A 144,179-nucleotide genomic window follows, 5' to 3' on the forward strand; every position below is an offset into this window, starting at 1 on the left:
CCGAAGTTAGCTGGGCAGGAGGCAGCTCCAGCACGCCCGTGACCGTAGCACTTCATCCTAGAACACCCCGACAGTGCAGGGACCTACGCGAGGATCCTGTTCGTGGATTTCAGCTCTGCGTTTAACACCACATGAACTCCTTTTCTCCATTTTAACCCCTTCTAAATAAAAAAATAAAATAAAAATCTACTTACATGTATGGTCAAATCAGTGTTTTCTGCATGTGAATGAATTTTCAAACCTTTAAAAAAGATTTCTCGACACTGAAGAAGAAATGTTAATGAATAAAGTGTTTTTAATACAAGCGTGTCACTTCATTCAAAGTGAAGCGATTAATCTTTGCTCTGCCTGGAGAATCGCTTATCATAACTCACACGGTCCTTTAGTTCCATCACAATCGGGGATACGGCCTTGTCAGTCATGAATTACAGCAACATGCGCCTTTGCGACACGAGTCACTGCGGCGACACGCTGGTCTTGTGCTGCGTCGTTACACAAGTCTCACATGGATTGGAGAAACGCTGCCGGCTTCTCTGGGCCCGAGCTCATCTAAGATGGACTGATGCAAAGTGGAAAAGTGTTTTGTGGTCCGACGAGTCCACATTTCAAATTGTTTTTGGAAATTGTGGACGTCGTGTCCTCTGGGCCAAAGAGGAAAAGAACCATCTGGACTGTTATGGACGCAAAGTTCAAAAGCCAGCATCTGTGATAGTATGGGGCTGTGTTAGTGCCAATGGCATGGGTAACTTACACATCTGTGAAGGCACCATTTATGCTGAAAGGTACATACAGGTTTTGGAGAAACATATGCTGCCATCCAAGCAAGGTCTTTTTCATGGACGCCCCTGCTAATTTCAGCAAGACAATGCCAAACCACATTCTACACGTTACAACAGCGTGGCTTCGTAGTAAAAGAGTGCGGGTACTAGACTGGCCTGCCTGCAGTCCAGACCTGTCTCCCATTGAAAATGTGTGGCGCATTATGAAGCGTAAAATACGACAACAGAGACTGTTGAACAGCTGACGCTGTACATCAAGCAAGAATGGGAAAGAATTCCACCTACAAAGCTTCAACAATTAGTGTCCTCAGTTCCCAAATGTTTTTTGAATGTTGTTAAAACTTCTGATAAAGACCAGTAAAGACTTCGGACGTTCCGTCGCCCTGTGCTTTACGGAGACTTGGCTTTGTGAGGCTGTACCCGACGGCACCGTCATCTTCACCGGGAATCATCGGGGCAAACAAAAGGCCCCGGGTTATGCTTCTATATCCACGAAAAAAGCTGTACGGACATCACAAAGCTTAGCACACACTGCACCCCGCAGTCGCTGTTTTTGAACTGTAAGCCATTCTAGTCGCCTCGTGAGTTTGCATCATTCATTCTCGATTGTGTCTAAATTCCGCCTCACGCTAACACGAACTTAGCTGCTAATGCTCGCCGAACAAGTAAACGAAATTGAATAAAAAACACCCGGCCCCCGCCTCATTATTCTCGGGGACTTTAACAAAGCTAAACTCAACCACAAACTCCCTAAATACAAGCAGCACATCGACTGTCCAACCAGGGAAAATAACATTTTAGACCACTGCTATACTACGCTAAATAACACATACTGTGGCAAACCTCGTGCAGCTCTAGTCTTGTCTGATCACTGCTTAATTCAGTTAATACCAACATACAGGCAAGAACTTAAATGCGTGAAGCCTACAGTGAAAACAGTGAAAAAGTGGACCAATGAAGCAAAGATAGAACTTCAAAGGTGTTTAGACTGCACAGACTGGAGTGTCTTTGAAAATTCACCTGGCAGCCTGGATGAATACACGGACACTGTCACATCCTATATTATTTTCTGTGAAGATGTGTGTTTACCAACAAAGTCATTTCGCACATTCAATAACAACAAGCCGTGGTTCACTGCCAAACTTAAGCAAATTCGCCAAGGGAAGAAAGGCGCATATCAGAGCGGGGACAGGGCCCTGTATAATCGAGCTAGAAACCTGCTGACTAAAGAAATTAACATTGCAAAGAGAAACTTCGCAGCAAAGTTGGAAAAACAGTTTAGCGCTAACGACTAAATCAGTCTGGCATGCATTCCAATCGCTGACCAATTACAAGCGACGATCACCCCAAGCTGAGAACAATAGCACACTCGCCAACGACTTGAATACCTTCTACTGCAGATTTGAAAAGGGCACCATGACCATGTGTCCCCATCCTGCCTCAGAGTCTGTGCGGACCAGCTCGCGCCAGATCTTCAATAGATCTCTGGAACTGTGTGAAGTACCATCCTGTTTCAAACGCTCCACCATTATTCCAGTCCCCAAGAAACCTGCAATCTCGGGTCTAAATGACTACAGGCCTGTCGCTTTGACATCTGTGGTCATGAAGTCCTTTGAACGTCTCGTGCTGGACCACCTCAAGAGTGTCACAGGTACCCTGCTGGACCCCTGCAGTTTGCCTACCAAGCGAACAGGTCTGCGGATGATGCAGTCAACATGGGACTGCACTTTATCCTAGAACACCCCGACAGTGCAGGGACCTACGCAAGGATCCTGTTGGTGGATTTCAGCTTTGCGTTCAACACCATCATCCCTGAATTCCTTTCCTCCAAGCTTCTCCAACTCAGCGTCTCTCCTGCCATCTGCCAGTGGATTTACAGCAAGACACAGCAGGTGAGGCTGGGGGAGACCACCTCATCCACACACAGCATCAGGACTGGGGCACCCCAAGGTTGTGTCCTCTCTCCGCTGCTCTTCTCTTGCTACACGAACGACTGCACCCGGCTGTCAAACTCCTGAAGTTTTCAGATGACACCACTGTCATCGGCCTCATCAAAGACGGTGACGAGTCTGCATATCCACAGGAAGTGGAGCGGCTGGAGCTGTGGTGCGGCCGACACAACATGGAGCTGAACACGCTCAAGACTGTAGAGATTATTGTGGACTTCAGGAGGCATCTTCGCCACAGCTGCCCCTCATGCTGTCAAGCTGCCTTGTGTCAACCGGCGAGACCTTCAAGTTCCTGGCAATTACAGTCTCTCTGGACCTGAAGTGGGCGATAAACATCAACTTCGTCCTCAAAAAGGCCCAGCAGAGGATGCAGCTTCTGAGGAAGCACGGCCTGCCACAGGAGCTGCTGAGGCAGTTCTACACAGCGGTCATCAAATCAGTCCTGTGTTCTTCCATCATAGTCTGGTTTGGTGCTGCTACAAAAAAGGACAAACTCCGACTGCAACGGACAATCAAAACTGCTGACAAGATTGTCGGTACCCCCCTACCCACCCTTGAGGACTTGCACGCTGCCACACAAGACAACTAAGACAAGAGCGTGCAAAATCCTCTCGGACCCTCCACATCCTGGTCACCAGCTCTTCCAGCTCCTTCCCTCAATCAATGCAAATCAATGCAAACTAGAACTAGCAGACATTCCAACAGCTTCTTCCCTCTTGCAATCAACTTCTTAAACAGCTAACCTACAATTCCATTGCAACATGCTGCCAACTTTTTTGTCTTGAGTCTGTTGTCACATTTCTGTGGGGCCAACTATACATTACATGTGCACTCACTGTAGTAGTCTCGCCACGCTGCACTATTTGGATATCTGTTGTTGACCAATACTGGCTACTCATGCCAGAGTAGCATCTGCCCCACTTGCACACTGATTGAGGAGTATCTGCAACATTTGCACAATCAACATTGTCCCAGATTATCGCGCTACTAGTCACTTTAAACTGCATACACTCCTTGAAGTGGCAAATAAATAAAGATGATTCTGATTCTGAAAAGAAAAGGTCAACACAGTGGTAAACATGACCCTGTCCCAACTTTTTTGGAACGTGTTACAGCCATAAAATTCTAAGTTAATGATTTTTTTGCTAAAAACAATAAAGTTTATCAGTTTGAACATTAAATATTTTGTCTTTGTTGTGTATTCAATTATATATAGGTGGAACATGATTTGCAAATCATTGTATTCTGTTTTTATTTATGTTTAACACAACGTCCCAACTTCATTGTAATTGGGGTTGTACAAAAAAATGGGAAAAAAACGATAAGTGCTGAAAACTTATCACAATATAGTGCTGAATTGTTGAGATATTGCTTAAGCATCTTTTTCACTGTGTGAATTTTTCTGATTTTGTAGGCGTGGCTAAAACAGCCCCGTGGGCGTATACTTCCTAGTGTGAGTTCCCTCCCCCACTATATGCCATCCATCCATCCATTTTCTGTGCCGCTTATCCTCACAAGGGTCGTGGGAGCGCTGGAGCCTATCCCAGCTATCATTGGGCAGGAGGCGGGGTACACCCTGAAGTGCCCAGCCAATCGCAGGGCACATATAAACAAACAACCATTCACACTCACATTCACACCTACAGGCAATTTAAAGTCGTCATTTAACCTACCATCCATGTTTCCGGATGTGGGAGGAAACCGGAGTTCCCGGAGAAAACCCACGCAGGCACGGGGAGAACATGCAAACTCCACACAGGCGGGGCCGGGGATTGAAACCCGCTCCTCAGAACTGTGAGACAGATGCTCTGACCAGTCGTTCAACGTGCCGCCCCACTATATGAACAAAAATATCAACGCAACACTTTTGTTTTTGCTCCCATTTTTCATGAGCTGGACTCCAAGATCTAAAACCTTTTCAACATAGACAAAAGGCCATTTCCCTCAAATATTGTTCACAAATCTAAAGTCTAAATCTGTGTTAGTGAGCATTTCTCCTTTGTCGAGATAATCCATTCCACCTCGCATGTCAAGATGCTGATTAGACAGCATGATTATTGCAGAGGTGAGCCACTGGCTGGCCACAATAAAAGGCCACTCTGAAATGTGCAGTTTTATCACACAGCACCATGCCACAGATGCTGCAAGATGCTCTGAGGGACCATACAATTGGCATGCTAACTGCAGGAATGTCCACCAGAGCTGTTGCCCGTGAATTGAATGTTAATTTCTCTACCATAAACCCTCTCCAAAGGCATTTCAGACAATTTGGCAGTACATCCAACCGGCCTCACAACCGCAGACCACAAGGTAACAAGACCAGCCCGGACCTCCACATCCAGCATGTTCACCTCCAAGATCGTCTGGGACCAGGCACCCGGACAGCTACTGCAACTATCGGTTTGCATAACCAAAGAATTTCTGCACAAACCCTCTCAGGGAAGCTCATCATCCTAATCTGGGTCTTGATTTGACTGCATTTCGTCGTCATAACAGACTCGAGTGGACGAATGCTCACATTCGATGGCGTCTAGCACGTTGGAGAGGTGAATCCCCTTATTCACTGTTCAGGACAGATGGAAGACAGCGTGTGTGGCGTCGTGTGGGTGAGCGGTTTGCTGATGTCAACGTTCGACTGGCCCATGGTGGTGGTGGGGTTATGATATGGGCAGGCGTATGTTATGGGCAACGAACACAAGTGCATTTTACAGTATTGATGGCATTTTGAATGCACAGAGATACCGTGACGAGATCCTGAGGCCCATTGTTGTGCCATTCATCCACGACCATCACCTCATGTTGCAGCATGATAATGCACGGCCCCATGTTGCAAGGATCTGTACACAATTCCTGGAAAACATCCCAGTTCTTGCATGGCCAGCATACGCTCCGGACATTTCACCCATTTTTGGGATGCTCTGGATCGGCGGATACGACAGCGTGTTCCAGTTCCTGCCAATATCCATCAACTTTGCACAGCCATTGAAGACAGTGGACCAACATTCCACAGGCCACAATCAACAATCTGATCAACTCGATGCGAAGGAGATGTGTTGCACTGCGTGAGGCAAATGGTGGTCACACCAGATACTGACTGGTTTTCTGACCCCCCCAGACCCCCACAATAAAGCAAAACTGCACATTTCAGAGTGGCCTTTTACTGTGAACAGCCTAAGGCACACCTGTGCAATAATCATCCTGTCTAATCAGCATCTTGATATGCCACACCTGTGAGGTGGGATGGATTATCTTGACAAAGGAGAAATGCTCACTAACACGGATTTAGACTGATTTGTGAACAATAGTTGAGGGAAATGGCCTTTTGTGTATGTAGAAAAGGTTTTAGATCTTTGAGTCCAGCTCATGAAAAATGGGAGCAAAAACAAAAGTGTTGTGTTTATATTTTTGTTCAGTAAGTACAAAGTGACGTCATTTCGTTTGGCTGCTGCTCAGTTGTGAGTTAGCTGTGCTTAGCTTCCATAACAAGACCCGTTAACCACTCCAGCATGCAGTTAGCAAGCTAACGATGGCTAGACCCCGAAAATGCGTCTTTGCTGGATACCTCAATTTTACAGAACAGGTCGGTGACGTTATTTAACCTCCAAAAAAATGAGGAAATAAAAAAAGGACACACGCAGATAGCGAGCTGAACATCAACACCACCAGACTCTGCAGTGCACATTTTACGACAGATAGTTTTGTAAACCTCCACCAGAGAAAACATGGCTTTATGGGTAACTTGATACTAGTGAATGGGGCAGTGCAGCCTGTCTAACTACCTGGGCTTCCTCCTACCGTCCCGCTGTCGTCACGTGCCGTGTTCGGCTGTGACCAACAATGAGGGTAAGTTGACTTGTGTGCTTATTTTTATGATTATAGTTCACAATAACTATTCAATTTTGAAGTTGAGCCTCCTAACATGATTTTACATCGCATAAACTATCACCCCCTCGGTATGTCTGATTCCTTTTGGCGCATCCATTCGACACGCCCACAGTGTCTTCAAGCTGAGAAATGACCCTTATTATTTAAGTTTTAAAGCCTGATTTTATATATTTTTTTACGTCATTCAAATTTGGCAGGCTTGTTAACATTACTTTTCTCTGTGGTGTGTACTTACATGAAATGTTTTGGGGCTGGGCATTTTAGGTATGCTGGGATTCAATTTAGGGGTGAGTACCCAACAAAAAACACCTGTGGTCTGTATGAAAGAGAAAGAGAAGGTCTCTATTCTGGTCTCTCACTGACTTGAGTTCATAGACTCACCATAAACACCACAGACTCACATATATTTGGTGAGGGGCAATGACACTGATTCAAGTTGATAGAAATTACAGGTTGCATGCTTACACAACACTTACACAACCTTTGTTCCTGCTCTGCATCTTTAGCACCTGCTGAAAAAGGCCAAAACAAATCCTCGAGGGGAGTGTCAACAATTGCGAAAGCCCTGACTGGCACACCTCACATAACAACAGAGGGCGACATACACATACATACCAACCATCCGCTAACATCATTCCTGAACAGTAAAAGATTCACACTTTCACCAAAAAGACATCTAAAGCTTACTCACATGTTAAAACAAACTAACCTACATTTCCCAACCAATACACAAGCTAACTTAACAGGCTTACTAGGAGACCATGATGACACTGTACACAATTGTGAGGCAGCCATGGAAGAGGAATTGGCACAAACAATCAGACTCCACAGCACACCACAGGAAAACCCAGACATGACAATGTTTACAGACGGGCACAGTCACTTCGACCGAAACACAGGACATGTAGTCGCGTCATATGCAATCACGACACCAAACATAGAAGAGAATGTGTTTTCAATCCGGAAAGCAGAAAAACTACCTCCACCACACTCTGCATCACTCCATGCGGTCCACCGTGCATGTCAATTAGCGGAAGGTAAGACTGTAAACATATACACAGACTCGGCCTGTCTGCAGGGCACTGCTTAAAGACATGGCTACATGGCAAATAATTGATTTCCTGACCACCACAGGCACACTCGTGAAACACCACAAATTGCTCCTGGAATTGGTAGAATCAGTATACAATAATTACCAAAAGTCTTGCACATCAAAGTAGTACGTCACTCCACAGCTGGTACATTTAAGGCACATGGTTATGCCAGTGCCGATGTAGTAGCCAAGCAGGCTGCTATCAAACCACACCTGGTGTGTAAAATAGTGGACAATTCGCAAACGCAAAGAGGATCAGCAAGGCAGCTGCCCCAACCGAAAAACAACAGTGGAAAAAGAAAGGAGCAACCAAATCAGAGATAGATGGAATTTGGAGGTCGCAGGATAGGAAAAAAGTGGCCCGTATTGGCTTACTCCAAATTGTGTGATGAATCTACCAATCTGTTTTATGTTGGCGAAATTAATGAAAAGATCTATGTGCGAATCATTGATGTCAGCTCGCACTTCTGGCTCTCAATTGACTATGGCTAGAGCTGACGTATGGTGGTTCTGTGGATGTCAGGTTTTGATTCCTGGCCCCAAATTGGGCTGGGAGGTGTACCTTGCTCTCTCTTCTCTCGCCCATACAGATATACAATGCATCGGACCTGGATATTGCCAAACAGTTGTCCATCCCGCTGTCCACCTTAACAAAGAGGAAAAGGGCCGTGGACCCCATACCTGGGAGTCCAGTCTACATTGACACCGTAGGAGTCCCGCGAGGCATCCCGGATTACTAATAAATTAGTTGATGAAATTGCAGCAGGTTTTCAAATGGATAACACCCAACAAAAACATAGATCGCATAAACTACATGCATGCCCAACTGGCTGCCACCTCGTCAGTTGCCGATCAGAACAGGCTGGCACTCGACTCCATATTGGCAGAAAGAGGAGGCATGTGCTTCATGTTTGGCGCAAGCTGCTGCAAGTTCATTACCAATAATACGGCCACAGATGGGAGCCTTACCAAAACGCTTAACGGTCTGAGAGCCTTATCCAACGAATTTAAAGAATAATCGGGAATAACTAACCCGTTTAATGATCTCATTAAAAGATGGTTTGGCAAATGGAAAGGGATAATTGGTAGAATGATAATCTCAATTGGCACTATTCTTGGGGTTTTTGTGTTTTGCGGTTGTTGTAGCCTCTCGCCCAAAAAGTTAGCTGGGATAGTGTTGTGTTTTCCAATAAGGCAGACGACAGACTGCGGAGTCACCCCTTGGTGAACTAGCTGCAGTGAAGCTCCCCTGTCTGTCCTCAGTGCCCCACACTCCAAAAGTTGTCTGTGGACCTGAGCCGAGGTGGGCAAAGTTGTCCTAGCGTTCAAGTCTGGCTACGGTCTTCAATGGAAAAATTTGCAAAGTATTTTAAGAATAGTCAAACATGAAAAAAAAAACAGATTCTGGAGTCCAAGCTTGGCAGATCACAGTCGATTTATTCAAGGCAGACAAATCCTGAGCACACAATCCATGCATGGAAAGTGAACTGACTTCCAGTGGGCTAAACACCGTGTTTTAGTATTTTGGGACATATCCTTTTCTTTTGATTGGTCAAAACAGGACGCGCCCATTCCGGGGGCAACTTTGACATTGTAATTATATCAAAAACCTGGTCATATTTGGCATAAGAACAGGCGCGAACACTGGGCAACACAATTTTTTGTTGCGTTAGGTCTGACAGCTGTTTTAAATACATTTTTGGGTGCAGAATCCAAAACTGATCTCAGTTTTTCTCTATCATGTCAGGTTTTTGAACAAAGTGGAACAAAGGAAATATATACCTATGTAAATAAAACACTAAAATGGAATAGTTACGAGCTTTAAAAACTAAAAAAATAAAAAACAGCATGAAACGAAATAGAACTTACAATGGTATGCCCATGGTTAGAAGGTTAAGAGAAAAGACAGCACAAATCCTCTTAATTCCTACTATGCTAGCTTTCTGTTTTCGGATATTGATAGTACTGACCTATTGACCTCTCACCGCACTGTCTCAATTGTGACTGCACAAACAAGTTGCCACGTACAGTAGCTGTAGATGAGTCCAATCGTAATCAGCTGGCAAGCCTTACTATAGCTAATCTGTGGAATTTTGTTTATCTGGAGGGTAAACTGTGGAGAAAAAACTTGATGTGCTCGAAAAAAACTGACTGCAATTTTGGAATCAGCATGCCAATTTTAGTTTTAATCAGCATAAAAATCTAAGTCAACAGAATTTTTTTTTCAAATTGTTCCCCAATACTTTTGATTTCAATCAGTGTACGTAAGTGTGTAATAATCAGCCAACGACCACAGAAGCAAGTATGTTGCTCCTCAGCTCCAGGCTGGCAAGAGGCGAGAAGGCAGGGAGGGCGTCATAGCCCAGGAGTTGGCGGGTGGCCGACTCCCACGTGAAACCGAACTCCAGGCGGCTGCAGATGCACGGGTACTGGCGGTCGGCCCAGCGAACCCAGTACACCGCCTTCTTCACGTTCTGCCAGTGGGCCAGTCTGGTTTGAATCAAACAACAAAACATGTAAATGACATCCATGTCACACAGCTTTTATATGACATAAATGGCCATAATTTTGTGACCTGTGTAAATCCGGCATGCAGGGTGGCCAAGTATGCCAGGGGCGGGTTAGACGTGTGTTGGTAAAATTCTGGCGAGTAGCCTGGCAGATCTGTGGTTGCGTTTAAAGTGGACTTCATTCACTGGCAATCAAAGCGGATCGTCTCATTCCCTTTAAATGTGGCGCAATGAGAGTCTCAACTGAGACATCTCTGTGCGGAAGACGATGATGCGTAATCGCAGCGATCTGTGCGTGAGTGGAGCAATGTCACCGCTCTTGGCTCATATGGCAACAGACAATATGAGCTGGTATTGAGAACAAGCTGGTGATAACCCCCGGTGACTTAAAAATGTCCGCGCAACTCAGTATCTGTCTGCTTGTGCCCAAAATTAATCAAAATCGCATTTAACCAGCAGTCTATATCTTGCGCCAGTATATAGACGTGGTATGAGCAGGCGTATATTTAGACCGACTTTCTGTCACCAAATTGTCTCTTCGCCAGGTGCATCTCAGAAGTAACACCCTCGCTGTGCCGGAATGCCCAGCTCGGTGCAGACTGGTTTGCCAAATTGGTGAACATGCACAGCGAGCCTTGCACTTGCCTGAAAATCAGATTCCGTCGCCATTTGCACCTCGCCACGGAAACACTGTCTACGAAAATAGAGCTACTCTTTTAAGTCACATAGAATTGGGCTTAGTGGTCCAAAGAAATTAGTTCTCGCTGAGAATTTGGAAAGAAGAGAGTCAGGAAAAAAATGGACAGACATACAGAAAGTCCTGAATTTTAAGACATACAAACCAAAGCTTCAGAAAGAAGAAACAGCTGAAGTCTCAAATTTTAGATAACCTCCCTTGGCAAGAACGAGGTAATTCTCATTGTGTTTACAAAAAGAGGTATGCCTCACTGTAGGGCTGCAGAATTAATCAAATTTAATCGTGATTGCGATTTTGGCTGGCATAATTAAATCCTCCTGATCGTCTGCGATTGTTTTACATTTAAAGTGGCACTAAGCAGATATCTGTTTTGTTTCTAAATACATTAAATATGTCTAAAGATAGGTGCTGAAAACATATGCAAAGACAACAATATAGTGCTGAATTGTTCAGATATTGGTTAAGCATCTTTTTCACCGTTTGAATTTTCCTGATTTAATGGGCAGGGCTAAAAAACAGCCCTATGACGACACGGGGCTGGGACGTATACTTTCTAGCGCGAGTTCCCTCCCCCCTATATAAGGACAAAGTGACGTCGTCCCATTCGACACACCCACAGTGTCTGAGAGGTGGCCCTTATTATTCAAGTTTTGAAGCCTGATTTTATATACTTAGCGATTTTTTAAAATTATTATTCATTTAAATTTGGCAAGCTTGTTAATATTACTCTTCTCTGTGGTGTGTCGTATTTTTGGGTCTGTTTCGTGCCACTTTAAAATGCGGAGACAGCTGAATATGAAAAGTGCTTAATTTGCAGCAGCGCCCGCAACCTAGTCAGCCAGCCACCAGGGGGCAAACGTATGGTTAAGGTTACATGAAGGGCCGGCACCGCACTCTGGCGCCAACTTCAAAATGAAAGCCCTAAATGCCACTGCCAGCGCACCAGCCATCCTGCACCTGAAGTGCGTCTTTTCTTCTTTCCGTCCTTTTTCTTCAAACCATCACTCGTGAGCGCTCTTGCCAACCCCGGAAGGTGGAGCCACCTGCCTGAATTGGTCAACACACGGAAGTCCAACTTGCGGTCGACTAAAAGTACAGATTAGTGCATATTTGGGTTGAAATTAACGAGAACAGGAATCCCCAACTATATGCATTTGTCACTACCCGGTCATTCCAACCTCACATCACAAGTCAGTCTCCTTTGCCAATGTTCGTCTGTCCTTTGTTTTGTTTCGTTTTCCTGCATTATTTCCCTTTTGTAGATTCCCCATGTTAGAGCTCATTAAATTTTCTCTAAAAATTCACTACCTGCATTGTTGTGTTTGGGTTCGAGAAAAAAACCTTTGGCTGTCTAGAACTTTTATCTAATTCATATAGAAACCTTCAAAAGGAGACTGAGGAAAAAAAGGTTTCTCATCATTTCCCCTAAATTTTATACAGATAAAAAGTGACGTGGTGCCCCCTTTACGAGATAAGATAGCTTGATTTATAACGCTGTAATTTTAAATTACGCTAAACCGGATGTAACGCAGGCGTCGCTTCCAGTGTATTCTTTTCTCTGAAATTAATTACATTTTTATTTAACTCATATACGCTACAATGTCCAATGCAGTAATATATGAAGCTTTTATTTGAAGTTGGCCCTTTCAGCACGTTGGCAGTGAGGGGGCATGTCAAGACAATCGTTGTAGCGGCTTCCTTGACTTCAACGTTTCGGCTGGCCTGACCGCAATGAAAAAACGCCGGGAGCAAATAGAGAGGGAAATCACAACTGTCAAGTTTTTTGCAGTTTATGACCATACACAACTGACCAATCAAGCAGAGCAACGGAGACGTACCCGTCCTTGACAATTCACTATATTTATGGGGATTTTCAAATGAAAAGTCGGTGCTTTCAGACTAATGTTCTTGCCTTCTATGCATCCATTGCTTCCGTTAAGTTGCAATTCATGATTGCACTTTGTAATACCATATTTATTCAGTTAGCCCTTGGTAAAGTAGAATTTTTTTGGTGCATGTAGTTTTTATTATCTATCATTTATTCTTATTTAAAGATTCATTTTGCACTGAAAATTGTTTCATACTGTTTGTTGAAAAGTAGTGCAATAAAAAAAATAAAGATTTTTCCCTAACATGAGGAATAATCGCAATTACAGTATTGATCAAAAATAAATGTGATTATTATTTTGGCCATAATCTTGCAGCCCTACTTCACTGTATTTTGTCCTGATCTTGGAACTGATGCTGTGTTCATTTACACTTAGGCTGCATTCGGAAATTCAGTCTGATGCTCTCACTGCACTCTGAGAGTGCAGTATTCAGAGAGGCAGAACGTGGTAGTTTCTATAAATTTATGAATGAGTGTGTTGGCCATTGGCAGGGATACATCAGTGCATCGGCCATATAGGTTGTGTCAGTCCTGCCTGCAAATATCTGCCTGCCGCTCCGGGCGCTCTGTCTCCTCAGTCAAAGCGGCGATAATGCGCTCCGGTACTCCCAGAGTGTGGCGCTCTGCATAACCGAACGGCACACTCCAACCAAGGTCTGAGTTTCTGAACGTTCCGGAGTCCAGAGAGATAGCTTGGAGTGAATCTCCAAACGTACCCTTAGTTTTGACTGTGTCTGATTGTACCAATCTGCAAATGAAGTGAGGCACTCGTCTGAAAACATCTCACCTGTTGATTGAACTAGGGAAACACTACAATGGGAATTCTGATCCTTCTATTTGTGATGATCACTGTGTGAGCCTCACCTGACAGGAGTGTCCTCCAGACAGAAGAGCGTGCGCAGCAGTGCACCTTCTGGAAGCTTCTCCAACCGCATCAGTTGCAGGACCAGAAGAGTTGCCAGGAGCCTCAGAATGTTGGCACGGGCTTTTACGCCTGTGCCGCGCCACAAGCAAAAAATAAAAATAAAAAATAGCAGAAGCATGAGGTCACTACCAGGAATAAAATATAAATATATCAGTCGCACGGCACAGTATCAATACAACATCAACAACTGCATGGAAACCACCAATCCAAAAATATTTTTTGTGACTATGAATTCTGCTGAATTCTGCAGAAAATATGAAGGCTATTGAGCTCAATAGCATCTGCTTTGTAACATTTTTTTTTTTTTTTATTATTTATGTATGCAATGTACATTTAATTAAATGTATTGCTCATATCATTCTTTGCAGCCAGACTCTTTCCTACAAGTTCCATTTCCGGTTCCATCTGTGTTACATGTTTAACATCTATGTTATCACATTACCAAAATTGTGACTTTGATACTACAGTGTGGGCGGCACGGTGGGCGACTGGTTAGAGCGTCAGCCTCACAGTTCTGAGGAGCAGGGTTCAATTCCCGGTCCAGCCTGTGTGGAGTTTGCATGTTCTCCCCGTGCCTGCGTGGGTTTTCTCCGGGCACTCCGGTTTCCTCCCACATCCCAAAAACATGCATTAATTGGGGACCCTAAATTGCCCGTAGGTGTGAATGTGAGTGCGAATGTTGTTTGTTTGTATGTGCCCTGCGATTGGCTGGCAACCAGTTCAGGGTGTACTCCCGCCTCCTGCCCGATGATAGCTGGGATGGGCTCCAGCACGCCCGCGACCCTAGTGAGGAGAAGCGGCTCAGAAAATGGATGGATGGATGGATGGATACTACAGTGTTTCGCTGCTATTCGCAGGGGAGGGAATATTTGTGAGTAATTGACGCCTCCCGAAAACTTTTTTCAATTACCTATAGATGTCACAAGAGGGGTGCAAACCATAACCTTTGTCTCAACGAAGCTCCTCAACTCGCTTGGCAGTTTTTTTGGTGCCACAAAATGCGAAACAGTGAGTTTTTCAGTGAATAAGGGAGGTTCGCACAAGCCCAAATTTCACAAACACAACAAAAAACAACAACACAAAAATCAACCAGAACTCAATGCATTTCAGACTAATTTGCATTAGCACACTAAATAGCTAATTAGTATGGGACTTTCTGCTGTTAGCTGAGCAGTGATGAGGACTTACTTTCTTGAAAAACTTTCGTATGTCCATCCTTTCATCTGCTGCTTTCAGTTGCCTCTTTTTATAATTTTACAATTGTTATTATCGGCTGAGCCACACAGAGCTTCAGTACCAAATGTAAGCAAGGTGGCAGGCTAAATGTGGACGAGATTTCCCGTGATAAGGGTATTCTCAACATAAAAAAGTGGAACGGTGTCATGGTATGTGTTTTAGTTTATATTCTATCTAGTTTTGTTCCATGTTTTCCTGTGTCCCATGTTCGTCATGTCTTGTGTGCTCATTTGGTTATTGTCAAATGTCGTTTGTCATTTCTGTAAGTCTTGTCACGAGTAATGTCTTGTTTCGTGTTTTGGGTTTCTTTGTTACTTTGATTATTGGTTTTGGGACTTTTTTTAGTTAGATTTTTCCACGTGCCTTGGTTGGTTGGTTGGTTGTAATTCCTGCACTCCTGCCTTGCCTCCCTGCACTTGGGTCCTCCAAGTTTTGACTTGTCTTCCAACACTGTGAAAGCCTGAACTTGACAGAATCAACCAACCACAAAAGGACCCAGCAGGAAGAGCACGGCGTCGCCTTGCACGCCGCCAGTCTGCCTCACAGCGCCCTCAGCCTGCCGACCAAACCTACCCTCCTCTAGTAAGCCCTATCGTTCTCTCTTCTCTGTCCTTTTCACCAGTGTCCCCCACTTGTCCTAGTTATTCACCAAGCCCTAACAATTCCCCTTCACTTATTTTTTTGTTTCAGATTTATCCAATTATGAAGAATTAGTTAAGCTTCTTTGTGACACCGATGCTGACTCCGATTTTAATTTTTACGGTTCTTCCACTAGTCATTTTTCTCGTCCCAGTCAATTTTTGTCACGTTTTCCCTTTTCTGATCCTGCAATCACAAAGAGGAACCAAGATAGCTCGGCAAGATAGCCGGTGATAGCCAAGATAGCTAGCTCTCATCAAATTCCATCCCAAAGGCTCAGGTAGACGACTCTTTGCCATGCATTGGTTATCCGGCTCCACTTTCGACTCTTTACCATCCGCCATGCGGTGGTTGATCCCACTCTACTTTCTTCTGGTCATCCGTGCAGTTCCTTGGGTTCAGTTACCTGACGGTTTTCCCTGCGAACATTTTCACATCTGTGGAAGACTGCACTCTGCCAATCTTTTCTTTTTTCTTTTATGGCCACGTGTACTCACTTGGGTATCCGTCATCATGCAAATAATTACCTTGAGTACACACCCAAGTCCTTTCCTTCCGACCTTTACTTGGGCACCCATTTGGCCATCTATCCGGGACCTCTGCGTGGTGGCCAATGGAGGCGCACAAGTAAAGGTCAAATTCCGCTGGCCCTTTTTTCTGCCCATTTCTAAGCCACATAATTTGTCAGCCGTTTCCACACCTTGTTCCACACCTCTGACCAAGTCACGTCCGTCCAAACCTGCCCCCAAGTCACCTCGTTCCGCAGCGGGCTTGCGTTCCTGCTCACCGGCAGCCGCAGCAGGCTCCCATTCCTGCTCCTCGGCAGCAGCAGCAGTCTCCTGTTCTTGCTCATTAGCAGCCGCAGCAGGCTCCTGTTCCTGCTCCTCTGCAGCTGCAGGCTCCAGCGGTGCACACTGTGTGGCCGCCACCCGACCTTGCTCCGGCGGCGCTCGCCTAGTGGCCGCCCCCTGGCCCTCTTGCCTGGCCCCTAAATTGCCTTTGGGTCCGGCATCATGGCTATCTGCCTGAACCACCCATGAAAAACCCTCATGCTTGGCGTCCTGGACGACCTCCTGAATAGCCCAGCCAAGCACCGCATGCCTGGACGGCCACCAGACTGGCCTTGATGGATGGATGTTTTCCTGTGTCCCGTGTTGTTCATGTCTTGTGTGCTCATTTGGTTATTGTGTCCACCTGTTGTCGTCAACCCTCTACCTTGTGTCAACCAATCAGCTCCCTCCAGCCACTTGTCTTTTGTCCAGGTGTTCCTCATTGTTTCGTCAATTTGTTTAATAGTTCCCTGGTTTCTTTCAGTGCTTGTTGGTTCATTGTGTAATGTCGTTTGTTGTTTCTGCACATCACGTCACTCGTAATGTCTTGTGTGCTCATTTGGTTATTGTGTCCACCTGTTGTCGTCAACCCTCTACCTTGTGTCAACCAATCAGCTCCCTCCAGCCACTTGTCTTTTGTCCAGGTGTTCCTCATTGTTTCGTCAATTTGTTTGTAGTTCCCTGGTTTCTTTCAGTGCTTGTTGGTTCATTGTGTAATGTTGTTTGTTGTTTCTGCACATCACGTCACTCGTAATGTCTTGTTTCCTGTTTTGGGTTCACTCAAGTGTTTATTTATTAACTTTTATTATTGGTTTTAGAACCTTTAGCTTTTTTTCCACGAGCCGTGGTTGCCTGTTTTTGTAAATAAATCATTCTTTTTGTAATTCCTGCACTGCTGCTTGGCCTCCCTGCTTCCATGCACTTGGGTCCTCCAAGTTTTGACTTGCCTTTCAACACGGTGAAAGCCCAAACCTAAGAAACGGATTGGATAATAATCGATAATAGACAGATTTATAATCATATTTCAAGCTAGAGTATGTAACTATTTTTGTTTAAAAAAGTCATTTTCACCCAAGCCACTAGAAGAGATGACACAATGCTGATTAAGCCTATCAGCTCCTCTAAGACCTGTATTTTTCAGTATTTGATCTTTTATATTTCCTGTCACCCGGCGACATTCCTGCGCTGGCCCACTTAGTGGCGCACTGAAAATGAAGTGGCAGAAATGACAGACCAGAAATGACATTTTACCGAATACTCGGTGGAGGGATGCCCCTTGTCTCCATTTGTAAAAAGTGGCCCAGTAAGCGCTTGCTGGCTGGGACCGCTATCCGCTTTTAGTGCCAAGATAGCTAGCTCTCATCAAATTCCATCCCAAAGGCTCAGGTAGACGGCTCTTTGCCATGCATTGGTTATCCGGCTCCACTTTCGACTCTTTACCATCCGCCATGCCATGGTTCTTTTTTTCTTTTATGGACACTCGTATGACAAAACCAAGGTGTTTTTTTTTAAATGAAATTGACACTTTTATACTAAATCCATGTTAGAGAGTCACTCAAAAGAGGTCTAAATAGCCAAAATATGGGACCTTTAAATAAGGTATTTCTATAATCCGGATTTCACTTATTCCAGGGGTGGTCAGGAATGTAACCGCCACAACGAAGGGGGAATTACTGTATACTGTAAAGCGTCACAGAGTATTCAGAAAAGCGCTACATAAATTGTATTTATTATTATAGTTGTTGGTGAAGGAGAGCCTCGTAACATAATTTTACAAAGTGTAAGCTATTGTGGTGCCATGATACCAGAATTCTGACTTCAATACTGTACCTGCACAAAATACCTCGCTACTGAAACAATACCACGGCAAAAATCTAAAAGATCAGTAAAACTAACTTCAAATACTTTTATCCATCCATCCATTTTCTGAGCCGCTTCTCCTCACTAGGGTCGTGGGCGTGCTGGACCCTATCCCAGCTGTCATCGGGCAGGAGGCGGGGTACACCCTGAACTGGTTGCCAGCCAGTCGCAGGGCACATAGAAACAAACAACCATTCGCACTTACATTCACACCTACGGGCAATTTAGTGTCTCCAATTAATGCATGTTTTTGGGATGTGGGAGGAAACCGGAGTGCCCGGAGAAAACCCACGCAGGCACGGAGAGAACATGCAAACTCCACACAGGCGGGGCCGGGGATTGAACCCGGGTCCTCAGAACTGTGAGGCTGACGCTCTAACGAGTCGCCCACCCTGCCGCCCTGTATATATATTATATAACAAACGTGTGTGTTTGTATATAAAAATATCTGTACACAGTATATGTATAATATATACAATCATGAAAAAAATGCCTCCCCATGTTTCTTTAATTTCTTATTAATTTTAATGCCTGGTACCACTAAAGCTATATTACCTGAAGAATACATAAACTTAATCCCATCCATCCATTTTCTTCCGCTTACCCGAGGTCGGGTCGCGGGGGCAGTAGCTTTAGCAGGGACGCCCAGACTTACATCTCCCCAGCCACTTCATCCGGCTCTCCCGGGGGGATCCCGAGGTGTTCCAAGGCCAGGTGGGAGACATACTCACTCCAGCGTGTCCTGCGTCATCCCCGGGGTCTCCTCCCGGTGGGACCATAAGCTTAATTGTATTATTAAATATGTCATCTTGTCATCGTTATATTTGTGCAGACAAATTTACCTTCAGTGTTTCCAGGCATTAAAAATGAACAAGAAACTAAAGAAACAAGGGTGGTCTATTTTTTACCCAGGACTAAATGAATCTATTTACATTTATATATACTTTACCTACATATATAAGCTTTTGGTATGCAGTATTCTTGTATTTGACTATTTGATTTCTTCCAATGTAAACAATGCATTTGACCCACTCAGTGGCTGTTGTTCATTGCATATGTAGCCACGACACTCAAACAGTGGACCTTTTTCCCCCACTTGGATATGAAAACATTCAGTGCCACTGACTGCTTTAGAAGTCAAATATCCATGTTGACTGGGAGGGCTGGCACTGAATGAGTTAAGTGGCAAATCCTTTTGCATTTGCGTGTTTTTTTAATTCTTCTCCAACTCCCTGATTTCCAGATTGTTCTGCTAATACGTTCTAACGCATGCTAATGATAACATGTGCTAAGAGATCTATGAGTACCGCGAAGAGCGAGTAGTAATGAATAGTACCAAATGATGCTTCTTGCATGTTGTTTCTCTTTGAGGAAGGGGAGTCTGCACTGCAGCAGCTCGGCAGCTTGCCATTTGCTCCTCCTGCCAGCACGCACACACACAGAACCCTCCCTCTTCATAAAGGCACTTTTCAAACTTGTCGGCAGACGACAGTCATTAGCTGACCATCAGCCTTTTGTTTACTGGCCTTTAAGACACAACTGGAGCGCTGTCGTGTATGTTTTTTTTTTTTATTTTTTTAAATACCGGTACTTTTAAAAACTGGTTCTGCGCTTTTTTTTTTTTAACATCAAAATACCTCGGTTCGATACTGGTATTGGTACTTGGTGCAACAAAAGTAAGGTACCATCGTTTTCATTGGCCGTTTATAGACTACTGTCCACAGTTGTGGTATTTGATTGACAGACAGCATTTGAGAGTAAAGACAACAGATTAATTTTTCATGATTTTCAATTCACATTGTATAGACTTGCTGTTTTCTTTATTTATTAAAATTTTGCAAGCTTGTTAACAACACTCTTCTCTGTGATGTGTCAAATTTATAAGAAATACTTATTTTTGCTTTACAAGGTCTTTCAGCAAAACTGACATTACTAAAGCAAAACTATGTGGTTGTTTTGAATACATTTAATTCTCATTGTTATATTTTGACAGTAAACTTTAACTGTGAGTGGTAATAAACAGCTGGAAGCTTCTTTTTTTGAAGAATTGTTCACTATCTGCCAAACTGCTCCTTGTTATCAAGTGAATTGAATTCACTGCCACCAAATAGTGGTCCTCTCTCAAATTTTTGCTTGAATGTCAAAGCAAACCAAAAAAAAAATTGCTTAGATTTTTTTTCCCTCAAAAATCTGATTTTAAATGTTTATCTCCCCCTTCACTAAAAAGCAAAAACAAATGACAATGACATTATTAAAAACTTGAAGAAAGTGGCCCTTTATACATGACCCTTAAATCATTTTAATAATTTTTGTTAAAAATGTGTGGCAGTTTAACATCAATAAATTAACAAAAAGATTCCCTTTCGGATTAATATGTAACAACAAAACTCACTGAACATCCATCCATCCATCCATTTTCTTTTCCGCTTATGCTCACTAGGGTCGTCGGCTGCTGGAGTTTATCCCAGCAATCTTCGGGCAGGAGGCGGGGTACACCCTGAACCGGTCACCAGCCAATCGCAGGGTACATAGAAACAAACAACCATTCGCACTCACATTCACACCTACGGGCAATTCAGAGTCTTCAATCAACCTACCATGCATGTTTTTGGGATGTGGGAGGAAACCAGAGTGCCCAGAGAAAACCCACCCAGGTACGGGGAGAACCCCCACTGAACATAATGTGAATAAAAGATTCTGCTTCCAACCAAAATGACCTTTATCCCTCAAAATGGAAACAGAATCCCGCAAACAGTATATTGCAATCCAGGTAGATGCCAGGTAGGTTGCCCAGTTTCATTTTTTTGGCAAGGAAAATAAACCTGTCTCCATTATAATGCCTTAGGCATGCCCTGTTAAATGTTACAATGTCACCCCAACGCTGAAACCCCTCTCTGATGGGGCACTTAGGAATAGAGAGGTATTTCTAGTCTATATTATTCAGCTGTGGGAAGTTTATTTCATTCTGCTGTAATGTTTGGTAATCTTCTGGACGCTCTTATTAGGAAAGTCACACCAGTGGCAGTATTCGGGTAAAAAGCAATACACTGTGATTTGATGGGAATATACTTTGGTGTTTGTCATGCATTTGAATAAGGTATAGTACAGTTTAGGGTATGATAACCATGATCAAAAATCATGATTTCATTGCAACTGCAATTGGAGCTCGAAAATGTATAATTTTGAAATGTTTGAGTAAATAACTTTTTTTAACGCTCTCCGGAGATCAATTACTACACGTAAAAAGAAAATAAACAATACGATTTTGCTGCAACATCAGCATGAAGATGATGACGGAGTGATCATTCAGGCTGGAATAATGGGGGGTGACTAGGGCTGGGCATTGTTAAGAACCTCACGATTCGATTCGACTTTGATTCCTTAGGTTGTGATACGATATCAATTCTTTAGGGTTGCAATTCAATTTGATATTGATTTAAATGTTCCGATATCGATTCAGTAAGAAGTAGGCGTGTCATGATAATTCTTTTAAGACAATCGATATATTTCCCTAAAAGCTATGACAATAAACAATAATGTTGTTGTGAACTCTTAAATCATGGAAAACAAGACGCACGCCTATTATTTTTTATTATTCATTTTATTTATTTATTGTTGCTTTTAAATCAATATTGTGGTTATTAATATAGTTGTTGTTCTTGTTATAATTTACTTTCTTGTTTCTCTATTATATTGTTTTTCTGTACGCTGTGATATGGATCCGGGCCCTGGGTCTGCAATAAAAAGTAAAGACATGCAAGACGAGCCTGGTTTATATGGAGCCTTCTATTCCGATTATAATCGGTTTAGCAACCCAAACTGAATGAAAATGCTCCAAATAAACACCTCAATCGAAATAAACAGGCCAAATCCATATTTCAGTGTAACGGGTGGAATATTCCTTTTGCCTAACCGAACAGAAGTAAATTTTCGCCACATAAATGCGCGGTGACGACATCGTTTACACACGGCGTAAACATGGGGGCTCCCGACGGAGCTCGCATGCGACGGAGATCTTGTTTTTAACTACTCCTAAGTTGCTTTTGTCAAGCGTTGTTTTTAACTAAATGTACAAAAGCAATCACAACTACTGTGCTGAATAGACGACGGACCACCATCTTGATAAGTGATGTGATGTTCACAATGAAGTGTGCATGTCACACGGCTGTTCCGATTGAATGTAGTGCACGTGTATACACCCGACCGTAATAGATCACATCAAATGTAAACAATTGACAATCGGAATGACAAAAAAAGTCTCCATGTAAACCCAGCTACTGTGTGGTTGGTCTGCTGAAGACGACAAGCCCTTCACCTGTAATTCAAATATACGGTGATGTTCGCTGTCTCAACTACAGGCTGAACGTGTGCCACTGAGGTTAACGTTCCCGTGTTTGTGTTAATGGGGACTAACACACACAACAACTTGGAGCGAAGCGCAAATGTTTTAAACAACATCGCTGTGGTGGAGAGAGCTGTTTAGCTCCATATTTCACAAGCTTTTTAGCTCGCAGGCTAGCTCGTTGGCTCGCGGGCTAGCAAACACAACAAACCATTAATTTTCCCGTAAGTGTCTCTGTTGTGTGAATCTACTTGCTGCACATGGAGCAAGGCTCTGGAGTATTGGACCAAGCCAACACCGGAAGAGCCCACTAGCAGCTAATGACACAGCCGTCCAACTTTGTCTGCTCACTGTGTGAGCCGCACGCTGACTCACCACATCAATGACAATTTATCGAGTCCGGAAAAACTATCGTGCCCAATTTATTTATTGAACAATAATTTCCATCCATCCATCTTCTGAACCGCTTATCCTCAAAAGCGTGCTGGAGCCTATCCCAGCTATCAGGCGAGAGGCGGGGTACACCCTGAACTGGTTGCTAGCCAATCGCAGGGCACATTTAAACAAACAACCACTGGCACCCACATTCACACCTACGGGCAATTTAGAGTCTTCAATGAACCTACCACGCATGTTTTTGGGATGTGGGAGGAAACCGGAGTGCCCGGAGAAAACCCACGCAGGCACGGGGAGAACATGCAAACTCCACACAGGCGGGGCCGGGGATTGAACTGTGAGGCAGACGCTCTAACCAGTCCGCCTGAACAATAATTTGATACAGTAATTTATCATGATAGGCCTAGTACGAAGTAAAAACACAATTAATTAAGAGTAAATTTTGATAATTTTTAAATATTTATTTTTGATAATTTTTTAATATTTATATTAGTCCTATGTCACGTCACATTTTTTAATCAATAAAATATCTGCAATTTTTTTTATTTATTTTTTTTCCCACATAACTTCCAGAATTTGTATACTGTATATGGAATACAAAAGTAAAACATATGGCAGTTGTGTATAAACACTAAAAAGGTAAAGTGCATTAAAACTTAGATTATTTATTTCCTCTTAGAAATGGTAATACAAATGCACAATAATAACTTATTTGTTCATATGGAGTACAAAAGTTAAAACGTGATGACAGCTCTGTATTGAAAAAGTAAAATGCATGTAGACAGACAACATTTCTTTACTTATTAGGTTTACTATTATTATTTGCAGGGTATTTGTGAGACAAGCCGGTACCGATACTTTCTTCGTCAAACCCCATTCATTTACTGCGTCTGTCAACAAGTTGGCTATATTGCTCCCTCCTTGTGTGGATTCTGTGTGGGGGGCTCTTGTCTGCAGAACATTTGACACAAATTCCCACTCATTAGAAATTAAATGAGAAGTGACAGTTACGTACGTAGGGGTGAGTCACTCTTTCTGTCGACTTCAGTGACTCCAAAATGGCTGTCTTTACTCAATGTACAGTTCCCGGAGGGTGACTTCTGGTGTGTTTAAATGTTGGAATTACATATTGTGGTTGTAGTGTCTTGTCCATTTCTGTGCTCCGGATTTAAAGGTGAATCCAAAATGACCCTTAAACATCATATTTAAAGTAGAAGTTGGTCACTTCACGCTGCTGCAGCCAATGTTGGCTTGAGTACCCTTTGTTGTTTGACTTCCATTCATACAACGCGACCCACATGCAAAGAGCCTCACAGTGGTTATGAGGTGAATCGATTCAGCAGATTTGCAGAATCGATATTGAATTGTGGGAAGAAAAATTTAAACGCATTACTAAATCGATATTTTTACCCACCCCGAGGGGTGGCATATAGGTAGGTCCCTTTAGGGTGCCTGAAGATGTCAAAATGACCTGCAAACTACAGGGATTTTATGACCATTTCCTGCCATGGTATAAAAAGAACTGTTCCTTCCTCAGTAAAATAATACATTAATAAGACCATCCAACACTGCAAAAAATACCATTAAAGCTTTCGCTGCAATGGGCAAAGAGAGATAAACTGATCGTGTGGCCATCATCATTCCTGACTGCAACCCTATTGAGAACCTGAAGCATTCTTAAAAGGAAGATTTATGAGGGTAAACAGTAGTATACAGTGTGTTCAAACAGCATCTCTGGCAGGCAAACATAAGATACAGGCAGAGAATCCATGGACTTACAAGTTCAAAGGATGAGAGAATCATTAAGGTGATAAGGGGCTCTTATATTCAAATGTCACTTGATCGGTTAAGATGTTTATTTTGGTCAAAACAGCATTTGTATTTTTTTTTTATTATGTGTATTTAATGACAGAAATACATGCATTTTTTTATGAGTACTTTACTTTTTTTTTTTTTACTGTGCTGCATAGCCATTTGGAACACAGTTTTGTAGTAATATAGAAAAAAAAATATTGTCATCATGTTGGTTTTGAACAATAAAATACTGATTATAAAAGCTAATACAGTCAACCTCGGGTTACAAACGACCCAGTTTACAAACAATCCGGGTTACATCCAAGAGTTTCGTAGAAAAATTACCTCAAGTTAAGGGCTATGGGGAAAAAAAGGTCCAAGTCGACCACATAAATTGGTTGATGCAAAAAAATGAGGAAATAAAAAATATTAATAAAAGCATATTTGAGTCGCCCGGAACCATTTGGCCATTGTCCATGTTTCCCGCAGGTACATTTGTTGCAAATGGACGTACTGTTGGGCCAGTGAACAACGTTGCAAAAAATGACAAAGGACTGTTAGTGATTTTTAGGACACTATTAGATGTGTAATGTACATGTAACATGATGTATGAGTGTACTGAATGGTAGTTTTTGTTTGTTTTGTTTTTTACGTAAAATGTTAATCGCGAGTGCACTAATGCTAATCATGAATGGTAACTGTTTAGCAAAGGCTGATTTTGTTGTCTAAAATTTTGTACAGAGTTTGTACCATAAACTCAGTACCAACTAATGTAGTTTTAAGGATAGAAGTCCAGCCCTCATAAATGAGAATAAAATGCCTCTTAGCAGTAAAAAAAAAATTATTATTATTATTTTTGGAATGATTTCTATTGGATAATCGATTCCAAAAAGATCGTGACAGCCTCACTCTAGTTACGTATTAATTTCAGTTTGCGAACGGTCTTGGTGTGGACATACGGAAGGATTTATAGTATGCTGTGCTTCTACTCGTTCTGCTGGACAAACACTGACTCTGTGCATAACACTTTGATGCAAGGCTGAAAACTAGTTGTCTGCTCTGTGGCGTAAGGTGGAAATCTGTTCCAGGCGGAAGTTCTGCCTCCATATCCTCAATCATCCAATCACAAAACTATTAGCATTTGTGATGGACGTGATAAAAAGAAGTTCGAAACTCATTTTATTTTTTGTAAAAAAATATATACATATATTCACTCAAAATCCCCATAATTTAGGTAAAGGAACAAAAACAGTATGCTTAATAATGGATATAAGCATAATGGTACGTGGTGAAACACAGTGTACATCGATTACTGCGTAATCGTTGCATGCTGCAGACGTTGACGTTGTGGTAGACGTACGCTATTGGCAAAATACTGCGATAATATTGTATCATGTTATTCAGTGATGCGCATGGGAGGAATTGGATCTCACCGAGAGAGCGGATGCCTTTACTTTCGAGGAACACGTTGGCAAAGACATCGAGGTCAAAGTTGACGCATTTTCCCAGTTCTGTGGTCAACTCCCAGTAGCCGTCCTGCAACACAAATATAAGCTGTTGCAGAGGGTGTGTGGCTTAAAACATTTTGGTGCTGCGAAATATCTCAAGCCACTGTGCATGTGTACCAAATGAGATGGCCGATAAGTGTGCAGCAAAATGGTTACAAAGTTAATCATAGATGCATTTCATAAGTCATTTTTTGACTTACTGAAGTCTGCATTGGGAAGATTTTTGACCATTTCAATTTATGCATTATGTAATCGACACCGCCTGCTGACTCGGCCCTGCAAGACGTTGTGCTGCCATACGTGGGCCTGCAATACATGATGAGATTAGTATATTTTGTGATTAACATACCCACAATACCAACACTGATGTTTAATTATTGTGCTTACATTTTTAACATATTTCATAAATGCATTAAAAAAAATGTTCAACCTCATTATACTTGACAGCTGTTGAAAAGCTGTTTACTTTTATATGCTATAGTCTTGATGTCAAAGCTGCTTAATAGACACTAAGTAGATACCTATTATAAACCTGTTTTCTACTACAGTATATGCATGAGTCTGTGTATCAATGTTGCACATCAGTGGATGGTCACGTGTCAAGTCATTGACGGATGGACAGATCGAATCATCAGTGTGCTGCAGTTTTGGCAATCTGTGAGACATCTTTTGAAGACATTTTTTTCTTCCACTTACAACAGCAGACCAGTGGGATGGGATGACACACTTGGGCTCACTGATGCGCAACTATAATATCCAGACTCATGTGTTTAGAAGAAAAACAGCTTTTCGATAGGTGTCCACTGTAGTGACCACTATGCATGAAAGGGGTTTACTACTTGTCTAACATAGTTAATATCATTAACTATGTATGTATTATTTGAAGAAATATATAAAAAAATATTAATAAATATTAAGATTTTGTCATGGGAATCAATTTTAGTAGTGAGAATGTTGGAATATTGATATTTCAGTATTGACCTGCCCAATGATAATGTATATATACACACACACGCAAGTACAAGCACACAATACAAAAACTAAAACAATCACAAAGATTAAAACACAACAACAATTTAAAGAATTTTTAAATGACTGAATAAAAATAGGAGTTATGTATAAAGACTTACAAGAGAGTGTGATGAGCTACTTTCAATTTTGGCATGGCTGAAGCAAAGTTTCTGTTTCCAAAATCATCTTTTTGTTGCACTTTGGCAAGTTCAGCCTTGCTTGCAGCTTGGCCCCGAAATGAAAAACCAACAGCAGAGGATTTGTTTTCACACTGGGTTGAAGTTTGATGTTGGAATTTTGTTTTCTTTTCTTTCTTTTCGTATGTGGATGCAGCCAGGCCAAGCGACGGAGTTGAACTTCCAAAAATTGTGATGGATGGATGGCCAGGTGGAGGAGCATTGAATGATACACTGATAGGTGGAGGTGGTGGTGGAAAACCAAAAAATGGTGGGTGGCCAACGGATGGAGGTGGATAAGCAAAAAATGAAGGGCATCCAACAGGTAGTGGTGGTGGAAGAGGAACAAATGACGGGCTGCCAGGTGGAGGTGGCGGTGGAAGAGCAGAAGACTGACGCACAAAATGTGGAAGTGGATGAGCAGCAAAGGAAAGATGGCCAAAAGATTGAGGTCGAACAAATGAAAGACGGTCAACAGGTGGTGGTGGAGGAGGAACAAATGGGATGCCAGGAGGTGGTGGTGAAGGAGCAGAAGCACTTAGGCCAAAATGTGGGAGTGGATGAGCAACAAAGGAAGGCTGGCCAACAAGTGGAGGAATAACAGAGGAAGGATGGCTAAAAGGAAGCAGTGCAGAAGGAACATCTGATAGGCTGCCTGGTGGAGGTTTGTTTACATTTGGATCACTTGTTGCAGCAGAAGGTGGAGGAGCATCAAGAGATTGAAGAGATGAGGTTGAAAATCCACCCCCAACAGCAAGAGAAGTATGGGAAACTTTGGTGTCCATCAGTCCAAATCCTGCTGCAATACCCTTCAAATTGGGGCGTTTTGCAATGGCCCTTTTGGGTGGCGCCTCAAAGACACAAGTATTTTGACAGAACATTTCTGACAACGGAAGGGATGAAGCTAGACTGGGACTCTATGAAAAGAAAAAAAATATGAAAAGTTTAGTATAGGCTCTTCGCAGATATGCCTAATAAAAGAAACACATTAGTACAGAGCGACAAACCGTGGGCGAATACGCTGACGACTCAATGAAGTCTGGTTGAGACACTGAATCCTGCAAGAAACCACAGACATAAGACACTTAGAGACACTTGGAAAGACAGACACTTGAAAAGATGACCATCGGTAAAATGAACAACCAAGACGGTGTGATGTGACATTACACTGTGCAGAAAGCTAAACAGATCGTCACAAATCCCCATGTCATCCTCCTCATCTTCTATGCCGGCCTGAGGAGATGTCCAGTTGATGTAGGGGAGGATGTCCACATCTTCTTCCGCCAACAACTTGGGGACATCCGTGAAGCCCTCCCCTGCTTGAACCGCCTCCTGAAAGCTCTAAAAGACCTTTGTCATGACATATTTGTGTGGCAACAGTCATGAATCAGTCAAAGCGAAAAGAAAACACAACAAACCCTTTCTTCAATGGCCACAAAGCTGGTGAACTGAGACAGGATGGAGAACTCTTTGCTCAAGTCAATGATGAAGGACTTCAACTGGTTTTTCATCCCCTGAGGACACAGAGGACATGCCATTTAAAACAGTTGCCCGGTGTCTTAATAAATGTCTGTGAGGTTCTTTTGTCAAAATACCCCAAGGATGAAGAATTATAACACACTTTTCACCACTTTCTGATTTTCTTTGGCTTGACAGGGCTTTCACTGGCATTAGCTCTCTGTGAACAATTGACTTAGATTTAGATCTTCTGTAAGTGGTGTCATGTATTTGAGTCCCATCAAGAAGGAAGACTGAGTGACAGGCTAGCTGCCATATGCTTGCTCACTTGTTATCAAAAGGTTGTGTTATACAGTACGTTTGAACATTTTTACATTTCAATACTAGTTTATTTTATTTCATACTTGTGACAGTTCATGTTAAAAATGTGTTTTTAAAGGTCTTTCTAACACATTGATATTAGAATGATTAACTTGTGATTATGCTTTTATGCAATTTTACTACCCAGATCCTGTCTGCCAGGAGTCTTCAAAGGGTAAGTAGTTCTACTTTATGGGAATTGTATAAATCACAAGGACGGTGGTAAACTACTATGTATATTTGTATGACACCTCATGCTCAGCTTCGTTGGAATCCAAGTTTCCATCCTCATAGTCTCTGATGAGAGCTCTCGCTGTCAGCTTGTGAAGAAACTGAATGGAAAGACATTACATGACCAACCACATCATCATTAGGATAATAACAACCCCATGTTATTTTACAGAGCGCCGCATCCTCTTACAGTGCCCCTGGTCTTCTGCAGTTCACTAGTGGACACCATGGTTCTCAGCTCCTGGCCACTAAGATTTCCGAGCAGGGTGGCCTACAACAGTGCGGAAAACTGAGATCAGGAATCAAATAGCTATAGACCAAGGCTCAAACATTTTCTGTTTGTAAAATATGAAAACATGCTCTTCTAAATTAAATAAATTCAAACCAACTTCAGCAAATACTGTTCGACTTCAGTTTAGTGAGCATCTCAACTTATTTAATATGTATGTAGCGTATGTACTGTATTCTTTGTTTTTGTTATTTTTCTTCATTCTTGGTGACACGTATGCCACGTACTTATACAAAGGAAGACTAGCTAAACATCAGGCAGTCTACTCCGAACCCTTTTCTTGCCAACTTTGACAAATCCACAAAGTTTTGGGTAGCCATCTTATTGGTGAAGCTTCGCCAGCGAGGATTTCAAATGAAAGCATTGCAAGTTCTGCTACTCTTCGTTGAAACTTGGCTCATTGAATGCATCCTTGCTACAACGGGCCAGCTTTCAACTTCACCGAGCAAACCATCTCACTGAGCTTTCAAGTAAAATGAAAGGTGGTGTAATATGCTTGTAAGGGAACGAAAGTTGGAGTATGGATGTCTCAACAAACACTGCAGTCCAGATTTGGAGACTGTTTCTGAACTGAAGACAGTTCTACTCAACGTATAAGTTTTTCTTTTTTTATCTTCGCCGTTGTTTACATTCCACCTCAGGCTAATGTGAAGAGCTGGCAGCTGAATTGGAGCAATAAAACCCAGATTAACTCATTATTCTTGAGAACAAAACTCAACCATAAACCTCCTAAATATAAGTAGCACATTGACTGTCCCACCAGGGAGACTAACATTATAGACCACTGCTATAGCACGCTGTAAGACTTCCTTGTGTTGCTTTGCGTTCATCTGATCACAGTTAAATCCACTTAATACCAACAAACACGCAAAGACACAAATCTGCAAAGCCTGTGGTAAAAACACTGAAGAGGTGGACCAACAAAGCTCCTCTGGAATTACATGACTGTTTTGAAAGCACAGATTGAAATGTCTTTGAAAGATCCACTGGCAGTTTGGATGTATACAGACAGTGTGACATACTAAATCAGGTTTTTGAAAATGTTTGTGTTCAAACCAAGACGATCCACACGTTCACTAAGCTCAAGCCATACTTCACCAACTCCGCCAGGCTAAGAGGACACCTAAGGCAGTGATGTCCAACCTTTATGGAGCCAAGGCACATATTTTACAATCGGAAAATCTCACGGCACACCAACAAACAAATATGTCACAAAAAGTAGATACACAGTAATTACTGTATGTATATCCTGCCATCTAATAGTAGAAGATTTATTTGTTCTGTCTGTCACTATGCCTCACTGTCATAAATAGAGGAACAAAGATACATTATTTCTTTTAAATGAATAATCTTTTGAGCAGTTAAGTAAAATTTGATAATTTCCCACCGCATACCTGAAGATCGCTCATGGCACAGTAATGTGCCACAACACACTGGTTGGGAATCACTGTACTAGAGTGACTCCAACGACTGGAAACAAATTCCTTGTGTTTAACATAAGTACTTGGCCAATAAAGATGATTCTGAAGATGAAGATCAAATTATCCAGCCATCAATTCTCAGTACTGTTTATCCACACTCGTATTGGCGGTGTGCTAGAGCCAATCCTAGCTGACTTTGGGCGAGAGGTAGGGTACACCCAGAACTGGTCGCTAGCCAATTGCAGGGCACATATAAACAAACAAACATTCACACCAGTGGACAATTTAGAGTCTCAATTAATCTACCATACATGTTTTTGGAATGTGGGAGGAAACCGGAGCACCCGGAGAATTCCCATGCAGGCACAGGGAGAACATGCAAACTCCACACAGAAAGGCCAGAGCCCGGCTTTGAATCTACAACTTCAGAACTGTGAGGCAGATGTGCTAACCAGTCGCCCGCCGTGCTTTTCATGTTCAAATTAATTGAATTTAATAACAGAAATTTGTCATGCCTGTGTGCAGTGTGGCACGAAACCATAAACCAGTGTGTGGCAGTCGTTGAAGAGTGCATGGAGCTGCTTGGGGGCTTGCACAGGAGGAGGTGCCGATGGGTTGAACTGCTGCCACTTCACTGATACAGAACTGCAGCCAGGAGAGGCCATGCGCCTCACCTGACATGCCACCTGCAACCGAGACAGGATAAGTCCTAGGTTTGTTTCCATAGCAACTGCCAGCAGTCCAAATGTTTAAAGCATAACGTACGACAAACATGACCGCTAGTGTCCCATTTATTTCCTCACCTTCTCTGCCCACTCGTACTTGTTTTTGGCATCAAAATATTCATAGGCTCCACACCCTGCTTGGGCCAGCGTTCTCAGCATGTGTCGATTGGCTGTGGAGCTAAAAAGAAGAAAAAACCCAGATAAAAAAAGAGCCCATAATTCGAATTTAAATAAAAGGAACAGCTTGCAAAGTGTCATTGACATTTTCAATTCTTTTTTTTTTTAATAAAGAAATTAAGATTTAATAAAGCACGCTATCCAAACTTTTGCCCAGAGGCCATTTGCAGCCCATCGTCCGTTTTTTTTGTAGCCCGCAACACATGTGACAACATTTCTCTGCATAACGCTCTGGTGATTAAAGACAATTCAGTTTCAGAAGCAAAAATGGTTTGGTCCCCTTTCTGGTCCTTGCTTTTATTCAATTTGTGAACATACAACATTAATGATAATCAAGTAACTGCATTAAAATTGGTCTGCTTTCTACAGATTGCTGTTGTTTTGGTTCTGAATGTGACTAGCTGCTCCGTGCACGGGTAGAATTTTAGTTTTTTTTTGTGGGGATTTGTGTGCTGATAAAAAATGTCCCACCTTCAAAGTCGATCGTCAATGGGGGGGGGGGGGGGGGGGGGGGTGTTGTGATCCGTACATTTTGCTCATTCAAAATCGATTGATAGCACATTTTCAGTTATTCTATGAAAAATTATACAACATGCTATGACGTTTTTCTCACTTTATTTGCAAGTGAAATCAAAAAGACCTGTCACAACTGAGAAATGCATCCAGTCATTCTGCAATTAGTAATCGAGTATCCTACTGAGAATTCTATTGACTAATCAAGTATTTGGATAAAATAAATATTTCCTCGGTTAAAGAGCAATTATGAATACACAAAAGAAAATGAGACATTTCACTTAATATGTGAGGATAAAGCGGTACAGAAAATGCATGGATGGATGAACGACCAACTGGTTTCTTTTTTAGATAACAGTATTTTTCTTAAATTCACATTGTGCAAATAGTAGACAACTACATTTTCTTCTCTTCACACATTTCTAGTGAGGCAATTTCAAACACTAATAAAAATAAATAAAGCAAATATAAACAGATTTCAGTTTAAACTAGGCATTTCTTTTTTGTTCAGTATCAAAAACAAGGCATTAATTAAAATAAGATAATCTTGTACCATTTTAACCAACTGGGGTATCTCTGTCAGAACACTAGGGGGCACCAAGAAAAATATTACGTCAATAAGAGGTAAAGAAGAAAAATGCAGAAAAATGCAACCTTATGTCAAATGAATGGATGCTATTAAACAGTAGCTATGTGCTGATTGATAAATAAAGTGAATTAAAAAAAAAAAGAAATACAAGACTTATTCTTGAGAACACCACACTAAACCATGACTAACTACCTGTAATGAACAGGAAGCCCAGACAGCGCACAGTCGGCCCACTGTGAAACTATTTGCGTGATTGCTCACAAAGCTACCTGCTAATGCTAACAAAAACAAGCATACGTGACGTAAGCCACGCGATTAATTAACATCCCTACTGTTACGTTAATTGTCGTTGTCGTTTCTGTCTATGTTACCAGTAGTTTGTTGAATGTGTAGTAACCATGTTCCTTGTAACCTGTCACATTTATTGTTGACTTATGTTGCATATAATATTTGTTTTAAATTTAACCATCACTTTAGGTAGTGAAGGAGTGTGGTCCTGGTCAATTCCACCTTACAGATGAGGCCGACAGGGCGTTAAATGTTAAAGTAACTCTAAAGGCAGCTTGAGTATCAATATTGTGGGACAATTCCAGCAGAGTGATACCCATTGGGAACAATTATTCCATAGTTGTATCATTCATGATTTCCTGTAAAAAACAATAAGTACCATCTAGTTGCCCTGATTTTGTTATTCAGATGGTGCGCTATGAATGGGACAAAGTTGGATACAGGCAGAGAGGTAGAAATGATGATGGAGGTGATAATAGACATTTTTATATATACAGTACATTACACATTACTACACGTGATGGGGGGGTCCTGGCTCTGCCTCTGCTACTACAGTGAAGAGTAACCGGTAAATTAGATATACAGTAGATGAATAGAAAAACAAGTAAACAGCTAGAGTATGTATGTATAATGCAAAAGATCCGTAACCTGGAAAATGTCTGTCCATCGTTACAGAAAAATATTGGAAAATTTCATAACTGTCCATCAAACCCCAAATTAAATAATTCTCATCATTGTGAAACTAGAAAAGATCATGTTGTAACTGACCATTTGTATCATCAGAAAAAAAGCAGAAAAGAATGAGACAATTATCCCTAATTAAATTATATTATAATCCCTCATCAGAGAAGTAAAATGACATTGTAGCTTGACTATAAATCAATCCTAGCTGTAAAACTGTATATCAAAGAAGAATGTTTTAAATTTGCTCTTCAATAGTGAGAGGGTGTCTTCCAGATTTCCATCGAAGAGGATTTGAATTTGATTTTGTAATTATTATTTTATTACATTAGGAGCATTTGTGGGCTAAAATAATAAAAAAGAACAAAATATATTTTTCATTAAAAAAATAATAAACCATCCATTTTTTATACAGCATAATCTTAAAAGGGTTGGGGGTGAGCTGGAGTCTATCGTAGCTGACTTCGGGTGGCCAGCCAAATACAAAAACATTTCAAGCATTTATGTATTTATTTATTTCAAGAATTGCATGGCAGGTCTGATATCATATCCCTTAAAGCTAAAAATCTATTAATTTTGCCTTTAACAACCTCCTCTGCGTTAAAGACAAAATTAATAGATTTTTAGCTCCTCGGGACGGAGTGTATATTTGCTTATTATTTTGCAGTCAGAACCCACAAATATTCTCTAAGGCCCACATATAAACTTTTGTTCTACTTTTAAAAGATTTTGTATCTGCTACAGACCCCACACATAAAGATTAAAAAATCGGGCATTCAATAGTTTTGGTTGTCCTCAACACAGCAGACCACACATAAAGATTCTGTTGCACCACCAATCTCGAAGTCTAGCGTGATCACACGTGATCTCACAAAACTGAAGAAGAAACACTTTTACCCGAGTGTTCACAAAGGTTGCCGGAACCGCGAGCCTGGTAAAATGGCGATGTTATCAAAAAAAAAAAAAACGACTTGCTTTGGAAATATTTGCCGTCTGGGGAACCCATTTTCTACATAAAACGACATTGGGTAAGACATTTTGGTTTTCATTTACGGTCGTTTCCGTGTTCGTCAGTCTTGGGTGCTTCTTTGATTGGCTACATTCTGTTCCACGTCACCATTCTCGGCGTCATGACTCGGGAGAAGTCGGCGTTCCCTACACACGAAGAGTTTTCGTCGTAAATGTTGAACACGTTTGTTATTTAACGTTGTCGGCCCCGACCCGTTTTGGTCCCTAAAATCGGGACAAATCCACTCTTAACACACTTCAGACCTAAGGACAATCTTATAGGATAATCTTATATATGGCGTTTGAGCTGCTTGGTCGGGAAAGGGCAAAATCGGCACAAAAAACAGGACAATTGTCTTTATGTGCACGAGGCCTTACTTGAAATTTCTCAAAAGACTTGCATGAATTTTTAAACTGTTGCAAATATGAGATTCTAGTGTGTGTTTCAGCATGAATCAAAATGTGTCTTTCTAAGAAAGTTACTTCAACCTATCCAAAGTGCTACCTGCATTTTAATCATAAGCCAGTAGCAAATGTCCTACATTTTTCATTGTGACCTGTGACCCTCTTGATCCTTGTCTGACCTGATGCCACACGTGAAGAGGCGGCTATGTTCAACATTGTCCCTGAGCAGCTTCATGGTGACATCGGCATTCTGGAGGTGGCCGTCGGACAGCAGGAAAAGATTGCGGACGCCACTGGATGGAGGCAGCAGGGCAAGCGCTTGCAGGGGCCGCCAAAGCTCAGTGCTGCCCCCCACTGGCGAAAGAGACTGATTGGAGACACAGCAAGGAGGAGCACACAATAGAGGACAGTGGGGTAAATTGACAGAGACACTTTTCTTTTTCAGGATGACTACAGGAAAGTAATTCAATTTTGGGGGAAGACTAATATATGATTGTATATTTCAGGATGCTGCACCCCTCTACAAACAAGCAGATTCAATGGGCACATAACAGCTTCAGCTTGCAATAATTAAACAAAGTTCCAAAAAAGTTGTCTTGTGGCACAACTCACCCCATGCATGCCGACAACAACTGCATGCTGCTCAACTTGCGGCTTCCCATAGTGCGCAACTTGCCCCATGGCTACCATTTTAAATTTATTAACCCCAACAGCAAATACGGTGCACTTTTTTGCTAGCTTTAGCACCCAATTTCACAGCTCATAGATATATTCACAAATGCATAAAACAAATGTAAAACAATGTACTTTGGTCTTTACACAAACATTATGAACCTTATGATAGAGTAAATTTACTTTCACGACTAAAACACGTTTTTTGGGACATAAATGTCAAACCACTTCTGCCATGTGACTCTTACAGATGCCATGAAATACATTCCTCTGCCTAAATATTTAGTCACATGCCAACCTACCCACTGGCTCATTTCACTCCACTCTCCCCTACTGTACATTTTTGTTTTTACATTTTACAGCTGCTACTTTTTTAAGAGTCACAAGTGAGTCCCAGTAGGGTGACATCAGGTTGAGGCTAAGCAAGTTGAGAATTTTATTGTTTCCTCTGACAGATTTTCTTGTTGACATTAGCTACAAATGTCCTTTGTAAGTTTAACCCTTTGTTCCTAATAACATAAAAGCATGACGATAATATTAAAAAAATGATCATTAGTAGTCAGGACTGACCTTTATGAAGTTCTCAGCAGCCTGTCTCGCTTCATCAAGCGGCTGCGGTGTCAGGAAAGCTTGTGTGTGATCTGACATTACAACACAAATCAAAATAAAAAAATATATAGTTTAAGATGACCACAAGTCATTGCCATGTCATTACATTTGAGAATACATTGCTGGAAATTACAAAAATACACAAACATGTTTAACACTTCCTCCACTTCCTTCCTTAACACTTTTCTGCTCTCCGCAGTCTCCTCTTGGATAAAATGTGTCTCTTTACCAACAGCCACAATGCGAGAGGACAGGAGACCCTTGTTCTCCTCCTATGTTGTTTATTAAAGTGTCTCATTGCGAATTCATCCATCCATCCATTTTCCGAGCCGCTTCTCCTCACTAGGGTCGCGGGCATGCAAGAGCCTATCCCAGCTGTCATCGGGCAGGAGGCGGGGTACACCCTGAACTGGTTGCCAGCCAATCGCAGGGCACATACAAACAAACAACCATTTGCACTCACATCCACAACTACGGGCAATTTAGAGTCACCAATTCATGCATGTTTTTGGGATGTGGGAGGAAAGCGGAGTGCCTGGAGAAAACCCACGCAGGCACGGGGAGAACATGCAAACTCCACACAGGTGGGGCCGGGGATTGAGCCCGGGTCCTCAGAACTGTGAGGCTGACGCTCTAACCAGTCGCCCACCGTGCCGCCTCATTGCGAATTATGTATTTAATATGGCTGGTTTTTGCAGTTACTCACAGTGCTATTGAGGACAAAACCAACCGAGTCAGAATGTGTGGTGGAAAATCTGGAATGAGTCGACAGTAATAAATAAAATAATGATGCATGTATACTGCGGCTCATCGTTGTGTTTGTCGTCCATCATCAAATCACACAATTTGTGGAGTTTTTGGAGTTTATGTATTTTTATCTAAAACACAAAGGACAAATATATGTGATAGTTTTTGGTGCTAAAAATGAATAATAACTCAGGAAATCATTAAAAATGTGTATTGGACTGGTTTTATGATAGCAATGATTTGACCAGGAATGGATGGATGGATGGATAGCTTGTGGTAGACTCTGTAGTTCCACTGTGCTTCCATGTAATCATATCCAACTGATTTATGGTAAGCCACATCCCCAAAATACAGACTGGCCAATCACAGAACAGCTCTGACAGCAGTTTGGCACTTTCCAAGTTTGAATTGAACAATCCATTTTGAATATTTTAAAAGGTTTCAATATATTTTTGTTTTTCTCTATTGATTGAAAGTTGTTGTCCGCATTGTCAGTTGCCTCCCTCAAAAATCATCAGCCGCACTTTTGTCAGCTCAAAGGTAAGCAAGTAAGTATTATCTGTAAAATAATGGACCTCCAGGACCCTGCCGAGGGTGAAGAGCTGGTCCACTGTTCCACGGCCAGGACGAAAACCACACTGCTCCTCCTGAATCTGAGATTCGACTTCCCAACGGACCCTCCTCTCCAGCACCCCTGAATAGACCTTACCAGGAAGGCTGAGGAGTGTGATCCCCCTGTAGTTGGAACACACCCTCCGTTCCCCCTTCTTAAAAAGGGGGATCACCACCCCAGTCTGCCAATCCAGAGGCACTGTCCCCGACGTCCGCGCGATGTTGCAGAGGCGTGTCAACCAGGACAGCCCTAGAACATCCAGAGCCTTGAGGAACTCCGGGCGAATATCATCCAGCCCTGGGGCCTTGCCACCGAGGAGCTTTTTAACCACCTCGGTGACCTCAACCCCAGAAACAGGAGAGCCCGCCTAGACGTTCTCAGCAGACCCTCACAATATGTTTGGGCCTGCCAGGTCGGACCCCACCATCGGAGCACACTCACCACACATGGTAATCAGTTGACAGCTCTGTCCTCTCTTCACCAGAGTGTCCAAGACATGCGGCCGCAAGTCCGATGACACAACCACAAAGTCGATCATCGAACTGCGACCTAGGGTGTCCTGGTGCCAAGAGCACGTGTGGACACCCTTATGCTTGAACATGGTTTTCGTTATGGACAATCCGTGGTGAGCACAGAAGTCCAATAACAGAACATCACTCGGATTCTGATCGGGGGGGTCGTTCCTCCCAATCATGCCCCTCCAGGTCTCACTGTCATTGCCCACGTGAGCATTGAAGTCCCCCAGTAAAACAATAGAGTCCCCAGCGGGAGCACTCTCCAGTACCCCCTCCAAGGACTCCAAAAAGGGTGGGTACTCTGAACTGCTGTTTGGTGCATAGGTACAAACAACAGTCAAGAACCATCCTCCCACCCGAATGCAGAGGGAGGCTACCCTCTCGTCCACTGGGGTGAACCACGATGTACAGTCGCCAAGCCGGTGGGCAATAAGTATACCCACACCTGCTCAGAGCCACTCTCACCGTGGGAAACTCCAGAGTGGAAGAGAGTCCAACCACTCTCGAGAGGACTGGTACCAGAGCCCAAGGTGTGTGTGTAGGTGAGCTCGACTATATCTAGTCCGAACTTCTCGACCTTGCACACCAGCTTGGGCTCATTCCCTCCCAGAGAGGTGACGTTCCACGTCCCTAGAGCCAGCTTCTGTAGCCGGGGATTGGATCGCCAAGGTCCATGCCTTCAGTCACCGCCCAGCTCACAATGCACCCGACCCCTATGGCCCCTCTCACAGGTGGTGGGACCATGGGAAGGGGGACCCACGTTACCCTTTCGGGCTGTGAAAACAGTGAAGAAGTGGACCAATTAAGCAAAGATAGAACTTCAAAGCTGTTTAGACTGCACAGACTGGAGTGTCTTTGAAAATTCAACTGGCAGCCTGGATGGATATATGGACACTGTTCCATCATATACCAGTTTCTGTGAAGAGGTGTTTGTACCAACAAAGTCATTTTGCACGTTCAATAACAACAAGCCGAGGTTCAAATTCAAGCAACTTTGCCAGGCTAAAGAGGACACCTATCGAAGTGGGGATAGAGCCCGGTATAATTGCGGTAGAAACCAGTTGACTAAAGAAATTAACATCACAAAGAGGAATTATGCAGTAAAGTTAGAAAAAGGCGGCACGGTGGCCGACTGGTTAGAGCGTCAGCCTCACAGTTCTGAGGGTTCAATCCCCGGCCCCGCCTGTGTAGAGTTTGCATGTTCTCCCCGTGCCTGCGTGGGTTTTCTCCGGGCACTCCGGTTTCATCCCAAAAACATGCATTAATTGGAGACTCTAAATTGCCCGTAGGTGTGAATGTGAGTGTGGATGGTTGTTTGTATGTATGTGCCCTGCGATTGGCTGGCAACCAGTTCAGGGTGTACCCCGCCTCCTGCCCGATGACAGCTGGGATAGGCTCTAGCACACCCGCGACCCTAGTGAGGAGAAGCGGCTCAAAAAATGGATGGATGGATGGATGGAAGCTAGAAAAAGAGTTTTCCGCTAACGACTCTAAATCAGTCTGGCATGGATTACAATCGCTAACCAACTACAAGCGAGCATCCCCCCAAACTGAGAACAATAAAGGACTAGCTGCTGACTTGAACACCTTCTATTGAAGATTTGAAAAGGACAGTTTCACACCCGACACACACCCATATTTATGTTTAACACAACGTCCCAACTTCATTGGAATTGGGGTTGTACACACAGCACCCCATATTGACAGAAAAAAAAACATAATTATTGAAATTTTTGCTGATTTATTAAATAGAAAAACTGAAAGATCACACATCCATAAGTATTCAGACCCTTTGCTGTGACACTCATATATTTAACTCGGGTGCTGTCCATTTCTTCTGATCATCCTTAAAATGGTTCTACACCTTCATTGGAGTCCAGCTGTGTTTGATTATACTGATTGGACTTGATTAGGAAAGCCACACCCCTGTCTATACAAGACCTTACAGCTCACAGTGCATGTCAGAGCAAATGTGAATCATGAGGTCAAAGGAACTGCCTGAAGAGCTCAGAGACAGAATTGTGGCAAGGCACAGATCTGGCCAAGGTTACAAAACAATTTCTGCTGCACTTCAGGTTCCTAAGAGCACAGTGGCCTCCATAATCCTGAAATAGATGACCAGAACCCTTCCCAGAGCTGGCCGTCCGGCCAAACTGAGCAATTGGGGGAGAAGAGACTTGGTGAGAGATGTAAAGAAGAACCCAAAGATCACTGTGGCTGAGCTCCAGAGATGCAGTCGGGAGATGGGCGAATGTTCTAGAAAGTCAACCATCACTGCAGCCCTCCATCAGTCGGGGCTTCATGGCAGAGTGGCCCGACGAAAGCCTCTTCTCAGTGCAAGACACATGAAAGCCCGCATGGGGTTACTAATAAACACCTGAAGGACTCCAAGATGGTGAGAAATAAGATTCTCTGGTCTGATGAGACCAAGACAGAAATTGTTGGCCTTAATTCTAAGTGGCATGTGTGGAGAAAACCAGGCACTGCTCATCACCTGTCCAATACAGTCCCAACAGTGAAGCATGGTGGTGGCAGCATCATGCTGTGAGTGTGTTTTTTAGCTGCAGGGACAGGACGACTGGTTGCAATCAAAGAAAAGATGAATGAGGCCAAGTACAGGGATATCCTGGACGGAAACCTTCTCCAGAGTGTTCAGAACCTCAGACTGGGCCGAAGGTTCACCTTAAAAAAAGACGACCCTAAGCACACAGCTAAAATACTAAAGGAGTGGCTTAAGAACAACTCTGTGACTGTTCTTGAATGGCCCAGCCAGAGCCCTGACTTAAACCCAATTGAGCATCTCTGGAAAGATAGCTGCCCCCCTACGTTCACCAGCCAACCTGACAGAACTGGAGAGGATCTGCAAGGAAGAATGGCAGAGGATCCCCAAATTCAGGTGTGAAAAACATTTTGCAACATTCCCAAAAAGACTCATGGCTGTATTAGCTCAAAAGGGTGCTTCTACTAAATACAGAGCAAAGGGTCTGAATACGTATGGCTGTGTGATATTTCTGTTTTTCTTTTTTTAATAAATCTGCAAAAATGTCAATAATTCAGTTTTTTTCCTGTCAATATGGGATGCTGTGTGTACATTAATGTGTAAAAAAATTAACTTAAATGATTTTCGCAAATGGCTGCAATATAAGAAAAAGAGTGAAAAATTTAAGGGGGTCTGAATACTTTCCGTACCCACTTTATATAAATAAATGTAGAAGCCTGCAGATGACTATACAGTAGATGTGATTTATTTATCTCAGATTTGTTGTGAAACTGTGTAAGGCTTCAGGAAACAGCATAAATATATTAATTCAAATGTACCTATATATAATATAACTCCCTACCTCAAAGACTGTCTGCACCCAGGTTGGCATTGCAAATGACAAACAGTTCTCAATTGCCTCAACTGGATAAAAGGTTAGGTTTTAGAGGTATCAAAAATATTTGAAATTTAGATGAACATAAGATTAAGTTCCTACTGCCAGGGATTTAAAGTTCCTGGGCTGGTTAGTGATGTGTTATTGGTTCCAAAAACTTGACGGACTTCGCAACAATAAATAAGAGGGGCAGTTGCACTAAAAAAGAAAAAAACATTACTGACCTGTGCCAAACAAGACGATGTTGATTTTAAGGTCACCCTTGAGGGTTTTGATGGCATGTTGGGCAATCCTCTGTGCCCAGAGTAGAGGCTCTCCACGCATGGACTCAGACGTGTCCAGCAAAATGACAACTTCATCCGCTCCAGAAGTGGGTTTCATCTCAAAGTTAGGGTAGAAAACTAACATACAGGCCTATGGGATAGACAATGATGTCATAAAAAACTAATTCCAGGAGCGAAGCTGTAGATGAAGGCTCACAGACGGACACCAAACTGTCAGACCTGGCTGTCCTTGTCAGGGTGTTTTTCCACCCACATCCTGGGAAGATGAACCTCCGACAGAGTGACTGACAGCTGGAACCCTTCTGGAGTCATGACCTGCCCTGGCAGCACACTCACCACTGCCTTACAGTCAGTCCTCTGCGGGATAACATTTACTACCTTTAACATTGTGATAAGAGAGAGCTGAAATGATCAGCGCTGTCACGGCATTGTGATGATGTGTGATGTTGAAAGGCATCTGTGTGAGCTCTTGAAGCATTGCAGATCAGATTTAAATGTGAACTAAAATATGAAAATATGTCTTGAAAAGTACAAAAAACAAAAACTGTACATTTTTAATGAAGCTGCATGTTCAAAAGACATGAAAACTAGTTTGTTCCAATTAAATAATAATAAATCAAGGCAATGTGACCAACCTTTATCTTGACTGTGTGTGTGATACATTGCAGGCTGCTGATCTCATATGGCATCTCAATGGACATGTCAAGGCTGAACTCTCTGATGGGGACCAATGACTTTGTTAGCACACACACTACATACAGTATAAGCACATATTATAACAGTCCATTTTTTTCTGGTACACTAATGTCACATGCCAAAATAACAGTGCTATGAGGCCATTTCAAAGCCCAGTGATTCTCAAAGTGTGGTACTGGTGCCTCAACTGCAGGCTCTATCTAGTGGTATGTGAAAGATTTACTATGTAACTACAGTTGTGTTTAACTTTTAAGGATAATATATTTGCATTTAATCTTTTAGGATTTAATTTACTTTAGTTTTTATTTAGGTGCAGTTTTAAGTTAAGTTCTACACGCAGAATATTTTAATTAATATATTTTGTTTTCCTATGTTTAAATGCAGAACTGTTATAATGTTATGTTAGAATGAAACCTTTGTCTCATTTGTGATGTCCTACGACACAATTCTATTTTAATATAAGTACTTAAGTATTTTTTAGGTGGTAGTCGATGTAAAATGTTTGAGAACCACTGTTTTTGCCGATCAGAAACTTGAAGACCGATTTCTGAATCAGCACAATAACAACGCTGAATCAAAGAAACATATGGTAGAAGTGAAAAAGGGTACCTGCATGTTTAAGTAAGTTCGACGTTCGCCCAAAAAGATGAGATGTTTTGCTCCATTTGCAGGATTAATATTTTAGTCTGCTTGGCTTTTTCTCTATTTTTTTTTTATAATGGCAGTGGTTTTATACTGAATGCAAAACATCAGACAGGTCTGCTTTGATGCCAGACTGACAATTCATCATCATGCTCGTCTTTGCTCCATTTTTCATAATCATTTTTAATGAAGTTGTTTACATATTATAATTAGAACTACAGTAGTTTCACATGAGCATATTTATTACAAATACGAAACTCAAATTCCAAAACTGAAACTGTCAGAGACAAGGTTTCTTTTATTTGCTAGATAAATTTCCTCAAGGCAATTTTTTTTTGTTATACAAACAAAACTTTAAAGGACCACAGGGGTGCAGAGACGTTAAGAAAACTTTTTTGGCCACGTCGATCAAATGGGGCAATATGGGTTCTTTCAGGCTTCTATAAACTCTAAATTCTACTTTATGAAATTATATTTTTGACATCCTGTTTTTTTTATATATAGCACCAGTATAACCAAATGAAAAAAAATCTTGTTTTTTTTATTTAGATGTTTGAGTATGGATTAATTAGGGGGAATTTTTTTTTTTTATTATTTGAAAAAAAGACGAGTTTTTATTTCCAAATCCGTGCTCTTTTTTTCCATTTGTTATATAAAAGAAAAAAAATCATCATCAAACATCTACTTTCAACCAAACCTTGTACTTGCTGCATTATCCGTCACACATACTTTGTCCACAGTCACCTGTTGAAAGCACAAAAACCTTCTGAGGCTACCAGAATCAGAATTTTTTTTTATGTTTTATTTGTCTTAAAAATATAGTAAAAAGGCATAATAGTTTCTCTTTGAATCCTAGCCAGGCCCATCTTACCTGTGTAGTCCGATTTAATGCTGCACTTTGCTGCCATGGTGCAACACTAGCAGGCAGGGTGAAAAAAACACTCCCATCCTTGACGATGAGCTCGGACACAAAGGTCACTTTAATGAGGACGCTGGCACCTGCTGGCAGGTTGCCCACACTGATGGTGAAAACGTCCTGCAAGGAAGCGTGCAGTGGTCACAATGCAGGTCACGTCAACTCTACTGGCTCCTTTAGAGTGGGGATGTGTGTGTGTGATGTGTGCATACTGGAGCGTCCTGATCCATGAGGTAGGCGCCATGGCCCTTCTCTATAGCCCGCTTGTACTCCTTACGAGCCTGCTCTTTCTCCTTCACCTGATAGCCAAGGACATGCAGGTAAACTGGTTTGAAAAATACCAGACAAGGCTGGATTTACACTGAACCCCCAATTCTGTATTAGTACCTATAGTTGCTGTTCGTCAAAAAGATTGTCAAATGTGTGTGATGTGTGCATGCATTTTGTTCTTATTTTGGCTTTAGGTGGCTTTTTTTGTCATACTTTTTCAAAAGCTTGACCGCCACGCAGAGCTTAGTTAAGGATTAACACTGCTCTGCTGTTTTTCTTTTTCTTTTTTGTAACCCTTATTTCAAAAGAAGGATTAGTCTTAACACATTTTTAAGAGAATAACGTGAGCAAATAAGAAAAATATAAACTGAAAGTTACGTGACATGCAAAAAAAAAAAAAAAGACCCATGTTTTGTTACATGTTATCTAAGTAAATTTACAGTGTAGCATGATGCAGTTGTATGTCTGTTTTGTTGGTTTGTCACTGATTAACCTATTCTTAGACATGCATGAACGTTAAGGATGTGGGCGTATGGAAGAGCAAAAAAAAGTTTTAAGACTTGTTAAAAAGGCCGATCCATTAATTTTCTATGCTGCTTGTCCTCATTCGGGTTGTGGGGAACTGCAGTCTATTCCAACTGATTTTATTTACAAGGTCAATCACAGGGCAATTATAGACAAAGAACCATTCACACCAGTGGACAATTTTGAGTTTTTGATTAACCCAACGCGCATATTTTTGGATTGTGGGATGAAAATTGTGTAGCCGGAGAAATCCCAAGCAATATGCAAACTCCAGACAGAGATGGCGGATCTCCAGACTGTGTTACATAACCACTATTCCATCGTGCACTTCTCATTAAAATTTAAGCAATTTTATTAACAAAATGTGATCAAATTACATAGTTTGAGCAAAATATCTATTGGATTTAGAAATGCTGGCAAACAAACAAATGTCCATGAAATTTGGCCACCATATCAATTTCAGTAAGTACATCACAGTGTTGAGGTCTTGGGAAGTAAATAATTACATGTCACAATATTATATAATTTAATTACAAAATGTAAATAATTGTAATCCATAACATTATTGGGGAAAAAAATGTGTAATTGAATTACAGTTGCTTCTGGAAATTGATTACATTATTAGGTGCATTTGGAAAATAGCTGCAAAAACTCAGATTTGTATTAATATCACTTCCTCATTCTAAAGCCCAAGCTTGTGATTGGCTCTCTCTGGTCACGTGCCATTCTGTTATAATCTCAAAAATGACATTTCTTTCCAAAAATGACTTTGAAGCACCACGTAGCGGTGCAATCTGTTAATTTGTCTGATTTATTGAAAAGATTAGACTCATAGTTACACTTCTTGAACACATAAAAGAACATTGAATTTTGAACTTTATAATTTGGGACTTTTTATGGGGCATCTGGTTCGTCATATGAAGCGATTTTGTTTAAATTGTGCACTTTTGTCATTAGGTCGTGGTATTACGTTCTCCACATGATTTACACATCCATCCATCCATTTTCTGAGCCACTTCTCCTCACTAGGGTTGCGGGCGTGCTGGAGCCTATCCCAGCTATCATCGGGCGAGAGGCGGGGTACACCCTGAACTAGTTGCCAGCCAATCGCAGGGCACATACAAACAAACAACCATTTGCACTCACATTTAGAGTTGTCAACTAACCTACCACGCATGTTTTTGGAATGTGGGAGGAAACCGGAGGACCCGGAGAAAACCCACGCATGCACAGGGAGAATATGCAAACTCCACACAGGCGGGGGCCGGGATTGAACCCCGGTCCTCAGAACTGTGAGGCAGACGCTCTAACCAGTCGCTCACCGTGCCGGATTAAAACCAAAGATCATTATTTTGGAATTAACCACAAGCGGCACGGTGGGCTGCCGTGCCGCTGGTACACATATAATCCAAAATCACAGTTTTTATTATATATTTACATTTCATCATGTTCCGTCATGCGTTTTTTTTTTTTTTTTTTTTTAATGTAAGAAACAAATATGTGGTTAATTCCAAAATAATGATCTTTGGTTTTAATCCGGCACTAATACCTGATCTCGGCCACATGGGCGAAAAAGATGAGATTTGAGTCATTTGGTGACAAGGTGTAAATCCAGCCTTAGGTTGTTACTGTTCCTTGAACTAAAAGGACATTTTGAGGTAATGTACCTGTCCCACCACATGTTTCCCATTAATGAAGGCTTCAAAGCCACACACGGCTGCGTAATCGTCCAAAGGGAAGACATACTTGGCCTCAATGGGCACATCGCTCTTATTGGTGTACCTTTGGAAGATGATGACCTACAAAAAGATAAAGGCATAAATAAATAAATGTCAGTCTTCTTGGATACTGCAACTTGAAGACATATAACTGAAGTCACTGAAAGTAAAAAATGCTCCTACATGAGAGAGCAAATCCATCAACTTGCACTTCACATGCACGGCCAGCAGGGGAAGCTGGTGCCCTGCGCTGTCCAGCAATCCTGCAGTCACGTCGTCCAATGGGTTCTTTATGCTTCCAACGCCATCATCATCAGGAAAGACTGCTGAGAAAATACACATACGTAGCGCCCACACGCAGCACACACGTTATTACCACTATCATGATGTCATTATCTCCCCTCATGAGTGTTATAGGCAGTGGAATCATATTTAAATGCCTCTATTTTCTCTATAAAGATCAACTTAGTTGGCTTACAAAAGAAGTCGTTCTCATCCATTGCACTCCTTTGTAATGAATGATAAGTACTTCCCATGCAGCTCACTGACACGCGTGCTTGCCGTGGGGATGGCAGTTTGGTCCATTAAATCTTCTATCAGTTACTGTACTAAAAACTTGTGCTCAGCAACTTTGCCAACTGATCTTGAGAGGAAGTTTTACTGCCAATTAGGAGCGATGCTACAAGAGGAAGCTTTGTGAACCCGACCCCTGAGGTTCTTCAACGTGAAATCACTTTTGTATTTTTATTCATTTCTTTTACAGTGTCAGTGGCTTTAATGGAATTAGCAACAACATGGTATTTTGTGGAGATGAGACCTTATGATATACATTTTTAAAGAAAAGACACTTCAGGATGACCTACCACTGACTTCCGAAATGAAAGAAAAAAAAAACGTGAACAATTTTTCAACAGCAAAGTCTTGCATGCAAGTGTTGTGCAGTGCTCACCTATGTCAGCAGGGGGCACACAAGACTCAGTAGAGGTGTCCACAGCTGGACTGAACACTTTCAGTTGGTCTCCATCGATGCTGAACCGTACAACATATTTCAGCTTGACCTGCTCTGGACTGTACACCACGTACTCATCACCCTGGAGAATATAGTGGAACAGAATTAGCTACAGCCATATTTGAACTGCAACCTTTCTTTCTAAGAGGAATTAAATAGAGATATCATTGTGACAGCTGAGAAAGGCATTGTTTCTTACCGCAACCAGGTAAGTTTAGCTACTTTAATTATTGAGGAAACTATTATCCATCCATCCATTTTCTATACCACTTGTCCTTACCTGGGTCGAGGCTGAGCTGGAGCCTATACCAGCTGACTTTGGGTCCGAGGAAGGGTAAAGTCTCAGTCAATCAAAGGGCACGTACGTAGGCAAACACCATTCACACTAACATTCACATCTACGGATATTTTAGCATCTTCAATTGACCTAAGAAAGATGTTTTTGGAATGTGGGAAGAAGCTGCAGTACCAGGAAAAAAAACCCATGCAGGCATGGAAGAACATGCAACCTCCACATAGAAAGGCCAGAGCTTGGATTCAAACAACCAAATTCAGAACTGTGAGGTGGATATGCTAAACATTAGACCGCAGTGTCACCCAGGAAACTATTGGTGATCTGCAACCTCATTTGTACTACATTGGAACATCCAAAGTCAAACTCCACCATAAGTGGAACAATTTGGAGGTTTTGTAAAAATATGCATCAAAAGTCGAACTTTGGAGTCATAAGCATCTAAACTAAAGGATAAACTCAAAGAGGGAAAATGTGATGGTAGACATACTGTAGAACAGGAGAGGAATTTATTCACATCGGAAAATGTCCGGCTCCTCAATACAATATGGCTGTGCAGAACAATAGATCTTCCCGTGGGCTCACCACCTGTGGGAGGGGGCATAGGGGTCGGGTGCAGTGCGAGCTGGGCGGTGGCCGGAGGCAGGAACCTTGGCGATCGGATCCCCAGCTACAGAAGCTGGCTCTAGGGACGTGGAATGTCACTTCTCTGGCAGGGAAGGAGCCCGAGCTGGTGTGTGAGGTCGAGAAGTTCCGACTAGATATAGTGGGACTAGATATAGTGGGACTCTGGTACCAGTCCTCTCGAGAGGGGTTGGACTCTCCTCCACTCTGGAGTTGCCCACGGTGAGAGGCGTCGAGCAGGTGTGGGTATGCTTATTGCCCCCGGCTCGGCGCCTGTACGTTGGGGTTCACCCCGGTGGACGAGAGGGTAGCCTCCCTCCGCCTTCGGGTGGGGGGACGGGTCCTGACTTGGCACCAGGACACTCTAGGTCGCAGTTCGATGATCGACTTTGTGGTCGTGTCATCGGACTTGCGGCCGCATGTCTTGGACACTCGGGTAAAGAGAGGGGCGGAGCTGTCAACTGATCACCACCTGGTGGTGAGTTGGCTCCGATGGTGGGGGAAGATGCCGGTGCGACGTGGCAGGCCCAAACGTATTGTGAGGGTCTGCTGAGAACGTCTGGCGGAATCCCCTGTCAGAAGGAGTTTCAACTCCCACTTCTGACAGAACTTTGCTCATGTTCCGGAGGAGGCGGGGGACATTGAGTCCGTGTGGACCGTGTTCCGCGTCACCATTGCTGAGGCGGCCGACCAGAGCTGTGGCCGTAAGGTGGTCGGTGCCTGTTGTGGCGGCAATCCCCGAACCCGTTGGTGTGGTGAGGGATGCTGTCAAGCTGAAGAAGTAGTCCTATCAGGCCTTTTTGTCCTGTGGTACTCCTGAGGTAGCTGATGGGTACCGGCTGGCCAAGCGGAATGCAGCTTTGGTAGTCGCTGAACCAAAAACCCGCGTATGGGAGGAGTTCGGTGAGGCCATGGAGAAAGACTTCCGGACGGCTTCGAGGAAATTCTGGTCCACCATCCGGTGTCTCAGGAGAGGAAAGCAGTGCACCGCCAACACTGTGTATAGAGGGGATGGGGCACTGCTGACCTCGACTCGGGACGTTGTGAGTCGGTGGGGAGAATACTTAGAAGACCTCCTCAATTCCACCGACACGCCTTCCCATGAGGAAACACAGTCTGGGTTCTCTGAGGCGGCCTCTCCTATCTCTGGGGTTGAGGTCACCGAGGTGGTTAAAAAGCTCATCAGTGGCAAGGCCCCTGGGGTGGATGAGATTCGCCCGGAGTTCCTCAAGGCTCTGGATGTTGTAGGGCTATCCTGGTTGATATGTCTCTGCAACATCGCGGAGGGTGCGTTCCAACTACAGGAGGATCACACTCCTCAGCCTCCCTGGTAAGGTGTATTCAGGGGTGCTGGAGAGCAGGGTCCGTCGGGAAGCCGAATCTCAGATTCAGAAGGAGCAGTGTTGTTTTCGTCCTGGCCGTGGAACAGTGGACCATCTCTTCACCCTCTGCAGGGTCCTCGAGGGTGGATGGGAGTTCGCCCAACCAGTGTTTTGTGGACTTGGGGAGTTCTGTGGGGGGTGCTTCGCGAGTATGGGGTACCGAACCCCCTGATACGGGCTGTTCGGTCCCTGCACGAGTTTGGAGTCAGAGTTTTGGTCCGCATTTCCCGCAGTAAGTCGGACTCGTTCCCGGTGAGGGTTGGACTCCGCCAAGGCTGCCCTTTGTCACCGATTCTGTTCATAACTTTTATGGACAGAATTTCAAGCCACAGCCGATGCGTAGAAGGGGTCCGGTTTGGTGGCCTCAGTATTGCATCTCTGCTTTTTGAAGATGATGTGGTTCTGTTGGGTTCATCAAGCCGTGATCTCCAACTCTCACAGGAGCAGTTCGCAGCCGAGTGTAAAGCGGCTCGGATGAGAATCAACACCTCCAAATCTGAGACCATGGTCCTCAATCGGGAAAGGGTGGCGTGCCCTCTCCAGGTCGGGGATGAGATCCTGCCCCAAGTAGAGGAGTTCAAGTATCTTGGGGTCTTGTTCACGAGTGAGGGAAGAATGGAACGGGAGATCGACAGGCGGATCGGTGCAGCGTCTGCAGTGATGCGGACTTTGTATCGGTTCGTTGTGGTAAAGAAGGAGCTAAGCCGAAAGGCGAAGCTCTCAATTTACCAGTCGATCTACGTTCCTACCCTCACCTATGGTCACGAGCTGTGAGCAACACTTTTCTGAAATCATCAGTTAGAACTTCAACAATACTCGCACTCTGTTTGCTGTGGTTGACAAGCTAACAACCCCCCAAATCAGATTGTTCCAGAACTACTAACGGCTGATAAATGCAATGAATTTGCTTGTTATTTTAGTGAAAAAATTAAATCCATTAGGTTAAATACCAGCACAAATCAGCAAATTGATATAATGATACTACATCTGAAGACACCCAGGAAAAACTCGATTACCATGCCAGAATTTGATACAGTTGACCAGAAATCTGTAGAGAAAAGTTCAGCAGCTGAAACAATCAACGAGCTGTCTTGACTCAATACGATCTGACTTTTTCAAAGCTATTGCGAAGTCTGTGCTCCGTGATTTGCAGCAAATAATCAATTGCTCACTTCAGTCAGCTGAGTTTCCTAAAGTGCTTCAAATAGCTGCCATTTTGCCTCTTCTAAAAAATAGAATGCTGGACGCTTCCATGTTCGCTAGCTATAGACACATCTCGAATCTCCCTTTCATAGCCAAGATTGTTGATTTAAGTTATTTTTAATCAACTCAGCAATTTCTTGAACTTAAATGGACTTTTTGACAAATTTCAATCATGTTTACAAACTCATCACAGTACAGAATCTGCTCTTATCAAAGTGCTAACTGATATAACGTTGAATACCGACTCGGGAAAGGTGTCAATTCTGGTCTTGGTGTACTTTTGTACTTTTACTTATGTTAGGGAGTGGCTTCAGTACTTTTACTTTTACCAGAGTTGCAAAAGTATCAATACTTTTACTTACAGTAGGTACTGAATGACAGTACTTTTGACATCTCTGCTTAACATTGTTTACATATTGTCATTAATTTCATGTTTTGAAATTTGAATAACTTGGAGATAAGCCAAAATCACAGAACTAACTGTGTTCTATTTCGCAGGTTTCACTGTATACTCAATATGAGATAGGTAGCTAGATAGAGGAGTATCTGTAACATTTGCATAACCAATATTGTCCCAGATTATCGCACTACTCGTCACTTTAAACCGCATACACTCCTTGAAGTCTCAGCGACCTTTGCACAATGGTCATTGCACCGGACTATTGCAATATTAGTCATTCGAACTGCTCTCAGTGCAAGAGGACTCTGCATCTTTTTGCACAATTGTCAAAAAAAAAAAAAAAAAAAATGTACCGGCATTACCAGATAACTAGCAACCCTTTACTGCTCAGTGACTGTTTTTTTTTTTGTCAATGTCTTTCTGTCTCCAAAGTGTTCTGTAAATTGACTGTCTGTTGTCGTACTAGAGCGGCTCCAACTACCGGAGACAAATTCCTTGTGTGTTTTTGGACATACTTGGCAAATAAAGATGATTCTGATTCTGATAGATAAATACTCCATCATACGCCTCCAAATCCAATGAGATCATTACAAGAGCTGTACCACACAAATCTGCCTGTACAATAATAATACTGTACCAATATTGTTTTGATTAACACCATCAAACTAAACTGAACTAACTTATTCACATGTACAAAATTGCAGCCCTACCTCAAACTCAGAGTAATTGGTGGCCGTGCGGCGGACAGCGTGCACGCTGTTGTGTCCCTCAGGGGCCCGAGTCAGCGTGGAGTCTCTCTGGTGAAACTCCAGGCAGCGCCCCAGGGCTACGTCACACACCAGCAACAGCCGAGAGCCATCCGTGGTACTGGGCTTTGAGTACTTTAGGCAGGTGCTGTATGGAGGGCATAGCATGACATGCATAGTGAAGATGGTTTGGGATGGTAAAATGAGGAAACAATGCACAGCAGTTGAGCGCTGAAGAACACATGTGTGAGGATATTCAATGTTTAAAATCATTTTGTCAATGCTTACTGACCTCATGCTATCGCTGAAGTATATGCCATTTCCAAGACTGCCAGCATCTGTTCGTTCAATCCCATGATGTTCCACTCCAACACAAGGTAGCAGCAAACCACTAAGAAGAGTGAAGGTCAAACATATCGATCATTGGGTTCAAGAAACTGCTGCATGTGAAAATCGGCAAATAACAGACGTTACGCCCAAAATAGGTTTTCTATATTTTCAGCGCGGAATCACCCTCCCACACTGTTGAAAACACATTCTAGACACAAACTTATGAAGAATCATTTAATAATTTAAAAAGTATATACAGTAGATTTACAAGGAGTACACTGTGTAACCTGGTCAGTTCTGAGCAGAAAGTATAACATAATGAAATGAATATGTATTTATATTCATACATATTGCAGAAATGAGCTTCTTTAATAAAATTTAATAAAACAATAAGCAGTAGACGGATAGCATGAAAAAGTGGGGAATATGCAAGAAATTTTTTTTTATTTGTTCACATTTGAAATCCGTAAGTAGCTAGGACGACTATGTCTGAAGCCTGATATATTGTGAAATGACTATTATTGACATTCACCTAAAACAAAAGTTGTAATCTTACATTCAAAATCATAATTTGTTGAATTACACAAGTAGTATTTTTGCTAGAAAAAGTTGGGGTTTCTTTCAAGAAAAAGTCATATTATGAGAACAAAGTCATAATGTTACAAGGAAAAAGTCAAATTTATCGAGAAAAAAGTTATATTAGGAGAATAAACAGGACATTTTATGTGTGTGGGGGGGGGGGGGGACGTGTTTAATACTTCACTGATACAAGGCTTTGGCTTTTAAAGGTCCAGAATGGATTGTATTAGGGTTGGAGTAAGATGCTCAGCATGTAGTGGATCACCTAGGACCAACAATTTGGCATATGTGTGTTGCGTGTATATTGTCGGTATATGCATGTACTGTATGTGTTTGTCACACTTAAACTCACCGCGACAGAATTCCGACAAAGTTGCTGGGTCTGGAGGAGTGAAGGAGGGACTTGACGTTGCCGAACTTGCTCTTAAAGGTCTGAAGCTCCACGGCTCTGCTGACACGCAGCACCTGATGGATCTGCATGGCTCTGAAAAAGCCAAATAAAGTAGAAATGTACTTCACAAGTGGCACTTATGAATGAAAAGTAAGCTTTTATAAGCCCACTGGGGATCAATCAAGCCTGAAGCAGACCCACGGGAGCTCTAGCTGAAAAGGTCTCTGTGGGGATGAAACTACAGAGTGTCTCCAAATACGTGTGCTAGTCATCTATTGAGTTTGTCAGAAAGGCTTCAAGTGTCGTGTGTTAAAGAAACTCGCTACACAAAATGGCTACATACAATAAGGTGGGACGGACGACTGCATACGCTTCACACAACTGACCTTTTGCTGAGCAACACTATCAGAGAAGCTACACTTTCCTTGTGGCACTCTGTTTATTCAATGATACATTTTATAGTTTTTTTTATTTCTTTTTCCTCTTTTAAAGGTAATTATGGTCAGAGGCATTTCTATACTCACTGCGGACCACAGGTAAGAAGGACCATGGAGGCGCCTCCTTTTTAAAAACAAAAACCAGCACAATGGAAAAGCAAAGATAACTTTTAGTCAATAACTGACTAATACAAATAATAACAAATAACTGAAGTACCAACACTAAAAGCAAACTTCACATACTGTGTACATTGTATAAATAGCTTTTATTTTTTTAAATAAATAAATAAATAAATAAAGCATGCAATATGGACAGCAGGGTGGCCGACTGGTTAGCATATCCGCCACACAGTTCAGAGGTCATGGGTTCATGATATCCACACTCCGGCCTTACCCCCACATTTTCTCCTTCCTTCCATTCCAGAAACATGTATTTTGGGTTAATTGAAGACATTAAATTGTCCTTAGGTATGAATGTGAGCCTAAACGATTGTTTGTCTATATGTGCCCTGCAATTCACTGGTGACCAGTGTAGGCATACCCCGCCTCTCACTCGAAGTCAGCTGGGATAGGCTCCAGTACACCTGCGCCCCTAATGAGGATAAGCGGTATCGAACATGGATGATGCATGTACAATATTTTCAAAATGAAAAAAAATTAAGTAAAAAAAAAAAAAGGGAATGGAAGGCAAAAACTTAATTGTTGTCTGTTTGTTGACAACAAGCCTGCTAGTAAAGAGAGATTGGGGAGATTTCCAAAATCCGACGTGTCATTGCAGTGTCTGGTTTCCAGTTGTGTCGTTGACATGGTCAAAAATCAGCCATCTCTCAGGGCCTCTTTGCGGGGGAATCACAAAACAATGGTACAAGCAGTGCTATTGTTTTGTCACTGATATGGGCCAATGTCAGCTGTCTCTCGGGGCCCCCTTTATCACGGGAAGGTAAAAAATGTACTGGTATCATCTGTATATTAATAGTATTCTGTTGTAGCTTGTTGACCAAAATGCTAAGATGAGGCTTAGTAACAATTGGTGGCGCGAGCAAGCTGTTTCTAGTTGTATAGGTCGATTGGTATTGATTTTTGCTTTGCGATTTGTATGCTACTGTAGCTTCTATCTTGACTGGCTTTGCACGATTTCCTTGTGCCTCTTTGATATCGTGGATGTAATCTTACCTGCCCCGGAACAGAGACAACACAGCGTGGTATTCGCGGCAGCTGGGCTCGACCGTTTCAATGCTGCACCTCAGGGCACGAAACTTGCCAACGCAGGAAGGGGCGGGGCTTCTCAGAGTCATCTCACTCACGTTCAGGATGTCTCGAATTAGCTAGACAAGGAGAAACAATGATTCTCAGTCGTGATGAGAGCTGCATGTGTGTGGCAGAGCGACAAGTGCTTTTTATGTACCGTATTTTCACGACCATAAGGCGCAATTAAAAGTCCTACATTTTCTCCAAAATGGACGGGGCGCCTTATGCGTGCACCGAGTTCCAACATCTATAAATGTTGTTGTGTGATGAGCTCTCAGCTTGACTTTTTTTTAGATATTTATTTATTTAAAAAAATATATATATTTTAGCATTTCCTGCCGACACGCTGCTTACACAGAGGAAAAGCGGACATGGCTTTTCTTTCTTTTTTTTTTTTTACTGCTTGACTGACTGGGAGCAATTCCGGGGTGTGCATTGTGCAAAACAACATCGGTTTGGCTAAGGACCCCCGAAAATGTCACCTACAAAGTGACACGCTTACGAAGCACAGTTTAAACTGCAAGCTATCAGTTACGCGGAGGAACATGGGAATCGAGCAGCCGCGAGAGAATTCAAGATCAATGAATCCATGGTTCGCAAGTGGAGGAAGCAGGAAATCGAGCTTCGCCAAGTCAAGAAGACGAAGCTGAGTTTCCGCGGAAAAAAAAGAAAAACAAATCGCGGAAACAAGGCGAGGTGGCCCGAGTTGGAAGACCAACTCGAGCAATGGATTAATGAGCAAAGAACAGCCGGGAGAAGCATCTCTACAGTGACCATTTGACTGAGGGCAATAACTCGGAGCTTGCCATCATTCTGGGAGGCTTGACGAACCGCTGGACATCCGTGTAACCAGGGCGTTCAAAGTAAAGTGAGCGGAAGTGGGAGCCATGGATCGCGAACAGAGCTTTAGCAAGACTAGGAGGCAGCGCCGGGCAAGTTACGCCACAATTTGTGAATGGATTGTGGATGCTTGGGCTAACGTGTCTGCTTGCACTGTTGTTTGAGCTTTCGCACGGCAACGAGACTGACTCGAACCTGGTGTGTTTGATTGAGAACTTGCCCAGCTGTTCATTTCGGATACAGAAGATAAAGACTTTGATGGATTTGTGGATGAAGATTGATCAAAAAATAATGTGAGTACATTGTTAAATACTTCAATAAAGTACAACTGAACTCAGTTTTGCTCCCGCTGCCTTTTTAAAAACATTGTTTTAGCGTGCATGCATGCTACCGTATGTTTCAAGATAGTGTATGTTTTACCATGCCTGCGCCCAATAATACGGTGCGCCTTATGTATGTGTTAAATACAGAAATAGACCCCGTAACTGAGACTGCGCCTTTTAATACGGCGCGCCCTATTGTCGTGAAAATACGGTATTTCCTTAGAAGCAGGCATAAGTCATATGACATGGAAAAATAAAACAAAGGAAGAGCCTGAGTCCTGCAACAAATGCATGCATGACTTCACTGCCAAACATATTTCAATGCTTCCTAAATAACACTATATCAGTTGTTTTGGTTCCAATTACAACAGCAATATGTAGTAATTGTACCTTTATAAATCTTTTTCATGCTCTACCACCATACAATAATTTCTCATTCAGCAACAACACTGGATCTTCGGCAGTCTATAATATGTATAAGCTTTGCAACACATTGATGATTAGACAATGTTTATTCCAACACATGCTGTAATTTTTTTAGGTTGTCATAATGTATTCTGATAATGCCTGTATCACTTATCAATTTCTGTTTATCACTGCTCATTTGTGTTTACCACAGTAGCTTTAAAGCCAATTACACTTCCCTAATACTATTTTAAAGTGAGCTCACGTGGCGTTTTCTTTGACAGTCTCGAGCCTACGTTCACACTGCAGGGCATGATGCCCAATTCAGATTTTTCGATAAATCCGATCTTTTTGTGCAGTCGTTCAGATTAGAAAAACAAATGCAGCTTCTAATGTGGACGGAACGCGTCCGTGATATCACACACATACGCAGAAAACAGGACGTCATATTGAATAATAATGGTAATTTCAAGGATTTTGTGCATCCGCAGCCAATATTTTCTTGTAGTTTTCAGTTCTAAAGCATCTTCTTTTCGCGACTGACTGTTTTCTGCACCTTTGTCTGTCGTTTGCTTTGTCACGTCTTTGTTTTGTTGAGCAATTATGTTTGTCGCCGTTTGATTACGTATAAGTTGGATGAGCGCGCTGTGACCGTCCATATTGCACTCACGTCCGATACATATCCAACTCACAGCCACATATGAAAGAGGCCTTGGGTTGGATATGAAAAAAATCGTAATTGTACTGTTGACATTAAAATGAAAAAAATTAGATACAATACAGGTCACATTGGGCAAAAAAAATCAGAATTCACCTGCAGAGTGAATTCATCCATCCATCCATCCATCCATTTTCTCTGCCACTTCTCCTCACGCGGGTCGCGGGCGTGCTGGAGCCTATTCCAGCTATCATCGGGCAGGAGGCAGGGTACATCCTGAACTGGTTGCCAGCCAATCGCAGAGAACATACAAACAAACAACCATTCGCACTCACATTCGCACCTACGGGCAATTTAGAGTTGTCAATTAACCTACCATGGATGTTTTTGGGATGTGGGAGGAAACCGGAGTGCCCGGAGAAAACCCACGCTGGCATGGGGAGAACATGCAAACTCCACACAGGCGGGGCTGAGGATTGAACCCGGTCCTCAGAACTGTGAGGCAGACGTTCTAACCAGTCGGCCACCATGCCGAGTGAATTCACATTGGGCAAAAAAATCTGAATTCACCTGCAGTGTGAATTCCAGCCAGACACCCCATGTGTTGTGTTAGCGCTAGCCTCAGTGCTACCGTTACCTTTAAAATTTGTATGTATAAATAGATTTCCTGTGACGTCACACACCTGTGGACACGCCCAATGTTGGAGGTCGATGCATTTTTTTTGTTACTTTGAGTGTTTGAATAGAGAAATTTGACTGATTGCCAAACAAATAGCAAAAAATGGTGACTTACTTTATTGTGTTTGGCTGCAACAATACAGGTGGGAGGGACAAAGTGCATTGAGAATTTACCAGGCACTGATTTGGAATCAGGTCAAGAAGAGTGCATGTTTGTCAAGGAAAAGATTGTGGCTTTCACGAACCAGCAGAGGTGCATATGATTTCGCAGTTATAACGGCCCTCTTAGGAAAACCCTACGAAAAATGTGGCCCACGACAAAAATGAATTTTACACCCTGGATCTAGTAAAAGTAAGAGTAAAGTAAAAGTCATAACAGCATCGCTTCCATCTGTGAACTTGTGGAAGGATCACTACAAAAGCATTCCATCCAAACGTACAACATTTGCCACACACTAAATTTTTGCTTATATTTTAACCCTTAAATGCACAAGATCAAAAATGACTCAGAGGTAATTTTCTTGCAATATCTTTGTAATAAAAAAATTATCACAAGTAAACATTCCAGGTATTCCTCAAAAAACATGTTTTTGACATCCTATTTTAGTTTTTGTATTACAACCCCAAACTTCCATAAGTGGGTCGCAAATGACCTGCATTCATTTCCTATGGAATTTGATGGGAACCTATTATTCTTATCAACTGTGACTGTCAGGAATACAGATATATTTTTAATCAAACACACAAGACTGTTTAAAAGTATCAACTTTACACCACATATTTCACTCGCAAAAACCAAAACAAAAAAATGTGTTTGCATAGCATTCATGAGAACTGTATACAAGAGTATGTGTTATTATCACGTATCAACACAATCGGTAAGCTGACAGTTTGCTAAAAACAGCTAGCAAGCTAACATTTGTACTGCTCTGTGTGCGTAGATTTGTGTCATTCATGACTATTATGTGACAGTGCATGCTATTATCAAGTATCAACAAATGATCCAACATTACTGAGTGTGTCTTGTGTCTCATTCATAACTAATGTGTGAAAGAGTGTTTATCTGTATATCTAAATATGGCTATTTAACAATTTGTAGCAAGAAGCGTGCTAAAGCTACTGCATATATTCCAGTTGTATGCATGTTTGTGTGAGTCTGCTTTCATTTATATAGCCACATAATGATCAATAGGTTTATTTGTCACTCAAATCACTCCCTTCCATGTCTTATCCAAGCGATCATGGCTGCTAGGTATACAACTAAGCTATTTCAAGAGTCAGTGACGGGATTGGCCCAAAACTGTAGTCTAGGTGGACCTAGACCACCTGAAAACCTAATTCAACATGATCCTACAGACCTTGTTACGAAGGTTAAAAAAAGTTACAAATTAAAACAACTTCAAACATAAAAACAGACTTGTGTGGACCAAAATGTAATAATACAACTGACTATTCTTAGCCAAAATGGCATAAAACACATTGATTCTGATACGTCATTTTTGCCCAACTTATGGAAAAGTATAGGTTCTAGTCACTCAGGGTTAAGAGATGCTGAGTGTTGTTCCTGGCTTGTAAATTCTAATCATGTCTTTATTGCTTTACAAATGTGCTTCTACCACTGCTTCTTTGTGTTTAAAATACATTACAGTAACAGTTGTAGGGGGTGACGTGAAAAAATATTTAAGGTTATTTTAAAGCTATTTTAAGTTGAGCTTACAGTTGTTTTTGTCTATACAATTGACCCATAAGGCTCTAATACTGTATGCGACAATTGGAAAAAAATGTAACAATTATCCATGAAGTGAGATGAAGAAAATATAAATGAGTATATTCGTTGCTGCTGAAGGCTGTCAGCGTTTCAAATGTTCAAAAGCAGAAAAAGAACAGGCTTGAGGGTATTTTTGTGAGTTCATCAAAGTGGTCTCTACAGGCTTTAGAAACAGAAGAAAGCGCAACCAAATTGAGGAGGCAAAACAAAACCCTCTTTGGGTTGTGGCTTGTTACAAGCCGGCAATATTATTTACAATGGACGGTTATCTGTTGCAGCACAAATGTGAAGTGTGGAAACACTTAAGTCTTTATTAATTATTTATTATTATGATTATTAGTACAGCGTACTTATTAGTGCATGTTACACACACTGAACGTGTGTTTTATCATACCTGACAGAGGTCCAGTTTTTGGGAGACCAGCTTGGCATCGCAAGCTACATTGGGTGTTATGTGTGGCAGCAGCAAGTAAACTTCAAGCAGAAGAGAGAGCACTCCATCATGTTTGCCCTCCTTTAGTTTTCTCTGCGCTTGAATCAACAAGCCCTCCGCTCTGCTCACCTAATAACACACACAGGATGGAGCACAAGAACAGAGTCATATTTCTGCTTGAATCAATGTGGGCTTGGGCCTTTTTGTGTAGAGTTTTGTGGGTTCTCCCAGGTAGTCAGACTTTCTCTTATTGAGACTAAATTGTGTTCAATGCTTATAAAAACAGGTATGTTTATTTCACTGAAGATTCTTAACATTCTTTGGGATTTACATACACGCAGATGTTTGATTGACTGGAGATTAAAATTATTTTATCTTAAAAAAAAATATTGATTGGTGCCTAAATTGTTTCCAATGATTACAAAAAATCGAATTGTCTTCAATGTTACAAAAACACGTTTGGGTTTATCAGACTTTTGACAAAATTTAAAATTGGTTTCAATACTTGCAAAAAGCATTGATACAAACAATGTTGAATTCATAGATGAAGTTATATTTTTCATATTTTTTATATTTACAAAAATATGGAGTTGTTTAGATTCAGCAATGAATACTTTTTACAAATGTTCTTCTCTTGTTACCCGGGCGCTTCAGCTGCCCCCTACTCCAGTGTGTTCCACTAATGTGTATGTGTTCACTGTGATGGGTTAAATGCAGAGAACAAATTTCGTGTACATGCATGCATGTTCATGACAATAAAAGATTCTAATTCTAATTCTCTTTGCAAATAGACAACTATATTTAGTTCCAAAAACATGTATGTTAGGTTAATTGAAGACTCAACTATCTGCAGTGTTCATCAACGATTACTTGACATTTACAAAATACATGCATGTTTATAACAAAGATGTAATTGTCTAGGTTGTCAAAAACACATCCATCTATTCATTTTCTATACCACTTTTGCTTACTTGGGTTGCAGTTTTCACAATCACATCTGAAGACAATTTATTTACAACTAAAATGTCTTTGATGTTGCCAAAAGGATTGTAAGGTTAATTGATGTCTTCAGTTTACAAATGCATGTTAGGTTTGTCTTCGACGTTTCCAAAACATATTTTAGGTTCATTGATGACTCAATAGTCTTCAGGTTTACAAAAGCACGTAGCGTATGTTGGGTAACAAACACAATTTGAGGTGTGTCGGAAAACCTCCAGGACTGGTGTCACAAAAGATTATTTCAAACCCAAACTACAAACTCCAAGTTTTCCCCCTCAGTGTTGGCCAAACAATCAACCAGCATTTCTACAAAAACATCCTGCGGTGTTTTCTTCATTCAGTGCGCGAGAAGAGGTGGGAGTTGAGGCAGGAGAAGAGCTCGGGGCTGCTTAAGCATGACAAAGCGCCTGCTCACAATGCCCTGGCCGAAGCACTCAACAAGAATATCGCAGTGCTGGAGCAACCTCCATACTCACCTGACCTCTGTCCATGTGAACCTTTGCTCTTTCCCAAACTCAAGGTGATGTTTTGAAGATGTGGATCGCATCAAGATAGTTGTGACAACTGAGCTACAGAGGATCCAAGAAGAATCCTTTCAGGGCTGCATGAATATGTGGCCGAGAAGGCTGGGAAAGTGCGTTAGACTCCAGGCAAATAACGTCAAAGGGAGTTACTTGTAGTTTTTAGTTTGGATTTCAAAACATATCTTTTGTGAAACCAGGACTGGAAATTCTATGACACACGTATATTGAATTTATCGAAGACTTCTACTCTGTACATGATACAATAGTCAATATTTATCATCTCTCCTGGGGGTTGCAACAAAAAATATGTTGGATATGGTACAAACAGGAAAGCCTTACGTCAGTGAGGCAGAGTTTGCTAACAGGCACTCGGAGGATGTTGCCAAGGCAACCCAGGGCCTCAGTCCACAGCAGCTCCACAAAGACGGCCACATCTTGTGACAAGACTCCAGCATTCACCTTCTCCTCCAACAGCAGCTGCCAGTTGAACAAGCTACGTATCAATCAGCGGCAAAATAGTGACATAAAAGACTTGCCAGGCAGTTGAGTAACCCTGTGACATTTGCAAGACTCTTTCAGACTGTGTCGGAGTGTCCTCGGCACCTTGCATGACATCAGGCTATTGATGTGTGAATCCTACTCAAGTGTGGAATAACCATTTATTCCGGGAAGCCTAGTCATACTTTTAGCACGAGTGCTCTGTAAAATCTATGAATGCGAAGCATGCAAAGGTCTTTGGTGCTACTTTATAATAAGGTTACCATTATAAAGGGCAGTGTTGAGAGATCACTTTGGAAATGTAGTTGCTTAAAATTACCAGTTACCCTGTTAAAAATGTATTAGTCATGTAAGTATTTCTCAAAGTAATATAACAAATTACATTTGATTACATTTCTAATTTTTTAATGAATACATCAACAGGGCCCATGGATGTTTCCTCAAAAAAAAATAAAAAACATACCGCAGATCATTATTTTCAACATTTGTGTTCTTTACACACTGAATTGATAACAAAACATGATTAAATATACATACATAAAACACGTTGAAAAATGTGTTTGTTAAATTATATGTGTATAGCCAGCGTTTGGAAAACCACCATACCATACCATGTTGACCTAATGACAAATGTGCACAATTTATACCACTGGTAACCAACCTCTTCAACCCCAAGACCACTTTTATTTCACACACTGTAAACTGAGATCTACCACTACAATATCTTCCGAAAAACACAAATGCCACAGGTAAAGCTGTTCTGTCATTGATTTTTTCACTTTTGACAGGACCAGTGCATAAATACATGCAAAGGTTAGTACCGCTAGTCTGAACTATTAAAAAAGTAAAAAGTATACCAATGTAGCGTTGTAACAAATGTCAGAATGAACATTTAATGTAATTAAATTGAATGTCAAACAGGGACATGTACTACCTGCTTTTTGTATCTTCTCTTCCATATCCAATAACTCAAGCAAAATTCAGAAAAATGCTCAAAAGTAGGAATAAAATAAAATGTAAACAAGGACATGAAATAGTGATATGGGTGTTTCTCTTCAATGCACAATAACTTTCAGTTCAAGTAAATAGCATTTATAAACATGCTTAAATTTAAAAATAAAATAACATACATGAGACAATCAGTGGAAATTTATCTCCACTCATGAGTGACCACATTGATTCCGCACTTCTAGCTCTGTCTAGTTTCAATTCAACATCAATAATCTCTTCCCATGGGCTCACCACCTGTGGGAGGGGCCATAAGGGTCAGGTGCAATGCAAGCTGGGCGGTGGCCGAAGGCGGGGACCTTGGCGATCCGATCCCCGGCAACAGAAGCTGACTCTAGGGATGTGGAATGTCACCTCTCTGGCAGGGAAGGAGCCCGAGCTGGTGTGTGAGGTCGAGAAGTTCCGACTAGATATAGTCGGACTCGCCTCCACGCACAGCTTGGGCTCTGGTACCAGTCCTCTTGAGAGGGGTTGGACTCTCTTCCACTCTGGAGTTGCCCACGGTGAGAGGCGCCGAGCAGGTGTGGGTATACTTATTGCTCCCCAGGTCGGCGGCTGTACGTTGGGGTTCACCCCGGTGGACGAGAAGGTAGCCTCCCTCCGCCTTCGGGTGGGGGGACGGGTCCTGACTGTTGTTTGTGCCTATGCACCAAACACCAGTTCAGAGTACCCACCCTTTTTGGACTCCTTGGAGGGGGTAATGGAGAGCGGTCCCGCTGGGGACTCCATTGTTCTGCTGAGGGACTTCAATGCTCACGTGGGCAATGACAGTGAGACCTGGAAAAGCGTGATTGGAAGGAACGGCCCCCCCGATCAGAACCCGAGCGGTATTCTGTTATTGGACTTCTATGCTCATCACGGATTGTCCATAACGAACACCATGTTCAAGCATAAGGGTGTCCACACGTGCACTTGGCACCAGGACACCCAAGGTCGCAGTTCGATGATCAACTTTGTGTTCGTGTCATTGGACTTGCGGCCGCATGTCTTGGACACTCGGGTAAAGAGAGGGGCGGAGCTGTCAACTGATCAGCACCTGGTGGTGAGTTTGCTCCGATGGTGGGGGAAGATCCCGGTCCGACGTGGCAGGCCCAAACGTATTGTGAGGGTCTGCTGGGAACGTCTGGCGGAATCCCCTGTCAGAAGGAGTTTCAACTCCCACCTCCGACAGAACTTTGCTCATGTTCCGGGGGAGGCGGGGGACATTGAGTCCGAGTGGACCATGTTCCGCGCCTCCATTGCTGAGGCGGCCGACCGGAGCTGTGGCCGGGGGGGGGTGCCTGTCGCGGCGGCAATCCCCGAACCCGTTGGTGGACACCAATGGTGAGAGATGCCGTCAAGCTGAAGAAGGAGTCCTATCGAGCCTTTTTGGCCTGTGGGACTCCTGAGGCAGCTGATGGGTACCGGCTGGCCAAGCGGAATGCAGCTTTGGTGTTCGCTGAAGCAAAAACTCGGGCATGGGAGGAGTTCGGTGAGGCCATGGAGAAAGACTTCCGGACGGCTTCGAGGAAATTCTGGTCCACCATCCGGCGTCTCAGGAGGGGGAAGCAGTGCACCATCAACACTGTGTATAGTGGGGATGGGGCGCTGCTGACCTTGACTCGGGACGTTGTGAGCCGATGGGGAGAATACTTCGAAGACCTCCTCAATTCCACCGACACGCCTTCCCATGAGGGAGCAGAGTCTGGGTTCTCTGAGGCGGGCTCTTCTATCTCTGGGGTTGAGGTCACCGAGGTGGTTAAAAAGCTCCTCTGTGGCAGGGCCCCGGGGGTGGATGAGATTCGCCCAGAGGTTCTCAAGGCTCTGGATGTTGTAGGGCTGTCCTGGTTGACACGCCTCTGCAACATCGCGTGGACATTGGGGACAGTGCCTCTGAATTGGCAGACTGGGGTGGTGGTCCCCCTTTTTAAGAAGGGGGACCGGAGGGTGTGTTCCAACTACAGGGGGATCACACTCCTCAGCCTCCCTGGTAAGGTCTATTCAGGGGTGCTGGAGAGGAGGGTCCGTCAGGAAGTTGAATCTCAGATTCAGGAGGAGCAGTGTGGTTTTCGTCCTGGCCGTGGAACAGTGGACCAGCCCTACACCCTTGGCAGGGTCCTCGAGGGTGCATGGGAGTTCGCAACCAGTCTACATGTGTTTTGTGGACTTGGAGAAGGCGTTCGACTGTGTCCCTCGGGGGGTCCTGTGGTGGGTGCTTCGGGAGTATGGGGTACCGAACCCCCTGATACGGGCTGTTCGGTCCCTGTACGACCGGAGTCAGAGTTTGGTCCGCATATCCGGCAGTAAGTCGGACTCGTTCCCGGTCAGGGTTGGACTCCGCCAAGGCTGCCCTTTGTCACCGATTCTGTTCATAACCTTTATGGACAGAATTTCTAGGCGCAGCCGAGGCGTAGAGGGGGTCCGGTTTGGTGGCCTCAGTATTGCATCTCTGTTTTTTGCAGATGATGTGGTTCTGTTGGCTTCATCAACCCGTGACCTCCAACTCTCATTGGAGAAGTTCGCAGCCGAGTGTGAAGCGGCTGGGATGAGAATCAGCACCTCCAAATCTGAGACCATGGTCCTCAGTCGGAAAAGGGTGGCGTGCCCTCTCCAGGTCGGGGATGAGATCCTGCCCCAAGTGGAGGAGTTCAAGTATCTTGGGGTCTTGTTCACGAGTGAGGGAAGAATGGAACGGGAGTTCGACAGGCGGATAGGTGCAGCGTCTGCAGTGATGCGGACTTCGTATCGATCCGTTGTGGTAAAGAAGGAGCTAAGACGAAAGGCGAAACTTTCGATTTACCGGTCGATCTACGTTCCTACCCTCACCTATGGTCACAAGCTATGGGTCGTGACCGAAAGAACGAGATCCCGGATACAAGCGGCCGAAATGAGTTTCCTCCGCAGGGTGTCCGGGCTCTCCCTTAGAGATGGGGTGAGAAGCTCGGTCATCCGGGAGGATCTCAGAGTAGAGCCGTTGCTCCTTCACATCGAGAGGAGCCAGATGAGGTGGCTGGGGCATCTGATTCGGATGCCTCCCGGACGCCTCCCTGGTGAGGTGTTCCGGGCACGTCCCACGGGGAGGAGACCCCGGGGACGACTCAGGACACGCTGGAGAGACTACATCCTTCGGCTGGCCTGGGAACGCCTCGGGATCCCCCCGGAAGAGATGGATGAAGTGGCTGGGCAAAGGGAAGTCTGGGCGTCCCTGCTAAAGCTACTGCCCCCGCGACCCGACCTCGGATAAGCGGTAGAAGATGGATGGATGGATGGATGGATGGATGGATGGATAATCTCCATGGCCAACCCTAATGTAAACAGCTCCTGCATTTTCCCTCAGCTCTTCTGTCAATTTTGTGGAAAGGGTTGGATACAAAACCAACTAATTGACTCATGCTTTGTACTTTCACAAATCTAGGGACAAATTATATTAATAATTGGTTCAGACGGGCACATAATTGTTTGGGATCATTGAAATAACTTCCATCTCTGAGGTTCTGTGCACACTTTGAATCTTTGCTTTAATTTCCTCTTTATATTCAAAGTCAGCAAATAAGGTGGGTGCCGTCACACATTAGCTCTCAATTCACCAGCCCTATGGTTCCTTGTGCTTAGCCAATAAAGGGCTAACTCGGAAATACGTTTCTGTGGCGGTATCTTTGAGGTTGTCATGAGTAAGGTGCAGCCGCTTGAGCTTGGCTCGTTTGATTATAATTGCACAGTATTTGCATATGAGGCATATCGTCTTCCCATTTGATGACGTGAAGAGAAATTTGTTTTCCCATTCCTGATGGAAATAATACATCTTCACTTTCTTTTTTTGCTGGAGCGGTCAATCCAACTCCTACTATGAAGTTTGCAGTGTAACCTTTTTTGTGCTTTTCAAAATAAAATAAAGGAAAATGTAAGATAATATTGATTCATTCATCTTCCGTTCCGCTAATCCTCACTAGGGTCGCGGGCATGCTGGAGCCTATCCCAGCTATCTCCGAGTGAGAGGCAGGGTACACCCTGAACTGGTCGCCTGCCAATCGCAGGGCACATATAAACAAACAACCATTCGCACTCACATTCATACCGACGGGCACTTTAGAGTCTTTAATTAACCTACCCTGCATGTTTTTGGGATGTGGGAGGAAACCGGAGTCCCCGGAGAAAACCCACGCAGGCACGGGGAGAACATGCAAACTCCACACAGGCGGGGATTTTAACCCCAGTCCTCAGAACTGTGAGGCAGATGTGATAACCAGTCATCCACCGTGCCGCGTAAGATAATATAATAATTCATAATATGATGATCCAAATTAACAAAATACCCAGTCGTAAATGTTCAAACAAAATGTATTTAAAATAATAAGAACAAAAATATGACATTTTATGACACAGAGACTGTGATTGGCTGGCGACCAGTTCAGGGTGTACCCTGCCTCTCGCCCGAAGATAGCTGGGATAGGCTCCAGCACGCCCGCGACCCTAGTGAGGATAAGCGGTACAGAAAATGAATGGATGGATGATGGGTTCAGTCCTTCGTTTATTCCAGTTGGGAGCAGTTGGTGAGCACTGATAGGCGGCAGCTAGCCACCCCCCTTCACTCCCCCACGCATGCTACACGCCAAATGCAAATTTGGAATCAATACGCATATTATACACACCTGTTGGGTATTATTGCAATACGCACACCTGTCAGGAAAGTACGCACTACGCACGTTGATCACGCAAAAAAAATCAAACAAACAAAATCAGACCAAAATACTTTCGAATGAATATCACGTGTTTCTGTGCTTTTGGCAGGTGATGCAGACAAAATGACCCACAAATAGAAGAAGAAACATGTCTTGCCTTAAATTGCATTTTGACTAGATAATAATTGCCTATTAACTTAATGCCGTAATAAGCTGATGGTTTGCTGCAAAATGATCGCCCCAGACATAAATGTTTCTCACATCCATCCATCCATCCATTCTCTACCGCTTATCCGGGTTGGGTCGCGGGGGCAGTAGCTTCAGCAGGGACGCCCAGACTACCCTCTCCCCAGCCACTTCATCCAGCTCTTCCGGGGGGATCCCGAGGCGTTCCCAGGCCAGCCGAAGGATGTAGTCTCTCCAGCGCGTCCTGGGTCGTCCCCGGGGTCTCCTCCCGGTGGGACATGCCCGGAACACCTCACCAGGGAGGCGTCCGGGAGGCATCCGAATCAGATGCCCCAGCCACCTCATCTGGCTCCTCTCAATGCGGAGGAGCAGCGGCTCTACTCTGAGATCCTCCCGGATGACCGAGCTTCTCACCCTATCTCTAAGGGAGAGCCCGGACACCCTGCGGAGGAAACTCATTTCGGCCGCTTGTATCCGGGATCTTGTTCTTTCGGTCACGACCCACAGCTCATGACCATAGGTGAGGGTAGGAACGAAGATCGAACGGTAAATTGAGAGCTTCGCCTTTCGGCTTAGCTCTTTCTTTACCACAACGGACCGATACAAAGTCCGCATCACTGCAGACGCTGCACCGATCCGCCTGTCGATCTCCCGTTCCATTCTTCCCTCACTCGTGAACAAGACCCCAAGATACTTGAATTCCTCCACTTGGGGCAGGATCTCATCCCCGACCTGGAGATGGCATGCCACCCTTTCCCGACTGAGGACCATGGTCTCAGATTTGGAGGTGCTGATTCTCATCCCAGCCGCTTCACACTCGGCTGCGAACTGCTCCAATGAGAGTTGGAGGTCACGGCTTGATGAAGCCAACAGAACCACATCATCTGCAAAAAGCAGAGATGCAATACTGAGGCCACCAAAGCGGACCCCCTCTACGCCTCGGCTGCGCCTAGAAATTCTGTCCATAAAAGTTATGAACAGAATCGGCGACAAAGGGCAGCCTTGGCGGAGTCCAACCCTCACCGGGAACGAGTCCGACTTACTGCCGGATATGCGGACCAAACTCTGACTCCGGTCGTACAGGGACCGAACAGCCCGTATCAGGGGGTTCGGTACCCCATACTCCCGAAGCACTCTCCACAGGACTCCCCGAGGGACACGGTCGAACGCCTTCTCCAAGTCCACAAAACACATGTAGACTGGTTGGGCGAACTCCCATGCACCCTCGAGGACCCTGCCGAGGGTGTAGAGCTGGTCCACTGTTCCACGGCCAGGACGAAAACCACACTGCTCCTCCTGAATCTGAGATTCGACTTCCCGACGGACCCTCCACTCCAGCACCCCTGAATAGACCTTACCAGGGAGGCTGAGCAGTGTGATCCCCCTGTAGTTGGAACACACCCTCCGGTCCCCCTTCTTAAAAAGGGGGACCACCACCCCAGTCTGCCAATCCAGAGGCACTGTCCCCGATGTCCACGCGATGTTGCAGAGGCGTGTCAACCAGGACAGCCCCACAACATCCAGAGCCTTTAGGAACTCCGGGCGAATCTCATCCACCCCCGGGGCCCTGCCACCGAGGAGCTTTTTAACTACCTCGGTGACCTCAAACCCAGAGATAGGAGAGCCCGCCTCAGAGAACTCACACTCTGCTTCCCCATGGGAAGGCGTGTCGGTGGAATTGAGGAGGTCTTCGAAGTATTCTCCCCACCGACTCAGAACGTCCCGAGTCGAGGTCAGCAGCGCCCCATCCCCACTATACACAGTGTTGGTGGTGCACTGCTTTCCTCTCCTGAGACGTCGGATGGTGGACCAGAATTTCCTCGAAGCCGTCCGGAAGTCTTTCTCCATGGCCTCACCGAACTCCTCCCATGCCCGGGTTTTTGCTTCAGCGACCACCAGAGCTGCATTCCGCTTGGCCAGCCGGTACCCATCAGCTGCCTCAGGAGTCCCACAGGCCAAAAAGGCCCGATAGGACTCCTTCTTCAGCTTGACGGCATCCCTCACCGTTGGTGTCCACCAACGGGTTCGGGGATTGCCGCCACGACAGGCACCGACCACCTTACGGCCACAGCTCCGGTCGGCCGCCTCAGCAATGGAGGCGCGGAACATGGTCCACTCGGACTCGATGTTTCTCATGTTACTATTTATTATGTTGTTGTTCGTATTGGATCATTGTAAACTTGATGTGGGTTGTGTTTATGGGTCTTCTCAAAACAAGAGTGATGAAGTACATCATTAAAACAACTAAACCCAACTCGGTAACAGAGACAGTTTTGTTTGGGATAGTATTTGTGTCCCTCACAATAAATGTTATGTTACCTCATAATGTTGCCAGTATTACTTCTGATCCACAGAGGAAGCTTGAGCTGTTTTATGGTATAACAATCTTTTATGTCTCAGTAACGCCCTGGAGAGACTAATTGGCTGCTACTGTTTTCATAATTACTCTGTATTTGTGTTTTAATTTTGAGGTGGGTTGGAGAACCTGCTGCAGGCCGTGCGAGCCAAGGTTCTGGTCCTGCAGAGGGATTATAGCCATTGGGCGTAGACCCGAAGCCAGCAGGGTGTCAGTCAGTGTCTGGTAGACCTCCACAGCTTGCTCTGAGGTTGAGGGGAACGTCACCATGTCACTTTGTACCGTCTGCAAGTTAGCACAAAAACAAACTACATGTGACCAATATTTCAAAAAACTTTGAGAAGAAATACTTTATTTTACTTACGTCCTGCGAGTAGCAAATCACGCGGTACTGCTGTCCCTTCTTTCCCTTGGCACTCTGCAGCTCCAACACACACCAAGTTCTGCTGTCATCCTAGACAGACGAGTTCATTATAGCACATTATTATCTCTGACAAGTTAGGCACAAAGTGATGGCGCCTCACAGCCACCTTTTGAAAGATGGAATACTTGGCCACATTGAAGTCATCTGGATATGCTGGAATATCTTCATCCTGTTCCTTATAAATCCTAGGAAAATCCACAGCAGAAGTGCCAAGATAAGTATTTTCATTGAAGTGATTCAGGAGTCCATTCTGAGGGAGCTTTAGAGTGATAAGCCTGGTAGTCTATAGCAGATGGCAGTGATGTGCAAGCTGAGAGAAGGGAATAGTTCTCATATATACAGGCTTTATATAACTCAACAACCATGACATCTATAATAATTTTGCAAGTGAAAGCTATTGTTCAGAATGCTGCACATGCAGTGGAATACAATATTTTCTTTTAGTTATGTGAAACATTCGTTCGGGGTTCGAATATGGCTTCTAGACTTCCTGTGTGGAGTTTGTATGTGTTTTTTTTTCTCCTACATTCTCAAAAAATGTGAGGTTCACTGAAGACTCTAATGCTGTAACTAATTTTTCTTACTTGCAACGTTTCTACCTCCTTGATGCTTTGACCACAACCTGGAAGTTGGTCTCATCATATTGAGGAGCATCTCAATTGTCTTAAAGGTCCTGTATTTTGTCTATTTAGACCTCTATAGAGCGACTCTCTAACATGAACTTATAATAAAAGTGTCAATTTCATTTCAGAAAACACCTTGGTTTTGTTATACGAGTGTCCAGAAAAGCCCCCTCTGAGAGCTACTTCTGTTTGACCCAGTTTTGTATCCGCTTTGTCCATATTTGGCTAAGACCACCCCTTTCCTCTGATTGGTTGCCTCCGTGTAGAAGACCCACTTGTGACAGCACACGTGTTTGTCACATAGGTCACATTAATGGTAGAAAAAGTTTGAAATGGTTCATCTTTGTTTTAATTTTGATATCACAAAAACCTGAAACAGGGTTGTGTAGTGCAGACTTTTTATGTCTATAATTTGTACTTTCCCTTTTTATATACCATAAATACTGTCTTTTTTAATTGATGTAGCATTAATTCATTTCCTTGTTTGGCAAACATATATAGCCTGTGAGTATTTTATATAGATAGCCTGTGAGTTTTCAGAGGTCAAACAGTCAGATTAATTTGTTTACATGCATTTAAAAACTTAATTTCAGTATAGGCAAACGTGATGCATCAGTGGCGTAATGGTAGCGATATATTCATCTGTCAGACAGAACTCGTCAAAAGGGGACAGTGCGCATTTATATCGCTGTAGTGGCACATTCAAATAGTTAAATGTCTATTGACGATAGTACCAGTGTTGGGGAGTAACTAATTGCATATAACTAGATTATGTAATTGTAATCCATTACAGTAATGCAACAAACATTTTTTCTTTTATTATGGATTTACATTTCATCATGTTTTGTTACCAGTTTATTATTTATGTGAAGAACAAATATGTGGTTAATTCCAAAATAATTATTTTAGGTTTTAATCCACTTTTATAGAGGAAACATCCAAGGGTCGTGTGGATGCATTCATTCGAAATTAAGAAATGTAATTCAAATGTAATCCAAATGTAATCTAATGTAATTAGTTATATAAATGAGAAAATAATTGAAACAGTTACACTCCTATTATATTTTCAACGAAATAAACTTTCCAAAGTAATCTTCCCAACACTGGATAGTGTCAGCCTCTCGGAAATTGCTTTCAACACAAATGGGCCTGCCTTCAAAGCCGGTGTGAAAGAGGCTGACCAGAACCAGGGAGCGGTGCTATGGGTCCACAGGTTGATTACGCTGCATGGCTGGTCTCTCTATACCTAATCCTATCCTGATAATCCAACACCTTGATGTGCCCAGGCACGATACACACCTGAACTTGTCTGGTACACGTCCAATCTTATCTGGAGGGGAGGGTTCATCCTTGGAAGGCTTGACGACAGCTCCGCTCACTGCAAATACAAAAGCAGTCACACAGTCACACACACTCACACACACACACACACACACACACACACACACACACACACACAGTTAGTCACATGATACAGCAGTGTCATCAGCTCTGTGATAGCCTGGACAAGTAGGGAATCCACACCTGTGACATTCTACTTCCAAAGAAATGTGACTGAAAACTCCTACACACACACCTGATTTTCAAATTCACAATCTTTTTGTGGCTCCAGTTTGCTGCTAGAAACCTTTGCATGACCTCGAGCCGTCTGTGTTGAGCAGAGTGAGCCTGACGCTTTATCAACGGACCCATACATCAGCCAGAAGAGAGCACAACACTTTGATTCGCGTCGGCGCCGTGAGCAAATGAAGGCCATGATCGACAAGAGCCAAAAGTCGCTTGGCTGGAACTGGGTGGGTGTTGGATCTGATTCAATCTGTCTGCATTGTGTAAACAGAGGAGAGTGCACATGCTGCATGGGCTGTTTTTCATGAGTCCTCACGTCTGCACCACATATTTATGGCACTCTATCTGCACCGCCTGTGGGGATATACCAAGGTGGGATTTGTGCAAGCAAAACCTAAATCTTTTACAGTTTTTTTTCCCCACCTACACACATATACTATATATTCCATCCTTCACCTGCCTTTCTCCTGTTGACTTTAAACTAGGGCTGGGCAATATGGCCTTAAAATGAAAACCCTAACTTTCTTTTACCCAAAATCTTATTCCCAATTGTTTTTTCCCTTGAAAAAAATTATTACATCAAAGGATAATGACTTTATTCAAAACTCTGAAAAGTGTCACTTTAAACGCTAATATAATATTTTAACCCTTTATTTGATTTTAATAAAACAGTGTAAATGTCTGACAATTTAACATTAATAAATTAACAAATATTGCATTTATTTACTTCCACTTATTCAATGGGGCAGAAGCTTTAGCAGGGAAGCCCAGACTTCCCTCTCCCCAGACACATTGTCCAGTTCTTCCGAGGGGATCCCGAGGCGTTCCCAGGCCAGCCGGGAGACATACTCTCTCCAGCGTGTCCTGGGTCGTCCCTGGGACCTCCTCCAGGTGGGACATGCCCAGAACACCTTACTGTGGTCTTGTTATTTTGGTCACGGCCCACAGCTTGGACCCACAGCTTGTGAGCATAGATCAAGGTAGGAACATAGAGAGAAGACATTTGGCTGAAAATCCTGGAAATATTAATGGATTGAGGTTTCCCTTGCCCGGACGCGGGTCACCGGGGCCCCCCTCTGAAGCCAGGCCTGGAGGTGGGGCTCGAAGGCGAGCGCCTGGTGGCATAGCCTGAAAGGATAATGTGGGTCCCTCTTCTCTTGGGCTCACCACCTGTGGGGGCGGCCATAGGGGTCGGGTGCAGTGTGAGCTGGGCGGTGGCCGAAGGGAGGGACCTTGGCGATCCGATCCCCAGCTACAGAAGCTGGCTCAAGGGACGTGGAATGTCACCTCACTGGCAGGGAAGGCGCTAGAGCTGGTGTGTGAGGTCGAGAAGTTCCGACTAGATATAGTCGGGCTCGCTTCCACACACAGCTTGGGCTCTGGTAGCAGTCCTCTCGAGAGGTTGGACTCTCTTCCACACTGGAGTTGCCCATGGTGAGAGGCAACGAGCAGGTGTGGGCATACTTATTGCCCCCTGGCTTGGCGCCTGTATGTTGGGGTTCACGCCGGTGGACGAGAGGGTAGCCTGCCTCCGCCTTCGGGTGGGGGGACAGGTCCTGACTGTTGTTTGTGCCTATGCACCAAAGAGCAGTTCAGAGTACCCACCCTTTTTGGAGTCCTTAGAGGGGGTGCTAGAGATCGCTCCCGCTGGGGGCTCCATCGTTCTGCTGGGGGACTTCAATGCTCACGTGGGGAATGACAGTGAGACCTTGAAGGCCGTGATTGGGAGGAAACCCCCGTTCAGAACCCGAACGGTGTTCTGTTACTGGACATCTGTGCTCATCACGGAATGTCCATAACGAACACCATGTTCAAGCATAAGGGTGTCCACACATGCACTTGGCACCAGGACACCTTAGGTTGCAGTTCGATGATGGACTTTGTGGTCGTGTCATCGGACTTGCGGCCGCATGTCTTGGGCACTCGGGTAAAGAGAGGGGCGGAGCTGTCAACTGATCACCACCTGGTGGTGAGTTGGCTCCGATGGTGGGGGAAGATGCCGGTCCGACGTGGCAGGCCCAAACGTATTGTGAGGGTCTGCTGGGAACGTCTGGCGGAATCTCCTGTCAGAAGGAGTTTCAACTCCCACCTCCGACAGAACTTTGCACCTCCGACAGAACTTTGCTCATGTTCCGAGTGGACCATGTTCCGCGCCTCCATTGCTGAGGCGGCCGACCGGAGCTGTGACCATAAGGTGGTTGGTGTCTGTCGTGGCGGCAACAGTGAGGGATGCCGTCAAGCTGAAGAAGGAGTCCTATCGGGCCTTTTGGGCATGTGGGACTCCTGAGGCAGCTGATGGGTACCGGCTGGCCAAGCGGAATGCAGCTTTGGTGTTCGCTGAAGCAAAAACTCGGGCATGGGAGGAGTTCGGTGAGGCCATGGAGAAAGACTTCCGGACGGCTTCGAGGAAATTCTGGTCCACCATCCGGCGTCTCAGGAGGGGGAAGCAGTGCACCATCAACACTGTGTATAGTGGGGATGGGGCGCTGCTGACCTCGACTCGGGACGTTGTGAGCCGGTGGGGAGAATACTTCGAAGACCTCCTCAATTCCACCGACACGCCTTCCCATGAGGGAGCAGAGTCTGGGTTTTCTGAGGCGGGCTCTCCTATCTCTGGGGTTGAGGTCACCGAGGTGGTTAAAAAGCTCCTCGGTGGCAAGGCCCCGGGGGTGGATGAAATTCGCCCGGAGTTCCTCAAGGCTCTGGATGTTGTAGGGTTGTCCTGGTTGACACGCCTCTGCAACATCGCATGGACATTGGGGACAGTGCCTCTGGATTGGCTGACTGGGGTGGTGGTCCCCCTTTTTAAGAAGGGGGACCGGAGGGTGTGTTCCAACTACAGGGGGATCACACTCCTCAGCCTCTCTGGTAAGGTCTATTCAGGGGTGCTAAAGAGGAGGGTCCGTCAGGAAGTTGAATCTCAGATTCAGGAGGAGCAGTGTGGTTTTCGTCCTGGCCGTGGAACAGTGGACCAGCTCTACACCCTTGGCAGGGTCCTCGAGGGTGCATGGGAGTTCGCAACCAGTCTACATGTGTTTTGTGGACTTGGAGAAGGCGTTCGACTGTGTCCCTCGGGGGGTCCTGTGGGGGGTGCTTCGGGAATATGGGGTACCGAACCCCCTGATACGGGCTGTTCGGTCCCTGTACGACCGGAGTCAGAGTTTGGTCCGCATATCCGGCAGGAAGTCGGACTCGTTCCCGGTGAGGGTTGGACTCCGCCAAGGCTGCCCTTTGTCACCGATTCTGTTCATAACTTTTATGGACAGAATTTCTAGGCGCAGCCGAGGCGTAGAGGGGTCCGGTTTGGTGGCCTCAGTATTGCATCTCTGCTTTTTCTTGATGATGTGGTTCTGTTGGCTTCATCAAGCCATGACGTCCAACTCTCACTGTAGCAGTTTGCAGCAGAGTGTGAAGCGGCTGGGATGAGAATCAGCACCTCTAAATCTGAGACCATGGTCCTCAGTCGGAAAAGGGTGGCGTGTCCTCTCCAGGACGGGGATGAGATCCTGCGCCAAGTGGAGGATTTCAAGTATATTGGGGTCTTGTTCACGAGTGAGGGAAGAATGGAACGGGAGATCGACAGGCGGATCGGTGCAGCGTCTGCAGTGATGCGGACTTTGTATCGATCCGTTGTGGTAAAGAAGGAGCTAAGCCGAAAGGCGAAGCTCTCGATTTACCGGTCGATCAACGTTCCTACCCTCACCTATGGTCACGAGCTGTGGGTCGTGACCGGAAGAACAAGATCCAGGATACAAGCGGCCGAAATGAGTTTCCTCCGCAGGGTGTCCGGGGTCTCCCTTAGAGATAGGGTGAGAAGCTCGGTCATCCGGGAGGATCTCAAAGTAGAGCCGCTGCTCCTTCACATCGAGAGGAGCCAGATGAGGTGGCTGGGGCATCTGATTCGGATGCCTCCCGGACGCCTCCCCGGTGAGGTGTTCCGGGCAGGTCCCACCGGGAGGAGACCCCGGTGACAACCCAGGACACGCTGGAGAGACTACGTTCTTCGGCTGGCCTGGGAGCGCCTCGGGATCCCCCCGGAAGAGTTGGATGAAATGGCTGGGGAGAAGGAAGTCTGGGCATCTCTGCTAAAGCTACTGCCCCCGCGACCCGACCTCGGATAAGCGCTAGAAAATGGATGGATGGATGGATGGAAGTATAAAGTTGATGGGTATTGGTCGGACCATATTGGCACTATACTGATAATATATATAATGAAATCACGATCAATGGACTTACAAAATACTGTCTAGATATGGTTGACATGTTTACGTAGGAATTGAAGTAAGTTGTCGTAGCACAATTTACCAAAATTCTTCTCAGAATCCTATTCAAATTCTTTGAAAGCTTTCCTCTGACAACAGCTTTCTGACAGATTTCAATTTGACCTCAGAACCCATGATAGCTAAATACTGGGAAGTCAATTAAATTAGGTATATACGAGGATGTGTGTGCCCTCTATCCTTTTTTAGATTGTTTTTGCAGGCACTCAATTGGATCAGATCCATTCAGGTCTACCAAAGCCAGATCTGCCAATGGGCATACAAATCGTTCAGGAATTGCACAGTATTGACTAATCAATTTCAGGAAACAAGTCCAATCAGCACTCCCGTGGCTGGTCGACAGACCCCTGCATGACATCAAATTTGATGATTTCGTGCTAATTAAAAAACTTCCGGCGGAAAACGTGGAGACATCAGCGCTGCCTGGGGCCTTTCCAAGTCCTCCTCGTAACCAACACATAAGTGAAAGTCGCTGAAATAGCCACGTGGGTTCACGCATCGCACTGCAAGAAGGTCCCAGCGACTCCTATGAGCCCGACTCCTCCACTTCCCTCACCTTCTACGACAGAACCAAACCTGTTGCACATACGTTTCTGACAACGCTGGTGATACAGGTGTCATAACCAGTATTCACGATTTCACTATTCAGTCTCTGATGAACATTTTCATGACCGTTTCCCTCGATTTGACTGCTTGGATAACAATGACAACTTAAATGATGACAATGATTCATATTCCTCAGTCTAACTTTGTTGTATGACTAACTTACGACCCGCTTATGAAGGATTTTCTTGAACCTGAGTTGTGATTTCTGGATGACTGTAGGATTGCTTCATTAATTACCTATTTTATTTTTATTTATGTTTCATTAATTACCTATTTTATTTATGTACTATTTATTTATTTAAACTATTAATTAATCATTTTTGTTAATACATGTTATACTTTTATATTATTTTGATTAACTTTTAATGTTTTGATTACTTGGTGTTAACTTTTAGGTAGTTAGAATGTAATAATGTTTAGTAATTTTCCTTTTTATGATTAATAATGGATTGATAAATATAATCAAAAGGGAGGAGCTGTGTTGGAAAACGTATGTTTAAGATATATCAAATATTACTTTTATTAGTTTTATACAACCTTCACATGCTTTATTGTTATGTTCTGACTACTACCTCTGTGTGCGTAATACTTGTTCCTAGTTATGTTGTGACTACTCGTACAGCTGGACATGGATAATTGTTTGCTTTCCTTCTCTGTCTCGCTCACTTTGATATAACGAAGGGGCTTTTTGTCTGGGGTTCTGTAAGGGGTGACAACTCGTAAGACTTGTACCTCTTCCCCTCTTTGGAAAGACTTCTCATTCTTTTTTGTAATAAAAACCCACAACGACAAGATTGCTTCCTTACTAATTCTGTCAGAAAAAGATTTGCCAAAACAGGCAACAATAAGAACGCGCCGTTTGGGCTCGTTCACATAATTCATTGTGACATGCAAATTTGAATTATTACAGTAAAAATTAGTTTATCTTTGTTATTAATGTGTGTTTATGTTACCAGTAGTTTGTCGAATATGTGTTATTTAACATTTATGCTTATTTTACATTTATGGTTGATTTATGGCACTATGTCATAACAAGTGATCTCTCATTCAACTCAATATTCAGCAAAGCTCGATAGGGCATTGCTTGTTAATAGTAAATGATTCTTCACTCTGAGGTGTACATAGTTGCGCACGCCGGCTGTCAGTGATCAATATGTGACATATTATTTCAGCAGTTTTATTTCGGTGAAAAAAGTCTTTCACTCCGAAACCAAAAATGCACTTCTGGGCTATTTTTGCCCAGAACATTTTGGCGGCCAAAATCACTAATGCTGCACTAATCAACACAGCCCCGATGAATGTGTAATTCATGTGGATAAGCTGTAGGACAGATTTTATTTACAGTAGTTTATCATACCAGCCGCACCCACCATTTAAGTGGATCAGTATGTGGATAATTTACTACTTTTGCAACGTATAAATGGGCAACTTGACTTTAACAACATTCAGTGAAATCAACTCAGTGATTGCCATTCATCGAGCTTCTTTCTTGTCATACAGTCCCCTCCAAAAGTAATGGAACGGCAAGGTCAATTCCTTTATTTTTGTTGTATACTGAAGACATTTGGGTTCCAGATCAAAAAGACAAAAGTTCGGAATTCCAGCTTTTATTTCATGGTATTTACATCTAGATGTGTTGAACAACTCAGGACAGAGCACCTTTTGTTTGAAGCCACACACTTTTCAATCGAGCAAAAGTATTGGAACATGTGACTGATGGGTGTTTCTGGTTGCTCAGGTGTTGCCTTTTAGATTAATTGCTTCAACATTAGCTAGGTCTTGTTTTTGGCTTTGGGTTTCACCTGTGAAAACTGCATTTGCTGTTAAGCAAACATGAAGACCAGAAAGCTGTCTATGGGAGAAAAACAAACAATTTTGAACCTGAAAGAAGAGGGAAAATCGATCAGAGCTATTGCACAAACACTGGGCATAGCCAATACAACAATTTGGAATGTCCTGAAAAAGAAAGAAAATACTGGTGTACTGAGCAACATACATCAAACAGGTCGGCCCAGGGTATCAACAGCAGTTGATGATAGAAACATTGTGAGAGCTGTGAAGAAACACCCAAAGACAACAGTCAGCGACATCACTCCACATTGCAGGGGTTAAGGTATCACAATCCACTGTCCGAAGAAGTCTTTGAGAGGAGAAATATACAGGCCATACCACAAGATGCAAACCACTCATCAGCAAAAATAATCGGAAGGCTAGATTGGATTTTGCAATGAACTACAGAGATGAGCCACAAAATGTTTTGGAACAAGGTTTTATGCACTCATGAGACCAAGATTAACCCCTACCATCACTACCAAAGTGATGGAAAGGCCAAAGTATGGAGAAAGAAGGGATCTGTTTATGAAAACACACAAGCTAATTTGTGAAGCATGGTGAAGGTAATGTGATTGCTTGGGCTTGCATGGCTGCTTCTGGAAGGGGCACACTCGTCTTTATTGATGATGTAACTCATGATGGTAGCAGCAGAATGAATTCTGAAGTCAGCAAAACCATTTTACAATTTACAGAAAAATGCATCCAAACTAATCTGGAAAAGCTTCATCATGCAATAAGACGATGAACCAAACACACTGCCAACACAACAAAGGACTTCATCGGGGGGGAAAGTGGATGGTCTTAGACTGGCCAAGTCAATCACTGGACCTTAACCCAATAGAGCATGCATTTTACCTCCTGAAGAGGAGACTGAAGGGAGAAATCCCCAGAAACAAACAAAAACTGAAAGAGGCTGCAGTAAAGGCCTAGAAAATAATTTCAAATGAAGAATGCAACAATCTGGTGAAGTTAATGGGTTGCAGGCTTGATGCAGTTATTGCAAGTAAAGGTAATGCCACCAAATATTAAATGTTCATTCACTCAAGTTAATTTAATTATGTCTGTTCCAATACTTTTGTTCACTTGAAAAGTGAGTGGCTTCAAACATCCATCCATCCATTTTCTGAGCTGCTTCTCCTCACTAGGGTCGCGGGCGTGCTGGAGCCTATCCCAGCTGTCATCGGGCAGGAGGCGGGGTACACCCTGAACTGGTTGCCAGCCAATCGCAGGGCACAGAGAAACAAACAACCATTCGCACTCACAGTCATGCCTACGGGCAATTTAGAGTCTCCAATTAATGCATGCTTTTGGGATGTGGGAGGAAACCGGAGTGCCCGGAGAAAACCCACGCAGGCACGGGGAGAACATGCAAACTCCACACAGGCGGGGCCGGGGATTGAACCCGGGTCCTCAGAACTGTGAGGCTGACGCTCTAACCAGTCGGCCTCCGTGTCTCATATTCATCTTTTGTTCTGAAATCCAAATGTCTTCAATATACAACAAAAACAAAGGAATTGCCCTTGCCGTTCCAATACTTTTGGAGGGGACTGTATGTTAAACAATGATATGATACTACTCATGTTGTCCATTTCTTACCGGGAGTTTACCCTTATGTGTCGTGTACAGAGCAACATTTGCTGCCGCATGTCTCAGTTTAAATACTGAAATAATTTGGTCGTGTTACTTGCTTTGGTTTCAACATTTTCTAAACATACTTTGCAGCACACTGTTTGTTGCTCATTGCCTGACCCTGCACACCCGCACCAATTCCAAATGACTGACGAAACCATGCCTCTTTAGTAAAGTAGCTCCTTTTAGTTCACCGCCATGGCGTTAGTGTAAACAGTGCACATCAGCAGGCTACAGGAGGAGGACCTTTTTTAAATCGTGACCCAAAAAAATTTGATATATTGAATGAAACGATGAATCGCCCCACCCTACGCCAAACAAACATAAATGTGACAGATTAAAGTATTCATCCATCCATCCATTTTCCATACCACTTATCCTCACCTGGGTCGCAGGCATGCTGGAGCCTATCCCACCTATTTCTGGGCAAGAGGCGAAGTACACCGTGGACTGGTCGCCAGCCAATCGCAGGGCACATTTAAATCAGAATCAGAATCATCTTTATTTGCCAAGTATGTCCAAAAAAACACAAGGAATTTGTCTCCGGTAGTTGGAGCCACTCTAGTACGACAACAGACAGTCAATTGACAGAGAACACTTTTGAGACATAAAGACATTGACAAAAAAAACAGTCACTGAGCAGTAAAGGGCTGCTAGTTATCTGGTAATGCCGGTACATTATTATTTATTTTTTTTGACAATTGTGCAAACAGATGCAGAGTCCTCTAGCCGGTGTCCGGTGCAATGACCATTGTGCAAAGGGCGCCGAGACTTCAAGGAGTGTATGAGGTTTAAAGTGACGAGTAGTGCGATAATCTGGGACAATGTTGATTGTGCAAATGTTGCACAATCCTCAGTCAGTGTGCTACTCTGGCATGAGTGGCCAGTATTGGTCAACAACAGATATGCAAATAGTGCAGCGTGGCGAGACAACTACAGTGAGTGTCATCATCCGCAGACCTGTTCGCTCGGTAGGCAAACTGCAGGGGGTCAAGCAGGGGACCTGTGACGCTCTTGAGGTGGTCCAGCACGAGACGTTCAAAGGACTTCATAACCACAGATGTCAAGGCGACAGGCCTGTAGTCATTTAGACCCGAGATTGCAGGTTTCTTGGAGACTGGAATGATGGTGGAGCGTTTGAAACAGGATGGTGCTTCGCACAGTTCCAGAGATCTATTGTGAAAGTGTCCTTTTCAAAGCTGCAGTAGAAGGTATTCAAGTCGTTGTCTACTGTGCTATTGTTCTCAGCTTGGGGGGATCGTCGCTTGTAATTAGCGATTGTAATGCGCTAAACTGTTTATCCAACTTTGCTGCATAGGTCCTCTTTGCAATGTTAATTTCTTTAGTCAGCTGGTTTCGAGCTCGATTATACAGGGCCCTGTCCCCGCTCTGATATGCGTCCTCCTTAGCTTGGCGAACCACGGCTTGTTGTTGTTGAATGTGCGAAATGACTTTGTTGGTACACACACATCTTCACAGAAACTGATACAGGATGTAAGTGTCCGTATATTCATCCAGGCTGCCAGCTGAATTTTCAAATTCAGTCTGTGCAGTCTAAACAGCTTTGAAGTTCCATCTTTGCTTCATTGGTCCACTTTTTCACTGTTTTCACTGTAGGCTTCTCGCATTTAAGTTCTTGCCTGTACGTCGGTATTAAGTGAATTAAGCAGTGATCAGACGAGCCCAGGGTGGCACGAGGTATAGCACGGTATGCGTTTTTTAGCGTATTATAGCAGTGGTCTAAAATGTTATTTTCCCTGGTAGGACAGTCGATATGCTGCTTGGATTTAGGGAGTTTGTGGTTGAGTTTAGCTTTGTTAAAGTCCACGAGGTTAATGATGGGTGAGTCGGGGTGTTTTTTTTCAATTTTGTTGACTTGTTCGGCGAGCGTTAGCAGTTCGGCGTTCGTGTTAGCTTGAGGCGGAATGTACGCGCCAGCCAGAATGAATGATGCGAACTCACGAGGCGAGTAGAATGGCTTACAGTTCAAAAACAGCGACTCCAAATGCGGGCTGCAGTGTGTGCTGAGCTCCGTGACGTCCGCACACCATTTTTCGTTGATATAGAAGCATATCCCGCCGCCTTTTGTTTTCCCCAATGATTCCATGTCGCGGTCTGCCCAGTGAAGATGGAAGCCGGGAAGCATGACGGCGCCATCGGGTATTTCGCAAAGTCAGGTCTCCGTAAAGCAAATGGCGGTGGAATGTCCGAAGTATTTACTTCAATTTGAAGGATGGCTGGATATGGTTTGTAACACATTTTTCACCTTATACTGCTGAAGTCTGACGTCGAGGCTCCTCCTACAGGTCAAGAGGCACCAAATACATATCAGCTGAGTGGCTATTGACATACTTTTGGAGACCATCAGATAAAAACTGCACAGTAAGAAGCTCTCAAAAAAACATGTTGTGAATATACATTATTTTGTGTTGAATTACATATTTTCGTAGAAGCAGAGGAGTTGATCTTTTCAAGCCAAAAATTATTTTGTTACATATTGACAAAAAGAATTGCAGATCTGGAAAGCCCTCGTCAACACGTTTGATTTGAGGTATGACTCAATCTAGTTTGCTGCAACAAAATGTTTTATTTGCTTTTATTTTGCTTTGTTTTACTGTGCTGTCTACAGCCAGGTCGGCATTGCAAGTGAAAATCTGCTCTCAATTGCCATGGATGGATGGATGGATGGACAGTTGCGAAATAAATGTTACCTTGATCTTTGAATGGCCTTGGCTTAGTTGAAGAGAGAGGAAGCATGTGAGAGAACGCGTCGAAGGAGGGCACGTCCAGCTTGTAGTCCTCTACAGGTTGTAGGACACCTCTCTGCAGACAGCTGTGCACATAATCCAGCCCCATTACTGGCGTTTGGAACCTGTGGATGCTGCGCAGCCTGTTGGAGCTGAGGTGTGACACGTTGCTGACCACGACGAAGGAGCACTGCAAATGAAGCAAACAGTTGAGTGTTCGGTATGGTGCTTTACCCATTCAAAATAATGTGTTACTCCGGATTAGCTGGGTGATGTCAGCCATTTTTCGGAGTGGAAATGATTGCCGTAGTTATTTTGTGTACAGTAATCCCCCACTTAGTGGCGGTTCACAAATTCTCCTATTTGCATTCTTTTGGAAACTATCCGTTAATCGCTGAAAACAGACCTGTTTGGAGTTTTTCTAAGGTTCCTATAATGCTCGAAGATGCCACAAGTTGGCGCCAAACCAGTCTAAACAGGAAATTGACCCAAGGAATGTGAAAGCAATACATCTCGATTGAGAGACAAGCACTGCATGTCGGGGAAGCCTGGGTTGATACTAAAAGTTTACTGTCTCTACGCCACAAATCATCTGGAGGCCATTTACTTTTAAGAGTAATATTGTAAAAATAAGTGTGAATTTATATAAAATTGTTTTGGGATTAGGTGTCACGGTCGAAGACTGGTTGGCACATCTGTCTCACAGTTCTGAGGTCCTGAGTTCAAATCCAGCCTCCCAGTGTAGAGTTTGCATGTTCTCACCATACCTGTGTGTCTTTTCTCCAGGTACTCCGGTTTCCTCCCACATTTCAAAAACATGCATGGTAGGTTACCTGAAGACTCTAAATTGTCTGTAGGTATGGATGTGAGTTTGAATGGTTGTTTGTTTATACTGTATGTGCCGTGTGATTGGCTGACAACCAGTTCAGTATGTAGACCGCCTCTCGCCCGGTCGGCTGAGATACAATAAGCGCCAGCACACCCGCGACTCTAGTGAGGATAAGCGGTTCGTAAACTGGATGGATGGATGTTTGGGGATTAAAGTTAGGCTATTAATAAAGGCTTCTGTAAAAAAAAAATAACAATAATAAATAATAAAATAAAAAATTGTGAGGTAACTGGGGGTGTCAAGAAATGTTTACAATATTAAATGTGATATACTGTACTTTTGTTTTTATAATTAGTTCCTCAAAATAAGAAATTATATATCATACACATAATTGCCACAATACAGTGGTGCCTTGAGATACAAGTTTAATTTGTTCCTGGACCACGCTTGTAACTCAAACCACTAATCTTTCACTAATCTTTTCCCTACTGAATGAATGGAAATCCCATTAATCCGTTCCAGCCTCCGCCGGCCAAAAATGTGTAATGTGTTTTTAAATGAGAGAATTAGCCTTCTATATAATACTTTATAAAACATACAGTAATGACATTATTAAATACAATTACAAAAAATAAACAGCTTGTGTCACACTTTCTCCTTCAATTGCGCTGCTCATTCTGGTGTGTGTATTTGGCCACCTGGAGCAATATAAGGCAGACAGATGGATATACAGCGATGTCTCAACTCCCCTCAGCTCATCAGAACAGCACTATTAGTCATTCTTCACAAATGATTAAGAATATATGCTCGTCAGTATTTTTATATGGTCTGTCTACATGTGATAATAATAATAATAATAATAATAATAATAATAGATGGGACTTATATAGAGCTTTTCCTGATACCCAAAGTCGCTTTACACAAAAAAAAAATACCAGGGGTGTTCGAGCAACGTTTGTGTTCAGATAGCCATTGCTTTAAGGGTAACAACAGCGCCACATAGATGCTAATTATTAGCCAATGTCTTCGTGGAGTTTTCCATTGTGTAGCGGAGCCCATGTGCTTGCTTTAAATACACATGTAATTCTCTTTCTTTGATGTTTAGTTTGACAGTAACCATCAGCTGAGAGTGGCAATAAACAGCTTGAAGCCTCAAAGTAAAAAAATTTGCCAATAAATGGCTCCGGGTCGGGTCGCGGGGGCAGTAGCTTCAGCAGGGACGCCCAGACTACCCTCTCCCCAGCCACTTCATCCAGCTCTTCCGGGGGGATCCCGAGGCGTTCCCAGGCCAGCCGAAGGATGTAGTCTCTCCAGCGTGTCCTGGGTCGTCCCCGGGGTCTCCTCCCGGTGGGACATGCCCGGAACACCTCACCAGGGAGTCGTCCGGGAGGCATCCGAATCAGATGCCCCAGCCACCTCATCTGGCTCCTCTCAATGCGGAGGAGCAGCGGCTCTACTCTGAGATCCTCCCGGATGACCGAGCTTCTCACCCTATCTCTAAGGGAGAGCCCGGACACCCTGCGGAGGAAACTCATTTCGGCCGCTTGTATCCGGGATCTTGTTCTTTCAGTCACGACCCACAGCTCATGACCATAGGTGAGGGTAGGAACGAAGATCGACCGGTAAATTGAGAGCTTCGCCTTTCGGCTTAGCTCTTTCTATACCACAACGGACCGATACAAAGTCCGCATCACTGCAGACGCTGCACCGATCCGCCTGTCGATCTCCCGTTCCATTCTTCCCTCACTCGTGAACAAGACCCCAAGATACTTGAATTCCTCCACTTGGGGCAGGATCTCATCCCCGACCTGGAGATGGCATTCCACCCTTTTCCGACTGAGGACCATGGTCTCAGATTTGGAGGTGCTGATTCTCATCCCAGCCGCTTCACACTCGGCTGCGAACTGCTCCAATGAGAGTTGGAGGTCACGGCTTGATGAAGCCAACAGAACCACATCATCTGCAAAAAGCAGAGATGCAATACTGAGGCCACCAAAGCGGACCCCCTCTACGCCTCGGCTGCGCCTAGAAATTCTGTCCATAAAAGTTATGAACAGAATCGGCGACAAAGGGCAGCCTTGGCGGAGTCCAACCCTCACCGGGAACGAGTCCGACTTACTGCCGGATATGCGGACCAAACTCTGACTCCGGTCGTACAGGGACCGAACAGCCCGTATCAGGGGGTTCGGTACCCCATACTCCCGAAGCACTCTCCACAGGACTCCCCGAGGGACACGGTCGAACGCCTTCTCCAAGTCCACAAAACACATGTAGACTGGTTGGGCGAACTCCCATGCACCTTCGAGGACCCTGCCGAGGGTGTAGAGCTGGTCCACTGTTCCACGGCCAGGACGAAAACCACACTGCTCCTCCTGAATCTGAGATTCGACTTCCCGACGGACCCTCCTCTCCAGCACCCCTGAATAGACCTTACCAGGGAGGCTGAGCAGTGTGATCCCCCTGTAGTTGGAACACACCCTCCGGTCCCCCTTCTTAAAAAGGGGGACCACCACCCCAGTCTGCCAATCCAGAGGCACTGTCCCCGATGTCCACGCGATGTTGCAGAGGCGTGTCAACCAGGACAGCCCCACAACATCCAGAGCCTTTAGGAACTCCGGGCGAATCTCATCCACCCCCGGGGCCCTGCCACCAAGGAGCTTTTTAACTACCTCGGTGACCTCAAACCCAGAGATAGGAGAGCCCGCCTCAGAGAACCCACACTCTGCTTCCCCATGGGAAAGCGTGTCGGTGGAATTGAGGAGGTCTTCGAAGTATTCTCCCCACCGACTCACAACGTCCCGAGTCGAGGTCAGCAGCGCCCCATCCCCACTATACACAGTGTTGGTGGTCCACTGCTTTCCTCTCCTGAGACGTCGGATGGTGGACCAGAATTTCCTCGAAGCCGTCCGGAAGTCTTTCTCCATGGCCTCACCGAACTCCTCCCATGCCCGGGTTTTTGCTTCAGCGACCACCAGAGCTGCATTCCGCTTGGCCAGCCGGTACCCATCAGCTGCCTCAGGAGTCCCACAGGCCAAAAAGGCCCGATAGGACGCCTTCTTCAGCTTGACGGCATCCCTCACCGTTGGTGTCCACCAACGGGTTCGGGGATTGCCGCCACGACAGGCACCGACCACCTTACGGCCACAGCTCCGGTCGGCCGCCTCAGCAATGGAGTCGCGGAACATGGTCCACTCGGACTCGATGTCCCCCGCATCCCCTGGAACATGAGCAAAGTTATGTCGGAGGTGGGAGTTGAAACTCCTTCTGACAGGGGATTCTGCCAGACGTTCCCAGCAGACCCTCACAATACGTTTGGGCCTGCCACGTCAGACCGGCATCTTCCCCCACCACCGGAGCCAACTCACCACCAGGTGGTGATCAGTTGACAGCTCCGCCCCTCTCTTCACCCGAGTGTCCAAGACATGCGGCCGCAAGTCCGATGACACGACCACAAAGTCGATCATCGAACTGCGACCTAGGGTGTCCTGGTGCCAAGTGCACATGTGGACACCCTTATGCTTGAACATGGTGTTCGTTATGGACAATCCGTGACGAGCACAGAAGTCCAATAACAGAACACCGCTCGGGTTCTGATCGGGGGGGCCGTTCCTCCCAATCGCGCCCTTCCAGGTCTCACTGTCATTGCCCACGTGAGCATTGAAGTCCCCCAACAGAACAATGGAGTCCCCAGCGGGAACGCTCTCCAGCACCCCCTCCAAGGACTCCAAAAAGGGTGGGTACTCTGAACTGCTGTTTGGTGCATAGGCACAAACAACAGTCAGGACCCATCCCCCCACCCGAAGGCGGAGGGAGGCTACCCTCTCGTCCACCGGGGTGAACCCCAACGTACAGGCGCCGAGCCGGGGGGCAATAAGTATACCCACACCTGCTCGGCGCCTCTCACCATGGGCAACTCCAGAGTGGAAGAGAGTCCAACCCCTCTCGAGAATACTGGTACCAGAGCCCAAGCTGTGTGTGGAGGCGAGTCCGACTATATCGAGTCGGAACTTCTCGACCTCACACACCAGCTCGGGCTCCTTCCCTGCCAGAGAGGTGACATTCCACGTCCCTAGAGCCAGCTTCTGTAGCCGGGTATCGGATCGCCAAGGTCCCCGCCTTCGGCCACCGCCCAGCTCACACTGCACCCGACCCCTATGGCCCCTCCCACAGGTGGTGAGCCCATGGGAAGGGGTGTACCCTGCCTCTCACCCAAATTCAGGTGGGATAAGTTCCAGCTCACCCACAATTCTAATGAAGGCAAATGGATGGATGTAAATATAAGATACAGATATAATGTAATGAGTCACTGTCGATTTTGTGATTCACTTGCCTGGCAGCGTGTCTGCAGTACCCACTCAGTGAAGGCGTGAATATGAGTGTGAATGGTTGTCCGTCTCTATATGTGCCCTGTTATTGACTGACGACCAGACCAGGGTGTGGGCTGTCTTTCCCCGAAGTCAGCTCAGATAGGCTCCAACTATCCCTGAGCATATGGCGTATAGGAAATGGATGGCTAGAATGGTGTGTGTTGTGGTAAAGATACACAAAGTCTACCACATCATGCGGCAGTCTCTGAGGTAATGGTAAAGGTAATTACAGCCGGACAACAAATAGGGAGAAAATATGGCAAATAAACTCATCCTATCGTCATCGCAGTCATTCTAAAATTCCGTAGTGTGTGTCTCTCTGACTTTGAATGTTTTCCCGTCACCTTTTTTTGTGGCGCAAGGTGGCGGAGCACTCTGCCCCAATTTGCCAAGGAAACAGCACAATGAGGCGTAATAGTGACAGTTTTCTTATTAGTCTTCCAGTACAAATAATTTAGACCCCTGCATTTTTTTCTAACATCCTTTGGCTGCACAAAACATGTACAGGAAAACAACATTATCTTAATGATGTTGTAACTCTTCCTCGTTAACTAGTTCATTAGTGAGGAGTTATAATGAAACACACTGAATATTTGCTGTGTGTGTGGTTGATAAAATTCTTGAGAAATTGAAAACTTACAAAAAGAGAGAGTGTTGTATTGTAATGTGGTTATCGTGTAAAAAAACAAAACAGAAAGCCTGTGCAAACAAACGCACAACAGTCAGAGGTAGTCTTACTTGTTTAGTGACCACGAAACAAAGGTTGCCTCCATTTTCCGTCACAGACAACTTCAGACTCTTCCTCTCCTTCAACGGCAAGTTTTTCAGGTCCAAAAGCACAGAGCAATTGTCGAACACAGCCATATCTATAGAAAGATGACACTCCAAAGTAAATATGACCACTTGCATTTTTATCAATGCAATAATATTAAATTAGGGGGCCACGCAGGATATTATTATAACATGCTGGTTTTGCAAAATATTACAGTTAATCTATTCGAATAAACCAAAAACAGGAACGATTTTTTTAAAGTGTTTAATAATTCAACTAGAAATAAACAGCACCGCAGACTCAAATTAATATTATTTCCCCATATTTGCTAAGAGAGACTAAACATAACAACACATGGGCATATATCTGCATTTCTTTTGCATCATCAAGCAAGAACAAATTCACCACATTTACCAGACATTTGCCCACAAACTAGTAGGTTAATACACAAAAAAATTATATTGGAACACAAACACACTGCGCTGAAAAACTAAAGTACAGTACAAGTAACATGAGGAACTCTTGTTTGATAGTTCTGACGTTACGACGCCATAACACAGTGCGAACAATCTTGACTTGCATGTCAGCAATTTAATGTAATACAATGCAACTTATAATTGACATACATGTAATATAAACAGATAAACAGAATAATAATAATCCTCCATACGAATACATCAGAACTATTTCACAAATAAAATGACATATACACCGGAAGCGATTAAACACGTAGGCCTTCTGTAAATAGGAAAATTGCATTGAATCTAATTTAAATATACAAAATGGCCGTGATTAGACGATTTAACGAAGTAAATTTTGAGCTTTGAAACTTTACAACAGACCTGTCATATCGGTTTCTGACGCTGACATAAACCGAAACCAAGAAGCTCAATAAAACTATGACAGCTTCCGGTGTGGTTTCAAAACAAAAGCGTGGTTTCAAATTAAAACGAATTATCACGACCATGAAGTGGATTTTAAGCAGAGTAACGCGCTACATTTACTCCGTTACATTTACTCAATAACATTTTCGAGGCACTGTACTTGTCAGAGTAATTTAAATGCACCGTACGTTTTACTTTTACTTGAGTATTTATGTGAAGAAGGATCGATATTTTTACTCTCGTTACAATGGTCGACATCCCGTTCGCCATATATTATTTTTTTATTTTATTTGATGTTCATGCTCTGATATACTAAAAAAAAAAAAATCAGCAGTTACTGACAAGTTACTCTTTATTTGAGTAGTTTTTTTCATTTAGTGCTTTCTTACTCTTACTATTAAGATTACTACTTACTACTATTTTTTACTTTTACTTGAGTCATAGTATTCTGAAGTAACAGTACTCTTACTTGAGTACAATATTTGGCTACTCTACCCACCTCTGATTCTAAGTCATTCAACACAGCACGCCTCACTCTCGCTAAAATATTTTTTTTCTTCCCCTCCTCCATAATATGATCATACAGGCCGGCACGGTAGAGACTGGTTAGCACATCTGCCTCACAGTCCTGGGGACCGGGGTTCAAATCCCGGCCCCGCCTGTGTGGAGTTTGCATGTTCTCCCCGTGCCTGGGTGGGTTTTCTCCGGGAACTCCGTTTTCCTCCCACAGCCCAAAGAAACATGTAGTAGGTTGATTGAAGACTCTAAATTCCCCGTAGGTGTGAATGTGAGTGTGAATGGTTGTTTGTTTCTATGTGCTCTGTGATTGGCTGGCGACCGGTGCAGGGTGTACCCTGCCTTCCGCCCGAAGATAGCTGGGATAGGCTCCGGCAGCCCACGACCCTATTGAGGATAAGTGGTAAAGAAAATGGATGGATGGATGGATGATCATACAGGGCGGCACTCTGGGCGACTGTTTAGCACATCTGCCTCACAGTTCTGAGGACCTGGGTTCAAATCCGGCCTCTAATCTGTGGAGTTTCTCCCCATGCCTGTGTGGGTTTTCTCCGGGTATTCCAGTTTCCTTCCACATCCCCAAAACATGTATGGTAACTTATTTGAAGACTCTAAATTGGCCGTAGGTGTGAATGTGAATGTGAGTGTGAATGGTTGTTTGTTTATATGTGCTCTGCGATTGGTTGGCGGTCAGTTCATTGTGTACCCCACCTCTTGCTCAAAGGGATTGGCTCTTGCACGCCTGCAACCCAAATGAGAATGAGTTGTACGGAAGATGAATGAATGAATGAATGATCATACAGTCTGCAGTGGTCCGTTTATTTCAGCACAAGTGAATCAGTAAACTAATAATGTATTTCTTTCATAAAATACTTTTCATTAATTATTTTATTGCTAGAAGTCCGTTTTTAGTCTTTTTTTTTCGTGATCAAAACCAAGGACAAGGTTTGGTCAGTGTTTAGCTTAACTGCGCACACTGAGCAGTGTGACGTGAATTTGGAAATTTGAGAGACTTGCTATCCATCCATCCATTTTCCGAACCGCTTATTCTCACCAGGGTCGCGGGTGTGCTGGAGCCTATCCCAGCTGACTCTGGGCGAGAGGCGGGGTACACCCTGAACTGGTCGCCAGCCAATCGCAGGGCATGTATAAACAAAGAACCATTCACACACACATTCACACCTAGAGTCTTCAATTAACGTACCATGCATGTTTTTGGGATGTGGGAGGAAACTGAAGTACACGGAGAAAACCCACACAGACATGGGGAGAACATGCAAACTCCACACAGGCGAGACCGGATTTGAACCCGGGTTCTCAGAACTGTGAGGCAGATGTGCTAGCCAGTTTACTACAATGCCTCCAGAGACTTGCTAATCGGAGACTAATTGTATGTGGCATATCTAATAGATCGTCTTACCGTGAAATCACACACCTCTGGAATTGGCCATGGCTCCCAAGTTGCAGGTCCATGCGTTCTTTTGTTCCTGTGCCAGTGTTAGTATAGATATACAGTATTTGATAGCCAATGTCAAAAAATGGTGAATGACTATGCTGTGTTGTTGCAAAAGTCTAATCCAAAGTCTCATAAAATTCTCATCTCACCATTGACCGGTACCAATTTGGAATCGCGAAAAGCGAAGACTGCATATTTGTCAAAGAAAAGATGGAGATTGTGGCTTTCACGAATCAGCAGAGTTGATTTCATTGGAGCCAATTAACCAGTCCCTACATCCGTGTTTGTTCTGAACACTTCGTTGAAGGTTAACTTTATAACGCTTAAAAACATTAGAAAACGCATGTTACATAATTGTACATACAACACATTTTAGTTCCCTTAAGTAAGATTGATCAAATCTAAATAATGTTGTTAGATATTGGTTGATTATTGCTGTGGTATCATACTGAATGTTAGGTATGTCACAATATCACAATATCGCTGCATTAAAAGTGCCTCGATAGCAACGTGGTCTTGTCTTGGTCACTTCGCCAGGCTACAACAGCGCTCCATTTCCTTATTACAATATATATGCACCCAGTTGGACACTTAACCCGTGTGACCATGTGAGTACATCACAAGAAATACACTGATGATTGGCTGACTGGCCCACATGATCGAAATACTGCTTTTGGACGCAGAAGTAATCCAGACAAAAAACTACTTTGCTGAATGTAACTGGGCTACGTAAGGGGTGACCGTTAATTGCCCGATAATAAAAAAAAAAAAAAAAAAGACAACGTATGTGAATTGCAGGACATGTTGATCAAAGACACTTCAATTCCACCTCGGGGCCCCGAGTTCCACCTGGGGCTATGGTGTCGCCCCTACGCTTCACAATCAGTCGGGCAAGAGACGCCCTAAGTGCCGGTCTCCATCCCGCCAAGCACAGACCCATGGGCTTGACGATCCCCATCTGACCGGGATCGGTTTCCAGTCGACGAGACGATATTATAACACTTTTTAGTGGTGTAGTGAGTGTTGTCTAAAGTAGAAGGTCATGGGTGAAAGAACATCACACGGAGAGGGAATAGCTCCACTCCCCATTATACTTATCACAACATATCCCTCTGCCAACGCCTTTCCATTACTATAATCCCAAAAATGAAATTATAAAATAGGTCCACTCCATACAAATAGAAATCAATGCATAAATAAGTCCTCTTACATACTCGCCTCTCTTCAAATGAAATATCCACATTTCAAATTAAAACATTCAGGGTGTACCCCGCCTCCCGCCGAAAGATAGCTGAGATAGGCTCCAGCAGCCCGCGGCCCTAGTGAGGATAAGCGGTCAAGAAAATATGGATGGATGGATGGATATAAAGATAGTCAGATGACTCAAACTCCTGGCATGGACAATCCCAAACAGTACAACAAACACAGGAGCTGTTTCTTTTTACACTTTTGCAGGGTCGGTATTTTGATTATTCATATGCACGCGCACATCGTGTTCATCAGCATGGATGCGTGGTACCAAAGGGAGCCCTGAAACATACTATGCATCGAATTGCGTGCGCATCTGTAGTCTGTGTGCAAGTCAGAGAGGTCTGCAGACACGCTATGCGGAAACTATGGAAGAGGCTTAACACATTTCAGGAGCAGAAACCATGATGGATGACATCATAGTGCGGGAGTCCAAAACATGATGTACGACTGAGACAGATGCTCAACCTGACGCTTCAAGTAGACTTAAAGTTAAACAAATAAAAGTGGCTGTTTGTTATAAAGTCATTAGCATTTGTGGGAGATGTCATATCTGAGGCTTAGTCTGGATGGTATGGTTACTTACCTTGTATAATTTTTACCACAACTGGAAATAAAGTCAGTGCCACCCAGATGTCTATTAGAAGAAAAAAAAATGGTCATGGTCACATGAACAAGAGGATTGCTTTAAAAATCTGAAGAGAATACTCACCAAGGAGCCTGTGCTGAAGTTCAATGACACAGAAAAGAGCTCCCGACATCAGCTTACGCATCACAATATGGACAAGTGGCAGTATTGCTACAGCTGCATGACATGGAAACCTGTTGTCTATGCGTCCAGAGCATCAACATTAGCTGGGACACTATATACTCAAATTGAGAAAGAGCTCCTAGCCAGCACCTACGGATGTGAAAGATCCAATCAGAATGTAGAAGTATATGGTAAAGCAGTTGAGGTGGAAATGGATCAAAAGCCCCTGGTGTCAATCATGTCTGAGCCACTTAACGGGGATACAATGCATGATGATAGGTCTGCAAAAATATGATGCAACTATGATCTACACACCAGGTAAATACATGTTTGCTGCAGACACACGTTCTCGCGCAGTTGATGAAAATGAAAGCGCAGACGAAAACAAAAAATGCTGAAATACAGGTTTATGTGGACATGATAGTCGATAGTGTCAATGTCATCCCTCCCTGTCTCTGAAAAGAGAAGAAACAAGATCGGAAAAGAGAAAGACATACATGACCATGAGAACACACACAGAGACATACAGCAATACTGGATGTGTAGAACAGAACTGACAGTTGTGGACAGCATCATATTGAAAGGGAACAAGCTTTTTAATACTCCCTGCAATAAGCAAGGAAATGTTAGAAAACTAGACTAAACTAAAAAAATAATAATAATAAAAGGACAACTACGAGAATAAAAATGTCAATGGAGGACACGCAAAGTCAACTCTTGGCCACGAATGAACACAGACATCATTCATACTACAACTTCTTGTGAAATATGTTTTCTGAAGACTGTATTTGCAAGACACGGAGTCCAAAATGAACTGTTTTTAGATAATAGATGACATTTTTCAAGCTTCAAGTTGAAGAATTTGTGATAAAGTGGAGTTTCTGCCACAACCAGTCAAGCCCAAACTTCCCCAGGTCAAATGGACTTGCAGAAAGCTCAGTTAATATCATGAAAGGACTAATAAAAAAGGCTCACAAAGGAAAAGAGGTTTTCAGACAACTTTATTGATCTGCAGGAGCGCACCGCTGCCTATTGGTGCCTCACCAGGTCAGATGTTGATTGGATGTCGTATCGGAACTAACATGTTCGTACATAAAGACCTGATAAAACCAACGGGGGGACAGAGTTCGCCTTCTGGGCTACTCAACTGGAAAGGGGACTGGTTCAGCTGGAATTCACACCCAGACCTCGCATCATCAAGACAGATCGTGAAACAGCTTTGAGGAGAAACTATGTGGACATCCATCTACTAATCGACAGCTCACAAAATGCCACAGTCACCAGAGGTGACTAACACCAGAACAGGTAGCAATGACTGCCAGATTTCCCCAAAAAGAACTGACCTTGGTAAAACTGTACCCACTTCACCAGCCATAAAAAAAGACCGAACAGGATAGTTCAGCCACCTGAGAAACTCACAAAAAACATGCTGAAGGAGTGTTGAATCTGGGGAATTGGAAAAGGCCAAAAAAAAAGGGGGGGGGGAGCAGTAAACAAGTGATTGTATGTTACTCCTTCAAGGCAGTATTAATTAAGTTTGGTTTTGAATTTTTTCCATCCCTCCATCCATTTTCTTTACCACTTATCCTCACTAGGGTCGCTGGCGTGCTGTAGCCTATCCTAGCTATCTTCGGGCGAGAGGTGGGCTACACCCTGAACTGGTCACAGCTAATCGCAGGGCACATATAAACAAACAACCATTCACACACACATTCACACCTATGGGCAATTTAGAGTCTTCAATTAACCTACCATGCATGTTTTGGAGATGTGGGAAGAAACCGTAGTACCCGGGGAAAACCCATGCAGGCAAGGGAAGAACATGCAAACTCCACACAGGGGAAACCGGATTTTAACCCCGGTCCTCAGAACTGTGAGGATGTGCACCGTGCCACCGGAATATAAATCGATACATTGATATAATGAATGAATCGTGACACCACTAATATATGCGTGTATACACACACACACACACTTATTTATACGTTTTTTAATTGTGTATATTTTCCTTGCTCACGTTGTTGTGCTCCATTGTTTAAATAAAATTTTGTGTGGCTGTGCTTTGGGGTTCAATATTTTGAGTACACAAACGCAACAAATGCAATCTGTACAATGTGAAACTGTCCATAAAAGGTTATTTCAATGTCGGTTGAGTGTGTAGTACTTTAACTTTAGTGACAATGTGTGCCAGGCCGGCTGAATAACCACATCTGGCGATGACACACTGAAAGCCACCCAAACCACAGTTGAAACATGGGCCGCAGAAAAAAAATACACTTCATTTATAACATTGATATTGTTGTGATAGTAAGAGGCACGATTGTCCATCAGATTCGAATTCAGTGTTCATTTATACCCTAATGGTATTACAAATACAATTACAAATTTTGGAAATTCGATTTTTATTTTAGAGGCTCCACCCATCTGAAGTAGCTCTGTATAGCCACTTTTGTCATTTTATTGGAGCTTAGCTAGCTACAGTTCTCTTGTGGGTAGCTTCAATGTAGTTAAGCAACATTTAATGTAGAATAGCTTGTACCTTAGCTCACTACATTTTCCAAGTAGCCTGCCCAACACTGCCTGTAACGGACCAGTGGACCAATCGAGGGTGTATGCATCCTCTCACTCCATCTCACCCATGACCCTGAACAGGATAAGTGGTGGAATATGGATTGATACTCTGGGTCTATTGTTTCCCTGACCTTGGTCTACATGAGGTGAAAATGCAAAACATTTAAATATTATTTTTGCTCCCATTGGGTGTCAGGGTGTCAGATGTGACTGTCATGCTGACAACCCACAAGAATGTCCTTCCATCATCTTTACGGCAGTAAACCGACACATGCTGAGAACCATTAAGAACAGGTGCCAGATTTCACAGTGCTGCTCCATTTAAATCTATTTTTGTTCAACAAATTGACATGTATTCTGGCGTTTCTGTTTTTTGATGCCATTTTGGAGTGCATGAGATCAAAAGTGTAATGGCGGTCGACCATAATAAATATTCAAATGTTGGAGATGGTGTGTGGCTTCAAAAATTTAGTAAAGGCGAAATGGTATTGTATTGTATCATAATGACAGTGAATTGTCACGACATAGATCATTTTACAATTCAGACTATGTGAGTTCCTGGATGCACATGTCTGGAAACAATGAGTCCCAGCCCTGGAACAATGAGTCCCTGCAACTTATCATCACAAAGTACAGTTACAGTAATGGTCCGCTATATGACGGTTGTTACGTCGCAGTCCTGCTATATTTCAGATTTTTATTTCTATTTGTACATTTGTAAAGGTTTTTTTGTGTGTTATCCATTGCTCTTGTTCTCTCTCGATATATTATTTTTCAGCCCGTAATTATAGCAATTTTTTAGGGTGATACATTTTCCCCAAAACTATCACATCAAAGTATCGTTGATGTCCATCCATCCATCCATCCATTTTCTTCCGTTTATCCGAGGTTGGGTCGTGGGGGCAGTAGCTTTAGCAGGGAAGCCCGGACTTCCCTTTCCCCAGCCACTTCATTCAGCTCTTCTGGGGGGATCCCGAGGTGTTCCCAGGCCACCCTGGAGACATAGTCTTTCCAGGGCGTCCTGGGTCATCCCTGGGGTCTCCTCACGGTGGGACATCCCCAGAACACCTCACCAGGGAGGCGTCCAGGAGGCATCCTAATCAGATGCCCGAGCCACCTCATCTGGCTCCTCTCAATGTGGAGGAGCACCGGCTCTACTCTGAGCCCCTCGCAGATGACCGAGCTTCTCACCCAATCTCTCAGGGAGAGCCCAGTTACCCTGCGGAGGAAACTCATTTCAGCCGCTTGTATCCAGAATCTTGTTCTTTCGGTCACGACCAACAGCTTTTGACCATAGTGAGGGTAGGAACGTAGATTGACCAGTAAATTGAGAGCTTCGCCTTTCAGCTTAGCTCCTTCTTCACCACAACGGACCGATACAAAGTCTGCATCACTGCAGACGCACCGATCCGCCTATCAATCTCCCGTTCCATTCTTCCCTCACTCCTGAACAAGACCCCAAGATACTTGAACTCCTACACTCCTCATCACTGACCTGGAGAGGGGACTCCACCCTTTTCCGACTGAGGACCATGGTCTCAGATTTGGAGGTGCTAATTTTCATCCCAGCCGCTTCACATTCGGCTCCGAACCGTTCCAGTGAGAGTTGGAGCTCATGGCTTGATGAAACCAAGAGAACCACATCATCTGCAAAAAGCGATGCAATACTCAGGCCACCAAACCAGACATCCCCCCCCCCCCCCCCCCCCCCACTCCTCGGCTGCGCCTAGAAATTCTGTCAATGAAAGTTATGAACAGAATCGGTGACAAAGGGAAGCCTTGGCGGGGACCAACCCTCACCGGAAACAAATCCGACTTACTGACAGCAATGCGGACCATTGGAAGGCGGCAGACCTGTGATGAAATCAATGGCCAGGTGAGACTAGGGGCGCCCAGGAACGGGAAGGGGCTTAAGGACACCCATAGGTTGACAATGGGAGGCCTTTCCCCGGAAGCAGACTGAACAGGAGGCGACAAAATCCTTAACATCCTCAGCCATTTTAGGCCACCAAAAACGCTGCGGAAGGAACTGGAGCGTTCGGTTAACCCAGGATGACAAGCTAACTTGGAGGAGTGTCCCCACTGGAGGACCTGGGAGCGAACAAGCTCTGGGATGAAGAGCCGGTTTCTGGGACCCGAACCAGGATCAGGTTATTGTTCTTGTGCCTGCAGAACTGCCGGGTCGATATCCCACACTGCCGCTCCGATGAAGCAAGAAGATTGGAGGATGGCTTCTGTGTTCTGCTCCTCCTATGGGGAATCATGCATGTGGGGGAGAGCGTCTGGTTTGATGTTAAGGGTGCCTGGGCAATAGGAGACAGAGAAGCTAAACTGTCCAAGGAAAAGGGCCCAACGAGACTGACGGGAGTTAAGGCATTTATCTGACTGCAAAAAAGTAAGTTTTTTTCTTATGATCGGTGAGTACCAGGAACAGAACCTCAGCTCCCTCCAGCCTATGTCTCCACTACTGAGGTGTAGCCACCACGTCCAACAGCTCTCTGTTGCCGACATCATAGTTCTTCTTTGCCGGGGATAATTTTCTGGAGAAGACAGCATAGGGGTGTACCTTTGGGCCTTTGAACTTCTCTGCGAGAGGACAGCTCCTACACCTGAGTTAGAGGCATCCACCTCAAGCACAAACTGGAGAGATGGGTCGCTGCAACCTTGCTCTGTAGTCTCTGATGAGTCACTGGTTGAAGTTTGCAAAGCCCAAAAATTGCTGGAGTCTCATGTGGTGTGTACTTGCCATTTAGCCACTGCCTTGATTTTAACTGGGTCTGGTCTGAGCTGTCCTTGAGCAAGAATGTAGCCTAAAAAGATAAGGGATGGAACACTGAATTCACATTTTTCGGCCTTTCGACGAGGTACTGAAAATGTCCGAAGAGGTTTTTGAAAGCAGTCTTCCATTCGTCCCCCTCTCTGATGCCCACCAAATGATAAGCATTTTGTAAATTGAGTTTTGTAAAAATGGTTGTGTCATGATCCATGCTCTGCAGTTCCTCTTTTGGGGCTTGGGTCGTGCCGTGAGCCTTGTCGCTCCCTCTCCCCCCTGTCTCCCAAGCAATTAGCATCACCTGTTCAGCACACCTGTCTTCAAGCAGCACGGATTACTGCCTGCATTTAAAGCCTGTCAAGTTCTCCAGCATCGCCTGATGCTTGTTTGTGACTCACCGGCCGACTCTCGTACTCCCAGGTTTTGTGATGCGATAGTAATTATCCTATGACCCGCATCTGTACTCACCCGATTGTGTTCTTCCCTGTCTCCAGTGTTCCGTCCGTGCCTACCCCGTCTCGCTGACCGCTCCAGCCACGCCGCCAAGCTGACCCACCTGCTTACGTTCCCGCATCCTGCTCAGTTCTCGTCGTCGACGGTCTTCCACCTCGCCTTGGACATTACCCTGAGCCAACCTACAATAAACTATTCTAAATCTACTCCCTTGGCCTCAGTCTGCTCTTGGGTCCAATCCAATTCACATCCTACTACGCTCCGTTACAGGTTGCTTGGTTGAGAGGTACAAAAGTGGGGTCAATGAGTGAAAGCGGGTATTTATTTTTGATTGTTATATTCTTCAATGTCTTAAAATCAATGCATGGTCTGAGAGTCTTGTCTTTCTTTGTCACAGAAAAGAACCCTGCCCCCAGAGGAGAGGAGGAGGGTCCGATGAGTCTGGCCGCCAATGAGTCACTGATGTACTTTTCCATGGCCGCCCTCTCCGGACGTGAAAGATTGTACTGTTGGATGGCAGGGGGGCTCCGGAAAGCAAGTCAATGGCAGTCATAAGGTCAGTGTGAAGGAAGCGAAAGGGCCCGTGTCTTGCTATAAACCTCACCAAATCTTCATATTCTGGTAAATGAGCTTTTCTCTGACTGAATCTCTCATCCTCGCTAATTTAAATATGAAAAACACCTTGCGTCTAATTGGTCCATATCATGGCATCTGATAGCTAGAGGTCACATTCTTCGATGCCTAGTTCAGCAATCTTCAAATGTTACATTAGCTAGTGTTTGCTGCCTGCTGAAAATAAAGTTAACATGCCCACTTAGAGAAACATGATAGATTCAGGCCAATAGAGGCGAATGGGAGTCTAACAAATAACCTCATCTTTTAATGTCCGATTTTCATTGTCAGCTGTAATGTTATTTTAAGAAATAAAAAATGTAAATCTGTCTTTTGATTGGATGTCTTTATGTTCTGCTTCAAATGTATTTGTTCTGTAGACTGTTAATTTAAAACGGTCATATAAGTGCCGTATTTGATCGCATTATTTATCACACAGAACACAAATACAATCTGGGAGGAAACCGGAGTGCCCGGAGAAAACCCACGCAGGCACGGGGAGAACATGCAAACTCCACACAGGCGGGGCCAGGATTGAACCCCGGTCCTCAGAATTGTGAGGCTGATGCTCTAACCAGTCGTACACCGTGCCGCCTTAAGTTTAATGTATTATTAAATAAAAAAAGCTTTAATAATCTAATTAGAGGGGAATCATATGTATGTGTACGTAAAAACATTTATTATTAAGGTATATTAAATGTGTACTTGTTTTCATGTGCTTGACTGACTCAAACATTTGCCGTTAGCTCGAAGCTGCTAGTGAAAGCTATCCCCGCGAGGACGTCAGGACTCATGAGTACGTTCACTGCGTAGTACGTTATTCCTTGCGCAAACGAATCACTCATCGTGCTAGTACATCGCTCCAAATTAAGTTCAACGAACGAATCACTCGTGTCTAACGGATCACGAACGATAAGTTCAACGAACGAATCACTCTTCAGTACACCAGTTCACTGAACGAATCACTCAATACACTTAAGTCCCTGACTGCTTGACGCTGGCCGTTGACGCTGGTCATTCGCCGAAGTGAGTGACAACGCTGGCGAATCGCAAATCACATTTGACGTTGAATTAAGTCCCGCCCCCGCCTGCACGCTTGGCTGCTCATTGGTCATTCGCCGAAGATTCAGAAATGAGTGACAGAACGCTTCAACAGTTCCGTTTCTGCTCCCAGCCGACTCCCTCGCCTCACGGCGGCCAAGCTCAAAGAACGAATTATTGCATAAACTGATTCAGTTCAGTTCGTTCACTAAAAAGATTTGTTCTTCTGAACGAAACGTTAGCGAACGAAACAACACTATCCACCGAGCCACACCGACAAGCCTTCACCAAGCCCCACGGGAGTCGCCGTGGCAATATCTGTTTTGCTGGGCGCAGGACATGCCTCCACCACCTTAGTCATTGCCAGCAGGCCGCTGGCACGCTCGAACCAGGTGACCGAAAGAGGGTGAATATCAACAGAGGGATCATTTTGTGTTCGTCTTTCGCTCCCATTCATATCAATCGAAGTGACCGGAGGACCCCGGCTGGCGATAATGAATGCAAGATTCGCATTCACTATACAAACAACTATACAAATATAGTTAAGTATTGTTGTAAAACGGCGGCACGGTGGCCGACTGGTTACAGCGTCAGCCTCACAGTTCTGAGGTGCGGGGTTCAATCCCCGTCCCCGCCTGTGTGGAGTTTGCATGTTCTCCCCGTGCCTGCGTGGGTTTTCTCCGGGCACTCCGGTTTCCTCCCATTGGAGACTTTGCCCGTAGGCATGACTGTGAGTGCGAATGGTTGTTAGTTTCTATGTGCCCTGCGATTGGCTGGCAACCAGTTCAGGGTGTACCCCGCCTCCTGCCCGATGACAGCTGGGATAGGCTCCAGCACGCCCGCGACCCTAGTGAGGAGAAGCGGCTCAGAAAATGGATGGATGGATATTGTTGTAAAACACAACAAATGTATTCAGTGTATTTTGATGGCTCTGGAGCGGCTGCGACTCGGTCGTTAAAACCCGGAAATGCTGTGTTGAGTGTGCGGGTAACAGTCACGAAGTGGTCAGGTATAATATATGAATATAATAACCAAAACTACGTAACACTGTGCGCGATTCCAAATGTCTTTTGCAAGTGGTTTTGGTGTTAAAGGACGTTTGCATTCAAATGACAAACCGCATAGATGTCTACCTTAAACTTTGTCACACACTCATTTTGACCTATGTTATGCATAAAAGCAGTAGAAAGGTGGACCTTTAAGTACAGAGTGTGGGTACTTTTGCCACTTGTCCGTCACAACGGATGCTGACTCTGATATCATCTACTTTAATGTAATTACAGTATGTGATTGAGGGATGCTATCTTTGGATAAAAGTGTAGGCTGTGGCTGTAAAATCATGCCTTCACTGGATTCTTTGTAAAATACAAACCCTCTGATGTGGCTCTTTAGTGGGATCTATGTTTCTTTCCCACATATTGAGAGCTGCTCTGATATTCTCGTGTCCTGATCTAGCTCCACGAGGGGGTCAACGCGTTAGAAAGAGTTCTCAGTTTGAGTTAAATTTAATCACGGTGTCTCCGACTTTGAACAGCCATCAGAAATGTTGAAAGGTTTGTCAGGCATTTTGAATATTTCTTATACAAATGAGGTCACCCTGCACAATGTATACTTATATACTTGTACATATGCAAAACAGACTGGCAGGTTCTCATTGTTCTTGAAAACATTGTGAAACTCATTATAATAAATGTGGTTACCAAGTTAGACGGAACCAGTGCCAGTTCTAGGCATGAGGCGGTAGGTAGAAATGTGAAGGCGGATTCATTCGTACACATCAAGCGCCAGTGTCACCGACGCCAGCCCTAGGGGAAGCTGAGCTGCAACAAGTGGCACAAAGGTAGTCTTCCCTGTGCAGCCAATAGACTACTGTGGACGAGTGCGGACAAACAAGAGGAGACTTTCATCAGTCGGCCACAGCGTTTACTTCTGAAGCTGCGCCTGCGCATACCTCTCTAGCCCAAAGCAGCACTTACAGCACCATCTGCTGGTTTGGTAGTGTATAAAATCCATCCATTCATCCATTTTCTGAGCCGCTTCTCCTCACAAGGGTCGCGGGAGTGCTGGAGCCTATCCCAGCTATCATCGGGCAGGAGGTGGGGTACACCCTGAACTGGTTGCCAGCCAATCGCAGGGCACACATAAAAAAACAACCATTCTCACTCACATTCACACCTAGGGGCAATTTAGAGATTTCAATCAACCTACCACGCATGTTTTTGGGATGTGGGAGGAAACCGGAGTGCCCGGAGAAAACCCACGCAGGCACGGGGAGAACATGCAAACTCCACACAGGCGGGGCCGGGGATTGAACCCCGGTCCTCAGAACTGTGAGGCAGACGCTCTCACCAGTCGGCCTACCGTGCCCCCTGTGTATAAAATCATAACAATAAAAACATTGGTACATGCATCCAACCATTTTCCGTACTGCTTCTCCACACTCAGGTCGCAGGCGTGCTGGAGCCTATCCCAGCCGGGTGAGAGGCAGGGTACAACCTGAACTGGGCACCAGCCAATCCCAGGGCACATATAAACAAACAACCATTCACACTGATATTCAGGCCTACGGGGAATTTTGGGTCTTCATTTAACCTACCGTGCATCTTTTTGGGAAGTGGGAGGAAACCGGAGTACCCGGAGAAAACCCACACGGGCACGTGGAGACGATGCAAACTCCACACGGATTTGAACCCACAACCTCAGAATTGTGAGGCAGATGTGCTAACCAGTCGTCCATCGAGCCGCCACATTGGTACATCACCCACCTTATCGTGGTGGAGGGGTTTGTGTGTCCCAATGATCCGAGGAGCTAAATTGTCTGGGGATTTATGCCCCTGGCAGGGTCACCCATGACAAACAGGTCCTAGGTGAGGGCTCCAAAGACCCCTATGATGAGAAAAATTATTGGATCACGTTTTCCCTTGCCCGGATGCGGGCCACCGGGGCCTCCCTCTGGAGCCAGGCCTGGAGGTGGGGCTTGAAGGCGAGCGCCTTGTGGCCGGGCCTGCACCCGGGCCCGACCGGGCACATCCCGGAAGGGTAACGTGGGTTCCCCTTTCCATGGACCCACCACCTGTGTGAGGGGCCATAGGGGCCGGGTGCATCGTGAGCTGGGCGATGACCGAAAGCAGGGACCTTGGCAATCAGAAACTGACTCGAGGGACGTGGAACGTAACCTCTCTGACAGGGAAGGAGCCTGAGGTAGTGTGTGAGGTCGAGATGTTTTGACTAGATATAGTCGGGCTCCCCTTCACACACAGCTTGGGCTCTGGTACCAGTCCACTCAGGAAGGATTGGAATCTCTTCCACTCTGTAGTTGCCCACGGTGAGAGGCGCCGAGCAGGTGTGGGTATATTATTGCCCTCCGGCTTGGCGCCTGTACATTGGGGTTCACCCCAGTGGACGAGAGGGTAGCCTCCCTCCGCCTTCGGGTGGGGGGGGGGGCAGTTCCTGACTGTTGTTTGTGCCTATGCACCAAACAGCAGTTCAGAGTACCTACCCTTTTTGGAGTCCTTGGAGGGGGTGCTGGAAGCGCTCCCGCTGGGTACTCCATCGTTCCGCTGGGGGACTTTAATGCTCACGTGGGCCACGTCTGTGCTGTTTCCCAGTCTGTGCGCCCTGCACCTCCGCCCTGCCTGCCCTGCTGTATTTTAAATGCATCACACACACTCCCCATGTTTTAATGCACCACATACACCCATCTCTGGGGGGCGGAGGGTGGTGGTGGGGGGGGGGGGTTTGTCTGTTAGGCAGTAGTGCCTGGCAGCCCTGCCCCCACCCCCTCGGCTCACTGACCTCTCCAGATTTTAATGCACCACACCACTCGGAGGTGGAGGGGGGGGGGGGGCACTGATACACGGGGCAGGGCCAATGACTGCCAGTTGGGGACCTGGTAGTCATAGTAACAGGGGGGATGTGGGTCTCACTTACTTGCATGGCGGTGCTCCTGAGACCAGGCCCCCTGGGCTGGATGACTGCTTGGTGTTGGGGCTGACCTCTCATGGCCCGCGGCTGCTCCTTGGGTTCCCCACCCCCCTTATTGTTCCCTTGTCGGGTGCCCCTATCCGCCCTCCTTTCCAACAAACAAGGGACCTCGGGCTGGGCGGGGACTGGCTGCATCGGGGGCCCTGCGGGCTGGGGGCTTCTGGCTCTCCTGGGAGTGGAGGAGGGGTGGGGCGGCGGGGCGTGTGGTGCGGTGGGTGGGGTGGGGGGATTGGCTGGGGGGGTTGACATTGGGTCCCTGCGGTCCCCCCTGGGTGGCCAGTTGTCGGGGCGCTTCGGTGGGGCCGGCGGACCACCCTGGGTCCCTCGGTGTGGGAAGTGTCCCGTCCGCCGGGCTGCTCTCGGGTGGACCCCTGGGCCTGATCCCGCCCCTTGATTGATTGCCCCTGGGCCTGATCCCGCCCCTTGATTGATTGGGTGGGGTCCTCAGCCGCCGCAGTGCGCCCACAGCAATTACAGGACACGTCTGTCCGTCTTTGTGCATGTAAAACGGTGTCAATTCACTTGCATGTATCTGCAGGCACACACCCCTAGACTCTTTCATTGGGTGTGGGGTCACGCACTTACTGCAACAAATAACTCATGAATATGCACATCGCTTGTGTAAGCTCTCACTTATACTCTCGTCCTGTAGACTTTTATAATTTACATAATTAATCCCACCACACTTCAGATGTACAGCCGGGTTCACGACCCTTGTCCTGCATGCTTCTTCTCCTGTCCTTGTCCTGTTCTATCTTGTCCTGTCCTTCCCTCACAGGGTGTAGCACTACAGCCCCATGCAACACTCATATTTAATGTTTCATTGTTGTAGATAATGTAATGACTTACTTCTCTCATCCTGTTTACAATTAGTGCTTGGTCTTTTGTCTGTTTCTCTTTCCCTTCTAGAAACTTTGTTCTGTTCGGCTGATCAAGTCTGATTGTCAATAAACCTCAATTATAATACCACAGCAGAAGCGTAAAAACTCCACTGTGACACAGTAAAAAACACACACGCACACAGACAAACACACGCACACGCACAGGAAAGCAATGCTGTGCGTCGGTGCGTCGATGGACGCAGATTGATCATGTTTCATGCGTCCCTGCTCATTTTTGTGCGTCTCAGACGTGGGACGCAAATCAAATGAAATCCCAGTGTAATCATCAAAATCATACATATATATTAAAAATAAAAATAAAAATCACAACACATTTTCATCTTGTTTGTTTGTATAGTGCATCTGTATGAGTTTCACATTTTGAATTGAACTACCTAACTTAATTAAGCTTCTGACACTTCTAATTTGTTGAAATGTACCTGTAATGCTCTCTATTGAGTTGTATTAATTTAACAATATGTTTGATTACCATCACTCAGATGCAGAGCTGCCGACTGATAGGAATTCACTTCCCGAACACGTCCAAATTTGTCTGAATTTCCGTATTTTCAAAATTTTGTCAAGAACATTAACGAGGGTAGTTATTGCAGTACATTATGTAATCAAAATAATTGTGCATACTATTCAATTGCACAACATATTCATTACTTTATAATTGTAATCGTTAATACAACCACAATTCCAATTGAAGTTGGGACGTTATGTTAAACAAATAAAAACAGAATACAATGATTTGCACATCATGTTCAACCTATATTTAATTGAATACACTACAAAGACAAGATATTAAACTGATAAACTTTATTGTTTTTAGCAAATAATAATTAACTTGGAATTTTATGGCTGCAACACGTTCCAAAAAAGCTGGGACAGGGTCATGTTTACCACTGTGTTACATCACCTTTTCTTTTAACAACATTCAACAAATGTTTGGGAACTGAGGACACGCATAGTTGAACCTTTGTTGGTGGAATTCTTTCCTGTTCTTGATTCATGTACAATTCTCCGTTGTCGTATTTTACGCTTCATAATGGGCCACACATTTTCAATGGGAGACAGGTCTGGACAGTAAGCAGGTCAGTCTAGTACCCACACTCTTTTACTACAAAGCCACACTGTTGTAACACGTGCAGTACGTGGTTTGGCATTGTCTTGTTGAAATAAGCAGGGGCGTACATGCAAAAGACGTTGCTTAGATGGCAGCATATGTTTCTCCAAAACCTGTATGTACCTTTTAGCATTAATGGTGCCTTCACGTATGTGTAAGTTACCCATGCCATTGGCACTAACACAGCCCCAAACCATCACAGATGCTGGCTTTTGAACTTTGCGTCCATAACAGTCTGGATGGTTCTTTTCCTCTTTGGCCCGATTTGAAATGTGGACTCGTCGGACCACAGAACACTTTTCCACTTTGCATCAGTCCATCTTAGATGAGCTCGGGCCCAGAGAAGCCGGCGGCGTTAATGGGTGTTGTTGATAAATGGCTTTTGCTTTGCATAGTAGAGTTTCAAGTTGCACTTAATGGATGTAGCGCCAAACTTTATTTACTGACATTGGTTTTCTGAAGTGTTCCTGAGCCCATGTGATGATATCCTTTACACATTGATGTTGGTTTTTGATGCAGTGCTGCCTGAGGGATCCAAGGTCACGGGCATTCAATGTTGGTTTTCAGCCTTGTTGCTTACATGCAGTGATTTCTCCAGATTCTCTGAACCTTTTGATGATGATATGGACCGTAGATGATGAAATCCCTAAATTCCTTGCAATTGTACGTTGAGGAACATTGTCCTTAAACTGTTCGACCATTTTCTCACGCACTTGTTCACAAAGAGGTGAACCTCGCCCCATCTGCTCTAAGTGCTAGAGGACTCTGCATCTTTTTGCACAATTGTCAAAAAAAAAAAAAAAAAAAATGTACCGGCATTACCAGATAACTAGCAACCCTTTACTGCTCAGTGACTGTTTTTTTGTTTTTTTTTGTCAATGTCTTTCTGTCTCCAAAGTGTTCTGTAAATTGTCTGTTGTCGTACTAGAGCGGCTCCAACTACAAATTCCTTGTGTGTTTTTTGGACGTACTTGGCAAATAAAGATGATTCTGATTCTGATCTTTGCTTGTGAGTGACTGAGCAATTCAGGGAAGCTCCTTTTATACCCAACCATGGCACCCACCTGTTCCCAATTAGCCTGTTCACCTGTGAGATGTTCCAAACAGGTGTTTGATGAGCATTTCTCAACTTTCTCAGTCTTTTTTGCCAACTGTTGAAGCTTTTTGGGAACGTGTTACAGCCATAAAATTTGAAGTTAATGATTATTTGCTAAAAACAATAAAGTTTATCAGTTTGAACATTAAATATTTTGTCTTTGTAGTGTATTCAATTAAATATAGGTTGAACATGATTTGTAAATCATTGTATTCTGTTTTTATTTATGTTTAACACAACGTCCCAACTTCATTGGAATTGTGGTCCTAAGTACAGTTCTTTACTTTTGTAGTACAGACTGAGGTTAGTACAAGCTGATTTATTGTTCACTGAGTTTAGTTTAACAAGTAAAAAGAGAGTTTATGTTTATGAAAGTTGAAAGTGTTTATTTTGTTAGAAAAAAAAGGGAACATGTAATGATAACAGCAAATGCATTTTTGCCTCGTCATGCGAATGCTGCTTATACCTCCAAACACTAGGGGGCGTTTGGGGTCTGGAGTAGAGAAGCGCAGAGCAGAGACATGGAGATTTCCCTGTCTGTACACATGATACCATCAAGTCCGATAGAAAGTAAATTCTTCAAGTAACGGCGTTGTTATTGAGAACCCACAATGAAAACCATACAAATATGTCAACAAAGCGTGTTACAACTGCACTGTGTTCTTGTGTCCTGGAAACAGGAGTTTTGGAAGGAAGCTGACCACTGTTACTTTTCTGCTTAGAGTTGTTTGATGGGTTTTTAGTGGGTTTATTTAATATTTTTAGATTTGTTTAATGGGTTTTTAGTGGGTCTACTTAACTCACTGGGACTCTCAAAAAGCTTAAAAGGTGATCTCACTAACCTAGAGAAGTACTATATGAATGTCCAGTAATAACCTAGGAAGCCAAGGAGAGCTCTTACTTCTCCAATATTCTTTGGTTCTCTGTTTCTGATAGGTCTTTATCAGAATCAGAATCATCTTTATTTGCCAAGTATGTCCAAAAAACACACAAGGAATTTGTCTCCGGTAATTGAACCGCTCTAGTACGACAACAGACAGTCAATTGACAGAGAACACTTTTGAAACATAAAGACATTGAGAAAATTGTGCAAAAAGATGCAGAGTCCTCTAGCACTTAGAGTAGTTCGAATGACTAATATTGCAATAGTGCGGTGCAATGACCATTGTGCAAAGGGCGCTGAGACTTCAAACGAGTAGTACGATAGTCTGGGACAATGTTGATTGTGCAAATGTTGCAGATACTCCTCAGTCAGTGTGCAAATGGAGCAGATGCTACTGTGGCATGAGTGGCCAGTATTGGTCAACAACAGATATGCAAATAGTGCAGCGTGGTGAGACTACTACACTGAGTGCACGAGTAATATATAATTGGCCCGACAGAAATGTGACAACAAACTCAAGACAATGTGACAACAAACTCAAGACAAAAAGACAAAAAATTGCCAGCATGTTGCAATGTAATTGTAGGTTAGCTGTTGATTGCAAGAGGGAAGAAGCTGCTGGAATGTCTGCTAGTTCTAGTTTGCATTGATCGGTAGCGCCTACCTCAGGGAAGGAGCTGGAAGAGCCGGTGACCGGGATGTGGAGGGTCCGAGAGGATTTTGCATGCTCTTGTCTTAGTTCTGGCAGCGTGCAAGTCCTCAAGGGTGGGTAGGAGGGTACTGACAATCCTTTCAGCAGTTTTGATTGTCCGTTGCAGTCGGAGTTTGTCCTTTTTTGTAGCAGCACCAAAACAGACTGTGATGGAAGAACACAGGACTGCTGTGTCGAACTGCCTCAGCAGCTCCCGTGGCAGGCCGTGCTTTCTCAGAAGCCGCAGGAAGTACATCCTCTGCTGGGCCTTTTTGAGGACGGAGTTGATGTTGATCGCCCACTTCAGGTCCTGAGAGACTAATTCCCAGGAACTTGAAGGTCTCGACGGTTGACACAAGGCACCTGGACAGCGTGAGGGGCAGCTCTGGCGAAGGATGCTTCCTGAAGACCACGATCATCTCTACAGTCTTGAGCGTGTTCAGCTCCAGGTTGTGTTGGCCGCACCACAGCTCCAGCCGCTCCACTTCCTGTCGATATGCAGACTCGTCACCGCCCTTGATGAGGCCGATGACAGTGGTGTCATCTGAAAACTTCAGGAGTTTGACAGCCGGGTGCGTTGAGGTGCAGTCGTTCGTGTAGAGAGAGAAGAGCAGCGGAGCGAGGACACAACCTTGAGGCGCCCCAGTGCTGATGCTGTGTGTGGATGAGGTGGCCTCCCCAGCCTCACCTGCTGTGTCCTGCCCGTCAGGAAGCTGTGAATCCACTGGAAAATGGCAGGTGAGACGCTGAGCTGGAGACGCTTGGAGGAAAGGAGTTCAGGGATGATGGTGTTGAACGCTGAGCTGAAATCCACGAACAAGATCCTCGCGTTGTTCCCTGCACTGTCGATCTATCTGTACACCTTTGTTTGTGACTAAAAGTCCTACATATCTTATTTGTTTCTTCAAAAGTTCAAACTTTTTCGGTCGTAGTTTAACAACATGATCCCTGAGTTTCTGTAGAACACGTGATAAGTCATTTACATTACATGGTCAGTGAAAGTCTTAGAATAACATAACAAGGAGAACAGCACTCATCCCTTAAACCTTCAAGGACCCCTTCCATACATCTTTGAAAGGCTGCTGGGGCGTTGGTAAGGCTAAATGGGAGACGGTTCAACTCATATAATCCCCAAGGTGTGGTAAAGGCAGTCACGTGTTTAGAGTTCTCGTTGACAAAGCCTTGGTGATAGGCACTGCCTTGGTAAAGAATTGAGAACCATGAGTAGCCCCCACGTGATCCAGCAGGTCCTGAATGCATGGGAATGGATGGCGATCAGGGATAGTTTTGCGGTTTAACCCCCGAAAGTCAGCACACAACCGTAAGGTCATGTCCTTTTTTCTCATGGTATGGTGAAGTGTGGTGAAGATTTTCTAACCCAGCTGTGGTCACGGAGATTTTGGACATACTCTTTCACTTCCTTATCCAAGGGTTTTGGAATGGAGTTATAGGATTTTTGAACTGGTACATTGTCGGTGTGATGGATTCTGAGTTGCAGACCTGGGGTACAGCAGATATCTGAGTCCCTTTTGGCAAAAACAGCCGACTCTTCAAAAATGTCTCTTACAGTCTTTTGCTGATCCTCGTTCAGGTGTGACAAATAACAGGGGAATGCCATGTTTGTTTGTTAGTGTCATTTAAGGTTTGGCATTGGTCACTGTTTTCATGAACAGAGCTGAAGTTGACAGAACATGTGTTTACCAAAGTTTGCTGCTCTGATATGTCTGAAACACAGTTAACTGGTCTTACTTTAGCTACTTCTTCCAATGTTCCCTAAACAGTTCTATTGGAAAGGAAAATATCATGTTTAATAGTGTTCTGCACTGAAATTTTTTATTCCATCCATCTATTTTCTGAGCCGCTTCTCCTCAATAGGGTCGCGGGCGTGCTGGAGCCTATCCCAGCTGTCATCGGGCAGGAGGCGGGGTACACCCTGAACTGGTTGCCAGCCAATCGCAGGGCACATACAAACAAACAACCATTTGCACTTACATTCACACCTATGGGCAATTCAGAGTCTCCAATTCATGCATGTTTTTGGGATGTGGGTGGAAACCGGAGTGCCCGGAGAAAACCCACTCAGGGACGGGAAGAACATGCAAACTCCACACAGGCGGGGCCGGGGATTGAAGCCGGGTCCTCAGAACTAAGAAGCTGACTCTCTAACCAGTCGTCCACCGTGCCGCCGGAATTTCTTTATTTTTTATTTTTTTTGATGAGCCATTAGCAACATTTACTAACGCGGGGAACAACTCTAAACCATCAGGATAGTTTTACATTTGGCTGAAATAGCATTGCACCTTCTGCTGGCCACTCTCTTACTCTGCACCTCACAAATCTGACCGGCAGGTAACACTACTCCCTTTTTACCAGTTTTTACACTACATTCAAGAAAGTTATCAGCTGGGGTAAAAACCTCTTGTGCAGATACTAAAGCTTCAGCTGTACTCTCATTGACACTTAAAGCTTCTTTGAGTAGACCTGTGCCATCTGTATCAGTCTCTGTGTTAGCTTTAATGATGACTGCAATGACATTACTGCCTAAGATAGGATGGTTAAGACAGCTCTGGGTGAGTAAATCTGGTACTTGTATCGTAACATACCCATAGTTATTGCTTTTGATCTCAAGTGCCATATCTACCCAACCCTTGAAAGGAGCATCAGTGCCATTTGCAGCATAAATTGAGAGGTTGGTCTGAAAGGAGGGAATCAAGTGGTTGGATCTGAACATTAGACAGTGTCCTTTGCATCCATGATTTTTCCACCGTAGTCACTTGAGCACCAGAATCCAGCAACATTTGTATTGGAGCGCCGTTGTGTGCACATGTAACCATACATCTTTTCCCAATGAGCTGCACAAGTCTTTTCTTTGGCGTTGGTCATGAACCAGTTGACTGCGACTTTGGTCTCAAGTGCCATATCTACCCAACCCTTGAAAGGAGTATCAGTGCCATTTGCAGCATACATTTCAAGAGGTTGGTCTGAAAGGAGGGAATCTGGTGGTTGGATCTGAACATTAGACAGTGTCCTTTGCATCCATGATTTTTCCACCGTAGTCACTTGAGCACCAGAATCCAGCAACATTTGTATTGGAGCGCCATTGTGTGCACATGTAACCATACATCTTTTCCCAATGAGCTGCGCAAGTCTTTTCTTTGGCGTTGGTCATGAACCATTTGACTGCGACTTTGTTTTTTGGTTATTAGGAACTGGGGGCACTTGGGCTCTCTTGGTCACTGGCTGCCCCTCTCCTGTGACTGCTGCATGTTTCCCGATGCCTTTTGTTGAAGACAGCCTATGGCCCTGTGTCCTGTTTGACCACACATAAAGCAATGCTGGTAAGTCACTTTGTTTGTTGCACACAAGTCTTGCATTTGCCTCATGTCTCAACTCGTACCTTTGGGTTGCGGTTACTTCTGAAGCTGCGCCAGCGCATACCTCTCTAGCCCACAGCAGCATTTACAGCACCATCTGCTGGTTTGGTACTGTATAAACTCATAACAATAAAGACGAAAAAAAAAAATTAAGGGGGTGTCTGTTTTAAATGAAACTTAGGCATTTCCAATCCTACTACACCAGCATATTTGTTGTTGATGTGCTTTCTTTGTGGGATTGTGTTTTTTTTTTGCAGTTTCCAGCCCCTAAGAAATGCATTGCACAATGTCGTAAGACCTGTACAGTGGGTGCTGGTACTTTACTGCTTGAGCTCACTGAGGCACGCAAACCCCTAGACCACAACAAGGTGGCAATGCTACACGAGCATGGTTGTTACCAAGGAGAAGTGCTTGGTGTAAAAAGGTTGAATACTGCTCTAAGTGCTAAGTGGTCACATTACTTACATATGTCTGTTTGTAATGCAAAGGCAGAATATTTTCATAAGGTAGTTGTATTGCAGGGATTCTCAAACTGCGGTTCCCTGTTGGCAGGTGAGCGAGATGTGTAATTGTTTTCTGTTACATATTTACATTGTTCCCCCCAAATGTGATTTCTCACAACATAAGATGTTTAATATGGCAGAAATCCTCTATACAATTTAACTATCAACAAAAAAGATCTAAATAATAATAATAATAATAGGCGGCACGGTGAACGACTGGTTAGCACATCTGCCTCACAGTTCTGAAGACCTGGGTTCAAGACCTCGCCTATGTGGAGTTTGCATGTTCTCCCTGTACCTGCGTGGGTTTCCCCTGGGTAGTCCGGTTTCCTCCCACATCCCCAAAACATGCATGGTAGGTTAATTGAAGACTAAATTGTCCGTAGGTATGAATGTGAGTATTAATGGTTGTTTGTTTGCCTGGAGTTAGCTTGGATAGGCTCCAGCATACCCGTGACCTTCGTGAGGATAAGCGGTGTAGAAAATGGATGGATTATAATAATGTTAATAATAATAATAACAGTAATAACAAACAATTACGGGACCTATAATGCATTTCAAGTACTGGCAGTCGGCCTGACTTTTTCTACTTTAAAATCTATCTGTGCGAGTCTAGTTTACGGTAGCTGCCATTTTTTAAATATTTTTTTATATAAATTGTGTCGTGTTTTAAACCTGCTTACGTGATTAAACATGGTGCATTTAAATGGTGTTTGTTGGGACCATTCTGAAGGCTGCAGGCAGGGCAGAATGTGGGAAGTCGAAGGGGGTACTGGTACGTTTGGGAAAGGCTGGTATGGACTTAGAGACTGGTCATCGATTTTCCAGAGCCTCACTGATGTGGAAGCAGAAGGTAAAGGTTACAAGAACAATTTGATCTACGTTGGTAAATAAAGTTCAGAGGGTGGTGAATTTAAATCATGATATGAACAGGGAAGACGAGGCGGTGGGACCCAATTACTGTGAGAGTCTGAGGGGCCTACCGTATTGTTTTTTGGTCGCTGCTCAGTTCTTTGACAAGCTTTTAATCTCTTTACAGGGACCATCCTCTTTTCGGGCTTCCCAATGTGCTTATCACCCCCCAACATTGGAATCAGTACTTCCGCTACAGCCACAAGAAAAGTTCAGTCGATGTTGGGAAATGCTGTGGCTGCAGTATAAGGCCTTTCAAGTCAAGATGCATTGATTTGTGTTTTGTATTTCCATTGAAAAACCACTAATGATAGTAAACAGAAATTGCAGTTCCCACAGAAATTGTACATAAAAGGCTCGTTTTTACCTTTAGCTTCACACTTAAAGTTCTTGCTCTTGCCTTGACATTTTACTTTCATTTACTTTTAACCTTACCTTATGCTTTAGTTTCCATTTTCTTTTCCCAATGTTTATATTTCCCTTACTTATGCGTGTACCTTTACTTTTAGCCTTCTCTTTCCCATATCTTTTACACTCACCCTCCCAATGCCTTAACCTTACCTTCCCTTTTTCATTTTCTTTATCTGTTTGAAGGAGAGGCAATGCAACTACAATCACACACTGTAAACAGTATTGTCTATAATGTGTAAGTGAAGCCTTATTTGGTGAAATGTGGAAATTTCTATGTAGGGTATAAAAAGAACAGTTCTTGTATTGAATTAGGTAGCTAACAAAGGCAACTTTAGTGGGAGCAAATAACGAAAAATAGTGCAGAGAGATGTGTTGTTTTGATGGTGGTCAGTTCTATTTAATATTTTGCATTAGTGCCACGATATTCATTCTCATAAAATGCAAAACTGCATCTTAGTTGTGCCAGCTCCCGTGATAAATCTTACCATATACTTTACACTCACCAACATCACACCATAAGTATAAACTGCAGACTCTAATGAGATCCAATACAAGAGCTGCATTAACAATTCTGCCTTAACAAATACAATACAGGTACAGCTCATTAAATTACAATTTGGTTGAAAAATGTATTTATTACATTTCTCATAAATTATATAAAGTCATTCCAACACTTGAGAAAATACTTTTCAGAGGGCAAATTCCTGCCTATGGTCCATCCATCCATTTTCCATACCGCTTATCCTCACCAGGGTTACGGGTGTGGTGGAGCCATTCCCAGCTATTTTTGGGCGAAAGGCGGGGCACACACTGAACTGGTTGCCAGCCAATTGCAGGGCACATCTAAACAAACAACCATTCACGCTCACATTTACACCTACGAGCAATTTGGAGTCATCAACTAACCTACTCCTGCCTATGGTCTACATTAAAAATCATTTGCATTTTTTTTTTTTTCATTGTTATTTTAGTTTCTATAGATGGTAAATTTTGAGTTTTTCTTTGCTGTAAGCTATAATCATAGATCATTTTACACTTGAGACTATGTGACTCGCGGGATGCATGTCATCAAAACAATGAGTCCCAACCCTGGAACAATGAGTCCCTGAAATTTACCATCACAGAATACAGATACAGTAATCCTCCTCTTTATCACGGTTCTTGCTTCGCGGCCCTGTTATATTGCAGATTTGTATTGCAGTTGTTACTCTCTTTTATACTGTTTGTACAATATTTTTGTTATCCATTGCTCTTGCTCTCTCTCTCAATATATTGTGTTTAGGACTGCCACGGTAGAAAATATGTTAGAACAATACATTTTCCCAAAATCTTTCATGATAAACGATAGTATTGTTGATGTTTTTTTTATGCCACTGATATAATGATATTAGAGCATAATAAGGAATTGTACACATCTTACATTGTACACGTATTTTAGAAATCTGCATCGATAATCAAACATGAGAACAACTGTAATGTTCTCTCATTTACTCAATAAAAGTAGGGTTCCTTTTCACAATAAGAGAAAGTAAATTAAAATAGATATGTGTTCAAATAAAGTGCTTAACTTAAGAAAAATAAAAGTTTCCACATTTTCCCCTTTTCTTTTTGGCATCTTGACACAACAGTGAAGTCAAAAAGTTTACATATTTTAATTGAACAAATCTTGATAACTGAACCGTTTTAGAGGTTATGTTTGTCAAAACCTTTGTTTTGGTTCATAACAGCGTTTCACATATTATATGCACTTTTAATAAGTGCTCCTAGTGGGAAATTCCCACTGATAAGTACAAACAAAAATGACAAGGATCGTTCCATTGTTCCAAATGTTCTCTTGCTTCCTCGGTCATTTTCTGATCTTTCTTACGGAACTTCTTTTTTTGCTGTGGATGGGGGTCATCCATTTTCCGTACCACTTATCCTCACTAGGGTCGTGGGCGTGCTGAAGCCTATCCCAGCTATCTTCAAGCAAGAGGCGGGCTACACCCGGAACTGGTCGCCAGCCAATCGCAGGGCACACATAAACAAACAACCATTCACACTCACATTCACACCTAAGGACAATTTAGAGTCTTCAATCAACCTACCACACATGTTTTTGGGATGTGGGAGGAAACACACGCAGGCACGGGTAGAACATGCAAACTCCACACAGGCGGGGCTGGGATTTGAACCCCGGTCCCCAGAACTGTGAGGCAGATGTGCTAACCAGTTTTACTACCATGTCACCGGTGTGGGCACATCTGGGACTTTTTGTGGGTCCGGGCGCGGACTGCGGTTCACCAGAGACCTATTTTGAACGATGTTGCTGTTTAGCTCCTTATCTCACTAGCTAGTTAGCTCCAAGGCTGGTGAATGTAATAAATAGTTAACTTTCCTGAAAGTCATCTACGGATTGAGAGCCATTCCGCCAGCGGCTCGCTGCGTCGTGAGCGGCACGCTGGGTGTTACCACAAGAATGAAAATCTGAATAATGAAAGTCCGGAAAAAAGTCTGTTGTATTTTTTGAATGATAACCCGCCCTCCTCTGTCGCTGATTGGCTAGCACCAAGACAGGACTTTTAGTGGATAATTAATCGCTGGAGCACTTCAGCAAAACACACACACACACACACACGCACACACACACAGATAAGCAATGGTGTGCGTCTGTGCGTCGATGGTCATTTTTGTGCGTCTCAGACGAGGGACGCACATCAAACGAGATCCCTGTGTAATCATCAAAATCATACATTTATATATAAAAAAAAAACATAGATCAAAACATTTGTGTAGTGCATCTGTAAGAGTTTCACTTTTTGAATTGAACTACCTAACTTAATTAAGCTTCTGACACTATTCCAATTTGTTGAAATGTACCTGTAATGCTCTCTATTGAGTGTGATATTAATTTAACAATATGTGTGATTACTATCACTCAGATGCAGAGCTGCCGACCGATAGAAATTCACTTCCCGAACACTTAGTCCAAATTTGTCGGAATTTCCATAGTTTCAAAATTTTGTCAAGAACATTAACGAGGGACAGTTATTGCAGTACATTATGTAATATAATCAAAATAATTCTGCATACCGTTCAATTGCACAACATATCAGAATCAGAATCATCTTTATTTGCCAAGTACGTCCAAAAAACACACAAGGAATATGTCTCCGGGAGTTGGAGCCGCTCTAGTACGACAACAGACAGTCAATTGACAGAGAACACTTTTGAGACATAAAGACATTGACCAAAAAAAAAAAAAAACAGTCACTGAGCAGTAAAGGGTTGCTAGTTATCTGGTAATGCTGGTACATATTTTTTTTTTTGACAATTGTGCAAAAAGATGCAGAGTCCTCTAGCACTTAGAGCAGTTCGAATGACTAATATTGCAATAGTCCGGTGCAATGGCCATTGTGCAAAGGGCGCCGAGACTTCAAGGAGTGTATGAGGTTTAAAGTGACGAGTAGTGCGATAATCTGTTGCAGATACTCCTCAATCAGTGTGCAAATGGAGCAGATATTAATTACTCTATAATTGTAATCGTTAATACAACCCCAATTCCAATGAAGTTGAGACGTTGTGTTAAACATAAATAAAAACAGAATACAATGATTTGCAAATCATCCATCCATCCATCCATTTTCTACCGCTTATCCAAGGTCGGGTCGCGGGGGCAGTAGCTTTAGCAGGGATGCCCAGACTTCCCTCTCCCCAGCCACTTCATCCATCTCTTCCGGGGGGATCCCGAGGCGTTCCCAGGCCAGCCGAAGGATGTAGTCTCTCCAGCGTGTCCTGGGTCGTCCCCGAGACATGCCCGGAACACCTCAGCAGGGAGGCGTCAGGGAGGCATCCAAATCAGATGCCCCAGCCACCTCATCTGGCTCCTCTCGATGTGAAGGAGCAGCGGCTCTACTCTGAGATCCTCCCAGATGACCGAGCTTCTCATCTTATCTCTAAGGGAGAGCCCGGACACCTTGCGGAGGAAACTCATTTCGGCCGCTTGTATCCGGGATCTTGTTCTTTCGGTCACAACCCACAGCTCGTGACCAAAGGTGAGGGTAGGAACGTAGATCGACCGGTAAATCGAGAGCTTCCCCTTTCGGCTTAGCTCCTTCTTTACCACAACGGATCGATACAAATTCCGCATCACTGCAGACGCTGCACCGATCCGCCTGTCTATCTCCCGTTCCATTCTTCCCTCACTCGTGAACAAGACCCCAAGATACTTGAACTCCTCCACTTGGGGCAGGATCTCATCCCCGACCTGGAGAGGGCACGCCACCCTTTTCCGAATGAGGACCATGGTCTCAGATTTGGAGGTGCTGATTCTCATCCCAGCCGCTTCACACTCGGCTGCAAACTGCTCCAGTGAGAGTTGGAGGTCACGGCTTGATGAAGCCAACAGAACCACATCATCTGCAAAAAGCAGAGATGCAATACTGAGGCCACCAAACCGGACCCCCTCTACGCCTTGGTTGCGCCTAGAAATTCTGTCCATAAAAGTTCTGAACAGAATCAGTGACAAAGGGCAGCCTTGCCGGAGTCCAACCCTCACCAGAAACGAGTCCGACTTACTGCCGGATATGCGGACCAAACTCTGACTCCGGTCGTACAGGGACCGAACAGCCCGTATCAGGGGGTTCGGTACCCTATACTCCCGAAGTACCCCCCACAGGACCCCCCGAGGGACACGGTCGAACGCCTTCTCCAAGTCCACAAAACATATGTAGACTGGTTGGGCGAACTCCCATGCACCCTCGAGGACCCTGCCAAGGGTGTAGATCTGGTCCACTGTTCCACGGCCAGGACAAAAACCACACTGCTCCTCCTGAATCTGAGATTCAGCTTCCCGACGGACCCTCCTCTTCAGCACCCCTGAATAGACCTTACCGGGGAGGCTGTGATTACAGATTACAGGCTGATTACAGGCTTTTTCATGGCCATGAAAAAGACGTTGCTTGGATGGCAGTATATGTTTCTCCAAAACCTGTATGTACCTTTCAGCATTAATGGTGCCTTCACAGATGTGTAAGTTACCCATGCCATTGGCACTATCCATCCACCCATTTCCAGAGAAGCCGGCGGCATTTCTGGGTGTGAGCCCATGTGGTAATATCCTTTACACATTGATGTCGGTTTTTGATGCAGTGCCGCCTGAGGGATCGAAGGTCACGGGCATTCAATGTTGGTTTTCGGCCTTGCCGCTTACTTGCGGTGATTTCTCCAGATTCTCTGAACCTTTTGATGATGATATGGATCATAGATGATGAAATCCCTAAATTCTTTGCAATTGTACGTTGAGGAACATTGTCCTTAAACTGTTCGACTATTTTCTCACGCACTTGTTCACAAAGAGGTGAACCTCGCCCCATCTTTGCTTGTGAATGACTGAGCAATTCAGGGAAGCTCCTTTTATACCCAATCATGGCACCCACCTGCTCCCAATTAGCCTGTTCACCGTTGGGATGTTCCAAACAGGTGTTTGATGAGCATTCCTCAACTTTCTCAGTCTTTTTTGCCACCTGTCCCAGCTTTTTTGGAACGTATTGCAGCCATAAAATTCTAAGTTAATTATTTATTTTCTTTTATCAGTTTGAACATTAAATATCTTGTCTTTGTCATGTATTCAATTAAATATAGGTTGAACATAATTTGCAAATCATTGTATTCTGTTTTTATTTATGTTTAACACAACGTCTCAACTTCATTGGAATTGGGGTTGTAGATCAACCGGAAAATCGAGATCTTCGCCTTTCTGCTCAGCGCCTTCTTTACCACGACAAACCGATACAGAGTCTGCATCACTGCAGGTGCTGCACCGATCCGCCTGTCGATCTCCCGCTCCATTTTTCCCTCACTTGTAAACAAGTCCCCGAGATACTTGAACTCCACATGGGCAGGACCCCTTCCTTGATCCGCAGAGGAAATGCCACCTTTTTCCGAGTGGGGGAAAAAAAGTCCCAGATCAGTCTCCACAGGACCCCCTGGGGGAGACGGTCGAACGCCTTCTCCAAGTCCACAAAGCACATTTATACTGGTTGGCGAACTACCTTGCACCCTCAAAGACCGTGCTGAGGGTGAAGAGCTGGTCCCCCTGTTTCATGGCCAGGACGAAAACAACACTGCTCCTCCTGAATCTGAGAATTGACTTCCAGACGGACCCTCCTCTCCAGAACCCCTAAATAGACCTTACTAGGGAGGCTGAGGAGTGTGAGTCCCCTGTAGGTAAAAAGGGGGACCACCACCCCGCTCTGCCAGTCCAGAGGCACTGTCCTCGATGTCCATAAGATGTTGCAGAGGCATGTCAACCAGGACAGCCCCACAACATCTACAGCCTTTAGGAACTCTGGGCAGATCTCACTCACCCCCGGGGCCCTGCCACCGAGGAGCTTTTTAACCACCTCGGTGACTTCAACCCTAGAGATGGGAGAACCCTGCCTCAGAGTCCACAGACTCTGCTTCTTCACAGGAAGGCATGTCTGTGGAATTGAGGAGGTCTTCAAAGTATTACAATCTGTTATTGGCCTTGTCTGGAATGTCTGTGTAAGAGCGAGGTTACACAGTATGTATATTTAAAAAATGGCTTACTAAGATAAATGGGTACAATCTACAATTATCTGTCGTCGAAAATCCTCTCCACTTTATGACTTTATGGCAATGTTTTTTGCCCCATGTTCACAAGGGTGACTCAAGTACAGACAACCTTGGATTAGATGTTTTGAGCAGATGATTGAAAATTAAGCTATATTTTCATTGAACTAAGTGCGATACTTTCAGGTCAAAAACAGCTGGCCAAAATCACCATAAAAACTATAAATTACGCTAATTTCAGCATGAAATATAAATGCATTGCTTTGACAAATCTTCAGTTTAGACCTGAAACACATTGTAACAGTTTGAGAGGAACATAAATGATTCATAATAATCGGCGCGTCATCAACAAAGAGGTGGGAGTTATAAGTACAGTGGTACCTCAACTTACGGGTGACCCAATTTATGTGTTTCACGCCCACTTTCATGATCTGCTTGAAAATTTATGTTTTGAACGAGTTCTTGTCCTCATAATATCCGTCTGTGTCGTGTGGTCTGTAGGGGACGCATGTGTTGAGAAGAACAGTTCTGGCGGCAGAACAATGGAGGCACTCATGAGAAAAATTGCATTCTAAAACACATTTTAATTTTATTATTATTATTTATTTATTTTTTGGCAATACGCTTGTTAAAAACAAGTACCATGAAGTCATTTGTTGGGTAGTTGTCATAAAATGGACTTAACCTGATTTTCATTGGACAGCACTGATTTGAAAACACAATTGATTGTGATGTTGGAATTCACTGATGGGACTGATACGCATTTAAAAATGTTTGATATTAACAAAGGAGGGAATGAATTCCATCATGATCGCACAAAATAACAATTTTATGCTCAGTGTTATAAAACGTGGCCTAAATCTATATCAATAAATCAGCTGCGGCTGCATAGAGGCCCCTTAATGAACTCATTTACCAGTTTATTAAGTAAACACATTAACTTGATACAGAATGATATGCCAGCCTTAATGACAAATCCTCCTTTTGTGAGGATTATAGTGCTTGTTTTTCTATTAATACTGATTCTCTTTGAGGAGGGCTGATTTCTTTTAATTATTATGTCACACGCTGTAATTTGTTGCGCTTGTGGTGTGGAATTTGTGGCCTGATTACACAAACGGATGGCGAAGCAAGAGAGGAATGCATTTCTTCTGTGAGTAGAACACCAACGATGGCAGGATGGAGTTAAAAAAAACAGACCCTGAGAGAGCCAATACACAAAAAAAAAATCTGTCTTTACAAATTACAGAAAAGGACTGCTCGGGTTAGTACATTATGTGTATTAGCTACATAAAAATAAAGATGGAGGTGAAAAACTATGTGAGATGACTCATAAGTGTATAAATAAAAAAATAATTACCAATAAAAAATAAACAATTGTTTATGTACTTATTAAAAAGAAACAAATAACGGATAAATACTATAGAACAATATATAATATAATATACATTAAATATGATTAACATAATAATTTTATTTTTTTTAATATATAATGGGACATTGCACCGAACCTGTGCCATTTGCTTGTAATTCTCTCAAAGTAAATTCAAATTCAAATTCAAAGTCTTTTCAAAGGCACAATACAATGATTCAACAAAAGAATTTTAAAGATAAACAATGTTAAAAGAAAAACAGTTGTAACAGGACTGTGCTGAAATATTAACCCCTAAGTCATCGTTGAAATATATGAACTGTACAGAGAAATAAATGTGTGAACTTTTTTTTGACCTTCCCATGCCCCTGTTCAATGCATTTAGCTCTAAAAAAAATTCCCATAGGTTTTCATACAGTACATGGGGAAAAAAATAAACTAAATAAAATAAAAAACTAAAAACATTTATATTTCTATAATATGCTATAGATGACTACCATTGTTTTGAAAACAAATTGCAGCCCATGTCCTCCAATGCTCAAGAACACAGACTAGCCTGAGTTGGTGTGGATAAACTCAACTATTTATGCTCCAAAATAGAGGCACACCCCAACACCACTACATTCTTTTGGAATGCAAAAAAGCCTGGCAGAGGGGCCACTGTCCGTCGTTAGGTGGAAACTCCCTCATTGATATTCCATTCCGTTGTAAAGTGATAGTGGAGCTGCCTAACGGCCAAGGAGGCCGTGTTTTTGTGTTATTTGTTTGAGGCAGAATTATTGAGTTTCATGGACAAAAGGACGGCATTGGGACATTGTAAGTGGGAGATAAGTGGTGTAAATGGTAAACCACCTCCTCTGTTTAGGGATGGTCTTTCCACCTTCACATAGATTGCCTCCCTCACATAATTTCTGGCATTCAGATTTCCATCACCAAAAAAATGGTCCAATGGTGGCCTCATATTCGGGCCCACACCATCAGTTTGCTTGCACCTTTATATTCCTTGGACGCTTACACTGAAGAGGAACATTATTCCAATAATGTATATTTTGCTGACGAACCTCTCAGTTACTGTAGGACATGCATTGAAATGTGTTTTTAAAACAATTTATTTTTTCTGTGTAAGGAATCTTATTGGACACCCTGTAAGGGAGAAAAACAAGTTGTATTGGTGGTTTTGGGACTGGCCTCAAAAGATTAATATGGGCAAGTTTCTGCAGTACTGAGGTTCTATAGTGTAGTGGTAATCACAACTGGCTTACATGCAGTAGGCACTCGAATCACTTTGTTTTGTGTGGCACTAGATCATTTGTAAGGACTGGGGCTCTGGATTTTTGTGGTTAGATAGTCAGCAGCCTGCTTGGCTGCTAAGTTGGCACTGGTGTTACCATGTTCTTCAAATGTACCAGATTCGGATTGACCTGCTACTGTACTTTGATGTGCGAGACTGCTTTAGGTAATTTTACTGATTCTGCCAATTCCAGGAGCAATTTGTGGTGTTTCACTAGTGTGCCTGTGGTGTAAATCAGGAAATCAGTTCTTTGCTATGCAGCCATGTCTATAAGCAGTGCCCTGCAGACATAGGCCGAGTCTGTGTATATGTTCACAGTCTTACCTTCCGCGAGTTGACATGTCCGATCTGCTGACTGGGCTGAGTGTGGTGGTGGTAGTTTTTCTGCTTCTAGGATTGACAACACATTCTCTTTTCCTATGTTTGGTGTCGTGATTGCATATGACACGACTACCTGTTCCATGTTTCGGTCGAAGTGACTGTGCCCGTCTGTAAACAATGTCATGTCTGGTTATTTCTTTGTACTCTGATTATTTGTGCTAGTTCTTCTTCCATGGCTGCCTCACAATTGTGTACTGTCTCATCATGGTCCCCTAGTAAGCTTGCTCGGTTAGCTTCTGTATTGTTGTGGAATGTAGGTTGGTTTGTCTTAACATCTCAATGAGTTTTAGATGTCTTTTGGGTGAGAGTGTGAATCTTTTATTGTTCAGGAATGATGTTAGTGCGTGGTTGGTATGTATGTGTATGTTACCCCTTGTTGTTATGTGCTTTCACAATTGCTGACACCCCTCTTGCACATATGTTTTTTTTTTTTTAGCATTTTCTACAGATCCAGAGATGTAACAGGATCACCATACCTTTGTTTTCAGACATGTCAAGGTGAAAAGGACTCCTAAAGTCCTCCGCAGGTACATCCCGCAATGGCACATCGATTGGTTACAGCAGACCACAATTCATTTCCATATTCCTCAATTATATGTGATTTTTCTTCTTGCATTAAAGTAATTATATGTGCAGTGCAGGGGGTCATGTGGTAATGTGTATGACCGGACATTAAGAATCCATGATAGCCATTTGTTAACGTGTTTTTAGTGAAGATGTGTCGAAATTGGTTAACTTACTCCACCACATCACATCACTAGTCTCAACCAGACTCTTCTCCGCGGCCACCTGCAGCATGCAGCAGCGGACCTTACCATTTGGGAAAATTATATCAATTGAACGGGTCACCGATGATGTAGTGGTACACTCGCCTGATTTTGGTGCAGGTAGCGTGGGTTCAGTTCCCTCTCTGTGACAGTGTGAATGCGAGTGTGAATGGTTGTCAGTGTCGACATGTGCCCTACGACTGGCTGGCGACCATTTCAGGATGTAGTACGCCTTTCGCCCGAAGTCAGCTGGGATAGGGTCCAGCGCCCCACGACCCTGAACAAGATAAGCTGTATTGAGAATGGATGGATGGATAGATGGATATGTGTTGAGGATTTCCTGCACACCACTGACACCTGTAACTCATGAAGCAGATCTTGGGCACAAAAACTAGTTGGAGAGCACTTATTTACAAGAAACTGATGGGTGTATTTCATGTTATTAAAATGACATTTCACTGGCATGCTCAAACAGCCGTTTTCAGGTTTCCCCGAAAGTCCAACCACACTGGATTTTAGTAAAATGGAAAGAAAAAAATTATTTTACTATGCTAATTTAATAACCTGTTTCTACTTATATCTTCTAGTTGTGTTTATGTATTTATTTTCTTAATACATTTTGCCACAAACACGAACTATGTACAGACAATATAATTATTGAATTTCTCTCGCCCCAAATCTTATGTAACGGATTTGTTTTCATCCTAAATTCGTCAAACGTGCTCCTTCACGTTTACGCTTTTTCAAAGCATTAGTCACGCATAAATATACTTTATAAAAATTCAAATCCCAGATTTGAACCTCCAACATTCAAACTGTGAGGCGGACATTGTTAGGAAGATTACTTTGGAAATGTAGTTTGGTTACAATTACAAGTTACCTTGTTGAAAATATAATAGTTGTGTAACAATTTCAATTACTTTTTCAAGGTACAAACCCCAATTCCAAGGAAGTTGAGATGTTGCGTAAAACAAATAACAGAATACAATGATATGCAAATATTCACTAATTTTGAATTTGATGCCTGCAGCATGTCTACCACTGTGTTACATCACCTTTCCTTTTAACAACACTCAATAAGCATTTAGGAACTAATTGTTGAAGCTTTGTAGGTGGAATTCTTTCCCATTCTTGCATGATGTACAACTTCAGTTCTCAACAGTCCGGGGTCAGTGTTGTCATATTTTGCGCTTCATAATGCGCCACACACATTTTCATTGGGAGACAAGTCTGGACTGCTGGCAAGCCACTCGAGTATTCACATTCTTTTACTACAAAGCCACACTTTTGTAACACATGCAGAATGTGGTTTGGCATTGTCTTGCTCAAATAAGTAGGGACATCCCTGAAAAATACATTGCTTGGATGGCAGCATATGTTTCTCCAAAACCTGCATGTACCTTTCAGCATTAATGGTGCCTTCACAGATGTGGAAGTGCCATGGGCACTAACAAACCCCCACACCATCACATATGCTGGGTTTTGACCTTTGCACTGATAACAATCTGGATGGTCTTTCTCCACTTTGACCCGGAGGACACGACGTCCACGATTTCCAGAAACAATTTCAAATGTGGACTCGTCAGACCACAACACACATTTCCACTTTACGTCAGTCTCTTTCAAATGCGCTCAATCCCAGAGAAGCCGGTGCCGTTTCTGGGTGTTGTTGACATATGGTCTTCACTTTGCACAGCAGAGTTGTATCTTGCATTTGTAGATGTAGCCAAAAACTGTATGAACTGACAATGGTTTCCTAAAGTGTTCCTGAGCCCATGTGGCAATATCGTTTACACAATGATGCCGTTTTTTTATGCAGTGCCATCTGAGGGATCGAAGGTCACGGGCATTCAATGTTGGTTTTTAGCCTTGCCACTTACGTCCAAACATATCTCCAGAGTCCAGAGATCTTTTGATGATATTATGGACCGTATATGATGAAATCCTTAAATTCCTTGCAAATGTATGTTGATAAATGTTGTTCTTAAACTGTTTGGTTTTTTGCTCACGCAGTTGTTCACAGTGGTGAACCTCACCACTTCCTTGGTTGTGAACAACTGAACCTTTCGGGATGCTCCTTTTATACCCAATCATGACACTCACGTTTCCAATTAACCTGTTCACCTGTGAAATGTTCCAAACAGGTGTTTTTTTTAAAGCATTCCTTTACTTTTCCAGTCTTTTGGTGCTCCTGTCCCCGCTTTTAGGAAATGTGTTGCATCAAATTCAAATTGAGAGAATATTTGAAAAAAAAATGCAACAATAATGTTCATCAGTTTGAATATTAAATATCTCGTCTTAGTAGTGTATTCAGTTGAATATAGGTAAAAAAGGATTTGCAAGTCATTGGATTCTGTTTTTATTTATGATTTACACAACATCACAACTTGATTGGAATTGGGGTTTGTAGTATAACTTATTATATTTGATTACATTTTAATTACTTTTCTTAATTTTGAAAGAATGGATTAAAAGGAGTCGACACGGTGCGCGACTGGTTAGAGCGTCAGCCTCACAGTTCTTAGGAGCGGGGTTCAATCCTTTGTGGAGTTTGCATGTTCTCCCCGTGCCTGCGTGGGTTTTCTCTGGGCACTCCGGTTTCCTCCCACATCCCAAAAACATGCATGCTAGGTTAATTGACGACTCTAAATTACCCGTAGGTGTGAATGTGAGGTTGAATGGTTGTTTGTTTCTATGTGCCCTGCGATTGGCTGGCAACCAGTTCAGGGTGTACCCCGCCTCCTGCCCAATGACAGCTGGGATAGGCTCCAGCACGCCCGTGACCCTAGTGAGGAGAAGCGGCTCAGAAAATGGATGGATGGATGGATGGATCACAAGGATAGTATAGATAATTATTTTGGAATTAACCAGATATTTCTTTCTTTACACAAATAATAAGATGATCACAAAATATGACAAAATGTAAATAAATAATGCAAATTTTGTTTTTTGCATTATACTGTATGGGTACAGCATGTGGAAAACATGATACCATGTTGACCTTATGACAAATGTGCACAATTTAGACAATAGCGCTTCATATGACAACGCAGATGGCATTAATGTTCCATAACAAATTATTATAATATAATATACTTAGGCGGCATGGTGTATGACTGGTTAGAGCGTCTGCCTCACAGTTCTAAGGACTGGGGTTCAATCCACGGCCCCGCCTGTGTGGAGTTTGCATGTTCTCCCCGTGCTTGTGTGGGTTTTCTCCGGGCACTCCGGTTTCCTCCCACATCCCAAAAACATGCATGGTAGGTTAATTGAAGACTCTAAATTGTGTGAATGTGAGTGCAAATGGTTGTTTGTATGTGCCCTGCGAGTGCCTGGCAACCAGTTCAGGGTGTCCCCCGCCTCCTGCCCGATGATAGCTGGGATAGGCTCCAGCAGCCTATCCCGCAACCCTAGTGAGGAGAAGCGGATGGATGGATGGATGGATCATTCCAGCCACGTGTCAAGTGCATGGCCGGCATTTTTGTTAGGTGTTGACGCTCAGATTTGTTTTGAGTAACATCACCTGTTAGACCGAGCTTCGTGTACTGCACCTGCCAAACTATTAGTAAAGTCAATACTCGCTCAAGTTAAAACAAAGTGTGACAAAACGGTGGAAATGGAGGGTGAACCATTTATCCATCCATCCATTTTCCAAACCGCTTAGCCTCATTAGTGTCACGGGTGAACCGTTTACATCATTAAATATATATATATATATATATATATATATATATATATATATATTTGAAAAGTGGGTGGCATCAAACAAAAGGTGGTCTGTCCTCAGTTTTTTAATATATCTAGATGTAAAGACCATAAAGTAAAAGCTGGAATTCTGAACTTTTGGCTCATATTCATCTTTTGATCTGAAACCCAAATGTTGTCAGTATACAACAAAAACAAAGGAATTGACCTTGCCATTCCAATACTTTTGGAGGGGACTGCATATATATATATATAAGTCACTGATGGTGTAGTGGTACACTCGCCTGACTTTGGTGCAGGCAGCGTGGGTTCAGTTCCCACTCAGTGACGGTGTGAATGTGAGTGCGAATGGTTGTCCGTGTCTGTATGTGCCCTGCGACTGACTGGCGACCAGTTCAGGGTGTAGTCCGCCTTTCGCCTGAAGTCAGCTGGGATAGGCTCCAGCGTCCCGCGACCCTAACCAGGATAAGCGGTGTTGAAATGGATGGATGGGTGTATATATATATATATATATATATATATATATATATATATATATATATATATATATATATATATATATATACACACACACACACGCACACACACACACACAGTGGGTATGGAAAGTATTCAAACACGCTTAAATGTTTCACTCTTTGTTATATTGCAGCCATTTGCAGCCGACGGAAGTTTCTCCTCAATGCAAGACACATGAAAGCCCACATGGAGTTTGCTAAAAAACACCTGAAGGACTCCAAGATGGTGAGGAATAAGATTCTCTGGTCTGATGAAACCAAGATAGAACTTTTTGGCCTTAATTCTAAGTGGTATGTGTGGAGAAAAACAGGAACAGCTCATCACCTGTCCAATACAGTCCCAACCAGTGAAGCATGGTGGTGGTAGCATCATGCTGTGGTTGTGTTTTTTGTTTTTTTTTAAGAAGAAGAATCATCTTTTATTGTCATGAACATGCATGCATGCACACGAAATTTGTTCTCTGCATTTAACCCATCACAGTGAACACATACACATGTTAGTGGAACACACTGGAGCAGGGGGCAGCTGAAGCGCCCGGGGAGCATTTCGGGGTATCAGTGTCTTGCTCAAGGACACCACAGCCGTGAGTCCGGGGGATGTTGGCGGATGGTCCAGTCGGGGTTTTGAACCTAGGTCCCCCACGGTGGCAGGCGATGATCTTAACCATTGGGCCACGGCTGCAGAGACAGGACTGAACTGGTCCCCAGCTAATCACAAGGCATATATAAACAAACAACCATTCGCTCTCACATTCACACCTCAGGGCAATTAACCTTACCATACATGTTTTTGGCATGTGGGAGGAAACCGGAGTACCCACCCAGGCACGGGGAGAACATGCAAACTCCACACAGGCAGGGCCGAATTTGAAACCCGGTTCTCAGAACTGTGAGGCAGATGTGCTAACCAGTCATCCACCAAGCTGCCCAATGTGGATTTGATTTTAAAAAATATGAATCGTTAACACTTAAACAAACTTCTCATTGAAAAATTAATGAACAGTAAATAAGATTTTGATGAATCAAAATGATGCTAAGAATAGACGACAATGTGATACTTTGAAATGTGTAAATAAGTCACACTAATGTTTAAGCCATAGGAGTTGGAGAGAAAAAGTTAAGGTTTATAAATTTGAACTTTATGGTATATGGTTTTCATCACACAACAACGACTTAAAGACACAAATGGTTCTGATGTTTTGTTTCACTGATGGGATCAATATGTTATGTTTGTAGGTCTTCTAAGTCGATCCAATGTTACAGATTTATTAAAAAAAAGATCCCATGATAATAATAATGCTCTCTTAAGAGTTTTATAATGCACATAAACCTTCTTCACTGGACAACCTCTAAAATCGATGTTTCTCTCGTATGGCTCACTTAACAGAAAATGTTCCCGTTGTTATCTGAAAATTTCCTCAGGGACCAAAAGTCAAGTCAAAACCCTCTTCAGAGCCATAATGATAGATGCAGATATTTATCCACATTTGCCTTTCAAACTGAATCAAGTGACATTGCCGCAACACCTGTCCTCTGTGTTGCTGGTAAATATTGAACATGCTTAATATTTAAAAGTCAGTTTTCAGAGCATATTGGGGATGGTAAACTCACTTTTAACACGCAGAAGTTAAGTGATTTCTAGCACCCACAAATACTGCTGGAAATGGGATCCAGAAAATCTTCATTGCCGGGATTGTGGTCTTGAGCCGGGAGTCGCACACACAGTCCAAGACACTCCCATTCTACAAGGACAGCCATTGACCCCAAAGATCATAGCATAATCTGCAAAGTCAAGGTCGCTAACTCACCGATCGATCGCACCCACTTCAGTCGTAGACGATCCAACACTCAATCCATATCGCTCTGACAGTGTTAATCAAAAGTAAGTAGTATTAATTTTGTAAATGCACTTTCTAATGAAGTGGCCAATGACTGTATGCGTGATAGAACTAGTATAATGTATGTAAAGTGATTGAAGGTCCCATACCATAATTTTTCTTCCCGTATATTTGATATATTTGTCCTTTTATTGGATAATTTAGGTTGGAAATGCCCAGGATGCCCTTTTTCAAGCTATTCGAGTTGGTCTTATGCCTGGCAATTGAGACGGCCGGATTTTTCAGTCATATTCTATGTCAATTGGCTTTGCTCTGACTGGATCGCTGTTATCCTTAACATCATCCATTTTCTTTACCGCTTATCCTCACCAGGGTCGCGGGCTGCTGGAGCCTATCCCAGCTATCTTCGTGTGGGAGGCGGGATACACCCTGCACCGGTCGCCAGCCAATTGCAGGGCACATAGAAACAAACAACCATTCACACTCACATTCACACCTACGGGCAATTTAGAGTCTTCCATCATCCTACCACGCATGTTTTTGGGATGTGGGAGGAAACCGGAGTGCCCGGAGAAAACCTACCCATGCACGGGGAGAACATGCAAACTCCACACAGGCGGGGCCGGGATTTGAACCCCGGTCCCCAGAACTGTGAGGCAGATGTGCTATCCAGTTGTCCACTATCCTTAACTTAAATATGGAAAACCAGTTTGCTCTGATTTGTCCTTGGCTATATCCCAGCATCTTGTGGCGGCCAAGTGTTCATCGGACGGTCATGTTTGGCTCCTTTTATGTGGGGTCTATCATTTTGAAACAGCATTCACCAAGCATTGAATTGCTGGCCCACTAATAGGCAACTTGAACTGAAATTAGACGTGGGTGAAAAGAAAAAGAGAGGGGGATGTTTTGAGGTTAGGCTCGTCATTCACTCCCATTCCCTTGACTTGAACCCGTGTGCGACGTTCATTGCTGGCGACAATGAATGCAAGCTTTGCTATTTGAGCCATAGTTACAGTTATAAATTATGAATAAATATAGTTAAATATTGTTGTAAAACACAATCTATGTATACTGCATAGTAGGGATGTCCCAATCCAACTTTTTTTTACTTCCGATCCGATACAAATATTGCAGCCTTGAGTTCTGGCCGATACAGATATCGGGCTGATCCGATATCAGCAATAATCACACACCCTTTACTTATTTTGGAGCATGAAATGTTACAAAAGGCCTGATCAAGTGATATTACTCAAACAGAGAACAACAATCAGCATCAGTAGGTATGATACAAACTGACCCTTATTAACCAATTAGTTAGTTTTTTTAAAGTAACTTTAAAAATAAGAATGAACTACAATTGAATAAAATAAATCAAAATTATTATTATTATTATTATATTATTACACAATCCTGAAAAATACCTTAAATAAAACCAATAATAACAAAATATATACAGTTTTTCAATTGCAACATAACCACAGCTCAAGTTAAACATAAGCATATTGTACATTTTAATAGATTAAATAAAAAATGAATTATAAAACCATAAGAAATAACCTCAATAAATAATAAATACAAAGTATACTTTTAAAGTGCAAAATAACAATTAAAATTATACATCCATCCATCAATTTTCTGAGCCGCTTCTGTTCACTAGAGTCGCGGGCGTGCTGGAGCCTATCCCAGCTGTCATTGGGCAGGAGGCGGGGTACACCCTGAACTGGTTGCCACCCAATTGTAGGGCACATACAACGAAACAACCATTCGCACTCACAGTCACACCTACGGGCAATTTAGAGTCTCCAATTAATGCATGTTTTTGGGATGTGGGAGGAAACCGGAGTGCCCGGAGAAAACCCACGCAGGTACGGGGAGAACATGCAAAGTCCACACAGGCGGGGCCGGGGATTGAACCTGGGTCCTCAGAACTGTGAGGCTGACGCTCTAACCAGTCGTTCACTGTGCCGCCCAATTAAAATTAAATTCAGGAATTTTTTTTACTGTCAGTATATGGTGGGAACAGCATTTGCTTTCTCCACGTGCACTTCTTGATCCAACTGGACTTTAGTTTTATTGAGAATGTCATGGTGGATAGGATTCATGTAGTGAGGCTCGAGGTGCTTAGCTGTCTCTGTGTATGTCTTCATTGTTGGGATTGCTGTTCCTGCTGTCCACGTCTTGATCTTTAAGGACTAGTGTGTTGCACGCAATGAGATAGACACTTGCAGTTTCAACGAAAGTAGAAGAAGCCACAATTGATTATTGTTAATATAACTCTTTTTTTCACAGAGTTTGAAGAATATATGCCAGAGAGTATTGTTATATTACCTGTTTGTATTTGTTTGTAAAGCGTTTGTGTCCGAATATTCATGATTTTGAGCGATACAAGTGACGCGAGTTCGATGCTAATTTTGGTTTTTCATTCATTGTGTGTTAGTTTTGAGCGATACATTTTTGTGAACAAAAACGAAAAAAGAAATGAAGTCTATGATGTATTTGAACGTTCAATAGGTTGAATTGAATTGAATTGTTTCGTTATTTGTGTTTAGTTTTACAGTGAAAGACAACTGGAGTGTCAATAAACGACTTTAAGCAAGCAACATTAACTGTTACTCCTTACTCCTACGTTAGCACCTTAGCAACCTGTGCCGTCTCTGCATGCTGTCCAGGCGCTGCTGGATAAAACTGCTGGAGTGCAGCATGGAATGGACTGCTTGTATAAGCATGGGAAAATCTGAGATTTTAGATCCAGACCAATCCGATCTGATACTCATGTTTTAGTGACATTGGACTGATTTTCGATCTCAAAGATCGGATCAGGATACTCCTACTTTATAGACTGCATTTGTATGGGTTGGTGGGGGGTGAGACTCGCTCGCAACGACGGCAAATTCAAGTCCAGCCGTTTTGCAAGGCTTATGCTGTTTATTGCCTTTTGCATTTAATCGACAAAACAAATCCTCAAATCCTGCTTCCTCCTCTTCCTTCCAGCTGTGGTTGCTCTCCCCTTCTTCTCTGGTGGGTGGGGGTTCCCTGCTGGCCAAGGTGCCTGCTGTGGGGTTTGGTGCCGCCTGGTCTGGGGGCGGGTCAACCTCCCGCTCTCTGGGGCGCTACCAGGGGGTGGGGCGGTCGTCTCTCCCTGTGGTTGTCCTGCTGGATGGGCCCGGCCTGCAGGAGCCACTTAAATCACTCACTTAGCACACACTCCCATTCACTCGTCACATTCGGGCACAGGTGGCATGGTGGACGACTGGTTAGCCTATCTGCCTCACAGTTCTGAGGACCGGGGTTCGAATCCCGGCCCCGCCTGTGTGGAGTGTGCATGGTCTCCCCATGCCTGCGTGGGTTTTCTCCAAGTACTCCTGTTTCCTCCCACATCCCAAAAACATGCATGGTAGGTTAATTGAAGACTCTAAATTGCCCGTATGTGTGACTGTGAGTGTGAATGGTTGGTTGTTTATATGTGCCCTGTGATTGGCTGGCGACCAGTTCAGGGTGTGCCCCGCATCTTGCCCAAAGATAGCTGGGATAGGCTCCAGCATGCCCGCAACCCGTGTGAGGATAAGCGGTACATAACATTGATGGATGGCTGGATGGATGGATGGATGGACATTTGGGCACACACACATACTCAGGGTTTCTTGGGGGGCTGGTGTGGGGTCAGGGGGATGCGGGTGTATGACCGGGATTCAGTACGTGAGTGTTGATTCCGGTCTTGATACTTTGCTCCTCTGCCCTGCCTGCCCCCCTGGTCTTTTAATGCAGGCATTACACACACTCATCCTCGTTTTAATGCACTACATACACTGATCTTCTGGGGGGCTGTGGGATTTGAGTCGAGGGGGTTTGGGTGTGGAGCAGCCCTACCCCTCCCATCCTCACGGGCCACTCCAGATTTTAATGCATGATACCACTCAGGGGCTACACGTGCACGGGGTAAGGCCAATAACTGCCACTCAGGGACCTGGCAGTAACAGGGAGGGAGGGCTCTTTTGGGGTTGGGGGGCGGTAACAAGGCATGTGTGGTGGTGGGTAGGCGTGATGGCTGGCCGGGGGGTTGGTGTTGGGTCCCTGCGTGCTCCTCTGGGTGGCTGGTTTTGGGGTTTCGGTGCGGCCAGTGGACATCTCGGTGTGCGTGGTGTCCAGTCCACCGGGCCGTTCTCAGGTGGTTCCCTGAGCCCGACCCTGCCTCTCGGAGGGGTGGGGTGGGGTCCTTAGCCCCTGCTTTGCGACGCAGCAATTGCAGGACACTTCTGACGTTTATTGTGCATGCAAGACGGTGTCAATTCACTTGCAGGTGTCTGCAGACACACACCCCTGGGACTTACAGTATTTGGTTGGTGTGGGGGCACTCCTTCATTGCTATAAATAACTCGTGTAACTATGCCAACTGTTTAAAATTTACATAGCCACTCCCACCACACTCAAGTTGTACAGCCGGGTCCACTACACACTCCTCTCCTGTCTTTGTCCCTGTCCTGTCCAATCCTACAGTATATTGTCCTGTTCTTCCCTCACAGGGAGTAGCACTACTGCTCGTACAATAATTGACTGATGTGACATTGTATAATGCATAAAATGATTTATCTTGCTTAGAGCTAGTGTCCTGTCTCTCATTGTCTTCTCTTCCTGTAGTATTTAGTTATATTTTGACTGTCATTACCTTTTCTTTCTGTCACTCTCCTTTAAAACCTAATTCTGCCTGACTGAAATTGTAAAGAAATATCAATCATAATACAAAGTACCACAGTGGCAGTATCATAAACTCCACTGTCACAGTAAAACTGTTCCAGCATAATAGGGATACAGATTCTCCATCATGCTTGACCTAACAGCCGACCAGGACAAGTAAAAAATAAAAAAATAAAAAATAAAAGACATACATGTCAAATTTAAACCATGTCACAGACAGTGAAAATTAAAATTTGTTACTTTATGGATTACTTGAGCTGAAAAGTAAATTAGTTACTTTACTGATTACTTGATTTCAAAAGTAACTAAGTTAGAAAAAAGTAACTTTGTAGTTCCTTTCAGCAGCTGTCAAGTGGCAGGAGTATCACTTATTCACAGTACAAAAAAAAGCATTAGCTTAACCGTATCCGTTACTTGATAATGTATGCCACACAAGCTACAGAATGATGTTATCAACATGAACAAATAACTTAAATATTAGTGTAGTTGAAGCTACATTAAATAAGCAACTTAGTGCAGACTTGACATGCCAAATAGCCACCTGCAGTGGGTACGGAGCCATTTGCTAAAATAGTTTAAGTTAATTTTTTTTCTCATTAATTTACACACAGAACCCCATCACACAGCCATAAGTATTCAGACGCTTTGCTGTGACACTCATATATTTAACTCAGTTGCTGTCCATTTCTTCCGATCATCCTTGAGATGGTTCTACACCTTCATTGGAGTCCAGCTGTGTTTGATTATACTGATTGGACTTGATTAGGAAAGCCACACACCTGTCAATATAAGACCTTAAAGCTCACAGTGCATGTCAGAGCAAATGAGAATTATGAGGTCAAAGGAACTGCCTGAAGAGCTCAGAGACAGAATTGTGGCAAGGCACAGATCTGGCCAAGGTTACAAAAAAAATTCTGCTGCACTTAAGGTTCCATAATCCTGAAATGGAAGACGTTTGGAATGATCAGAACCCTTCCTAGAGCAGAGTGGCCCGACAGAAGCCTCTCCTCAATGCAAGACACATGTAAGCCCGCATCGAGTTTGCTAAAAAAATAAGAAATAAGATTCTCTGGTCTGATAAGACCAGGATAGAACTTTTTGGCCTTAATTCTAAGCGGTATGTGTGGAGAAAAACCAGGCACTGCTCATCACCTGTCCAATACAGTCCCAACAGTGAAGCATGGTGGTGGCAGCATCATGCTGTGGGGGTGTTTTTCAGCTGCAGGGACTGGTTGCAATCGAAGGGAAGATGAATGCGGCCAAGTACAGGGATATCCTGGAAGAAAACCTTCTCCAGAGTGCTCAGGACCTCAGACATTGCTGAAGGTTCACCTTCCAACAAGACAATGACCCTAAGCACACAGCTAAAAAAATGAAGGAGTGGCTTTGTGACTGTTCTTTGTGACTGTTCTTGAATGGCCCAGCCAGAGCCCTGACTTAAACACAATTTAGCATCTCTGGAGAGACCTGTTGGCTGACCACCAACGTTCACCATCCAACCTGACAGAACTGTAAAGGATCTGCAAGGAGGAATGGCAGAGGATCCCCAAATCCAGGTGCGAAAAACTTGTTGCATCATTCCCAAAAAGACTCACGTCTGTATTAGCTCAAAAGGGTGCTTCTACTAAATACGGAGCAAAGGGTCTGAATACTTGGCTGTGTGATATTTCAGTTTTTCTTTTTTAATAAATCTGAAAAAAATTCAAGAATTCCGTTTTTTTCTTGTCAATATGGGGTGCTGTGTGTACATTAATAAGGAAAAAAACGAACTTAAATGATTTTAGAAAATGGCTGCAATATAACAAAGAGTGAAAAATTTAAGGTGTCTGAATACTTTCCCAACCAATTCAGGGTGTACCCCGCCTCCTGCCCGATGATAGCTGGGATTGGCTCCAGCACTCCCGCGACCCTTGTGAGGATAAACGGCTCAGAAAATTGATGGATGAATACTTTCCGTACCCACTGTAAATGTAAACAAGCACATCATTCTCAGTACACTTCTTTAAAGACTCTTAACTGATAGATAGACAGACAGACACAGACTGTAGCAACCCTGCCAATTGTGTGGCGGTCCATGAAGGCAACTGTGTGTGTGTGTGTGCGTATAGTGTACAACAAACCGTAGTATTGTCCTCTTTAGAGAAACTTGAAGTACTGACTGTATTTCCAGCTTGAGTATGCCAATTCCTCGTTGCCGTCCATTGTGTTTGCGCCGCTGGCTGCTTGGGTACACGTGAGTTGACTATGTGCTGAAAACGTACAGTATGTCACGTGACGTCATTGCCCCAGATGGCTCAGTTGATAAATATTTAGCCTTTTTTTCGATATTGTAGTTAGTCATTGTGTGCATTTTAGTTGGGGATAGTTAAGAATATAGTGTATGTTATTACTGGGACTTGCACGACATCCACGAGGATGCTCCGCAGCTTGTGCGACTTGTGCAGGTTACCGGGCTGTTTCAATGTGTATGAGGAGTTAGTGATTGATGTGTTTCTTAGTATTTTGTGCTGAGGACAATTATGGGAACTTTGTGGGAGTTTACTGTGCTCTACATCGTATGTTTTCCCGGATGTGAATCCTGCCCAGGAATCCCGGAGTAGCCTTGCAACAGGTCCAGTGAGAATTTCCTTCAGTCAGGAGTTTTTGCTTTCTCTGCGTCAATCATCGTATGGCACGAGGCCAAATATACCAAGTGAACTTTGCCCAATTATTATTAAGAGGACAAAACGAATGAAACGGGGAAGACGAGGAGGTATACAGCAAAGGCTCAAACATTTGGACCTGAGTAACTGTCACAAGCTTCCCGCACTGCCTACGGTCCTTCTTTCCAACTTGCAGTCTATCCGCAACAAGCTAGATGAGCTGGAGGCCTGCGCTAAATTTACTACAGGAGGAGCGCAAACCTGTCTCCTCGCTTTCACTGAAAGATGGCTCGGTGATTTGAATTGAGATGAAGAGCTGTCATTAAGTGGGTTTGGAAGCCCATTTCGGCTTGACAGGTCACCAGAGATCAGGTGATTGTTCACCCAAAATAACAAGCCGTGGGTAACAAAAGAACTGAAAGCAGTACTTAACAAAAAGAAACACATATTTTATTCCAAAATAATTATCTATACTATTAATCCCCTTTTTTTAGAGGAAACATCCAAGGGTCCTTTTGATCCATCCATCCATCCATTTTCTGAGCCGCTTCTCCTCACTAGGGTCGCGGGCGTGCTGGAGCCTATCCCAGCTATCATTGGGCAGCAGGCGGGGTACACCCTGAACTGGTTGCCAGCCAATTGCAGGGCACACACAAACAAACAACCATTCGCACTCACAGTCACACCTACGGGCAATTTAGAGTCTCCAATTAATGCATGTTTTTGGGATGTGGGAGGAAACCGGAGTGTCCGGAGAAAACACATGCCGGCACGGGGAGAAGATGCAAACTCCACACAGGCGGGGCCGTGGATTGAACCCCGGTCCTCAGAACTGTGAGGCTGCCGCTCTAACCAGTCGGCCACCGTGCCGCCTGTAGAAGATCCTTATTAGAAAAAAACTATGGCTAGGGAAATAAGAAATTAACTCAAAGCTAAATTCAAGTATAAAAAAAAATGCAGATGCAGTACAGCAGTGGGAATCTCCATGCTGCATGGATGGGAATCAAAATGATGGCATCCATAAATCAAAACGTAAATGAGGGGAAGCAACCAATTAAGATCAGAGGAGTAGATGACATTGACTTGCCAGACACTTTTAATTAATTTTTTTCTCGATTTGAAAAGGATGATTTTCTTGATGATGTGGCTAACTTAAAAACACACACTTGTACCCTTGAAAGACATTACACTATCACCATCTTGTATTAATTTGTGGCTCAAATGGGTCAATATAAGGAAATCACTGATCGAGTCCAGCAGGTTTGGGTGAATGGATCTATGTCAAGCACCAGGCGTGCCTGTACAGGTTCACCTCAAGGCTGTGTGTGTGTTGTCACCATTGCTTTTTATAATGTATACTGACAGGAGGGCAGTGATATGGTGCAGTTCTCCCATGATACTGCTCTCCTATCCCTTCTTCAAAGTCCAAATAATGATCACGGTAATCCTTTACCAGCTTTTGTTCAATGGCGTGACAATAATTGTTTGGATCTTAATGTTTCGAAAACTAAGGAAGTGATCACTGATTTTAGACAGAACACAGAAATACCAAAATCATGTATTATTCATAATGAAGAAGTTCAGCTCGTACAAGTAACTTGGCACTGTGTTTGATTCCAAATTAAAGTTTGAACACAGATGCAGTGGTAAAACGAGGTCAACAAAAATTTACCAACTACAAAAGATCAACTCGTTCTCTGTCTGTGACACCGTTTGATGTACATTTTATGATTCTTTTATCGAAAGCCTCTCAACCTTCTCTTTTATCAGTTGGTTCAATGGGCTGTCAGTCAAGGACAAGAACAGTCTAAACGGTATTGTTAAAGTATGCTACAAAATTATTGGAATTAAGCAGAGGGATTTAGGCCCTCATTGGGAGAAGCAGGTGGCTGAAAAAGCCATGGAAATTATAAAGGGGAAAGAACATATTCTTGCCACAGAGTTCGTCCTGATGCCTACCGGTCGGCGTTCGTGTGTGCCCCGAACAAGGATAAACAGATATTAAAAGTCCTTCGTTCCTTCTGCTATCAGGCTGCTCAACACTAGAACCACTCTCCATCCATCCATTTTTAACACCGCTTATCCTGGTTAGGGTCCTGGGGCGCTGGAGCCTATCCCAGCGGACTTCGGGCGAAAGGCGGACTACAACCTGAACTGGTCGCCAGTCAGTCGCAGGGCACATATAGATACGGACAACCATTCGTACTCACATTCACACCGTCACTGAGTGGGAACTGAACCCACGCTGCCCGCACCAAAGACAGGCGAGTGTACCACTACACTATCAGTGACTTAGAGCCACTCTCTTTAAATGAAACCTTTTTTTCTATTTGTATATGGTGGGGTCTTATTGTCTTGTATTGTTCTTCTTCTTTTTTTTTTTTTTTTGTCCTGTTCAGCTGTTAGGTCAAGCAGAATGGAAAATCTGTGTCCCTTTAATGCAGGAACAGTTTTACTGTGCCACAGTGGAGTTTTTACTGCTTTACTTTGCCCTTTACGGCTCAGTGACTGTTTTTTTGTCAATGTCTTTATGTCTCCAAAGTGTTCTCTGTCAATTAACTGTCTGTTGTCGTACTAGAGCGGCTCCAACTACGGGAGACAAATTCCTTGTGTGTTTTTGGATATACTTGGCAAATAAAGATGATTCTGATTCTGATTTAAGCTTCCGCTGTGGTATTATAATTGAGGTTTATTGAGAATCAGACTTGATCAGTCGAAAAGAACAAAATTTCTAGAAGGGAAAGAGAAACAAAGACAAAGCACTAATTGTAAACAGGATGAGAGAAGTAAATCATTACATTATCTACAACAATGAAAGATTAACTAAGAGTGTTGCATGGGGCTGTAGTGCTATACCCTGTGAGGGAAGGACAGGACAAGTTAGAACAGGACAAGGACAGGAGAAGAAGCATGAAGGACCAGGGTCGTGAACCCGGCTGTACAAGTGAAGTGTGGTGGCATTAATTATGTGAATTATGAAAGTCTACAGGATGAGAGTATAAGTGAGGGGATACACAAGTGATTTGCATATTCATGAGTTACTTGTTGCAGCAAGGTGTGTGTGCCTGAGGATACATGCAAGTGAATTGATACCGTTTTACATGCACAAAGACTGACAGAAGTGTCCTGTATTGCTGTGGCCGCATCGTGGCGGCCGTGGGCCCCACCCAGTCAATCAAGGGGCGGGATCAGGCCCATGAGTCCACCCGAGAGCAGTCCGACGGACGGGACACGTCCCACACCGAGGGACCCAGGGCGGTCCGCCGGCCCCACCGAGGCGCCCCGACAACTGGCCACCCAGTGGGGGCCGCAGGGACCCAATGCCACCGCCCCAGC

General features: G+C 43.8%; 1 protein-coding gene and 2 long non-coding RNA genes across 6 annotated transcripts; 2 read left to right on the forward strand and 1 right to left on the reverse strand.

Moving 5' to 3' along the window:
* Window positions 1–9,123: 9,123 nt before the first annotated feature.
* On the reverse strand, window positions 9,124–91,793 carry parp4 (poly (ADP-ribose) polymerase family, member 4). Of its 3 annotated transcripts, none has more exons than XM_061791529.1 (36): window positions 91,738–91,793; window positions 90,862–90,989; window positions 84,892–85,117; window positions 73,566–73,644; window positions 71,750–71,828; window positions 71,584–71,673; window positions 71,349–71,504; window positions 62,853–62,990; window positions 60,952–61,119; window positions 55,811–55,962; window positions 54,162–54,293; window positions 53,193–53,291; window positions 52,865–53,048; window positions 48,194–48,335; window positions 47,428–47,567; window positions 47,194–47,325; window positions 44,944–45,030; window positions 44,687–44,851; window positions 44,513–44,559; window positions 43,113–43,194; window positions 42,697–42,834; window positions 42,418–42,607; window positions 36,906–36,976; window positions 35,843–36,030; window positions 32,081–32,180; window positions 31,793–31,963; window positions 29,758–29,838; window positions 29,588–29,668; window positions 28,937–29,032; window positions 28,662–28,859; window positions 28,526–28,576; window positions 27,462–28,435; window positions 26,532–26,637; window positions 26,257–26,359; window positions 13,666–13,795; window positions 9,124–10,196 (listed from the first exon to the last, which is right to left on the reverse strand). In XM_061791529.1, the coding sequence occupies exons 1-36, from the start codon at window positions 91,763–91,765 to the stop codon at window positions 9,986–9,988; spliced, it is 5,343 nt and encodes a 1,780-aa protein (XP_061647513.1). In that variant the 5' UTR covers window positions 91,766–91,793; the 3' UTR covers window positions 9,124–9,985. The 3 variants fall into 3 exon arrangements, with proteins under 3 accessions (XP_061647513.1, XP_061647514.1, XP_061647512.1); XM_061791530.1 differs by having other exon boundaries at window positions 28,686–28,859; window positions 47,428–47,570; XM_061791528.1 differs by having other exon boundaries at window positions 47,428–47,570.
* Window positions 91,794–101,396: 9,603 nt separating this feature from the next.
* On the forward strand, window positions 101,397–102,442 carry LOC133486430 (uncharacterized). Its single transcript, XR_009791028.1, has 3 exons — window positions 101,397–101,514; window positions 101,589–101,864; window positions 101,945–102,442. It is a non-coding gene; the product is annotated as an uncharacterized LOC133486430 (long non-coding RNA).
* A 967-nt stretch (window positions 102,443–103,409) lies between these two features.
* LOC133486493 (uncharacterized) lies at window positions 103,410–116,949 on the forward strand. Of its 2 annotated transcripts, none has more exons than XR_009791046.1 (3): window positions 103,410–103,606; window positions 115,071–115,202; window positions 116,781–116,949. It is a non-coding gene; the product is annotated as an uncharacterized LOC133486493 (long non-coding RNA). The 2 variants fall into 2 exon arrangements; XR_009791047.1 differs by having other exon boundaries at window positions 103,410–103,592.
* The last annotated feature ends 27,230 nt before the right edge of the window (window positions 116,950–144,179 follow it).

The sequence above is a fragment of the Phyllopteryx taeniolatus genome, chromosome 12, assembly GCF_024500385.1.
Source record: "Phyllopteryx taeniolatus isolate TA_2022b chromosome 12, UOR_Ptae_1.2, whole genome shotgun sequence".
In the NCBI taxonomy this organism is placed as follows: domain Eukaryota; kingdom Metazoa; phylum Chordata; class Actinopteri; order Syngnathiformes; family Syngnathidae; genus Phyllopteryx; species Phyllopteryx taeniolatus.

What these genes read in the sequence shown, in the direction of transcription:
- parp4 (XM_061791528.1), bottom strand. Translation starts at nt 91,765, where the DNA reads ATGTCAGCGTCAGAAACCGATATGACAG. An exon ending in GCAAACTCTGCCTCACTGAC is followed by an intron (nt 61,120 to 62,852) that starts GTAAGGCTTTCC and finishes GTGTGTTATTAG; the next exon opens with GTGAGCAGAGCGGAGGGCTT. An exon ending in AAAAACTGGACCTCTGTCAG is followed by an intron (nt 55,963 to 60,951) that starts GTATGATAAAAC and finishes CTCCTTGTCTAG; the next exon opens with CTAATTCGAGACATCCTGAA.